General features: G+C 46.0%; 3 protein-coding genes and 1 long non-coding RNA gene across 6 annotated transcripts; 2 read left to right on the top strand and 2 right to left on the bottom strand.

Moving 5' to 3' along the window:
* Nucleotides 1-24,053: 24,053 nt before the first annotated feature.
* LOC115078139 (SLAM family member 5-like) lies at nt 24,054-33,177 on the bottom strand. The gene is made up of 3 exons (XM_029580821.1): nt 32,895-33,177; nt 28,224-28,556; nt 24,054-24,589 (listed from the first exon to the last, which is right to left on the bottom strand). The coding sequence occupies exons 1-3, from the start codon at nt 32,938-32,940 to the stop codon at nt 24,291-24,293; spliced, it is 678 nt and encodes a 225-aa protein (XP_029436681.1). The 5' UTR covers nt 32,941-33,177; the 3' UTR covers nt 24,054-24,290.
* Nucleotides 33,178-56,857: 23,680 nt separating this feature from the next.
* SLAMF1 (signaling lymphocytic activation molecule family member 1) lies at nt 56,858-90,057 on the bottom strand. Of its 2 annotated transcripts, none has more exons than XM_029580589.1 (7): nt 89,802-90,057; nt 75,493-75,837; nt 73,045-73,320; nt 64,322-64,435; nt 63,085-63,138; nt 60,219-60,286; nt 56,858-58,046 (listed from the first exon to the last, which is right to left on the bottom strand). In XM_029580589.1, the coding sequence occupies exons 1-7, from the start codon at nt 89,848-89,850 to the stop codon at nt 57,867-57,869; spliced, it is 1,086 nt and encodes a 361-aa protein (XP_029436449.1). In that variant the 5' UTR covers nt 89,851-90,057; the 3' UTR covers nt 56,858-57,866. The 2 variants fall into 2 exon arrangements, with proteins under 2 accessions (XP_029436449.1, XP_029436450.1); XM_029580590.1 differs by having other exon boundaries at nt 60,219-60,283.
* A 12,697-nt stretch (nt 90,058-102,754) lies between these two features.
* Nucleotides 102,755-116,769, top strand: LOC115078022 (SLAM family member 5-like). 2 transcript variants are annotated; one of them, XM_029580592.1, is made up of 4 exons: nt 102,755-102,860; nt 113,199-113,528; nt 114,279-114,326; nt 115,445-115,532. In XM_029580592.1, exons 2-4 carry the CDS (start codon nt 113,231-113,233, stop codon nt 115,522-115,524), a joined length of 426 nt encoding a protein of 141 aa, XP_029436452.1. In that variant the 5' UTR covers nt 102,755-102,860; nt 113,199-113,230; the 3' UTR covers nt 115,525-115,532. The 2 variants fall into 2 exon arrangements, with proteins under 2 accessions (XP_029436452.1, XP_029436451.1); XM_029580591.1 differs by lacking the exon at nt 102,755-102,860 and adding an exon at nt 102,905-102,992 and having other exon boundaries at nt 115,445-116,769.
* Nucleotides 116,770-124,918: 8,149 nt separating this feature from the next.
* On the top strand, nt 124,919-132,814 carry LOC115078023. The gene is made up of 3 exons (XR_003853022.1): nt 124,919-125,372; nt 127,870-128,151; nt 129,771-132,814. It is a non-coding gene; the product is annotated as an uncharacterized LOC115078023 (long non-coding RNA).
* Nucleotides 132,815-143,617: the final 10,803 nt, after the last annotated feature.

The following is a 143,617-nucleotide window of genomic DNA, read 5'->3' as shown; positions in this document are numbered from 1 at the left end:
TTCCACCTTCGATGCCAGTTCCATCACCGGTGTCGATTCCATTGCCATCACAGTCCATCGCCGACTCCGACTCCATCACCGATGCAGACACCTTCACTGGCACCAATGCCGGATATGCCGTTCTTGGCGCCAATAATGGAAAAATTGGATACTCTCATCGGGGCTATTCCGGTGAAACTACTCGATGCCATGGCCTATAGGAGAAGAAATAACGAAAGATCTACCGATGCCTGAGCCTATACCAGGTCCATCGGGAATCTCTCATCCAAAACCAACTTTCTCTCCATTATTTCCATCGAAACCACTGGTAAAACCCTAGATGCCCTCGATGCATCCTTCCATCCTCCATCGACTCCTCCATGTCCACCTTCCTCGGACACTTGGGTTGATCCAGATACTGATTCTTCATTGGAGGATGTCCTATCAGATCCTTCTCCTCCAAAGGGAAGAAGGAAGTCCCCTCTAGAGGACCTCTCTTTTTCTACTTTCATTAAGGAGATGGCTGACACTATCCCTTTCCAGCTAGTATCGGAAGAAGATACTAGACAGAAAACACTGGAGGTATTGCAATTCGTGGATCCACCTAAAGAAGTCCTGACAATACCAGTACATGAAGTGCTTGTGGAATTACAGCACAGGTTATGGGAACACCCTTGTACCATACCACCTGTGAATAAATGAACTGATGCCACCTATTTGGTACAGCACATTCCTGGCTTTCAGAAGCCCCAACTACCCCACCAATCGGTAGTAGTAGAGTCTGCTCAAAAGAAATCCTAAGAGGATTAAACCACATTCCTCAAATCCTCCTAGAAAGGAACACAGATTTTTGGATACCATTGGCAGAAAGATGTTCCAAGGCTCAATGCTAGTTTCCAGAATTGCGTCCTACTAACTTTATATATGCAGTACCAGTGTAATCTGTGGAAACAACTCCAAGAGTTATCTGAATTTCTTCCCCAACAGTTCCAGGATTCTTTCAACATTATTATTTATAAAGGCCTGGAAGCTGAAGTTAGAGCAGCATACGACAGCTTTGAAACTTCATCCAGGATGGCTGCTACAGACATTAGTGCTCGCAGATGGGCCTGGCTGAAAGCCTCAGACCTAAGATCAGAAATACAAGAAAAGCTTGCTGATCTTCCTTGTACAGGAGATAATCTCTTTGGAGACAAGGTACGTGAGGCAGTCTCACAATTGAAGGAGCACTCGGAAACTTTACATCAGCTTTCCTCTGTTCCACCAGAATCCCAGCCGTCTGCACATAGATCTCCCAGGAAGGATTCAAAAGACCATATTATAGACCACGGAGATACTATCCTCCAGCAACCCATGGTAGGTCATCAAGGCCAACGCAAAGAGCACAAGCCTGACAACCAAGAGCACCTAGAGCTCAGCCTCCACCGCAAACAGGCCCGGCTTCGGGATTTTGAAAGCTCACCAGAGAACAGAAGCCTGTCTGCCAATCCGACCCCAAATTTACCTGTAGGTGGTCGATCACTTTCTTCCATCAAAATTGGTCGCACATCACTACTGACCAATGGGTACTTTCAATCATATCTCAAGGTTACCATCTGGACTTTCTAACTGTGCCAAATGATACTCCACCCACCTCGTCTTGGACAGTGAAGAATCACTCCACACTTTTACAAAAAGAATTATCCACCCTTCTGAGAGCCACAGCCGTGGAACCAGTTCCCCGACCTCAGCAGGGCAGAGGATTCTACTCCTGATATTTCCTCATTCCAAAGAAAACAGGAGGCCTATGTCCCATATTAGACCTCTGGAAACTCAACAAATACCTACGAAAGGAAAAATTCAGAATGGTATCATTGGGCACCATGCTACCTCTACTTAAAAAAGGAGATTGGCTCTGTTCTCTGGATCTTCAAGATGCTTGCGCTCATATACCAATATTCCCTCCTCATCGCAAGTATCTGCGATTCCTAGTAGGACGTCAGCATTTTCAGTACTGGGTTCTGCCATTCAGACTTGCCTCAGCACCTCGAGTGTTCACAAAGTGCTTGTCGGTGGCAGTGGCCCAGTTGCACAAGAAAAGTGTACATGTTTTTCCCTACCTGGACGACTGGCTCATCAGAAGCCAGACAAGGCAAGGAGCTCTCAACTTTCTCAAGCTCATAATAAATCTACTCCATTCATTGGGATTTCTAATCAACTACCAGAAATTCCATTTCATACCATCTCGCCTGTTGCAATTCATCGGAGCAGAATTAAACACCATAAAGTCAAAAGCTTTCCTTCCAAAAGACCGTGCACAGACACTCTCCTCATTAGCAGACTCTCTATGCACATGGTCTCATGCAACAGCCCATCAATGCCTCACTCTTCTGGGTCACATGGCCTCCACAGTTCATGTCACTCCTATGGCCAGATTAGCCATGAGGGTCACTCAATGGACCCTGAGAGTGCACTGGATACAAGCCATTCAACCACTGTCCTCTCCAATTCAAATAACTCAACAATTACGTTCCTCGCTCCTCTGGTGGACGAACATAGACAACTTGCTCACAGGCCTACCTTTCCAACAACCAATTCTGCAAGTAACTTTAACTACATATGCATCCATCTTAGGGTGGGGAGCACACATAGGACATCTTCAAACTCAAGGTACTTGGACGAAACTCGAAGCAACATGTCAAATCAATTTCCTAGAGCTTCGAGCTATACATTATGCACTACATGCATTCAAGGACTGCCTTTCCCACAAGACTGTCCTGATACAGACAGACAACACAGTAGCCATGTGGTACCTGAACAAACAGGGAGGTACGGGCTCGTATCTCTTTTGTCAAGAAGCAGCACAAATTTGGGACTGGGCCCTAACACACTCAATGTTTCTCCGGGCCACTTATCTGGCAGGCATTCACAACGTAGTGGTGGACCGCCTCAGTCGTCAGTTTCAACCTCACGAGTGGTCCCTGGATCCCTTCGTAGCGACCAGGATATTTCAATGTTGGGGTCAACCAACAGGGGACCTCTTTGCATCAGAACTGAATCACAGAGTGGATAATTTTTGCTCCCTGCACAAGCAGAGAAACCAGTTAGCCAAGGATGCCTTTGCTCGCCACTGGAATTCAGGCCTTCTATACGCGAATCCCCCGATACTGCTAATAACCAAGACTCTAGTGAAGCTCCAACAGGACAAAGGGTCCATGATACTCATAGCCCTGTATTGGTGTCGACGAGTATGGTTTCCCATACTCCATCTCTCCATCAGGGAACCAATTCGCCTGGGCACAGCACCCACTCTCATAACTCAGGATCAGGGCAGGTTGCGCCATCCTAACCTTCAATCCCTATCCCTCACAGCATGGATGTTGAAAGCTTGATCCTGCAATCATTTAATCTTTCAATTAATGTCTCTCAAGTGCTTGTAGCTTCACGCAAACCTTTCACACGAAAAAAACTATTGTTCTAAGTGGAAAAGATTTACCATGTGGTGTACACTGGAAGGTATTGACATTTTCTCTAGCCCCACATAGTCTTTATTAGACTATCTGTGGCACCTCTCAGACTCTGGTCTCCAGACCTCGTCAGTAAGGGTACACTTAAGTGCTATCTCAGCTTACCTCAATACTATAGGGGATGCACTGATATCAATGCAACCCCTTGTTAGTAGGTTTATGAGAGATTTAATTCACCTTAAACCCCAAAACCGACCACCAGTCACAGAATGGGACCTTAATGTAGTGCTAACAAGACTCATGCGTTTTCCCTTTGAACCCATGGATTCCTGCAATTTTACATTTCTTAAATGGAAGACTCTCTTTTAATAGCCATTACATCTGCTAGAAGGGTTAGTGAGTTGCAAGCACTTGTCACATACCCACCCTATACAAAATTCCTACATGATCGAGTGGTTCTCCGTACACATCCAGAATTCCTTCCCAAGATAGTTACGGAATTCCACGTGAATCAATCCATAGTCCTGCCAACATTCTTCCCAAGACCTCACTCTCACCAAGGTGAAAGAGCTTTATACACTTTGGACTGTAAACGTGCGCTTGCATACTACCTAGATTGCACTTCAGTCCATAGGAAGTCCACCCAACTCTTTTTTTTTTTTTTGTTTCTTTTGATCCAAATAAACCAGGTAAAGCAGTGGGGAAAACAAACTCTCTCCAACTGGTTGGCAGGTTGTATAGAGTTCTGCTATGTAAAAACCAGGCCTTCCTCTCCAAAGGCGCGTAAAAGCGCATTCAGTAAGAGCAATGTCAACCTATCGTTCAGTGCCAATAGCTGACACATGTAAAGCTGCAACATGGCATTCTCTTCACACCTTTGCAGCTCATTACTGCCTGGACAAGGAAGGAAGACAAGATTCAGCCTACGGACAATCTGTCTTAAAGAACTTGTTTCCAGTATAATCCCAACTCCTTCCACATCCAACCTGCTATACTTTCTGGCTGCATCATTTTCCCCAACAGTATACCAGTTGTTGTGCCTGTCGCACTAGTTGTACACTGAGGATGACTCAGCCTGTAGCTTGCTAATCACCCACATGTGAGGACTACCATCCTGCTTGTGCTAGGATAAAGCAAAACTGCTTACCTTGTAATAGGAGTTATCCCAGGACAGCAGGATGTAGTCCTCACGAAACCCACCCGCCACCCCGCGGAGTTGGGTTCCATACGTTTTATTTTTGCTAACGCTTATTGCTACACACTCGAGACTGAAGGGAGACCCCTGTGGTTCGAGGGATCGTGGCATGCTGGGCATGCTCAGTGTGCCGGTCAAAAGTTTTTAGAAAATTTGACAGACGTCAGTGACGTCACCCATATATGAGGACTACATCCTGCTGTCCTGGGATAACACCTGTTACAAGGTAAGCAATTTTGCTTTCTGCTGCCTGGAGGGAAGAGGCAATGTACAGGAACCAGGGAGCTGTTTCCTGCTGCCAGAGACTCGCCAGCCTAGGGGCACGAGCCCAGTGTGCCTCTGCCTAGCCACGGTCACGGGCAGCGTTTTCTTTGTATTTCCCTCAAAGACCCCCACTGTTTATGCAAGCTCCCAGAGTTTGTGGATGAAACCTGTAGTGTTCCCAGCTTCTGATACTCGGTGCTCCCCTGCCTCCGGGACTCTCCTGGCATGTGATGCATCACTGGTGTAGGACATTGTGAGTCATTGGGAAATGTTTACAAGGAACAATTTGTTTACTGTGTCTGAGCATTGGTGCCTATTTTAAGCGCTGTGCGTGGTGGTGGGGGAAGGTGCTCTTGGAGAAGAGACGACTGAGGGGGGATATGATAGAGGTGTTTAAAATCATGAGAGGTCTAGAACGGGTAAATGTGAATCTGTTATTTACTCTTTCGGATAATAGAAAGACTAGGGGGCACTCCATGAAGTTAGCATGGGGCACATTTAAAACTAATCGGAGAAAGTTCTATGTTAAAAAGCAGAAAAATAGTTCCACGTGGTGTTGAGCTTCACCCCAATTCAATGCTTAATTTGACCTGGGGTTCCTAGACCACCTAACAGGGGAGTGAGGAGAGGTTAGGGACCTGTGATTTATTTTTTTTTTAACCCCCAACAGGAAGGCTCCCACAGTGTCTTGCTGGGAGATTGTTCTGTCTCCCCCCGCCTCCATACGTGGGATACAAGGGGGGAGGGATAGTCGGGGAAGTCTATTCATAATCCTAAACCAGGGATCCCACGGTCAGCTGGGATTTCAAGCGAATACGCGTGAGAGAAATGTGTGTGTGCCGGGCTTCATTGTGGCTATCCTGAAAACCCAACCGACTTTGGGAAGCGCTGCCCTGGTGTTCCTCACTTCTAGCCAGGGCCCCGGTGCAAGAGTATTTGGCGTCCTATACCGAATCTCCATGGGATGTAGATTTATCTTGTGGAGATCATGAAAACCCGACTGGCTGTGGGGTCCCCCAGGACAGGTTTGGGAAGCCCTGGGTCATACGTCCCCTCCCCCCCCAGCTTATCTATCCGTGGGAGCTGCAGCACTGCGCTCCCTTCTTTGGCAGTATTGGCTTTCCCCCTCTGGGCCTCGTGCTGGTGGGATTTTGCCACCCCCAAAACTTTGGTGCTCTAGGCCACTGCCTAATTTTCCTAAAGGAAGCACCAGCCCAGGTTCCAGGTCAGGAGGAATGGACTGTGCCAGTCCTAGTCGTGATATCACTGCTCTCTCCCCATTGCCTCCTGGGATTTGTAGTTCCAGAGGTCTGAGAAGAGTTGCATATGGCACTGGTTCAGCATGTCAGGGCGATAGGGTATTAGCTTGGCTCTATCTCCTGCCTAAATATTTTGCGTTACAAGCTCTGCTCGTCCAAGCTCTCCTCACTACTTGCTGGGACTCGTACTTCTGGATTCCTTAAGGGCTGCACAGCCCTTTTTATGCAGGGAGAGTAAATGAGGATGAGCACAGCCTGATGACCAGGTGACCCTGGGAAACGTGGGTGGAGAAGAAGAGGTTACCTTCCTCTCCGCTCATCCCTGTTGGTTCTGCAGAGCTTCTGTGACACCAGAGAACATCCCAAGTACTCTGCCAATATTAGAAAAAGTTCTCTTCTGTACAATTGCTGTCCCAAATCTTTATTTTCTTCTGTTTCTAGGTATGGGACGCTGGGAAGAAAATTTCCAAAAGCTCTGTCAAAACTTAAGTGTGTAAAACCAGGAGATCTCGGACAGGCGCTCGTTGATGTTTTGCCCCCAAGGGGTGCAGACAGGTGCTTGCTGACCCCACCTCCCGGGGACAAAGGGACAGTCACCTACTGTCATACGTCCACCCCTCTACCCCCTCCCCCTCCCATTGTGGTCACTCACCGACCTTCCCATGCAGGGCTGGTACAAGGGTGCTAGGAGCCACGGGCAAACGTTTGACATTGCACGTCCCTTCCCCCAAAATTGTGGTGATGCCTCCCAGAGCAATCCTATAGTGATGTCATGTGAAAATTAGCGTCCCCCCCTTAAAAGCAGCTGGAAGTACACGCAGTTCAAAGGGAACGCATGCTCTTACTTCCCTTCAAGAATTGGTGAAAAGTCAACGGGTAAAAACCCTCACAATATCCTCAATGCAGTTACATTGTCTGAGAAATCATGTCATAGTGTCTGAATGTGTCATCTGATTTTTGGGGGTAGACTGGGGAGGGGGGGGGGGGAAAGATTTCAAGCAATCTATACAACTTATATAAAATTTATTTTAAAAAATTCTATACAGCGTTGGCTGAATGTAATCCCTCACGGGGCTGCACCAGGCTGTTTCCCCTTATTACTCACCATCCAAAATAATTTCAGATTCTTGTCACCTCAGTAACACACACTCCCTCCATTAGAAGGCGCATCGTAAATGACGGCAGCTGAAGACCCACAGGGCCCATCCCCCTCTGCCCAGCAAATTGCGTGGGTAGTAACTGCCGCTCCGTGCAGGCTGCCCCATTTAGAAATGTTTACGTCTAACGTTAGTCCAAGGTTACCCCTTTCTCTTCATTTCCATATTTTAGCCGTTAGGGATCCTCTGCGTTTACCCCATGTCCTCTTTAAATTCCAGGACCATTACCTTTCTTGTCTTCACCACCTCTGCCAGGAGGGTCATGCCATGCATCCATTCCTGTGCCTACCCCCTCGGAGTTTCAAATGATGACCCTCTAGCTTTATAGCTTCCTTTCCATCCGGAAAAGGTTTGATTCCTGTGCATCAGTACCTGTCAGGTATTTGAATGTCTGTATCATATCCCCCCCCCTATTTCTCCTCTCCTCCAGGGTATACCTATGGTATTTAGATCCTGTAGTCTTCTTTCATAAGTCTTTCGGTGCAAACGTCACACCATTTTGTTTGCCTTTCTTTGGACCGGCTCCATCCTGTCTCTGTCCTTTGTTCAGTTCCAGAGCTTGTCTCTGAAACTGTACTCCAGGTGAGTCTCGCCGAAGCCCAGCCTGAGGGCATTATTAGTGCTTCCTTTTTCCCTGCCGGTTATGCCTCTCTCGGCAGCCCAGCATCCCTCTGGCCTTGGCCATTGCCTTGTCACATTGCTTTGCTACCTTCAGATTCTCTGTACACATCAGTATCTCACCTACCATCGTGTACACACTTCCTTTGGATTAGTGTACTCCCAATGCATGACTCTGTCCTTATTTGGCACTGAATTCCAGCTGCCACTCCTCGAGCTTCCTTAGATCACGTCTCATTCTTTCTGCTCCTAGATGTGTGTCCATGCTATTGCAGATCTTGGTATCATCCTCCGCAAAAAGATTGACTCTTACCTTTTTATCTCTCTCGCTCATAAAGATGTTGAACAGAGCAGGTCCCAGAACAGACTCTTGAGGCACTCCACTTATCACTTATTCTATGAAGAGAGAATTTATTTATTTATTTAAGTTTTTTATATACCGAAATTCTTGTAAGGGGTTACAAATCAGTTTGGTTTACAATGAACAGAAACAGTGCTTAGGTAAATGAAAGCAATTACATGGAACATTAACAGAGCTTCAAATTACAGAGAACTAATGATTCCAAAAATAAAATATATTATTAACCAATAAAACAAGCAGATAACATTTGTACATATTTGTTCTATTTACCTTTTACATGCTATTGTCTGTCTGTCTGTCTCAGCCAATTTGTAATCCATGCCACCAAGTCCATGCAAAAAAAATCACTCAGAACCTAAGTGGCAAACCTGCCCTCCCAAAACAGCACTAACTCCCAGAACTCAAATGGCAACAGGGCCTACCTATGAAAAGGTAGCAAAGCAAATATGATAGTAGGCCCTAGAAAAGCATTACTGCTCTTCCCACCAGGAAAAAGGAGTGGCCTAGTGCTTAGAGCAGTAGGAGAACCAGGGAAACTAAGATTTATATTCAGGGGATACTCTCTGGGGTTTAGGGGAAGGGGGTGGGGTTTCTGTTAAACCAAGTCTGATATTCAACAATGTGTGTTTCGATTATTTATTATACATGTTTGACAGCATTCAATAAATCTTAAATTGGAAAAAAAAAAAAAAGGGAAAGCAGTGAGAGCGCCATTCTCGCACGGTAATTAGTGAACGGCTCAGATTTTCAGCTTCAGATAAGCAGGAATGATCTTCAGAAGCTCCTTTCCCACCCCTGGTACCTGTTACTGGGGGGTGGGGGGCGGGGGGCAATTGCTCGACAGCAAAAGTACCTACTCGTAGCCAAAAGCTAAAAAAAATCAAATCGAATCCTACAACGGACTGAAATTAAGCAGCCTTCATTATAAGAAGGCATGAACCCTGAGATTGTCCTGAGTCTTCGCGGCAGGTAAGGTTCATAACCGGCCCTTGCATCTCGCTAAAACACTACAGCAGCTCCCAAGCTGCAGAGCTTCGCGGTTGCCCACAAGGAGTGTAGGCAGGGATGGGGAGGCGCTCCTGGCTCGCCGGTGCTTCTAGCCTCTGCAGTCTAGTTTGGGATGGCTGCTGCCATTTCTCTGTGAGTCACTCTGAGTTGTCATGCATTCCTTCCACCCCCACTTATAAATGGTGACGAGATATTGTGGCAACAGGGGGGTGAGCTCGCGCCTTCCGCTTGCAGGCTAATTCTCCCCATAGTTCTCTCTGGCACTACCACAGGCCCGCTGGGCTTGGCTTTTCTCAGAGGACTAACGGGGAGACTAGAGGGGTGGCTAACTCAACCCCAGGACAAGTGAACAGGCTGAAACAGTCCTGGCTTTTATCCCTTTGAGTACACTATAGGGTAAACGCCAGTGACCCTAAGCAAGGATGTACATAGACACAGAATGGGAGAAAAGCGTTAGTAAATCAGACACAAAGTTTGTACCTGAGGCAGTGGAGGGTGACGTGACTGGCTAAGGTCACAAGGAGCAACAGTGAGATTTGAACCCTGGCTTCACAGCCCGCTACTCTGACAATTAGGCCAGAATTATTCAAAGATCTACCCATCCAGAAAGTGCCAAACTGCAAGTTAGTCCTATTGTTTACAACTAGAAACTTACTTGACAAAATAAAAGTGAGAGAAATTCAAACAATCATTCAACAGGTAATTTTTTATTTATTTATTTTTAAATACTCTTGCATGAGCCCTGCACGGGTGGAAGTGTCCCACCAGGGGTGGCTCTATAATGAGGCAGGATGAGGTGGCCGGTTCAGGTGGAAAGCGTTTGAGGGGGCAAAATTGCCCCCTGAAACCTTCCCCCCACAGCTGCCTCACCCTTCAGTCAGGCAAACTCTGGTGGCAGGAAAGCCTGCAGTGCTGGGGGCATGGAGGAGCGACAGGCTGGCGGGGTTTCCACTTCCTGCCAGCAAAAGGATGAGCCAGCGGCCACACTGGAGTCGCTGTGGTGCCGCCAGTGTTTCCCCCACAGCTGGCAGCAGAAAAGGCCTTGCTGTGCGGCTAGAGAAAAAGTCCAAAATGTGTGTGTGAAAGAGACTTGCCCTTTGAGAGTGAGTGCCTATATTTGGGAGAGACTTTGTGTGTATGAGAGGGGTGTGTATGCATATGAGAGAGTGTATGTGTGTGTGTGTGTATGAGGGGGAGAGTGGATGTCTTTTTATGAGCAGATGTTTGTATGAGAGGGAGGGCAGGAGTATGAGAAGGTGGTGGGGTGTGTGTGTGTATGAGAGGGTATGTGGGGGTGAGTGTGTATCTGTATGAGAGGATTTTTGTGTGTGTGTGTGTCTGAGGGAGAGTGCCTGCGCACATGTGTGAGAGAGGTTAAAGTTTGTGCGTCATCCTCAGGAGGGCTGGAAATCTAAAGTTTGTACAGTGTAGAGTGATTGTGTGTTCAGTCTCATATCAGATATTGCGTGTTAGGGCTTCTGTTTCTCTCTTTATTTTTTTCTGTACTATGAACTCCTAACTCAAATCCTAAAAAAGAAAAACCTGAAACAGACAACTTTTGTACTTAATTATAATTTATTTTATTTCCTTCCTATATCTCATATGCTCCATAGAGTTCATACTACCAAATCCAGCAGACGCATAACACCACAAGTTCCCAGGTATGGAGAGTGGGAAACTGTTTTTGTTTTTTTTTTTATATCCTTGTTAGTTTTAATTATTGGATGCGATGTACCTGCTCTTTTGAAATATTTGATGTTTGGTAATATTTTAAACATTTTTATATATGTTTTTAGTTGGCTGTTCTATTTATCAGTGGATTTTACATTCTTTTTATTGGTATGTTTAACGTTTTATATTTCTTGATTGTGTTTGCATTGCTTAGAGTTTGGCTTCTTGTGATTTCCAGTTCAGTTTTTGTCTGCACCTTTCTATTATAGAAGGGTGGGAGGTAGGCAATAGGGAATGGAGGAGTCCTATTTCTAGACCCCAGGGTTGCTGCTCCATTAAACATTTCTCCGGCGTTCCCTAGTGCGGATGCCGAAAACTGACAACAAAAAAAATAACCGGCCCAAAAACGGAATGCTTAGAGCAGTGAGCTGCAAACAAGGGAAGCCACGGTTCAAATCCTGCTGCCACTCCTTGTGACCTTGGGCAAGTCACTTCACCCTCCATTGCCTCCCCCTGCCCTGGCCCTCGGTAATGTCACCCGCACCTGGCCATGGGGGGTGGGGAAGGGCGCCATTTCATCTTTCATTTCGGGCAGCAGATTGCCTTGAGCTGCTCCTGCGTCTCGCATCCAAGACAGTGATGAGTCCTTTGTGGGTTTTTTTTGTTTTTAACTTGCAACACCCCAAAGATCCTTTGGTGGGCTATGGCTTTAGAAGACGAAGCGGCAGTAACATTTAGTTAAAAGTTGATTCAGATACGTTGGCAGCATGCTTGGCATTTTGAGAGGAAGCATCACTGACCCGCGTGGCTTGGATTCTGGACCCAGCGGAGCAAAGCGCTTCTTTCCACACAGAGCGAGCAAAGTTTCTCGAGCAGGCCCTCGAAGTTACTTCCTTGGCGCTAGAGGCGTCTCGATGATGGATCCATGTCATGACTGGCTGATGCCCCCTGTAAAGAGCCATCGTCTACAGAGGTGAAGGGGGAAACCGATGTCTACAAGGGAAATTTTTTTTTTTTTTTAATTTTCCTCCAGTTTTCCCACGACGAGACTTAGAAAACCAAAGCACAAACAGAATTTCTTGGCAGTGAAGGTTATGGTAGTTGCGTCCTCGGTTGGGTAGCAGCACGGTAACCCCCCCCCCCCCCTTCTGCTTGTTGCACAGATTCTCCGCTCCGAAGCCAACAAGGAATCGTCCTCTGCCCATGGCTCAGATCCCAGCTAAGAGGCCCATAATGCAATTTTCTGTTGCTGTCCAGCCTGTGGCAGTCACATGACTTTATCGTACGTCGTGGGTGCAGGGGAGTTTGGGAACTTTACTGTGTCGTAAACGCTTTTAGCCGCTTCTACGTTTTGCTGCTGCAAGGAGGGGAAAGAGAAGCACACTTTTAATCTTTTGGATTCTCCTTCTATTTTGTTCGCAGAGGTCGTTGAAAGCTGGCCTGGTTGCTGGAGGGAGACTCCAGGCCGGTCCCAGGACTTTCCTGACAACCTCTTCTGCTGTATCCTGGATCCTTATTGGATCTCAAGCAGAGGAAACAGCAGCACAAGAGATCCCATGATGCAGTGGGATTAAAGGTTAACAGCCTAGGCCTGGCCTCAAAGTCTTCCCCCAGAACCTTGCTCACTCGGCAGCGATGAGTGGGATTTGAGTTTCTTTTGGTTTAGAAGATTCGTAGTAAGCTTTACAATAGAAAGTGGGAGCCCTTTATCACAGGGGAAGCAGTGCCTCCAGGGACAGTCCAGCCCCCTCTGATAGATTTGCTTAAACCCCGTTCTCTCGTGCCTATTCATTGTGGATATCTTAAAAACCCAGATGTGTTTATGGCTCTTAAGGACCGGCGTTGAGCACTCCTGCTGTAGAACATTATTTACTATTACAACCCACTGGGAATCCAAAGCATTTACTAAACCCCCGTTTTTGAAATGGCAGTCGCCCCCTCTCTGCGGCTGTGCAGTCTTACAACAGTGCCCCCAGAAAGCAGGATCGAACACTGGTCCTGCATCATGACAGCTTTCTAGTCATGGGAAGGAGGTGAGACCTGGTCCCTGGAGGCTGGAACTCAGCAGCAGAAGTGGAACTGGAACTCTAACAGTGTGACCCTGAGGGAACCCCTTTATCTCCCTCATGTCTCAGTCTAATCCCCGGCGTATGTGACCTTGGGCAAGTCACCTTATCTCCCCCTCTCTGTATACTTTATATAACAGCAGGCAGATGGCATTCATCCCCCCCCCCCCAAAAAAAAGCCAAAGGAGAGCTAGGAGAGGGGGGATAGGATGGACCTTCAATGGAGTTCCCAAAATAAGAGCTCAAGCCATGAGACTCCAAGGAGACAGGCTTGGGAGTAACACATGGCAATATTTCTGTATAAAAGGCTGGAGCGTGTCTGGATGGGCCTTCCAGGGGGAGAGAAAACAACCAGTCCCGCAATTCAAAGAAGCCTGGGATCAACACCGATGATCCTGTCTGCGCTGCCTAGGTTGCCTCAAGGTGCAACACCATTGCCCACAGTTGACCTCCAGCCTTTCCTTGGGTTTTTTTTTTTCTGCTTTAAATGGCCCTGCCCTAGCTCAAGACTGGGAAGGAGGAGGTGGAGGTGGTGGTGGCAGCAGAAGCAGCTTCGGAGGTGAGTCGTCAGCCAGTGATTCAGAGAACAGATCATGATGAAGATCAGCCCAAACACATGCATGCAAAAGTATCAGGGTAGAAGGATTTCTCATGCCTTGGTGAAATTCACAGTGGAATAAATGGTCTTTCCATTCACGTTTTCGGAGGAGTGATCTTCCATAAGCTCCGTGTTCTCCTCTCTCGGCGTTGGCCCCTACAACAGAAACACAGCCCTGATTAAAGGAACGGGCAGAGATTCATTGGCAGAAGAGCAGGTGCATGAGGGAGACTGGTCAATAGGTGCACTGGGCACCTTGCGAGGAGATGCCAAGAGTTCCTGGAAGCGCACATCTGGCCAGTCCCGGGTTTTGAATGCACATCCCCAATGCAGTGGGGTGAGTTTCTGCCCTTCCAGCTGAAACCAATCCACTCCAGCAAACAGAAAGCAGCAGGAGTCGGAGAGTGTGAAAAACCCAGGACTGCTGTAAGGTCTCCCTCCAGGAACCGGGGCACCTGATGGCCTGAGCCGCACTTACCTCTGGGTAGCACAAGGTCTGGCCCGTTATACGGTTTGGGATTACTCGTTGCTAGGGGTTGTGCGAGATGCTTCCTATTGCATCGTATTATAGGCACTGCCAGGGTCTCTGAGGAACACACGTGTGTCCATCCTGGTTTTTCAGTGCTCGTGGCTGTGTATTCTGGGAGTTTTCCCAATATAAGTACGTAACTTTTAGGGGGGGGGAAACCCCCAGGACTTATTCACGGTTTCCTTATGAGATGGAATCAGCTGCTCCCCAGGGGATGTCGCACCACTGCCGCCCTTCAAGGGATGCCGACAGTGCTAGGTTTTGGGGGTTACCACACGATGCAACTTTAACCCCAATCACTGACCTAATGGGCATTCTCCGACTTTCCTGAAGAAAAAGAGAGCGGTTTGCAGGCCTGGAGGAGCCCTCGTGAAGCAGTCGTTCTGTGAGAGCTGGCAAAAAAAAAAAGCCTCCCCCAGGGCACAGAAGGACTTTCATACGCAGTAAGAGACCTCATGCTCCGCGCTTTTTAACACATCGTGAGTCGTAAGGCGCGCAGCGGAGCCTGGAAAAGGGTGAATGGGCACAGATTCAGTTTTGCTGCCCCCCCCCCCCCCCCCCCCCCCGTTTTAGAAGCTAATGAAGGGAGGACGTTGTAAATGTCCTACTGATGGGAGAATGCTTGATTATTGTAATGCGCTTTACGTGGGTCTTCCAGATTCAGCTATTCAACCTCTTCGGCTAATTCAAAGTTCGGCTGCACGTGTATGATCCGGCTTTCCCTTAAAAAAACAAAACAAAACCCATATCCCCTGTACTGTTTTCGTTCCGCCTAGCTCCCCGTTACATTTAGAATCCAATCTAAAACCCTGTCCATCATCCATTCACTCGTCCACAAGCCCACATCAGCTTGGTTCTGTTCCACCTTATGAACATACAAACCTACAAGACACTTAAGATCTTGAAACAAAAATCTATTAGATGTCCCTTTGGGTCCGCCTTGCACGATTAGACATTACTAGGAAAAGAGTGTTTTCAGTTGCAGGCCCATTAATTTGGAATCCCTTACCAAATACTTGTTCCTCAAATCACAAATACAAAGGAATTAAAAAAAAAATCATCTCTCTCTCTCAACAGGCTTTCAACGTTCCCCCCTCAGAACACACTTAACTTTTTTTCTCCTTTTTCTACTCTTGCTTAGATTTTATGGTCTTCTGTTTTGTCCCTGATTTTACTCTGACTTTGGTGCTGATTTTATCGTTTATTTTAGTTTTTACGCTTTTAATTTTTATTTGTAAAATTCTACTTATGTACTTGTATGTGAACAGTTTTGACCAAATTGTATTGAAAAGGCGGTGTACAAACAATTTAAAATGTAATAAATCAGTGCTCCTCCGAGTCGAGCTCTACGTTGACCGCCGTCTCGCTACTGCTGCTGGGCCGTTTTCACGGTAACACCTGTGACTTTTTCTCTCTCTGTCTCTCTGCCAGACTTACCTCTGCTTTTGTAACCTGGGCGTAGACGGTTTGCGTCGCTGTAGAAAAAAAAAACAAAAGCAGGAACGAAGCGTTAGCCGGACTCGACAAGGAGGGTCGCCGGGGTGGCTCCGTGTCAGGTTGGGCCAGGCCCCATTGCAGCTGTGGCCGAGGAACTACAAATCCCAGGGATGCAACAGGGCAAAAACCCAGGGCCCCCACCCGTCAGATTACACCTGTATGGCATCTTGCAATGGGGATGTGTTAAGTGGCCCTCATCGGGCTTGAGTATTGCCCGTCGTCCTAAGTTAGCTGGACCTTGGCTCGCATGGGAAACATGCACGTGGTATGGGCCAGCGCCCCAGGGTGGCGGAAAGATTTCTGCTGATCCCGCTGGCGCTCTCACCTCATGCGCAGCTTTCAATGGAAATTTTTACAAGGCGGGCAGGGGGGAACATAGTGCAGATTCGGCTTGCGGGATGTCTGTCTGTTTTTAAAAGGGAGGCAGGGGCTCGTCACTGGGTAAACCAGGATCCAGGCTGTGAGTATTGGGGGGGACAGTGTAGCTGCACCTCATCCTGTACGCACAGCCCACAGCTGCCTCTTGTAGAGTGGGCGCTGCAGAGACCGCTATCATTCACACCCACGCCTGCTCGCCCAAGGATGCCTCCGCTATAGAGGCAGCTGGAGTTGAACAGGAAACAGGTTTCCACCACTGCCCTCTCGGCCTTGCAAGGCTGACTGATAACTTCAGTGTTTAAGCCGAGCGGAACTTGGAGGGGGAGGGGGGATACCCAGCTCTCAGGCAAGGAACTTGGGTTTCTTTCTTTTTTTGGAACCAGCGGTTACCCTGAACTGTTCAAACATCCTTCCAGGTCTTCCTAGTCACTGCTTGACCAGGACTTTACCTGTAACGAGAGAGCCCAGCAGTCGAAGGTAGTAGGGGCTGTAGGGCATCTTTGAGAGGAACATAGACCAAGCTGTCACAGACCACCACCTCCTCCCCATCCCCACCACCACTTGGGGCCCCATTCACTGCTGCTGTCCCCCAGCTGTGGCCCTGCTGGCGACCCACCTATCTCCGGCCTGTTCTGGAGGCCCGGTCCATGCCCTGTGCTCAGTCTTCCTAACGTTTGCTGCCCTGGGGCGGGGCAGGGCTGGATTTCGGCACAGGGCAGCAGAGGCAGGTGCGCCGGACACCAAAGGTGCTCAGAAAATCTGATTCCCCCTGCTGCTCTCTGATTTCCAGGCGAGAGGAGGAGGAGGAGGGAAGCCCCTTACCCCCAGACCTCTGCATATGGATGCCGTCATCTTAAATCCAGCTCTGCCCCGGGGTGGGGAGATAATCCCTTGTGTTTATTGTTTTAAGAGCTTCTTGGTTCAGTTGACTCTATAAAACCTAGGAAGGGCATTTTATTGGCACTCATTCATGTCCTCACTCCCAACTCCAACCACCTACGTCCTCTACAAAACTCCTTCCAAACCCTCAAAGGAGGAGGGGCAGGAAGGGACCTTTTATACATGTCACATTATCGCGGTATTTGGTTACAATTTTTTTCCGCTGACAGCGAAAAGTTACTGCCCGGGCGAGGTTACCTGGGCAGTAACTTCACAATGTACCTTTCCGTGCAAGACCACAGCTAAAAAAAAAAAAAAAAAGAGAGAGGCTTACCTAATGCCACTTTCAGTTTTTTCCTCTTATTGGTGGTACATGCGTACAGTACAACAGTGAGGACTACGAGGAGAACAAAAACGCTCAGAACCACGGCAATAACTGGCATCTTACTGTAATCCGGTGGTCCAGGGGGCGTTTCTGAAATGAGATGTTAGAAATCAATAGCATGAGAACCGTGACAACAAATTGCAGGACATGTGTGACTGAAAAAAATAAATACGCTCGTGCTAAAAGGAGACAAATAATCTTTTTCAAGCTCTCTTTTAAAGATAAACAAGTGATTGCATGTTCAGCTGCACGCAGCACCGCATAATCCGTGTTTGCGGGTAACCTCATTATGTGAACAACTCGCTCAGGCAAAGCACCTCACATTGCAATTAAAAGGTCTCTAAACAGTTTTGTTTTTTTGCCTGCCGTCCTTGTGGTATCTGAATTACCGACTGGCTCTGATTTTATTCCCGGGACAGGTTTGTCCAGTTTTGGTTTTACCCCCGTTGCGTGCATCGAAATGTAGATCCTCCTTTGATAGGTGAATCAGGAACTGCAGCTCCATGCATGCAATGGGCTGAAAGCAGGCCTGGATCAGTCTCTGCAGTGACCTGGTGCCCCTGTCAGTCTTGCTGGAGTCTGTACCAATGTCTTTGAAGACGTAAGATAGCTCGGTACTTTAATCATTTTGGGACAATTCATCTGTCCCTGATTTATTTAAACAGGGATCAATGTAATTGTCCAAAGGGTTAAGTGATGTAGAGTTTTGCTTCCCCCCCCCCCCCCCCGTAACCAAGTCCACAAACATGGTGGATAGTCAATTTTCAGAGCAGGAAAGAGCAGATACACTTTAGCTTTTTATAATCCTCTCTGTGAAACTGCCCCTGCAGTTCCCTCAGTATCCCATTGTTTTGAGTAGGCACTGTCACCTGACCCGGGTCAATCCAGTCCTGGTTTTATCCCTATTATATCTATGGCAGGGGTGGCCAACTCCAGTCCTTAAGAGCCAAAACACAGCCTGGTTTTCAGGATATCCACGATGACTATGAATGAGAGATTTTATCCTGCACTGTTTTCATTGTATATAAATCTACCTCTTGCATATTCATTGTGGATATCCTGAAAACCAGGTTCCCTGTATGTACCAGGGAACCTGGTACATACAGGGAACTGCTGGGTTGTGTCTCCCTTCCAGCAGGTGGAGTCAGAGAAAAAAGTTCAAGGCACCCTATGATTACCTGGTGTGCTACCTGCAATCCTCCAGTATTTCTCTAACTCCAGCAGGTGAAGGAAGACATACCCTGCGGTCCTGATCCTCTCTGCACTGAGTGCCTTTATCTTTATTTCAGTTAAGGGATTCTTTAGTCCCTGATGATCATTGACTAGATCAACTGTGAGTAAAAAAAAAAAAAACTTGAAATATTTCTAGCCCCAGTGTCAGTGAGCCTTGTTACCCAGAGGACTCTCATACTCTGTTAATTCCCGGGTAGGGGGGGGTTTTACCGGTGGGCCGGTCCCTCCTCCCTTTTTCATGCCAGAGAAGATTAATTCCTCTGAAGGGAGCGTTTCATACAATATAATTCCAGGGAGGCTCATTCCCCTGAAGCAGTGGCTCCAGTTTTTTCTTTGATTTAAAAAAAAACAAAAAAACACCCCAAAAAACAGATTTGTCGATATATAAGGCCAGTTGAGCAATTTACAGACTCAGGGGATATTTTTTTGAGTTTTTTCAAACTTGTCAGTCTGCGCTCTTTCTTTTTCTGACATGCCTCGGGGCTCCCAGTGTTCAGCGTGTGGAGAGCCGGCAGCGCGGCTCTCCAGGGACAGTCTCTGCTTTCGGTGCCTTCCCGGGGGCGAGGGGCCTTCTGAGCTGTCTGTTCCAGGCAGAAAACAGGCTCTGCCGCGAACGCGCAGCAAAGACAGACCATGCAGCTCCCCTTCATTGGCCGGCTCCGTCCGCGCTCAGCGTGGGAACGGTGGCCATTTTGGATTTGGCCGGCTCGGATCATGCACGGCCTCTGGGGGTAGGGGATCCTCTCCTGTCGCTTTCCCCCTCCTAATTTGAGCCCCGAACGTGCGATTTTTACTGAATCAGAAGCCCTGCCTATGGCCTTACCCTCCGGAGGGGGGGCCTTAAAGCGCCAGCATCCTTTTTCAGCACAATTTATTTTATTGCTGCATCAAGCATATTTACAAGCAGAGGCAGATACCGAAGGTCCCTGGCCACCCCCAGCTAGGGTACCCAGGCCCACGGAAGGGTCTGCGCCCTGCTTAGCACTGGTCCCGGTCCCCCCACCAGTGACGGTGCTAGATCCTACCCTCCAGGACCCTCCCTCTGGGGACACGGGGAACGGGACGACCGATATGGTAGAGGAGGCGGCTCTAGTTGAGGGGGATGACCCTCAAGTACTCCGTTTATTTTGGAAGGAAGAACTGGACCCCCTCATACCATACGTTCTAGAGGAGCTCGATATACCAGCGCCACAGCCAGTGGCGGGATCCTTCTCTGGGGGATCCGGTTCTGGCAGGAATTAAGGCTCCGCCTAAGGCCTTTCCATTCCATCCGAAGCTTCGACAACTGCTTACGCGGGAATGGGATGTGCCAGAGGTCAGCCTGAGGGTTAGTAGAGCCATGGAAAAGTTTTATCCACTCCCACAGGATTCCTTGGAGATGTTAAAGGTCCCTCAGGTGGACGCTGCCTTCTCTGCGATAGCTAAGCACACCACCATTCTGGTGACGGGGGGGGGGGCACTGCTCTGAAAGATCTCCAGGCTAGGAAGCTCAAGGTCCTTCTCAAAATGGATTTTTGAGGTATCGGCCCTAGGGGTTAGGGCGGCAGTGTGTAGCAGCCTCATGCAGAGGGCTACCCTTCGGTGGGTTCAGCAGTTGCTCACCTTGCAGGATCTTCCCTCAGCGGAGTTGGAACAGCCGAACAGGTTAGAATCCACGGTGGCCTATACGGCTGATGCCTTATATGATCTGCGTACCTCATCTCGCTCTATGGCCTCCGCAGTTTCGGCTAGAAGGCTTCTTTGGCTCCGTCACTGGGCGGCTGACGCCACCTCCAAGTCTAGGCTGGGCTCCTTCCCTTTTAAAGGTACTTTATTATTCGGGGAGGAGTTGGAACATCTCAAAGACTTGGGGGACAATAAGGTGTACAAACTCCCGGAGGACAAGCCTCGTTTATCCTGCGCTTTTGGATCATTTAGGGGACGATTTCGAGGTCAATGACATTTCAAGTTGGGTAGATCCCCGTCTTTTGCTCCACGACAACAGCCTTCTCGGTCCCAGACTTGGGCCCATTCCTTTCGTGGTAGACTGCCTCCCCGTGCTGGAAACTCCCAAGCCTTCACCTCCTCCAAGGCTACTCAATGAAGGTGCGCCAGCCCATTCCTCGGTGCCAGCGATTGGAGGACGTCTCTCTCTGTTTCACGAGGAGTGGGTCAAAATCACCTCGGATCAGCGGGTGCTAAACATTTGTAGAGCGCAGTTATGCTTTGCTCATCCGTTACAAGACCTATTCTTGATGTCACCCTGCGGGTCCCCCCTAAAGCAGCAGTTAGTACTCCAGACTTTGACTCGTTTGAAGGATCTGGGGGCGATTGTTCCGGTTCCGAAGGCCGAGTATCGGACAGGTCGATGCTCCATATACTTCGTGGTACCCAAGAAGGGAGGGGTCCTTCCGTCCAATACTAGACTTAAAGACTGTCAATAAGGCGCTTCGGGTCCCTCGGTTTCGGATGGAGACACTGAGGTCTGTCATTGCAGCAGTCCACAAAGGCGAATTTTTGGCTTCTTTGGACCTGACCGAAGCTTATCTGCACATCCTGATCCAGGTGAGCCACCAGAGATACCTCCGGTTCATGGTTCTGGGTGAACATTACCAGTTTCGGGCACTCCCATTTGGTCTGGCAACCGCTCCGCAAGTGTTCACCAAGATAATGGTGGTAGGAGCTACAGCCCTCAGAAAAGACGGGATTCTGGTTCATCCCTATCTGGATGATTGGCTCATCCGGGCAAAGTCAGCAACTCTCTGCAAGCTTGCGGTCCAAGCAGTGTTACATCGTCTTCAGGCCCTCAGTTGGGTCGTCAACTTCGACAAGAGTCATCTGACACCATCCCAAGACTTGCAGTTTCTGGGAGCACGCCTCAACACGGCTGTGGGCAAAGTTTTTCTACCATGCGACAGGATGTTCAAGCTGATGGCTCAGGAGTGCAGCCTTATGGATATTCCATTGCCCACGGTTTGGGACTATTTACAAGTTCTTGGTTCTATGGCGTCTACGATTGAGGTGGTCCCCTGGGCTTTTGCGCATCTGCGACCCTTACAGAGAGTGTTGCTTTCCCGTTGAGACCCCAAGTTCGAGGAGTTCCATCTGCCTCTGCCCCTCATGGAGCCTGCCCATTCCAGTCTCCACTGGTGGTTAGTTCCAGATCACTTGCAGAAGGGAATGGATCTCGAAAATGCGAGTTGGATAATTGTGACGACGGCTGCCAGTCTTTCCGGCTGGGGAACGGTCTGCCAGTCGCAATCTGCTCAGGAGACCAGAGCGGTGTGGCTAACGTTACGCAAGTTTCTTCCGCTGATTCACCATCAGTCGGTGAGAGTTCTCTACGACAACGCAATAATGGTAGCATACATCAACAGGCAAGGCGGAATGAAGAGTCGTCAGGTCGCCACAGAGGCAGACAAGTTAATGGTCTGGGCAGAACGTCATCTGTATCGTTTAGTGGCATCTCACATAGTCGGAGTGGACAACGTTCAAACTGATTTCCTCAGTCGCCAACAGCTCGACCCCGGAGAGTGAGAGCTGTCCGGGGAGGTGATGACACTTCTCACTCATTGGTGGGGGACCCCCCGACTAGATCTAATGGCCACCTGCATGAATGCAAAGGCGGTTCGTTTTTTCAGCCGAAGGAGGGAGCACGGAGCAGAAGGCGTAGATGCCCTGGTCCTTCCATGGCCCCAAGATCGTGCTTCTGTATGTTTTTCCTCCGTGGCCATTAGTGGGAAAAGTATTGTGACGTATAGAGTCCCACATGGGTCCGGTGATTCTCGTGGCTCCGGAGTGGCCACCAAGGCCATGGTTTGTGGACCTCATCAACCTAGCGGTTGACGGCCCTTTATGTCTCTGTCATCTTCACAACCTGCTTTGGCAGGGTCCAGTATTTTTCAATCAGGCGGCTCACTTTTGTCTAGCGGCTTGGCTTATGAGAGGCGACAACTGGGAAAGAAGGGTTACCCGGAGGCGGTTATTACCACTCTGCTCAGCTCGAGGAAAATCTCTACTTCCCTTACTTATGCTTGTGTATGGAAAGTCTTTGACACTTGGTGTGCTGGCTTGGACATGCCTCCGCGCCGGGCTACGGTGGCTAACATTTTGGCTTTTTTGCAGGAGGGGTTAAAGAAGGGGCTCGCTTGCAGCTCGCTTCGAGTTCAGGTGGCAGCTCTAGGCTGTTTGTGTGGTCCAGTAGATGGTTCGTTTCTTGCAACACATCCAGACGTGGCTCGTTTTCTGAAGGGGGCCAAACATTTGAATCCACCACGTCTGGCTCTCTGCCCGTCATGGAGTTTGAATTTGGTTCTTCGTGGCCTCTGTGATCCTCCTTTTGAACCCCTTAAGCGAGCCACCTTGAAGGATTTGACTCTCAAAATGTTTTTTCTTGTGGCCATCTGCTCTGCTAGGTGTATATCTGAACTTCAGGCCTTGTCCTGCCGTGAACCATTCCTGCGCATATCGGATTCGGGAATTTTGCTGCGCACGGTTCCCTCATTTTTACCAAAGGTGGTTTCAGCATTTCATGTCAATCAGTCGATAGAGCTCCTGGCATTTCCAGATTTGGATCGGTCTTCTCCTCAGGCTAGAGACTTATGGAGACTTGATGTGCGCTGCGTACTCTTACAATACCTAGAGGTGACTAATGCCTTTCGTCTCTCAGACCATCTTTTTGTCTTATGGTCCTAAGAAGGGATGTCAGGCTTCCAAGACTACTATTTAACTATGGCTGGAGGAAGCCATCGCTTCGACAAACATTTGTCGTGGCAAGAGAAAACATTCTGTTGCAGGCATGAGCACAAGCCAGTTCCTGATAGTCTAAAGGCTCATTCACTTCACTCCCAGGCGGCTTCATGGGCTGAAAGCCAATGTGTTTCGCCACAAGAGATTTGTAGGGAGCGACTTGGAAGTCTTTGCACACTTTTGCTAAGCATTATCGGTTGGATGTTAGGGCTACGGGCGTGGACTCCTTTGGCAGCAGTGTGCTGCGGGCGGGACTCTCCCGATCCCACCCCATTTAGAGCAGCTCAGGTACATCCCAGCAGTCTGGACTGATCCTGGTACGTACAGGGAAAGGAAAATTGATTCTTACCTGCTAATTTTCGTTCTGTGGTATCAAGGATCAGTCGAGATGCCTGCCCAGATGTTTTTGTCCGGAGAGTCCGTTTACTGATTGTTTTCTGGTATTTCTTTCTTTGCAAAGGTTGGGAAACTCTGAAGAATATCTATTTTTTTCTCTCAAAGTTCTTTTTTCCTGTATATAATTTTTGGTTCTTGATCTAGTCATTGATTCTCTTACTTTCTTGATTTCTGCTTTGACATTTAATATACTGGAGGATTGCAGGTGGCACACCGGGTGCCTTGAACTTTTTTCTCTGACTCCACCTGCTGGAAGGGAGACACAACCCAGCAATCTGGACTGATCCTTGGTACTACAGGAATGAAAATTAACAGGTAAGAACCAATTTTCCTTTGTGTTTTGGCTCTTAAGGACTGGAGTTGACCACCCCTGCCATAGATATAATAGGGATAAAACCAGGACTGGATTGGTCCATCAGGGTTGGTCCAGGTCAGGTGGTAACTCAATGTATCCTTGTTTTATGTTCAAGTCGAGGATGGTATAGCCAGATTAGATTATAGATGATTTTATAGCTATGTTAGAGCCACTGCTGACGTTAGTGACAGTTCATGAGCTGGGGGGGATTCAGGACATGAGCAATGTAGAATATTGAATCTGAAAAATTATTTAACCAAAAATCAATGTATAATTATGGGGAGGTTCTCAGATGCCTTGCCAACTAATTTTACCTTTCCCACAGGATTCCCACGGCATGACTGTTGTAGAAGTCGCGCTGGCACGATTGCGGGCTGTGCAGGTGTATGTGAGACTGCTCTCGTTGAGTGTCAGGGAGAGGTTAAGCACCGATCCCACCGTCTCCTCTTCACTGACTTCTCCTGTCCAGGTGTAGTTTGTGCCTTCTGATCTGTTCTCCACCGTACAAATCAACATGACATTGCAGGTTTTGCTCCCAGCAATGTGTGCCCCTCTGATGACTTTAATATCTGGCTTTGGTAACCGTTCTGTGCAGGTAAAAAGAAAAAAAAGCCGGAGATACAACTGTGAAATAAACCTCCCCCTTCCCTCTCCCCACAGATAGAAAGCAAGCCCTGGGGAGGTCTACTGAACCAACAACTCTAGTGCCCAGGGGTGTGCAGAAAGCAAAACCGCAAAACATTTTGGTAATAGGGGAATTTCTATCAAAGTCTATCTAAAATCACTATTTTTACAACACTTTGTAGAGGGTTGCTTAAAAAAAAGAAAGGGGGGAGGGGGATTGCAAATGTAAAAAGAGCAATTTTTTTTTTTGTAATTTTGTTTTGCCTTTTGCATCAAAAAATGTTCCCATTAAACTTTATGGTAATTCTTGCACTTAGTATATATATATATATTTTTATTTATTTTTTTTTTTTGAAAAAGTGAAAAACAATTAGCTGTTTTTGGGGCAAACTTTTAATTCAAAAATTGTAAGTTCTTCTCTGCTAGAAGCCAATGAAGAAGGGTGATGTTGCGGGTTTAGTGCTAGTTAGGAAGATTACCAGCACTCGGCAGGGAAGGAGTGACCCAGGTGGTTGGGAAAGCTCATGCACATCATTACCTTGGAATAATTCTTCTGTCAGCAGGCAGATGTGGCCCTGCCTCTGAAGGTCAGAAGCCATCTTGAAGCTCCATCCATGGAGGGGGGCGAGCTCTCTAGAGCAGGGGTTCTGAAACCCAGTCCTTGGGACACACCCAACCTGCTAGGTTTTCAGGGGGAGTGCATTGAATATATATGAGAGAGATTTTCCTCCATTGTATGCAAATCTCTCTCATGCATATTCATTGTGAACATCCTGAAAACCTGACTGGCTGGGTGTGCCCTGAGAACTGGATTGGTAACCTCTGCTGTAGAGTCTGAGCCCAGTTGTGCACAGGAGGGGGGGAGGGGGTGCTTTTCCTGCGAATGTCACTTTCAGGTGTGTGACATACTGAAGCCTGCACAAGCTGAGACTCATCTCGCTGCCATGGCCCAGATGGAAACCACTTGTAGTTTGCCCAACTCTGGTTCAATATAGGCTATTTAAGCAAATCATGACCACCAAATTAACTCAAATAAAAGTGCAAATTGTGACAAAAATAAGTTGGAAAACACCTTCAGGCTGATGCAGTATTGTGCCGAGACTAGCACAGGTTAACAAGCACTTGGACGAGCGCCCATAACCCTCGATGCAATAAAGGGATCACTGCTTCCAACCTCACGCATAGCTAATAGTGATCATCGTGTGTAAATTACATGTAGATGAGGCTATTAGCCATTACCCCGTGATGCAAAAAATCCCCATGCGAACGAGGTGCACTTTTTTACCCATTAAATTTTATGCTTGCGCGGAGCAGGCGTAAAGTCTTTCCGCGCATCAAGGGCTCAACTTAAAAATAAACTGCTTTTCTGTCGTTCCTCCTACTTAGTGTCGGCGCAATACTAAGTAGGAAAGACCACAGAAAGCAGCATCAGGCAAAAACAAAAGACTTGACGTAAAAAAAAAAAATTTCAGGGCCCACAATTTACATGCTCGGGGCCATGTATATTGTGCCAGTAAACTAGCTGCTGTGGGATAAAACAGATGCTCATAAAGTGAGTATCTGTCTTGGTAACATGCACGCAGCTGTTGCAGTCTGGGAAGCTGCAGTCCAGGTGTGAACCCTTGAGCCGACCTACCCTGAAGGCAGACTAGGTCGGGAGGCGGAGCCACAGGCAAAAGGTCTTCACCCGGGAACCAGGAACCCCCCAGGAGGAACCCGTAGGGTCCTAGAGCCTTGGGACTTAGGAGCACAGTACAGTCTCTATAGAATGAAGGCCTGGGCAATGAGTAAATCACAGAGTCCAGTAAACAGGGAGCTGGAAGGCCCGGCGAGAGCGGGGCAGTCAGATAGAGTCCCTGGCTTGCTGAATAGAAGCAGTCTGTGAGCAGGCCCGGGGTCTGTAGTATGCCGTGGAGCGGAGCAGATAGATAACAGGAACAGAGTCTGTAGTGTATTGTGGACTGTGACCAGCAGAAGGCAGAACTGGAGTCTGTAGCGTGCAATAGAGCTGGAACGGGTGGAGAGTAGGGACAGAGACGAACCCAAGTCAGGCTGGCAGCTGGTAGAAGCAGTCCCGAGAACAGGCAAAGGTCGGAGGCTGGCGGCAAGCAGGAGCGAAGTCGGGAACAAGCTGAGGTCAATGGCAGGCGGCAGGCAGAAGCGGAGTCAGGAACAAGCGGAGGTCAATGGCAGGCAGAAGCGGAGTCAGGAACAAGCGGAGGTCAACGGCTGGCGGCAGGCAGAAGCGGAGTCAGGAACGAGCTGAGGTCAACCGGAATGCAGGACAGCAGAAGCGCAACTAAGAACTACTAACAGTAGCGACCCTCGTTGCAAGGCAATGAGAAGGCAGGCGAACGCCGGTTAAATCAGGCTTGGGGCGTGGCGTAGTTAGCCCAGGCAGGGCCAGACTTCCGGCGGCCGTGCGTCCATAATGCGCGTCCTTGCGCGCGCGTGGCAGCAGCGAGATGATCTGGCAATGGCGGACGCCCTGGAGGCCTAGCGGAGCCGTGGGAGCGGAGGTGAGCGGAGCGGAGGTGAGCACCAAGCACAGCGGATAGAGGGGAAGCGGTGGAGACCGCAACAGCAGGGCACATAATATTAATTTGTTCCTTGCTTCACTTCCTGCTGATTGGTCCTTTCACTGACACTTGTCAATGAGAAGGACCAATCAGGAACAGCCCTGCTGGGGGTGGGGAGGGAGCTCTGGCCAGGCTGTTGTGGGCGCACGGCCAAATCTCCTGGGCACCTGATGTAGAGCACTAGGGATGCACAAATTACCCATTGCGCGTCCCTTTTAGCGCGGCAGCTCATTTGCCGATTGCATCGAGCGCCCAAGAGAGTTGTATGTGCATGCATTGAAAAAAATGTGTGTCCACTTTGGTCGCAAGCTTTTTTTATGCCCATGATATTGCATCGGCCTGCTTGGCTTTAACAATGCCAGCTTGCTCAAGGCCACATGGCAATGGGTCTCTCAATCATCAGGCTAAAAAAACCTCCTCCCTCAAGCATTTATTTGTGCAACACTCCAGTACTTTCTGAAATGTTTAGTTATTAGTCTGGTAAAATGAGCTTGTGTGTTTAAAATAAATAACAAACTTATCTGAAAATTCCACCTTCCTTCATATAAGAACAGTATTTACCATAAGGCTGCTCCGGGGCTCTTGTAATCTTACAAAACAATTTTCAGCTGGAGATGAACCCAATTTATGGAGTTAGTTGGTTGGGGTTCTCTCTTCACCTGCCTTTGGGGATTTGTCCAATAGTGGTTCTCTCAGCCTAACAAGTAGGGTTTCCCAAATCCTGGGGACCCCACAGCCAGTCGGGGTTTCAGGATAGCCACAATGATTATGCATGAGATACATTTGCATATTATGGACTCAACATGTGCAAATTCATCTCAAGCATTTTGATTGTGGATATCCTGAAAACCCGACTGGCTGTAGGGGCCCCAGGATTTGGGAAGCCCTGCTGTAGAGATTTCCAGTTTTTCTCCAACACCCCACTACGAAAAGTCAGTACCAAGTGTTTGTTTTACTTATAGTGGTAAAATGGAGATAACATTTAGGAATATAAGCTGAAAATGAACACAAAACTTACTGAATACTTCAAGTTTATATTCCCGTTTGATGGGGGCTGAAGGTGGATCAGTAATTATTTGAGCTGTGTAGGATCCGCCGTCTTCCTTCCTCAGGTTCAGGATTTGTAAGGACAAGCTCCCAGCAGGGACCTTGAGTCGATTCATAAAACCAGAAGCAATCTCCTTGTCTATCTGCCCAAGCTTTGTGCGAGCTATAACCGCATCACTTTCAGAGCTCCAGTTGATTTCATCAACCTTCAGTTCACTTGGAATCTCCAGAGGTAACGTGGCCGACTCTCCCAGAATCCCGAGCACGACCTGCGTGGTGTCTATTCCAGGGGCCCATCCTGAACCTGAGAAGCACAGAATCAGGACCGTGAGACCTCACCTGGACAGAGGACCAGAACCATCAGTCCTGGAGTAGCTTGGGCTTATTCAACAGTCATGTATTCAGCATGGGGGGGGGGGGGCGCCGCTAACACCTGGGTTCCAGCTGTGTCAGTGGTCTGAACCAGTTACCGAGAGCAATCTGTCCACAGAGGAGCCTGGTGAGCTTTGCACAGTAAAAAGGATCCATGACACCACCTATTCAACCACCAACTATTGGAATCCTAACTCCAGACATGTGTAACACCCCTGATGATCCAGTTATGTATCTGTATCACTCCATTGGCTCAAGGTGGGTAGGCTGTTTGATCCTGCGTCCATACCTAGACTAGAAGATGTCAGGAAAAATCACCAGTATTATGCCCTGGAAAAGATTCCCTGATGCAGGAACAGGACCGATGCAAGGGTATTAGGCGCCTGAGCTGAAACTTACAGCCTGCTTACCCCCTGGTCACACCCTTCCCCCACACAGTTATAAATTATGCATTTATAATAGATTTTATATGAAGAAGGTTTAAAGTACTGTCTTCTGAGGTAAAAAGATCACTTGCAATATGTATATTATATTTACATGCAGTGCTGTAAAACCCTGCAAAAAAGTAAAAAAGATCCTTGGAATTGGTATTAGGTCTATTGGGTATGGACTTGGCCCTCAAAGCCACGAAGCAATTGAATTACAATTTCAGAATTGTAAATCTCCCATACCAGCACTGCAATAACTGCCAGCACTCAAATCCTATCACCCCCTACTTATGAAAAGGCAATTAATACACCAGGCCCTAAAATACCAATACACTTACTGTTAGGAAAAGAAGAAAAAGTCAAGCTGCTATAGATACCTACACACTAACAACACATCAGCTCAGTCAGATATGGCAAATACAAACAGACCCTTGATAAATGCAGAATAAAGTGACCATACAGTAGTAATACAAAACATGCAACAAAAACTGAACTGTAAACCACCACAAGCCAGACTTACAGGCCGATACAGTAAGGAGCGGTAGGAAGAGCTGCGTTAGTGCCGGACGCACCCGCGGTTGCCGCACGCACAGTCCAGCTCACCTACCGCTCGATACTGTATGTAAATAGCTTGCAAATGCAAGCTGCGTCCGTGAAGCGTTAGGCCCGCGCAACCCATTTTACTGTATAGAGCGCTATACAGTATCCTGGGTACGCGGGCCTAACGCTTCACGGACACGCTGGTATCTGTCATTTCAAATGACAGGTACCAGGAAGTGGACGGTTCACCTACACTCGGGATTGCCAGTCCTCTCTCCCCTCCTCCCAAAGCAAGGCGCGTAAAGCAGCCTTGCTTTGGGAGGAGGGGAGAGAGGACTGGCAGTGTAAAGCAACGAAGCGACTTGCTCTTCTTGCAGCCCCCCTCCGGAGACGGACATCGGTGGAGACAGACATCGGCGACGAGGGACCGCAGCTCCCCTGCCTCCAGCGAAGATGGATGCCTGCACAGGTGAAAGTGGCCCCTGTGCGTGCAATTGGGCCGCTCAAGACGTGACGTCACATGCCGTGACGCCAAACGTCGTGACGTCACGCCTTGAGCGGCCCAATTCCACGTACAGGGGCCGCTTTCGCCCGTGCAGGCATCCATCTTCGCCTCCGGGAGGCAGGGGAGCCGCGGTCCCTCGTCGCCGGTCTGTCTCCACCGATGTCCGTCTCCGGAGGGGGGCTGCAAGAAGAGCAAGTTGCTTCGTTGCTTTACACTGCCAGTCCCCTCTCTCCTCCCTCCCGGAGCAAGGCTGCTTTACGCGCCTTGCTTCGGGAGGAGGGGAGAGAGGACTGGCAATCCTGAGCGTAGGAGAACCATCCACTTCGTTGCTACTTTTTTTTTCGCTTTTTCGCTTTTTTTTTTCCACTTTCGTTGCTTCGGAAGGAGGGGAGAGAACTGGGGATGCCCCGGAGACCGGCACCCATGGACGCGGCCAGGGCAGGTGAGCGGGGGCTGGGGGAAGTTTGCCGCCTACCCTTACCCCTGCCTCTAACGCAGGGGTAAGGGTAGGCGGTAAGTTAGCAGGTTAAACGCGTGGCAAAACAGCAGGTTAAAAAAGCGATAGTCGGGGCGCGCGTTACTGTATGGGAGGGAATAGCTAATTCGATCGTTTACATCTCATATACATGCCGCAGGCGGAAGGGGTTACCCGGTGATTTAAAGAGGCGGTAAGAATGGGTTAAAGGGGATAGTGTATCGCGGGTTGGTCTTTTATTGTATTCTAACCATAGTGAAGGTTTTACTGATACTACAGTATATAAAAAACTAATAAACTAGAAACTGGTGATTTTTCCGTGGTACTCTTGATCAGGCCTGATGGCGCCCTGGTTGGGAAACGCTGATCAGAATGTGAAATGACTGTTCCCCTTAAATCTGCTGATCCTGACTCAAGCTGAGAGGGAAGTGGAGTCATGCCTTTAGGGCAGTATGCTTTGCATTTTCCGGAAATGAAACTCTGAATCTGCAATTATTTTCTATTTTGGATGCCCCTTGGAGTCTGAGCTAAAGAGAGATCTCACCAGTGGAAAAAAGACATTTAAAAAAAAATATTAAAAGAAAAAACGTTTGAAATGCTAAGTGCAGCTTTTGCAGATCAGTTCTAGTGTTGGTTCATCAGCTGATAACAGAACCTACATGGGAGGGAGTGATAACAGACCTGGAACTTACCAACGGGGACCTTATTTCTGATATAGCAGTGGATGATCATCTGGGATTCAGAGATCACTGCATGGCTCAGTGTTAGAGCACAGCTAGTGCTGGTTCATTCAAAGGACTTTGGGGCAGATCTTCAAACCTGCGCGGTTTTCAAACCCTGCCACCAGCTATGGGCATGGGTGGGTGAAATAAAATACAAACCCAGGGAACAGGTGTCCCACCTTCTTCAGGCAGGGGTCGGAGAGGCTGTCTGGCCCGTGAAAGATAAAAGGAGAGCGTAGCGTTGGTTAGGAAAGGGGAGAAGCAGGTGGAAGCTGTTTTACATTTTTCTACTGTACAGAAAAAGAGCAAGGCAGGAAAGAGCGCCACGAAAGACGAGAGCAAACCCATTTACGGAGGAAGACGTGCATAGGGCTTTTAGAGCCCACTGCCACTAGAGAAGGGCACGGGGCTATACCGAGGTCCTGAGGTAACAAGATGTGAGTAAAACTTGGGAACAAGAAGGAGGCAGGCAACTGCAGACCACTTGGTCTGACATCAGTAGTGGGGAAAACTATGAAGTTCTGCTACAGAAACGGAGATTTCAGTACATGAAAGGCACAGGGAGCGTAATATTCAGAGGGACTTAAGTGGTTATGGCCCTTTGGGAGATCATGGGACTGTTTGCTTTGAAAAAACACTCTGCAGATCCTGTGTGTACAACATTGACGTGACTGCTGTCCAAACAGTTTGACAAACAAACACCCTGTACCGTGTATCCAAAACTGATTTTGCATTTTCTTAATTCAACAAAATGTTTCCCAGCAGCGATAGCGCACTGTAATTTTTGTAGGATATAACGTAGGTATCTCAGCCTTAATCGATCTAAAAAAAAACAAACCAACTCATCTTTTAAGGAGAGGAGCTTCTTAAACCTGATGTGCCTTGTCATAGAGAGGAAAATATATTTATCACATTTATTGTATGCCTATGACCTTCCAAAAAAATAAAAGGAAAAAGCAATCTTCCAAGAGAAGATGAAATGAGAAGTACCGGTAGTCACAAAACCCAGCAAACTGTGCCAGCACTTATCACAAGAAACGGCAGTTACCAACATGAGCGAGACATTCAACATCACTTCATGCACCTGACGAGAAGTGGACGCTGTCCTCAAAAGCTCATGCTTCAATAAATGGGCTAGGCTAGAAGATGCCACCCGGCTCCTGCCATTAGACAACGTGCAGAAAAAGTAAAGAGAAATACTACATCTTGTCTTTAAAGAATAACCTTCGCAGACAAGCGAGATGAGTGGGACAAGATGGAAACGTAGCTTCAATAATTTGCAAGAATGTAACATGATAAAACGCGTTAAAAACTTAAGAGGGACACTGGTTTCCTCGCCCATTGCTTCCTGCGGCTGTAAGTTCTGCCGTCTGCTCCTTTTGCATTCCTTACACTGTACCAGCCTTGCAGTCCGACCTGTAATTCCCTGGTATATTTGGGCAGTAATATCCACAGCTCATTCTGCATTGAACGGATGAACAGAGCAGAGCTCCCAAGAGTTTAGCACGCTTTTATTGTTTGCCCAATAGAAAAAAAACAGTTGCCACCAGCAGCATGTCCATTAAACTTCATGTCGACAAAGCAAAAAGGAACAACTCACCAAATAATACAAGCAGGCAGACACATCTCAGACTTTCTTCTAGCATTTTGTTTGCTGGCGGACTCGGAAACTTCTTCAGTTCTGTAAAATGCAGATACAGACCACTTCCTTTTTACTACCATCGGAGGCGTAGTCGGAACTGCAGGTCTTTGAATATTTATCCCCATGTAGTCTTTCCATTAAGTCCTGAAAAGTAGCTGGGGGCACCAAAATGGTTCAAAGGGAAGAGCCACGCATTGAAATAATCCTGCTGAGGTGCTGAAACCTCTTCTCAATTTGCAGCTCTTTGAAATTGGTAGAGGATCCTGAAGACAGATGCTGGAATAGGTATAATTGAGGAGACTGGCTCCCGTCTGCTATGTGAGAGGCCAAGACTCTGATGCAGTTAGGAGGATGTGAGAGAGAAGCCAAGGTCCTGGTTAGAAAAAGGGGTCATGGGAACCTTAGTATAAGCTCAGAAGGAAGTTTGAATCAGGAAAACGGGTGATCAAGGAAAATATGTTTAACCTTCCAGTCCCAGTACAAAAGAAAGCAGCTTAAGAAACTATAGTGGCGATAGATGCACACGTTCCCCATGTTTAAAAGGGGTAAATTAATTGCAGATGGGGGCCAAGCTGGGCCAGAAGTTAGGTCTGAGAGTATAAGGAGCGGGACGGTAAACAGAGAGCACCGCACTTGCAAAAGATAAGAGGTAGACAGGCCAGAGTTTGGAAATGACGAGGAGGTCCATTGAACTAGGTAGTTGCTTACAAATCCAGTTCAGAAAGGATATTAAATGGTTCAAAACAAACCTTAAAAGGAGAACCAAGATCTAGAGCAGCAATTCTCAACCAGTGTGTCATGACACATCAGTGTGTCGCCAAGCACCAGCAGGTGTGTCGCAGCTCCCAGTGTCCCACTGCCCCACTTGTGCTTCCCTTCTCCCCAGAGGCGGACTGGCCGATGCAGTTGGTAGGGGATTGCTGCCGGCGATGGCTGAAGGGCAGCGAGACCCTGTGCATCACCACTGGAAGCCAGGCTGATGGCGGCTGAAGAGCAGAGGCCAGGCTTATTGGGCCAAGCAATGAGAAGAGGCTCCATGTGAGCTTGTGTGTGTGTGTGTGTGAGAGAGTAGCAGAATGGGAGCAAGAGCATTGGTGTGTGATTGAGAGCTTGTATGTAAGTGAGAGAGCATGTGTGATTGAGAGAGAGACTGGTCAGAGGTGAAGTGTTTCTGTGAGAGAGACACAGACAGGTCAGGGAGGTGACTGATACGTGTATGTGTGTGAGAGAGAGACTGGTATGTGTGTGTGTGAGAGAGAGAGACTGGTACTTGTGAGTGAGAGAGAGACTGGTCAGGGAGGTGACTGGTATGTGTGTGTGTGAGTGAGAGAGAGAGAGACTGGTCAGGGAGGTGACAAAATTACTTCCTTACCTGCTAATTTTCGTTCCTGTAGTACCAAGGATCAGTCCAGATGGTGGGTTATGTCCCCCATCCAGCAGATGGAGTCAGACAAAGCTTCAGAGAGTGCTGACATATCAACCAGTGCACCCTCCCTAGATCCTCAGTATAGAGAATATCAAAGCCAGAATAACAAACTAGAACGGATTGGATCAAGTGTATCTGAAAGTAGATCAAATGATACTAACAATTGAAACTTGCAAAGAGAACTGTCGAACAGCCTCAAGGAACGGAGGCAAAAGACCAACAGAAACCCAAAAATAGCAATGTAATGGCAGATCGAGCAGGCAAACCCCATATCCCAGCAGTAACCGGGAGGGCATCTGGACTGATCCTTGGTACTACAGGAACGAAAATTAGCAGGTAAGGAAGTAATTTTCTTTTCCCTGTACGTACCAGGATCAGTCCAGACGGTGGGATGTACCAAAGCTTCCCTAAATCGGGTGGGCCCCTGAAAGCCCTACTCGAATGACCTGGTTGCCAAAGAGTAGACCAGTGAGCCTGACTTCAGTGTCGGGAAAAATAGTGGAAACTATTCTCAAGCTCAAAATCACAGAGCATATAGAAAGACGCTTTAATGGAACACAGTCAACATCGATTTACCCAAGGGAAGTCTTGCCTAACAAATCTGCTTCATTTTTTTGAAGGGGTTAATAAACATGTGGATAAAGGTGAACCGGTAGATGTGGTGTATTTAGATTTTCAGAAGGTGTTTGACAAAGTTCCTCATGAGAGGCTTCTAGGAAAAGTAAAAAGTCATGGGATAGGAGGCGACGTCCTTTCGTGGATTACAAACTGGTTAAAAGACAGGAAACAGAGAGTAGGATTAAATGGACAGTGTTCTCAGTGGAAAAGGGTAAACAGTGGAGTGCCTCAGGGATCTGTACTGGGACCGGTGCTTTTCAATATATTTATGAATGATCTGGAAAGGAATAAGACGAGTGAGGTTATCAGATTTGTGGATGATACAAAATTATTCAGAGTAGTTAAATCACATGCGGATTGTGATAAATTGCAGGAGGACCTTGCGAGACTGGAAGATTGGGCAAATGGCAGATGAAATTTAATGTGGACAAGTGCAAGGTGTTGCACATAGAGAAAAATAAACTTTGCTGTAGTTATACGATGTTAGGTTCTATATTAGGAGCTACCACCCAGGAAAGAGATCTAGGCATCATAGTGGATGATACTTTGAAATAGTCGGCTCAGTGTGCTGCAGCAGTCAAAAAAGCAAACAGAATGTTAAGAATTATTAGGAAGGGAATGGTGAATAAAACGGAAAATGTCATAATGCCTCTGTATCGCTCCATGGTGAGACCGCACCTTGAATACTATGTACAATTCTGGTCGCAGCATCTCAAAAAAGATATAGTTGTGATGGAGAAGGTACAGAGAAGGGCAACCATGATAAAGAGGATGGAACAGCTCCCCTATGAGGAAAGGCTGAAGAGATTAGGGCTGTTCAGCTTGGAGAAGACGAAGCTGAGGGGGATATGATAGAGGTGTTTAAGATCATGAGAGGTCTTGAACAAGTAGATGTGAATTGGTTATTTACACTTTCGGATAATAGAAGGACTATGGGGCATACCATGAAGTTAGCAAGTAGCACATTTAAGACTAATCTGAGAAAATTCTTTCACTCAATGCACAATTAAGCTCTGGAATTTGTTGCCAGAGGATGTGGTTAGTGCAGTTAGTGTAGATGGGTTCAAAAAAGGTTTGGATAAGTTCTTGGAGGAGAAGTCCATTAATGGCTATTAATCAAGTTTACTTAGGGAATAGCCACTGCTATTAATTGCATCAGTGGCATGGGATCTTCTTGGTGTTTGGGTACTTGCCAGGTTCTTGTGGCCTGGTTTGGCCTCTGTTGGAAACAGGATGCTGGGCTTGATGGACCCTTGGTCTGATCCAGCATGGCAATTTTTTATGTTCTTATTTTTCGAATGTTAAATAATACTCCAGTTTCATTTCTAGATTGTAGTTGAAAGTTTTTGCTGTGAATTTAAGAAGAATTCAAATCCTTTCTGAATCATGAAAGAACGTGTACATACGGTCTCATATACAACCAGCACTGCTACCCCAAAAACGGGGGTGTTTTTTTTTGGCAAGGTCCCAGGGGACCAGGCTTGGAAATCCCGTGACTGATTTCAGAAGGGCGTCAGAGCCTGTGGATAATGCAGTTTTAAGTGAAGGGGGGGGGGAGCCCATTCTGTTTGGGAATTAGTGCTGGGAGGCAAAACTTGGGAATAATTGGAGCCGGGAGAGAAAACTCCTGATTTTGAAAGAAATTGGAATGAATCACCCGGAGGCAGAGGTGGGAGAAGAGGGATCCCGCCAAGCTAAAAGCTGACAAGTCAAAGGGAAGATAGAAAAAAATACAAATCCTAGGGTATGGGAAAATCCTTGAGCTAAGGAGAAGCTGCGTCCAACCAGAAACGGGGAGGGCTGTCTGAGCCATGAGCGGAGGATGGACGACTTCTCACTCTTTTGGCTGAGGATGGAGGACTCCGTGCAGGATAGAAGGGATACACATCCTGTCACCTTGGGGATGTGATGAAGTAACACTCACAATCAGAGGAAGAGGATTAATCCTTCCGCTAAAATAAATAAACAAACCTCGAGAAGCTGCACACAAAACGAGCGGAATAGCATGCACGCAACCGTTGCGTCTCTGAGGATCCTCCCAGAAATATTTACCCATCAGGATCCAACTGGAACCCTTACCCTATCCTGAAAGTTTGATGCCAAGTGGTAAAAAAAAAAAAAAAGATATCGGCGGGGAGGAAACAATGCACCGACCTGGTGATCCAATAAGCCCCCTCAAGCTCGTATCACCCTTATTCACTCAGGTGCCCCAAGGGGCCAAAATGTGCATTACTTAACTTAGGCCCCACAGAAAATAACAGGGGGGCCTTGCCCTGTGGTAAATAACGCACGTCCTGGCACGGCAGGCGTACTTTTGTATAGAGGGGTGCATCGGTGTGATGCACAATCAATGCAGGAGACTCCGATGTCGCCTGCCTGAGAATCCTGAACGTATATTAGTCAGGAAAATGGTGTCACTCACACCAAATCTAGCTGCCTTGCGATCTACCCCATATCTGTGTGTTGTACCTGCTTTCTTACTCGCTCGGTGATCTTAAACTTAACTTGCTCCGCCTTGCCCCTGCTGTTAGGGAAAGGTGGAATATCAGATGAGAAAGGAAAAGAGGAAATAGCACCCGGGGGGGGGGGGGGGGGGGGGGGGGGAATGTATTGTATTTCTGAACTTGATATCTGTCCGAATAATCCTCAGGGTTTGGGGGTTTCAGGGGACTTTTAGCTGGTTGTGGGCTGCACAGAGTTGCTTTTCTTTCATGGAGGGAGAGACCTCAAAGGCTTCAGAAAATAGAAAAACTGAGTATGAAAAGCTCCTTTTAAATGCACAGTTTGGGGACTGCATCGGTCCTGAGGAAAACTGGATCCTTGGTGGCCTTTGTGGGCTTTTATTGGACCGGTTTAAGAATTAGCCAGACATGACCCTGGCCGTGCCGTCATGATATGAGGCCTAACCTCCGAGAATATTTCCTCGTGGCAGGGGATTGTCAGGTGGGCGCGTGGAACCTCCCAGGAGAGGTTGATGGAGGCTAAAACAGAGAGAGAATTCATGAAAGCCTGGGACAGGCACGGAGGTGGAGAGGAAGTGCGGGGGAAGCCAGCGAGCCACTGGGCTCTATGGCACCGCGCCAGGAAGTAAATTAAGCCAGGGACTGGATGGGTCCTTACGGTTTCTATCCGTCTTCTGATTCTGTTTTTCTCCGTCTGTGCCTGCCAAGCCTCCTGCAGTGGTATCTCATCTCCCGCACAGCAGAGGGGGAAACTCCTGCCCAACTAGGACTCAAACGGCAGCTAGAAAGGGGGGAGAATAGCGGGAGCCTGTCCTGCAGCAGCCATGATCTCAACTGCAGGAAGTGAGGGCTGGAGTGTGCTCGCGGTGCCGCAGGACAGGCTCCCATCATTCGCTGCTGCAGCAGAGGGGCAGCTCATGCTGGCGAAGAATGGGGCAAGTGGCGGGGAGGGGTGCACGAGTGAGAGATGGGTGCCAGATGGTGGGGAAGGAGGAGAGGCTCAGGAAATGGGGGTAGGAAATGGGGGTAGGAGCTAAGAGGTAGGAGGCAGATGCTGGGGAAGGAGGTGACAGGGACACATACTAGGGAAATAGGGGGAAGAGAGGAAATGAAGGCTTGGTGGAGGAAAGGGATGAGATGGGGAGGCAGGGGAAGATGCACAGGAAGAGGTGTGGGGGTTGGTGGGGAAGAGAGGGAGAGAAATGGAGGGCTGGTGGTGGGATGGGACAGAAGTAGCAGCAGTAACTGTTTCTAATCCTGCAGTAGCTCGTGGAGGGACACAGACCTCGAAGAAATACATCTGCCGCAGCCTTTTAAACCAGTAAAGACACACAAAGAAGTCAATATTCATGCACTGGCTGGATTGCAAAGTTAGCCGGATCCATTTATCTGGCTGACTTTGCAGGGATATCCGGCGGTATAGCCGCACTATTGAATGCAGGCAGCTATCTTAAAGATAGCTGGATAAGTTTATCCGGCTCAGAGTAGGACAGCTCTACGGCACAACCAGAGAGTTAGCAGGATGACTTATCAGGCTAGCCTAACTCCTCCCAGAAACGCCTCCAGAACACCCCAAGGTTATATGGATACATTTCAGCTGGGTTAGTCGGCATTCAGCCGGATAAATTACAGGAGGGGAGCGACTGTTGAGCAAATGGAGCCAGGGGGAGAGGGCGTGCAGGTGGGAGGTAGGTAGGGGGGAGACTGCAGGTAAGAACGAGGACAACAGGATGACCGCAAGAAGGAGGAAAACCAAAGACGCAGATATTCAGGGTGGAGAAAGGCAGGGCCCATATTCTGGGGAGGAATGAGGGCTTTTTTTTTTGTATCCCTCATACTTGTTTTATGCACAGAAAGCGAAGGCATTGGCCATGCCTTTTGAGTTTTTTCTTAAGCATTGCCCTCACCCCCTCCCCGTTATCTGGGCCGTGCACACATCCTGCCGGTGCTGGTCTGTCAGCAGCGATAGGAAAACAACTCCACGCCCGTCCGCCAGTCATTCAGCTGGTGCGGTGCCAGCATCCCAGGGCTGCTGCTGCTTACGGGTGCACCCCACTGTCCTCCGTGCACTTCAATATCATCGTCGTCGTCGTTAAAATACCCAAAACACTCACTCATTATGGCGGTATTCAAATCCTGTCACTTCTTTGAGACTCAGACTGGGAGGTGTGCATCAAGACACCTTAAGCATTTTATCCCCTCTAAATCTCATACGGGCCGATACAAGTACAGTGCGCTCCGACAGAGCGCACTGTTAACCCGCTATTGGACGCGCGTTTTCGACGCGCTAGCATTACCCCTTATTCAGTAAGGGGCTGAAAACGCGCGTCCACCCCCCCGAACCTAATAGCGCCTGCAACATGCAAATGCATGTTGATGGCCCTATTAGGTATTCCCGCGCAATTCACAAAGCAAAATGTGCAGCCAAGCCACACATTTTACTTTCAGAAATTAGTGCCTACCCAACGGTAGGCGTTAATTTCTCCGGACACCGGGAAAGTGCACAAAAAAGCAGTAAAAACTGCTTTTCTGTGCACCCTCCGACTTAATATCATGACGATATTAAGTCGGAGGTCCCGAAAGGTAAACAAAGGTAAAATAAATAAATAAATACATAAATAAATAAATAAATAACATTTTGAAGCTGGCCCGTGGCTGTTGGGTCGAAAACTGGACGCTCAATTTTGCCGGCATCTGGTTTCCGAGCCGTGGCTGTCAGCGGGCTCGAGAACCGACGCCGGCAAAATTGAGTGTCGGCTGTCAAACCCACTGACAGCTGCCGCTCCGGTCCAAAAGGAGGCGCTAGGGACGCGCTAGTGTCCCTAGCACCTCCTTTTGCCTGTTTCTACCGCCGGGCCTCATTTAAATAGAGAATCACGTGCACAGGAGAGTGGCCGGTGCGCGTCTCCTGCGGACTTTACTGTATCGACCCGATGGTCTGTCCTTATCGTTGATTAATAAGCACCCTGCCTCCCCCTCCTCCCAAGCTACACCTCTCATCCCACCCACCTCAGCAGCTGCCACTAGGGTGCAGGAGCGGACAGTCTGCTTTCCTTTTGGGGATGGGGGAGTAGGAGTCGGGTGGGGTGGGGAGGGATTACAAGGTAGTTCCTTTTCAAGACCTTCGTTTGGGGGGGGGGGATTTTGCCCTGAGTGAGTCCCGCACCCTTCCTTGGACTGTGCGGCCCTCCAAGGCCCCCCGGGGACAGGAGTTGCCTGCTCTCGGGCCAAGGCTGCTCCAGCATCTCTTAGGCTGGCCAGCAGGTGTCACTGTAAAGGCATCCCTAGAGCCCTCCAACTGGCCTGGGGAGTCAGGGACCCAAACGTGGGACTCCCAACATGGCCGCACATAGCATGCCTCTATGCCACTGAGACAGCCATCGGTAGCAGGGCAGGCAGTGGTGTCTGCGTGTTTCCCACTTCCTGCAGCGAAGAGAGTGACATGATGACATCACAAGATGAATGCTCCCAAGGAAAGCTATTAAGGTGCACAGCCTATCCAGGGGGCATAGTTTCACCCATCTGTGCCATGAACGACCTCTAGAGATGAAAGGTAAGAACTACAGCTAAGAAAATAGAGAGCAGCTTAGGGTGACCAACAGCCCGGTTTTGCAGCCTGCTGTACAGTGTCCACGGCTGTAGCTCTCCATTCCAAGGTAAAGTTGCCTCGCTGCCACCCTGCCTGCCTCTCTTCCTCCCAGCACAGTCCCTCGGCTGTCTCAGAACTTCCATCCTGTCCCCCCATGGTTGGCACAGGCCTGCTATAGCTTTGCTGCTGCCTCCCTCCCTGTACAGGTAAAAAACGCACATGCAATACCTCTGTCCTACATCTAAACTATACAAACACTACAGAGGAACTCGGCAATATATACTGCCCAAATTTTTTATTATTATTTGTTATCTACAAATACATTTAACGTGCATATTACACATAACCAGCTATGCGGGATAGTACTCACCCTAATATTAAAACATCATCATACATACATTACCCTCCATACATCCATACTATCCATCCACACCACTCAAATCATATCATACACCTCATACCACCTAAAAACCATATGCACTTATATAATTAATACTCCTTCATATAACTTTGCACATTCCAAAAATTTCATATCTAATACATATACATCGTATTCATGCGGTACATGTCAGATCATGATATGTAAAACCTGGCACGGAATAATATACACACTGTATAGATATATTACATATAATGTTTTTCAATAAATACAAGCTAAAGCTTGTAATATATCTATACAGTGTGTATATTGTTCCGTGCCAGCTTGTAATCAAGTCCAGTATCATAGGGGAATCCAGGTCCACAATCCCAAGAAACATCAAACAAAAAAAAAAAAAGGAAAAATTAAAGTCAGCACCTCTAAAGGATGTTTAAAAAAAAAAAAAATAGAGAGCGCTAATACGTAGCCATCTTGGGAGGCATAATATATAAGGAAATTTATACTACACTATCCTGAGAAATTGCAATTTTATCGCTGAGGAATTGTGTTAACTGTGAAGGAGAAAAAAATATATATGAAACACCCCTATATTTAATGTAACACTTACAGGGGAATTTCACTAGGAAGAAGGGCCCCTATTTGCAGGACCTCTGGTCTCAGCAGCCAAAATTGCTCTCTCTTCTTTTGTGTCTGTTTAGACACATCAGGAAATACTCTAACCTGGAGCTGCAAGAAGGTCTTTAATCTACGCCTAAAGAAAAGCTTTCAATATCCAGTCTCTATCGGGTTCCAAGATAAAAGCTACAATGGGAATTGCTCGAGCAGAATCTGAAGTCTCTAAAAACTCAATAATATTCATAAGTGGCGTAGCCGATTCCTCAGGGCGTTCTAATGGAGCTTCATTTGCTGTCCCGGGTTGACTTCCTTCTTTCCATTTCTTAAGGTGGGGGCAGATAGACTGCTTGCTCAGAAACTTTAAGGACCTCCATTAGATATCTTGGGTGATATATAAGGCATCTTGGGAATATTCACTAAATGGAGATTTCTACTCCGAACAGTGTTCTCCAAGTTCTCAGTTTTATGTAGTAAGAATGAATTGTCCTTTATGAAAGATTCCTGTAGAAATTTAATAGAAATCAGACTAGTTTTAAACTCATTGATCTGCTGAGATGTAACTTTGGTAGAATTTTCCACCATTTGCAGACGGATATCGTTCTCATTAGATCTTTGAGCCAAAAGATTTAGCTGGTTAGTTAGAGAGTTTCCAAAGTCCCTCAGTTGCTTCCCAGATAGAGTCCAAGGTTATCTGTTTGGGTCTTGCCAGGAGAAATCGCGGATGTGTAGCCAGAGGGGTAGAAAAGCCCCTACCATTCATCAGCAGTTGCTCTCCCGTGGCTGCGGTACCGGCAGACTCGCTGAGCAAAGGCACCTAGGCATCTACACTTCCTCCTCCCGGAGGGGAGCTCCCTGCCTGGATCTACGACTGCCTGCATCATCAGCAGGCGACGGAGCCAGACTCTCTTCCGGGTTCCTGAGTTGCAGCAGGGTTCGCTGGAGCTGCTCTCCACAGCGGGGTGGGGGGACGACAAAGATATAACCGAGTCCAAGGGGGGGAAACTTGTACCTCTTCCACAGTTTCCACCCGCAGCGACTCCACTCCCACGAACGGCATGGTCATCCATCGGACCGGTCATAGACAACGCAGAAGTGACCCCAGGGTAGGTCCTCTCCTTAGCATGTCTTTTCCGGACGGAATGGGGCATTTTTGCCGGAAAATTTTGAAGAAAACCAAAAGGAAACTACCACAGCGTTCAAGCTGATGGTGCTGACGCCATCTTGGATCCTCCCCATCACCTCCATTTATAACAGTTTGTACAGCAGGAGAAACACATGTGTGAGAGGGAGTATGTGGCAGTGATAGCATGTGTGTGAGAGAACTTATGATAGAGCAAGTGTGTGTGTCAGTGTATCCATCGAAAGAGAGGGAGTGTGTGTATGAGAGAATAAACGTGTGTGTATATGAGAGAGAATAAAGTTTGTGCACCTCCCTCCATTCCACAATAATCCATGACAATCTCAGAGTGACTGAAAATCAAATGTTCCCAGCTATAGAGAGTTGGAGGATTTAAAATCCTTAATTATTGGGTGGTGTTTAATTAGTTTGCTGTTTTTAAATATTTTATTGGTGGTTGGGAAATTTTATAAAAAGTTTTTAAGTTTAAATGAGCTTTTAAATATTGGAGGCTCTGTTCATCAGATGTTTTGAATTATTTACGCTATTTATTAATATGGTTTTACTATTACAATTGGTGTTTTATATTTCTTGATTTATTAGTTATTTTATGAGAAATTGTGATGTTTCTGTTTTTCCATTATTGCACTGCATGTAGAGTTGCGTTTCCAGTTCAGTTCTTGTCATATGTTTTTACTTACAGTATAAAGAGACCATAGTATATTTGGCAAGTGTCTGACTCTGCATGTGTGACGGAGGTGAGGTAGCTAACATGCTAGCATATGTAGCTTCTGTGTAGGAATCTATTGCAGCTTGGTTTGTTCTTCCATAATAGGAAGTATATTGGTGCTTTAGGGTCTGGTGAAATATTTTCAGAGTTGCCTTTTCATGAGATTCATTGTTACTGTTTGAGTGTTGGCAGTTCATCCTGTTTTTGTCTGGGAAGTTTACCATATTGTAATAGTAATTCAATTTATTCATGGCTTTCTGAGGGCCAAGCCCACAAATGATGCACGTTACAATAGGCCCGATACCCTGAGTTCCAAGCTGTGCGATCTGACATGTATGCAAATTTATGCAAATGAGGGGGAACACATACACCTCCTTGTGATTCCTCTTCCCCTCCCCCTCCCCCAGAGTCCTCGTGTCCAGTCATGGTCTGTGGAAAAGTTGGCAACCCTAAGTTTCACCAGTGTAGCAGATATAAAATAAAAAGAAACATTAGAGTTAGAAATAGAGGAGGATCCAAGATGGCGCTGCCATGAGAGGAGTGGCGGAAGGAGCTCCCGATTCATAGTTTTGCAAAAGTTTTCTCCTCGTTTAGTGGAGCATTGCTGTTAACGATGCTTCACACGAAACGCAAAGGCAGAGTCAGAGAGGATGCCTCGACCCCCCCCCCCCCCCCCACGCTTATTCAAACCACGATAGCTGGTTTCTATCCGCAAGCAGAGTCCCTGACCCCGGAGAGTCCCGCGAGAGCGATAGGTGAGGAGCAAGCACCAACGCTCATGGGAGAAGTCTCTCTCAGTCCCGGGGCCCCAACTTATCCCCCTTACCACCGCGCACCGCAGGAATCACTGACCCAGGTCGACCCCAGTGACGGATGCCGTTGTTAGAGGTGAGCCCGATCAAGGAGGGAGCAGTGGGAGAAGCTGCAGTGCCAGGAATAACTCGAGGACCGATGGTTTCCTCGCCGCAGATGGAAGGTGTATTCGAGGAAAGTCGAATCTGCATCGGTGAAGAAATGGCCGCTGCAGAGAGGAAGTCTGCACAACACCGGAGAACTCAGGACTTACAAGGGATAACGTAACTTTACTACCTCATTCAGTGCTTGAGAAACCAAAAATTGCTACAATGGATGTATTGTGGCAAGCAATTGCATCATTGCAAGACAATGTAGTAAATCTAACTACATCTATAAGAGAATTACAAACGGTGTTCTTCAACGTAAATCCTGTTTTAACCCAACATACTGAGACCTTGGAGAAATTCGATATAGAAATAAACCAAATTAAAAAGGTACAACTTTCAGTTATACAAGGAGAAACTCTTCTAAGTAAGAAAGTTGAAAATCTGGAAAATTCATTTAGGTATACCAACCTTAGAATTATTAACTTTCCTAAATGTAGGTTAGTTTCTCCAAAAGAGCAATTGAAGAATCACCTTCAGGATGTGTTACAAATGACTACTGAAGCTTTACCATCAATAATATCTGCTTATTTTTTATCCTGAAAAAACGAAGGAGAAACAGAAAATCAGCCTGTGGAAGGAGAGTCACTAAATGTTAACTGATTTATTTGAGACTTCCTATAGTTCCCAGGTTGAAAGAAGAGGTACTCTCTTGGTTAAATGTAAACTATCTTCGGATAGAGATAATGTGTTAAAATTGTATTTGCGTAATAGAACCTCTCTCTACCTGGGTCAAAAATTATGGATCTATCCCGACGTCTCCAAGGAAACCCAGATATGACGAAAACAATTTTTGACTTTGGCAAATCAAGCAAGAACGTTTGGGATACAAATAGTGGTTATGTTTCCCTGTAAGTATATAATGCATGTAGATGGTATAAGATATCTTTATTTGGACCCAGAGCAATTGGAAAAATTTTTAGAAGCCCGACGTAACCAAGGAATTGTGGAAGGAACATCCACTTCCGAATAGATAAATAATAACTCTGCTACCGCTCATTGTATTTGGTAAAAACTTTGGGTAGAAAATAATTGCTCTAGTTTTATTTTGGATCTTCCCCTGCAATTGTTTTGTAATCGGGAATACTGGATAATATTATGAATGGAAAGAGATTGGATTTAGTTATATATTTCATGTTGTCTCTTTCAAGGTACTAATTATGTGAAACTTTTAAATAATTTTGTATATCCTGTTTTTCTTTTCAATCATTTATACTGGATGAATTTACTAATGGAAAATGCAAAAAGAAAAAATTAAAGAAAAAAGAAAAAACATTACTTCTGTTGAGTGATTCTGCTGGAATTTAGTTTTCATTTGGGGAAGATTCCTTTAAGTGCTGTACAAAATTAACTTTCAATTTTGCCTGTTCTGGAAGGGTTGCCAGACTGTTCCACAGGGGGACTGGCAGGCCAGCTGGGCAAATGCAACTGCTTCCTGATGGATAAACAAAGTCCCCGCCTCTGCTGATAGTTTTGTCTCATGGTGGAGAATTGCGCAATTAGAAAAGTACAGTGTAGTTTTGGGTAATTTTTTTGATAGCTCATTCTGAGTTATGAGTATTTATATGGGGAAAGCCCCCCACCTCAGTCCTTCCCTCCACTCGTCACGTTCCCTATCTTTGCTGCCCAGCTCAGAGAGTTCAGCCATATTTGCTCTATCTTTTGATCACGTGAAGAGTCATGTAATCTCTCTGTTTTCCCTAAATATTAAAAAAAAAAAAAATTCCCTGGAAATAAAATTTTCCTCCATCCTGTTTTCTCCGATTGCATTGTTGTCTGATCCTCTGGATGTGGAATGATTCGAGGAGAATTTTTTTTTATTTTAAACAATTTATAATTTAATTTTATTGCAATAAAGAAACATAAATATTTTTTACAAATACAAAATTTTCACGCGAAAAAATAAGATACACCCCACAAATATAGACATACAAGGTCTCTCCTTTTATGAAGATCTATGTCCAGAATGTAAATTTGGGAGTTATTCCTCATATAAAATTCTACAGTTTGGATTAGAGATTTGACTGTCCTTTTCAGAACCTATTAAGGAGTTGGATTGGAACTTTGTCCTCCCCTGGAAGAAGGGTTCTTGAGAAAATGTAGTGATCAACATAGTACTGTTTAGATTTTATTCTTTGTATGGATGTAGATGTGTGATTGGTTACATGTGATATGTAGGGCATTTTTTATTTATGTTCTATCTTGTATGTCTGTATTTGTGTGGTATATGTCTTATTTTTTCACTATGAAAATATTGTATTTTTAAAAAATATTTGTTTCTTGATAATACAAAATTAAATGTCATTTTTAAAAATTGTTTAAAATACATATATTTTTATTAGATTGTGTTTAAAATTGATTATATACTTACCCTGTTACATTAATAAGATATTCTTGTAGGGGAGTATTGCATTTTTAGCCAATTATATTTTCTTTCTGAATATCTCGAGGAGCTCATGATGGAGCAGAACACTTGACTTGAGGAGCTCATGATGGAGCAGAACACTTGGCTGCATGTCTGTGGCTTCGGGAGCAAGAACTAAAATGCAAGGTGGATCCCCTTCAACTCTAGTGCAACTCTGGGTTCCCACTTTGAATGGCTTTCGGTGCCGTTTCATTTACAATTTGAATTCCTTGCCCTAGTTTTCAGATCGGTGTCTAATTTGGGCCCATTTCTATCTGAAAGTGAGCCTGAGCCTTCATAAGCTCTCAATGTGTCTGAGATCTTCTCAGGAGATCCTGGTGCTGCCGCTGTCACCTAAGGAGGCCAGAGGTGGCAGTCCTAGTCGAACATTCACTCTTGCTGGTGCTAGATTTTGGACTGCCCTCCCAAACGAATGGAGGGCACTGAAGAAATTGTTGCAGTTCAGAAAAATAGTAAATTGCACTTTATTTCAAACCGCTTTTAGTTAATTGTGGGCCCGGTGATCCAGTTATTGGGTCAGTTGATTCTGCAGCTCTTTTATGTAGTAAGGTTGTGTATTGTTTCTTTTTTTGCTAGATGTTGGAAGGGTAGACAGTGTGATGTACTGTATGTTGTCTATTGTTTTTATATTGGGTATTTTGTATTCTGTACTGTGGTATTTTAGTGCCATGTGTTGCACCAGTTTTAGTGTGGGTTCAGTTCATGACAGCAACCAGCAATATTTTGGTGCTCTGTTTGTTATGTGAAGTTGATCAGGGCAAGACTGTTATTGGTGGATTTCTTGATGTATCATCGGTCTTTGATATTATTTCTCATGTTATTTCTCATGGAGGGGACAGTATACAAATGGTTTGAATCTTATCTTCATAAAAGAAAACAAGTCATAATTGACGAGTCTCCCTCTCATTGGTTTAATATTACTCCTGGGGTTCCGCAGGGGTTGGTGTTGTCTGCAGCATTATTTAATGTGTATATGCGTTCGCTATGTACTATATTAGATGAACATTCAATTATGTTTAGAATGTATGCAGATGACATACAATTATATGATGTAAACCGATATGATGTACCCAGTAATATCGGTATAAAAAAAGCCTTTAAATAAAATAAAATTAATATTTTCCTGATGTTACCTCGTTGCAAGCAACTTTAAGTTTGATTGCTGAAGCTTTTGATATACGATTGGATGTCTGAAAATCATCTTAGATTAAATGTTCATAAAACTGAAATTCTTTGTTTTTCAAGAGACCTGAGTAATCTGCAAAAATATGTTAATTTTCTTGTTATTTTGGGAATGGAAATAAGCTTTAAATCTGTAGTTTGGAATCTGGGTTTCTTATGATTCTCTAACATTTCGCCCACATATTCTTCATGTCTCTCTACAAATTGCGTCTTCTCCGACATCTGTGATATGTCCTGGAAAAAGATGATTTTTGGACAATTGTACAATCCTTTGTGCTTACAGTGGCCGATTGTAATTCTTTATTTGCTGGTCTTCCTGTTTCTACCGTTTGAACTCAGCAGCCTGTCTAATACTCAGGGAGCCATAGATAGGACCATGTGGCCCCACTGTTAATTGAGCTCTATTGGCTACCGGTCAGTAAATGTGTAGAATTCAAAATCTTGATGCTTGTTTTTAAAGCTCTAAAGGGTCAGAGCCCGCCCTATTTGGCATTGCCGCTCAATAGAAACCCACCTACCAGGAATTTACAGTCCCAAGGCACATTGTTGTTTTTGAAAAAATCTCCGATTAGACAGGCAAGCAAAACAGCAACTTATAAATGAGCTTTTTTTTGCTATTTGCCCATCATTGTGGAATGCTTTACCGGAAAGTTTTAACATTGATGATATTTTGCAATTTCACAAGCAGTTGAAGGCATTTTTATTCTGCAAGTAACGACCATGATTTGGTGTTATTTCTGGTTTTATTAGTTTTCTGGCTTGTTTAGACTATTTCTGTTTATTATTCTCAACAAGTTTTTATGCATTTTATTTGTCGTAATTGGTTTAGCAAGGGAATCCATTGAAGGCGGAATGGAAATTGTGGTTTTAAATAAATAAATGATGTTCTTCCACTTCCACCCACAGTGCCCGCTCCCACACAGCTCTCTCGCCGCCTCCTCTGTTCTCATGCACCTGATCCTGGTCGTCTCACGTCTGTGGCAAAACTGGGGGAGAAAAAAGGGGGCCAGACAGCCCAGGCTTGCAGGGTTGATTTCTGCATGATGGGGAGGGGAAACGGCCTTCACCCCCTCCTCATTCATGCCCTTTTCCACCACTGCCCCACCCCCCCCAAGCAGTTACCCTCTCATCTCCAACATTCAACTTTTATCATCCAACTTTTATCACTCCCCCTGTTTATTGTAAACCGGCATGATGTGATACTCTCACGAATGCCGGGATAAGAAAAAACTAAAATAAATAAATAAATAAAATAAACATTCATCCCTTCTCACACTCTCCAAGCATTTATCTGTCTTCACCTCCCTGCACGGTCCTCCCCTATTGCACCTCTCACCCTAGACATTCAAACCCTCCTCACCTTAACCCCCCCCCCCCTCTTCCAGCCTTTATCTCCTCTCCTTCCCCATCAATCTCTCATAGGAGTCACTCCCTGGACTGCTGTTCCTCCCTTCTTCCAGCAGCTGAGTCTCAGGAGCACAGAGAGAGCTGGGGGCCTGCAGCAGTGTCTACTCCAGTACCCATTCCCCCCCCCCCCCTATGTGCTGTCTGCTGCTGCAGGGACAGGAGGACAGAGAAGCTGTAGCAGAGAGTATAGTGGCTTTCGTCATCTCTGTGTCTGCTCCAGCCCCTTCCCCTTCTCCCATGTTACCTGTTGCTGCAGGAGGGGAGGGGCTGGAACAGAAAGTTAAGTGGCTTCTCTCTGCTGCCAGAGATTCAGGGCTTAAAGTGCCCCTGGCTAGTGACTAGTGGTTAGAAATAACAGATCTGCCGGCAGACCAAACAAAAAACAAGAGACAGAGGGGAAGAGAAAAAAAAAGCCCAAACAATTGTTGAACAGAATCTTAGTCTTTACTTGCAGTGGTTCGCAGCGGTTCAGAATAAAAGATGAAGAGAATAAAATGAACATTCAGTGAAAGAGCTCTGTATTGACTGGGTCTCTGTGACTGCATGAGGACATCGCTGCTGTAGTGATAAAGGACCTGGTGCCTCTCACTCCTGCGGATGTTTAAACACACAACCACCACCACCACCTGTCCAAAGTGGAGATTTTACATGAAAAAACCCCAAAAAGATGAGCCAAGGGGTCCATGCATGAGTGCATGCGCTAGCAGAACTGAAACCAGGAGGTGCTCGATTTAAAAAAAAAATAAATTAAAAATTAACATTTGTTCCTCTTAAACCTTCCCCAAAAAAGCCCACACTAACTGAAAGTGAGCCATCAGAAAAGTTTTGCGTTAACTGTTCAGGGCATCAGCTCATACTGATGACTGGGGAATCTCTTCTCTTCCCCCACACACTCATCTGTTCTGGTTCTGTTGTTTTATTATCGTCATTTTGATATTGCTGCGTCCAAAAAATTCACTTCATCAAATTATAGACATCAAAAACACATTTGAAATATATATGACCATCATGTAAGGATGTGAGTATTCTTGTTCACATCCACATTTTGAGTGGAAAGCAGGGGCAGGGATGGAGGAAGATATCCATTCAGTACTCATGGCAAACTGACTGTAAATAGATATTTCTAAATCTGCTATAAACATCTGCAACCCTTCTACCTAAAAAAAAAAAAAAGAAACTGCAAGTCCTTGGGAGGAGGTGTGGCCTAATGGTTAGTGCAATAGGCTGGACACCAGGGTTCAAATCCCACTTCTCCCACCAACACGCCTAGTGACTTGGGCAAGTCACTTTACCACTTGTTGCCTCAGGTCTCTGCTCAGATTGTAAGCTCTTTTAGGTAAGGACTTAGACCTGAATACTTGTCATCATTGTTCAGCACTGCATGTGTCTGATACAATAACAGTAATTCTTATTTTTGGAGTGCTAACATCAAATATCTGTGTGGACTGCCATTTGTGAGCCAAAGATAAAGAGAAACAAGCATTCCCCCTCCTGCCAGGGACAAATCGAAATCTTTACAATCTACGGAAAGAGCCCTTTCTGCCCGTGAATGTGGCAAATACAAAAAGCACCAGCTCCCAAGCTGAGAATGCAGCCTTCGCTCCAGGTCTGAATTATGTAACCAGGAAATTTAATAAAGGTTGTCTGAGGTGAGAAGCCAGGAGAAACCCAGCCTGAGCTTCCCATTCCCTTGTCACCATGCAGTAAAAAAAAAAAAGAAAAAATGTACCTAGTAAATTAAAAGGACATGGTTTACTAGCAAAGTAAAGCAAAGCCCATGTGATCTACACGGAAAATTCAGTGAGCACTAAATTAAGTGTTTCGCTGTGACACCTTATCATAAGCAGGGGAAGTGGTTACAAAAAAGCGCAAAATAAAAAACCCAGATGCTTTTCTTGTAAGAAATTTGCCTTGACATACATTTGTGGCACGGTAGTTCATCAGTATATCTGCAGCTTACAGAAAATTGGATGCACACTCTTACTGAAATGATGCAGGAGCGGGGTTCCCAAACCCAGCTCCAGGGACCCCTGCTGCTGGTTCACACCGACTGCGCCTGAGATTCGTCTGCATGCACCATTTCCACAATTTGTACATAAAAGCATAGGATGTGGCAGGCTGGATCAGAGCAAACATCCACCGAGCCCGGCATGCTCAAGAGCGGGTCCAGCTCTTGTTGGTCACTCCCAGAGATGAGTGCTGGCTGTCCCCAAGTCCACCTGATTATGGACTTTTCCCACCAAGAATTGGTCCAAACCTCTTTTAAACCCCGCTAAGCAACCCCCGCTCCAGCAACAAGTTTAATACTTTCCTGGATCTGTTTTAAATCTGCTGCCTCCTCATTTTCATTGCTATTTGAAAGGGTAAACAGCCATTCCCATTCATAGTGTTATAATCCTCTATCATATCCCCTCTCAGGCACCTCTTCTCCAGGCTGGAAATCCCTAACCTGTTTAGCCTTTCTTCATAGGGAAGCTGTTCCGCTCCCTTTATCATTTTTGTTAACCTTCTCTGCACCTTAAAGGGAATGGTGAATAAAACGGAAAGTGTCATAATGCCTCTGTATCACTCCATGGTGAGACCGCACCTTGAATACTGTGTACAATTCTGGTCGCCGCATCTCAAAAAAGATATAATTGCAATGGAGAAGGTACAGAGAAGGGCAACCAAAATGATAAAGGGGATGGAACAGCTTCCCTATGAGGAAAGGCTGAAGAGATTAGGACTTTTCAGCTTGGAGAAGTGACGGCTGAGGGGGGATATGATAGAGGTGTTTAAAATCATGAGAGGTCTAGAACGGGTAGATGTGAATCGGTTATTTACACTTTCGGATAGTAGAAAGACTAGGGGGCACTCCATGAAGTTAGCATGGGGCACATTTAAAACTAATCGGAGAAAGTTCTTTTTCACTCAACGCACAAATAAACTCTGGAATTTGTTGCCAGAGGATGTGGTTAGTGCAGTTAGTATAGCTGTGTTTAAAAAAGGATTGAATAAGTTCTTGTAGGAGACGTCCATTACCTGCTATTAATCAAGCTGAATTAGAAAATAGCCACTGCTATTACTAGTAACAGTAGCATGGAATAGACTTGGTTTTTGGGTACTTGCCAGGTTCTTATGGCCTGGATTGGCCACTGTTGGAAACAGGATGCTGGGCTTGATGGACCCTTGGACTGACCCAGTATGGCATGTTCTTATGTTCTTACTAAATCCATTTTGGCTCTTCTCTATTAAGCAATGTCTATCCATATGCTCAGTAATTCTGTTCTGAAGAGTAGCTTCTTTTATTTTGCCTGGCATTGACATCAAGCTCACTGAATCTATAGCTTCCAGAATAACCCCTGGAGACCTTTTTAAAAATTGGCATTATATTGGCCACCCTCCAGTCTTCAGGCACAGTGGCTGATTTTAACGATTAGGTGCAGATTACTAGGAACAGGTCTGTAATTTCATTGACTTCTTTTAGAACCCTGATGTGAATACCATCTAGTCCTGGTGATCTGCTAATCTATAGTGTGTCAAGTTTCTCTATTACATCTTCCAGTTTCGCAGTTATTTGCTTTAATTCCTCTGAATCATCACTTTCAAATATCTCCCCAACATCAATAAAGACTGAAGCAAAGAATTCATTTAAGGGCAGATTTTAAATGCCTGGCGTGCATAATTTCCTGCCTTTACGCGCGTGGTTGGGCCTTATGCGTTCCGGGAGAATCTTCCAAGAGGCCTGGCACTTGAACCGCTACATGCTCAAGTGCCAGGCCTCTTGGAAGGGGTGGGAAGGAGGGCGTGTTTTGGGTGGGGGAGGGGCAGGGCAGGCCGGGACAGTGCCATTGTTCGCTGTCCCAGAGCCTCGCTGCCTGCCAAACAGGTAAAAAAAAAATAAAAATCTAAATTTAGGGGTTGGGGAGGAGAAGGGAAGGTAGGGTAGGGTAGGGGGGTAGGGACGTTCCCTCCCAGTCTGTTCCTTAATTGGAGCAGAATGGGAGGGAATTTGGGGAAAGCAGCGATGTGTCACCACGCGAAAGTAGCTAAAATCTACCCCCTTGTGCGCGGCCAGATGATTACCCTTTAGTTTGTCTGCTATGGCCCTGAGTCCACCTTTAACCCCTTGGTCATGTAGTAGAACCAACAATCTCGCTCATAGGCTTCTTCCTTTAGATGTACTTGAAAAAATGGTGTTTATTTAGGTGTTTTATATACAGTCGTTCCAAATTAGATCACAGCTGTTTCCATATTCATGGTTAGGTTGAAAGGGGGTAGATTCAGGAGTAATCTTAGGCAGTATTTCTTTATAGAGAGGATGGTGGATGTAAGGAATAGCCTCTCTGTGGAAGTGGTGGAGAGAAAAACAGTATGTGAATTCAAGAAAGCAGGGGATGAATATGGGGGATCTCTAGTGAATTGAAGAGTACTGTAATGCTCAATTGGACAGATAGGAAGACTGGATGGGCCATGCCCTCTTTCTGCTGTCACGTTTCTGTGATTCTAAATGCTTCACTTAGCGACGGACTCACGATGTGGGACTGGCCCGGGACCCGTCACGTGGTCTGCCGAGCGTGGCTCTGTCACAGCCGCGCACGGCAGACCACGGTGACTGGAGCGATCGGCCCACCGGAGAATGCCCGATCCCCCGATAGGCCAATCCGCCCCTGGCTTCACTCCTCAAACTCTCTGTAGGTGAAAGACACCTTCCAACAAGAATGGAAACTGCTTTCCTAATACCATCTGGAACAAAAATAGTCTCTTATTTATTTAGATATTTTATATACCAACATTCCATGTACAGATCACAATGGTTTACAAAAGTAACAATCATAGCTATAAATTCACACACAATGACAGGTTACAGAAGTAGTATTCATCACAGCCATTAACATCTCTGAAAAGAAATGTTCCAATATATATTTGACGAAAGATCTGGGACATAGGTAAGGCATACAGACGACAAAATAAAATATTTCACATTTTAATTGGTACGTTATATTGATTCTTGCATTCTCTCTCTCGTTAAGTTTCTTCCTCGTGCTTCAATTAGTATCTCTTGGGATTTGAACCGGGTCCTCTCTATGCTCATGAAGGCTCCTTTCGAGCTGCCCCACTTGCAGTACCTTACTTGGAAAGTCCTGGTACCTATCACCTCGATTCATCAAGTACGTGAACTTCAAGCCCCAGTACACAAGGTGGTGCTCAGAACACACCCCAAATTCCTCCTAAAAGTGGTCTCAGCTTTTCCCATCAACCAAGCTATTTCCCTACCTATCTTTTTCCCCAAAAACACATAAGAGAAGCATTGCTGCACCCTCTGGACTGCAAAAGATGTCTAGCTTATCCCAAACAAAAGACTCAACCTCCCCGCCGCTCCTCACAGCTATTCGTTTCCTTTAATCCGAATTCACTGGATGTAGCAGTCTCCAAGAGGACAATCTCCAATTGGATTACAAACCGCATTCGCTTCTGCTACGAGTCTGCCCGCGCTACGCTACAGGGTCCTGTCAAAGCGCACCAAATGCGTGCTCCGGCATCCTCCACTGCTCATCTCTGAGATGTACCGACAGAGGACATTTGCAAGTCGGCTACCTGGTCATCTATCCATACCTTTACCTCTCACTAATGCCTAGATCAACTGGCAGCATCTGACAGACTAGGACATGCAGTGTTGTGGCACGGCGTGGGGAATACAGACATGTCCATTGAGAAATCAGGGTAAAGAAAAAAAGTGCGATGCTCCGCATTGCACCACAGGGATGGTGTATGAACTGGAGAACTCATCCCTGTCCATCAGTTCCCCTTTTTTGCTTTTTCCGGAGCATGGGGACTCCCATACAGCATGGCTAATTCAGCCTGCTTATCGACGAAAAAAGCAAGTTTGCTTACCGTAAATGGTGTTTTCCATAGATAGCAGAATGAATTAGCCATGCCTACCCTCCCTCTTCCCTGGACAGGTCTTGTCTAACCATCCTAGTAACGTCACGGCCGTTTTTTTCAGCTTAACAATACCTCTGAGGAGACTGATTACACGCTACGTGCGGGCAGAGCCCTGCAGACGCCACAGCGTTCGAAGCTTTGCTTCCTGTATCAACGTCTGTGAGAGCGCCGTCAATGACGTCACCGGACCAACATGGCTAATTCATCCTGCTATCTACGGAAAACACCATTTATGATAACTAAACGTGCTTTGCATTGCACACACGAGCTTTTCCGTGCGCACAGCCTACAAAGGAAGTTGGGTTTTTTTTTTTAATTATGTCCATGCCATTCCTGTAAGGAAAAGGGGGCAAAAGAGTAGCAAGTGCCACCCCTCCCAAAATGGTTTCCCCCAACCCCCCTCTTTACTACCCCAGTTATGGAGCATAACCGTTAATGCTGGCGCAGATCCAACTCCCTTGCCTCCCCCCCTCCACGGTCTGGCAGGAGAACATCACCTGCAGCTCGACTGGAAAATAGATGGGGATGGTGTGGAAGAACAGGGATTTAGAGATTGACGGGGACTGGGTGAGAGACTGGTGACTCGGGGACAGGAGGAGTGCAGGGATTGAGAGATTGAGCAGGGACCTGGCAGCTGGATGCGGGAGTGTTAGATGAGCAAGAAGTTGAGGTGGGGAGAGGATGAGAGATGATGTGATGAATCTGGAGGGGTGGAGAGGCAGTGGAAGGGGAGAGAGAGCTGTGCAGTGGGTGGGACAGGTCTGTGACGGGGTGATAGATGGTAGAAATGGGGAGGAGATTAGAGGGAGAATGGAAGGGCTAGATAAGGGGATAGGAGCGAAGGGATGGAGGCAGGGGAGGGGATTAGTAGCAGGGAATGAACTGACGCCGGTGAGGGAATGAGAGGCAGAGGAAAGCAGATGAGGATGGTGAGGAGGAACAGGGGAGCTGGAGATTGGTGAGACGGAGCTGGAAAGCTGGCAGGTAGGCGAGACGTGAAAAGGAGGAGACCTAGGACTGACTTCTTGGAATTTCCTATTCAGTTTTTGTCTGCATGTTTCTATTTAAAGTTTTTTGCCGTTCATTCTGTAGTTAGTGAGGATTGATTTGTGTTCTCTGTGCGTGACTGAGGTGAAGGATTCTGTTAGCGTGTAGTTTCTCTCTAGGGATCTGCAGCCGTCCAGCTTGTTCAGTTTTTTCTAGTTGGAGATGTAATGGTACTCTAGGGCCCGGTGTAATATTTTCTGCGCTGCCTTTTTGCAGGTCTGGTTGTTGCTGTTTGAGTCTGGGCAGTTAGTGCTGTTATGGTACAGAAGGTTTGTTTCACAGTTTCTATGAAAGGGAAGTAAGAAAGTCGTCTCAGTGGCCACTGGCAAAGAATGTGGCCACGACCCACTCCTTTTTTCCTTTAGAAAATCGGCACTGCATGTGGTGGCAAGTTTCCAGAGCCTGCAACAAGTCCGTATCACCATTTTGCTGTTTGATCTGTTGAAAGACAGAGAGCTTCATCTCCTGCTTGGTCATTGGCGCTGTCATTGTGTCACCCATTAGGTCAGCAGGGACAGCCTGGCACCAGAATCAGACTCCATGGCTCATCTTCTTTCCAGCTATTTAAGCTTCCAAGTTCTTTACTCCTTGTTGAATGTAACTTTGCCTTATTCATCTCTATTGTTTAATTACTTTAGTTGGTGCTTCAGTTATGCTCTTGTTAAATGTAAACCGATCCGATATGGTTATTACTATGAAGGTCGGTATAAAAAAGTGTTAAATAAATAAAAATAAATCTGTGGGGAGGGGGAAGTAAGAATCCAGAGTCTGCATGATAGCCCCTAAAGCAGTGGTCCCCAGTCCGCTCCCTGGAAGAGTCTGGTTTTCAGGACCTCCACCATGCAGGAGATGCATTTGCATACAGTGGAGGCAGCTCACGCCAATTGTCTCGGGCATGTTCGGGGTGGAGACCTTGACAACCAGATTTGCTGTGAGGATCCCTCAAGGAGTGGCGTAAGGGACCATTGGACTAAAGTGAGGAGGGGAGGATCCTTCCACTGGGCAGAGGGGGACAGAACGTGTCTCGCGTGGCAGCCGGCTGCGTGCGCTTACGTGGCTGGCCCACCCGATGGGCTTTCCTTTGGGCCGGTGCCGCCCGGTCTGCCGTTGCCATGAGGAGGCTGGTGTGCTCTAGAAACAGCAGTGGACGATGCCTGATGAGACCATGCCTGTTCGTACACCGTCAGGGACTCGGGGTTCTCGGCGGCCTGGGGAATCTTATTTGCTTGCTATAAATGGGAAAAGAAAAAACATTCCATAGGTTCAAAATGTTACGGGCCCCTGAGATAAGTCGGGCAATTGATAAAGCAACAAGACATTTGTGTCAAAATTATTAGCTAAGAGTCCTCAAACTATCTCCCAGCTTGGATCCTGGAGCTACCTCCAGATAAAAACAGTAAGAGTTGTAACACTCAGATCTCTAGGGGAAACCCTTACTCCTTTTTTCTTGAGGGGATACTGAAGTCCAGTGGCCAAAAGAATTGTATTGTCATGAGATTTAGGGTTATGATGTTATCTATCCAGTGCAACCTCCTGAGGTCTCTGGCTGCCTAAATGAGCTAAAGAGGCAAACCAACCACGGTACCAGAGGGGGAAAAAGAGCAAACAACAAATAGGAAAATAGTAACTGGATAAAAAATACTTAAACTGGGATAAACACCCAGACGACAGAGGTCTAACTGTACAATGCTTGTCTAAAATGTTGTATCCCCGCCTTGGGTGAAATTCTCATTCAAAAAGGCTGGTAATTAATCTGACTAATTGATTAATTAAATATCTGCACCCAATTTAATAAAAAATGTTATATAAATTAAAAAAAACAACCCAAATAACATGCACACAAACACTATGCAGATAAGAAAAATCTGCAATCTCAAAAACCACCTGCCCAGCCTGGCTGCCTGCTTCAGGGAAGGTCACTTCCCATTAATCAAGTGCGTTTCCTCTGCGGAAAAAGCACCCGCCCGGCCAGGCCACGTTTCAGCCTCGCTGCCTGCTTCAGGAGTCTCACTTCCATTAATCAAGTGTGTTTCCTGCGACAGCCTCCCTTTCAGCATCAAGCACAGACAGTGCAATCCTGCTGTTGTACCTGTGCATTGCTGTTAATTAGTTAATTCTATGTGATTTGGTTTTGTTTTCCTTTTTGATGTATGGACACAGATTCGTTTCCTTTTCTCCTTGGGTTAGGCTCCTTGGGTTCCAGGCTGTCTATGAGCTTGCATTCTGCTTATTTAAAATTGGTTTTCTGCACTGCTGGAGGCTGCGTTTGGTTTGGTCTATATAATTGTACACCAGTAGATGGGAGTTGACACCCCTGAAGCAGGCAGTTGTGCTGAAACATGGCCATGTCAGGTGGATTTTTAAGGTATTTGTTGTTTTTATGTATTTATATAACATTTATTTTAAATTGATATTGGCTATTTTATTTAAATTGCCTTTGCTATCTGTATTATCTATCCAATTATAAGTAATTTTAAACCATGTTATTATTTTTCTATTTGTTTTTACAGCACAACTTTTTTTTTCTTTGAATTTGTTCTTTGGCTACAAGATATCTTAATATGCCACTTTGTGTTTTGATGCCTTGTTCCTCCCCCTTGCCCTCATGGGCAGACAGTCACTACTTAATGGCATCCCTATAAGTCTCTGTTACTGATGTTCTTGCGCTGTCCCTTTAAAGTCTGGAAGCACGTGAGGCGTGGTGCCGGCTGCCATTTTAAAACTGGATCCCCCCAAAATTAAGCCCCACACACCAAGAGAGAGAAGGGGGTGGAGAGAGGGCATAAGATTAACTGAACGTTTGGGAAAACAAGGCCAAGGGGGGGACCCAGACAATTTCAGAAACGTAATCACTTTCCCCTAGACGTCTAGGGTCAACTTTTTGAACTAGGCAATGAAAAGGGCTGTCCTGCTTTGCACAAATTTGAAATAGTGCATCCTATACCCAAGCATTTTATTTTCTGAAACAGAGAGGAAAAGATTCCACCCAAAAATTGTGAAAGCAAGATCCTCTGCAAAATTTGGTGGTCCCCATCTCCCTTCCTGGAGTAGGCAAGACTCAGGCACCACCAGGCCGGGGTGATGCCAGCAGGCCCTGCCACCGCCGTAGCGGCAGAAGGCAAGCAGTGAGCTCCCGCGCACGCAGAAGCGTCGTCGGTGGGATGGGAGTGGGGGGGGGGGGAGGGTCGCTTCCCAGGCCGGCTGCATCGTCCGAGGAAGACCTCTCTCCCAGGGACACAGTTTAACCCGGCGCCCCCCCCCCCCCCCCTTCCCACATACCGCCCTCAGCCTGGTCTCGGGCCTCCCAGCCGGGTTCTGCCTGTAACCCTGGGCCAAGCCCATACCCCTTTGTCAGACCTTAGGAAATCAAGGATGAGAAAGGAAGAATAATTCTAGCTTACCACTGGCTTTTGAACTGTAGAATAAATTGTGTGGATCATGGGTTCGTTGACAACCTCAGCTCTACCTGCTTAAAAAAAAACAAAACGCATTTTGTCATCATTTATATGAAAAGATTAAATAATGTTGTTTCTGCCATACATTGACTCTGTCCGACCCTTGGGCAAGTCATTTTACCTCCCTGATCCTCTGATCTAATCCCCGGCTCTGCCCCAGACCCTCTGACCTCAATCATTTTATCTCGCTGCACCTTAGTTTACCTAAATGCAGCTCGATAATAAAAAAAAGAGAAAAAAAAAAACCCCTTCGTCCCTTTGAACGTTTTCATGAAGTCCAGTCCCCAGAAACGTGCTGGTTGGCCACCCACTCCAGGGGTGGCTGCATGCATATTTCTGAGCTTGTGAGATTGCAAAATCCACTGGGAACCAGACAGGTGGAAAGAAGGCAAAACGATTACCGGCATGGTTAAAAGGGGAGGTGAAAGAGGCTATTTTAGCCAAAAGATCTGCATTCAAAAATTGGAAGAAGGATCCAACAGAAGAAAACAGGATAATGCATAAGCGTTGGCAAGTTAAATGTAAGACATTGATAAGACAGGCGAAGAAAGAATTTGAAATTAAGTTGGCCGCAGAGGCAAAAACTCACAATAAAAACTTTTTAAAATCTATCCAAAGCAGAAAGCCTGTGAGGGAGTCAGTTGACCCATTAGATAATCAAGGTGTTAAATGGGCACTTAGAGAAGATAAGGCCATAGCCAAAAGATTAAACATTTTCTTTGCTTCGGTGTTTACGGAAGAGGATGTTGGAGAGATACCCATTCCGGAAAAGGTTTTCATGGGCGATGATTCAGATGAACTGAATCAAATCACGGTGAACCTGGAAGATGTGGTAGGCCCGATTGACACCTGGACCAGATGGTATGCACCTGGGGGTTCTGAAAGAACTAAAAAAAAATAATAGTAATAATTTCAGACCTATTTCAATTAAAATCATTATCATTAAAATCATCCATTGTACCTGAAGACTGGAAAATTGCCAATGTAACCCCAATATTTAAAAAGGGATCCAGGGGTGTTCCGGGAAACTATAGACCAGTGAGCCTGACTTCAGTGCTGAAAAAATCGTGGAAACTGTTATAAAGAATAAAATCACAAAACATTTAGATAGACATGGTTTGATGGGACACAGTCAACATGGATTTACTCAAGGGAAGTCCTGCCTCTCAATCTCCTACATTATTTTGAAGGAGTGAATAAACATGTGGACAAAGCTGAACTGGTAAATGTGGTGTATATGGATTTTCAAAAAGCATGTGACAAAGTCCCACATGAGAGGCTTCTTCGAAAACTAAAAAATTGTGGAATAGGAGGCGATGTCCTTTTGTAGATTGTTAGCTGCTTAAAAGACAGGAAACAGAGAGTAGGATTAAATGGTCAGTTTTCACAGTGGAAAATAATAAACAGTGGAGTGCCTCAGGGATCTGTACTTGGACTGGTGCTTTTTAATATATATATATAAATGATCTGGAAAGGAATATGACGAGTGAGGTTATCAAATTTGTGAATGACACAAAATTATGCAGAGTAGTTAAATCACAAGTGGATTGTGATAAAATTGCAGGAGGACCTTGCAAGATTGGAAGATTGGGCTTCCAAATGGCAGATGAAATTTAATGTGGACAAATGCAAAATTATGCATTTAGGGAAAAATAACCCTTGCTGTAGTTACACAGTGTTAGGTTCTATCTTAGGAGTTACCACCCAGGAAAGAGATCTAGGCATCATAGTGGATAATACATTGCTAAAGCACACTGAGCCGATGATTTCAATCAAAAAAGCAAACAGGAATTATTAGGAAGGGAATGGCAAATAAAATGATGAATGTCATAATGCCTCTGTATTGCTTCATTGTGAGACCGCATCTCGAGTACTGTGTGCAATTCTGGTCGCTGCAACTCAAAAAAGATATGGTTGCACTAGAGACAGTGCAGAGAAGGGCGACCAGAATGATAAGGGGCATGGAACGGCTGCCCTATGAAGAAAGGCTAGGGAAGTTATGGCTGTTCAGTTTAAAGAAGAGATGTCGGAGGGGAGGGGGGGATATGACAGAAGTCTACAAAATCATGAAAGGATTTGGACAAGTTAATGTAAATCGATTATTTACTCTCTTAGATAATAGGACCATGGGGGTACTCCATGAAGTTAGCAAGTAGCTCATTTAAAACAAATCAAAGAAAATTCTTTTTTGCTTAGCGCATAGTTAAGCTCTGGAATTCATTGCCAGAGGATGTGGTTATAGCAGGTAGTGTAACTGGGATTAAAAAAGGTTTGGATAAGTTCCTAGAGGAAAAATCCGTAAACTGCTATTAATAAGCAATGTTTGGGTCCTTGCCAGATACTTGTGACTTGGATTGGCCACTGTTGGAAACAGGATGCTGGGCTTGATGGACCCTTGGTCTGACCCAGTATGGTATATCTTAAATTCTTATGGGAAATGCCTCTTATACTTTCAGATTCTGAGTCTGTATGTACAGAGAAGGTATTTAAGTGGAGGCTCACCACCTAAGCGCTCATTAACATGGTAACCCTGTCAGTTTATTTGTTATTTAGAACACAGATCCAGTAGCCATATTGGTCCTGGAGGAAACCAGAAGCTCTGCAGGCCAAGATACCATTTATGGGACCAACTGATGGAGTCTAATGCCATGTTGCATATATATATATTTTTTATTTAGAGGTTAATCACCTTATAGCCAATGTTAAAAGAGCTACAAGGTCCTGTCACTTTAATCATTTCCTCCCTAGGTACCTAGGAGTGACCATAAATTACAATTGATCACTACTTGGGATGTGAATTTGCATGGCTTACCTCGATATGTGCTTTCTGGACATGGGTCCTTGTTTAAACAGAAGCCAGTCTTCGCTTTGGGAAAAAAAACAAACAACAATAAACTTTTTAAACCCAAGAAGCAATGCAAAAAAACCCAAAGAAATGACAAGGGAGGATGGTTGTTTAGGACTGCAACATAGTGAACATTTTTTGAAAAAATGTATTAGTTGCAGAAAAATCAGACTGAGAAGAGCTGGTTCAGAGCACGTTTTGGTAGCAAACTCGAGTAGGTGTGGTCAACTTTTACAAAATCCCTTGTCCACTAACACTAAAAAGGCCGGTTGGGAGAATTGAATGAGGCACACTGCCCTAACGTCTATCTCCGCAAAGAATATACATAAGATAGATTTTCATGCACTAGGTCTCCAGTAGAGTTGCCATTTCACCCAGGTCAATGGAACAGGATGATCCAGCCCTGGTTTGCCCCAGTGCATGCATGGAAATGTAGTTTCTCCTTTTCATAGGAAACTGGAGGGGAGGGGGAAACCAGATCTGGATTAGCCTGTTTGGTTTACCCCATGCTGAGGTGCCTATTCTCCAGTATATGCAAATTTATCTCCTCCATACTCATGCTGGATAGCGTGAAAACCTGACCTGCTAAAGGTGGCTCCAGGACAGGATTGGGATACACTGGATCAGCTGATAGGGCAGCAGTTTCCAAATCTGACCTGATGACCCCACACCCAGTCAAGTTTTCAGGCTATCTACAACAAATATGTGGACTAATTTGTATATACTGGTATACTGGGTCCCCAGTGCATGCAAATGTATCTCCTGCATATTCATTCTGGATCTTCTGAAAGCCTGGCTAGCTGTGGGGGTCAACAGGTCAGGTTTGGGAATCACTGTGAGTCGTTCCAGGTCAGAATGGGGTAAGTTCAGCCAGTCCTGATTTTGCCCTCGATGCAGTAATAGATTTAGAGTTCCCACTTTGCAAACGGAGGGAGGAATGGGCTTTTCCTTAGAAAAGAACATGAATCGAGTTGGTCATGGGCAGTGCTGAACCTGGGGGAATTTTTCCCCTGGGAAATTCATTCTGGGCTTGTGTGTCAGCAGTTTAGCTCACCCCATGTGCATGGCATTGCCTGAAAAACCTGCCCAATCACATGCGCTGGCAGCTATACACCTACTGACCCTATCCAGCAAAGGAAATTCTGACATCCCTCCCCCGTTAAAGGTCTGCATCAGACCCAAAGGCTTTACATTGATAACCTACCATTGTGTCTATGTCTGTATACACAGTATAGAAAACCAGTGATGATGATGAATCCAATGATACTGCTCAGGACAGCAGCAATCAAGACCCTGGATACAGCTGCACTGGACGAAGCTGTTTATATACGAAAAGAAAACGAAAAGAATGATTTAAACGAACAAGACTAAACAGCTTAAATTAATGTAACGATCCAGCACAATTCAGCAACATCTATTCAACAGAACAGAAATCTCCCCAGACCTGTGCTCCAAGATCACCATCTCCAGAGTTAGGGTAACCAGCTGGCTCAGTTTTTATTTGACTAGTAGCCAAACAAGAAGAGGTAACATTATCAAAAATATTAGTTATGTCTTTCATATGGAAAAATTCTTCACTGCACCAATAACCAATTTATCCAGAGTGGTTAAGCTATTGTTACCCATGTTACTGTTACAGATTCACCCTATAACAAAATGTTATTTATTGTTTATTACTAATATTATTATTATTGTTTTTTATTCGTTACTGTTATTCCTTCACGTTACTGGTTGTTCCTGTACCAAACAAAAGGAAATGCTTGGCTTCCTGCACCATTCCTGCACCATTAAGTTATATGTAAACTGATTATTAAAAAAAAACAAATAAATAAAAAAAATGTTTTTTAAATAAAAATGGTTTCTCGGGGAAAAAAAAAGTTTTTCTACTTTTCTTCTATTTTGTACATACATCGCTGCTGAACTATGCTGTATTTGTAATCATTTACCCCTTACAAATTCTAGAAACAAGTCCTTACAATATTTAGTTCAGTAAATTTCAGAATTCCAAAAAAAAAAAAAAGAAAAACCTTATGCTCTCCAGCAATCTCAAGCATGTTTCACATGCAGTTGTTTCCACAGGAAGCCCTCATCGTATTGATACCTTTTCTCACCACGGGGTTTTCAGGAAATTCCTCAGAAAAGCTCAAAGCTTTAGACTCCAGAGAATCTGCTCATGATCGGTTAAAAATGCCATTACCAACGTTGCCACCTAGTGACGGCTGAAGGCAGCACAGGACAAGTTATTTGCTTGCCTTACACTTCTTTTTGTTGAGTGAAGCTTCTGGATTGGCAAGGTGTCCTAGTTACACAGGAACGGCAGTGGAGGTGGGGAGTGAGGTGTCTCCTTGCCCTCCCTTGCAAGGGCTGCACCAGCGGCATTTATCAGAATGACCACAGGGGCAGGCGGGTCCTGGGCTCTCTGCCAGCAGGGTGTAGTCAGGCCTCCAACTCGCAGACTCCGGGACAAACCTGGAGAGGTCCCGGGTACGCTAACAGGGGAGGGGGAATCCAGAGGGAATCCAGAGGGGGAATCCAGAGGAAGACCAAAAAAATATCCCTTCTGTTTGTAGCAGATTCTGCAAAATTTGGCGGGGGGAGGGGGGGCCTTCCTGTTTCTCATCCTCCCAAAATTTGGCTCTGAATCACCGGGTCGGCTCTTTTCCCGTGCGTGTCCTGATATCATCGCACCCACTGCTCTCTTTATCCTCTAGAAACCTGCACAGTTTACATTAGATTCAACTTAGCAAGGCAACGCTGCCTTCATTCACAGCGTTCTGGGGGTTTTCCCCCTATTTCTTAAGCGCTCCCCCACCCCCCTCAGCTCAGCCATTGCAGGGCCAGTCCTCAGCTAGGGGCCGCAATCTGTGCAGGTCCCTGCAGAATCCGTCCACCATGGATTTAAGTCTCAGTTGAGCAATGGGCGAGATTCCTTTTCCTCGCCCCACAGTCCACGACATGGCCGCCCCGAGCCAACCTGGGGGCACAGAATCCTCCGTGTAGAGGGCAAAACCCTGGTCATTGTGCCATTTGGTCGGCCCAGTATCCCCACTGCTTTGAATTGCAGGTACTAACTGCCCCTTTCTGGTCTCTCTTTCTCCCCCACCTCCAATCCCAAATGTGTCCTATTGAGCCCCAGCCAGGATCCATGCAGCAAATATGCATGAGATACATTTGCATATACTATGTCTTCAGTGTATGCAAATTTAACTCATTCATTGCTATTCTGAAAACCTAATTGGCTGTGGGGTCAAGAGAATATATTTGCATACTAATGAGTTTAATTACTGGACAATATTCTAAGTCAGGGGTGGCCAAGTCCTGCCCCTCACGAGTTACAAACAAGTCTGGTTTTCAGGATTCCCACAATGAATATGCATGAGCTAGATCTGCATGCACTGCCTCCATTGCATGCAGATCTAGCTCATGAATAGTCATTGTAGATATCCTAAAAACCTGGCCTGTCTGTGGCTCTTAAGGACCAGAGATGACCACCCTTGCTCTAAATGCAACCTTTACTGTTCTTGGGACCCTGAACACACCAGTCCTTGGCACAGATATGGCCACAGGAGGTTTTTAAGGCGCATTTAGGGCTGGCACCTCACCAAGATCAGTCGAGAGTGAGTGATCCGGTCCTGGATTTGCCAAGAAACTCAAAATAATTATAGACCCTGAAATCAGTCTGAAACAACACATATCACTAAAAGTAAAGGAAGGTTATGCAAAGCTCATGGTACTCAGAAAACTTAAACCACTACTAACACAAAATGACTTCCGAACAATACTACAGGCACTCATTTTCTCCAGCACAGACTACTGCAATGCCCTTATGCTAGGACTACCTAATATGACATTAAGATCACTGCAAATACTTCAGAACACAGCAGCTAGAATACTAACCAGAAAAAGAAGGAGGGACCACATAACTGAAACCCTAGCTGAGTTACATTGGCTACCAATTCAACACAGAATTAAATACAAAACCCTATGTATCATTCACAAACTAATTTTTGATGAGAAATCAGATTGGTTGAACACAGCATTACGGGTACACACTCCACACAGGAACCTCCGATCAGCAAATAAAGCCCTCCTAACCATTCCATCAGTTAAAACAGCAAGACTGACCCAAGTGAGAGAGAGAGCCCTATCACTAGCAGGACCCATAATCTGGAACACAATGCTTCCAGAGATCAGACTGCAAAGTGATCTCAAGACATTTAAGAAAAGCTTTAAAACATGGCTGTTTAAACAAGCATTTTACAATGAGACGAGAGAAAAGACAGAAAGGCACAGACACACAGTACTTAGGACTTTATAGTAGATTAGTCTATGAACTCTACACTAGGGATGTGAATCGTTTTTGAACTATTAAAATTATCGTCAGATAATTTTAAAATCGTTCTAAATCGTAAGTGTGCACGATACAATACAAATGCCCCCAATTTATCGTCAGGGGCATTTGTATTGTATCGTTAAATAGGGCACGGGAATTATTTGGGGGAGGGCGGGAAAACCGGCACACCAAAACAACCCCTAAACCCACCCCGACCCTTTAAAACAAATTCCTTACCCTCCCCCACCCTCCCGAACCCCCCCAAAATGTTAAATTACTGGTGGTCCAGTGGGGGGGGGGGGGGGGGTCCCGGCGCGATCTCCTGCTCTCGGGCCATCGGCGCCATTTTGGCTGCCACTAATTAAAATGGCGCCGATGGCCCGATAAAAAAAAAAAAACCCCACCCTACCCTTTAAATCGACCCTCCCGACCCTTTTGTTTTAGGGAGGCCCACGCCGCTAAAAAAAAAAAAACCCACCCGACCCTTTAAATGCCTGGGAACGGGAAATCTCTCCCCGAGGCCCCCCTGGACCACCAGGTATATTTTAAAAGGTTTTGGGGGGGTCGGGAGGGTGGGGTCGATTTAAAGGGTCAGGTGGATTGTTTTTTTTTTAGCGGTGCAAAAAAAAATTAGCGATGTGAATTGGAATAGGAAATGATTCCAATTCACATATCTTAACGATCAGATTCCCCCCCCCCAGCCGAATCTGATCGTTAAAACGATCTGTCACACGATTCACATCTCTACTCTATACCACAATAAGCATAACTATAATACTATGTGTGATAAAACTACCCGTGTAAGTACCTTGGTACAATTGGTTATGAACTACCTCGCTAAATGACTTATGTCTAATGATATATTGTAACCGAACCTTTAACGGCACCTGTTAGAATGTACTATTGTACACTTTTACCTACATTAAGTATGTGCCTACATGTAAACCGTTGCGATGGTATTTAACTTAGAAATGGTATAGAAAAGTTTTTAAATAAAGTAGTAGATGACAGCAGCGAGAGACCAATGGGCCCATACAGTTTGCCCCAGTATACAATAATGCATTTCTTGGGAAAATTCATTCCAGAGCTCGGTTTAAAGAATTAATTAAGCAGACTCTGAGAAAATACTATGTGAACAGCAGTTGCAGCCAGTCCTAATGCATTCTCTAAGAGAGAAACCAGGACTGCATCAGCATGTGCCTGATGACCTACAACCATCTGATCACCCTAGTGTAGTCCTAAGAAAAAGAGAAACTCCATCTCCATTCATGCAGTGGGGCAAAGCCCAGGGCCGGGGCAACCGAGAGTGCAATCTGTGCATTTGCCTAGGGAGGTGGTTCTGGGAATTCTCTCTCTCACTAATGAGGGATTAACTGGCAGTGCAAATTGCCTGCTTCCTACAACTGATTGATTTCACTCTGCTCATAGATTTCCTTACAATATAGGAGGCAACGTCTGTTCCAAACACGTGCATTGTTTTATCCACAAGCATTTATGCAAAATAAAAACAACAATCGGACTTACAGTTCTGCAGGGTAGAACTAAAGAGGATTAAGTAATCCAAGATCCATTCTGGGTCTCTTAGTCCAGTTACATCTATCTTCTATGTACTTGATACAGTTAGACAAACTTCACAATACACTTCTACTTACAGGAATAGATACATGGTGCTCTCCGTGTCCAACAGCTCAATTTAGCCTCTGACTCTCAAGTTGCCAGAATACTGCAGTGTTCCCACCAATTCCTTTTAAGCCCCCGAGGACCAATACGGATCCTCAGGGGCGGGGCCATGTAACAGGCTAATGCTGTCCTGAGCCTGGCTTTGCTGAAGCCACTCTGAGGCTCCATATACAAGGCACTATTGAATATACTCCCAAAGTTAGCCGGATACGTTTATCCGGCTAACTTTGCTATCCGGACAGTGACTGAACATGGACCTCATACTGACTTGGGGCTTACCTGAGCACTTTTTGCCCTGAGCATAGCAGCCAGGTACTCGGCTTACAGCTGCTGGCATGCAGAAGGGGGGAGGCCAGCGAAAACAAAGAGGAGAAGGGAGAAAGCAGAGAGAAGAGGGGGAGGGAGAGCAGCAAAAAAGGAGGAAAGGGGAAGACTGGAGAGCATAGCAGAGAGGATGAAAAAAGAGGATGAGGAGAGAAGAACTGAGGAAGTGCAGCAGAGAGACGGAATTGAAAGGAGAATGGGGAAGGAGCACAGTAGAGGAGGAAAGGAGGGGAAGGTGCAGCAGAGAGGGGAAGAGAGAATGGAGGTCTCTGCAGTGGTAGAGGAGCTGCCATCGTCTGGCATGGAGCCTGAGTAAATCCCTGCATCAGCGAGTGGAGGATGGGACGAAGGAGGTGGTGGACTGGAAGAGGAGGGAGGCAGAAAGGCAGGGACAGGGGGACAGTGCAGGCTGGATTGAGGAGGTGAGCTGAAGTGAGAGACAGAGAGAGGCGTTTAAACCTGAGGACATTGGACCTGCCCAGGTGCAGGACCATAGAAAGGGGCAGATGAAACAGGCGACTACCAGGCTCTCCAGGCCCGGGGAGTGCCAGTGCACCTTCTGAGGGGGCAGGGCACCAGTGCATCATGGGAGTTGCAGATTTAAGCTGCTGGGTGACCGCAACTTTGTGGCTGTGATAACTGAAGTGGACTATACCCCCTCAGCTGCTCCTGCTGCCAGCCCCTCTCTTCCCTTACTGCCCGAGGAGCCAGTTCATCCAGCGGCCGGGTGTCTCGCTGTTATCGCCACACATTGCCATACGGGGACCCAGGTTCCATTCCCGCCTCCGGTCTCCCGCTCCTCGGATCGGCCAGGGCTGGAGGTGCTACGGGGACAGCGTTCACAGCCCCTGGGGAGAGGAGTGGCAGTCATTGTGCAGTGGCCACACCTGATGGTTGCAGGGCCTGGGCAGCAGCCTTGGTGCGTGGTCCTTGTCCGAGGAGCATCACTGCACTGACTGGATTGGGTGAACTGAGAGGGGGTATTAAATGAGGGGGAGACGGGACCCCTGGGGAGTTGCTAAGAGGGGATGCAGTTTTGCAGCAAAGAGCTGCCTGCAAGGCAGTTTGGAACATCAACAGCTGCCAGGAAACGCACAGGCCACTCTAAAAAAAGCGTGGGTTTTTGTTTTGGGTTTTTTTTCATTCTGGGCCGGGGGTGCGGTGAGGGAGGAGAGGCGGGGCCACAAGGTGCAATGGAGGGAAAGGGAGGCCACATGCACGCGAGCAGCTGCTTCCAGTAACAGAAACCCACCTGTCTCGCCTGCACAAGTGAATGCAAAGTGCAATAAAATAAAAACAACAGGCAGCGTTAAGTTTAAATTTAAAAAAAAATGGTCGTACGCCAGGCATCCCAAGCCGATCAGGTTTTCAGGAGATCCATGGTGCATATGCACAAGATCAGTTTGCATACATTTGGTCTCCAATATATGTAAATCAGTCTCGTGCATAATCGTCGTGGATATGCGAAAAACCCAACTAGCCGTGAGGTCTGCAGGACAGGCATGGGAAGCCCCTGGTCTTACAAATCACCTCCCTGTTTGTACTCGGCCTCTCACAAAAGACGTCTTGTCACCCTCGAGTCTGTGCTCAGCAGTGGGTGCCACCCCCCCTACCCTGGGGCACTTGGGGGAGGAGCGGGGAATTTTAATGATGGCTCTACTGTACCTCCACTATTAAGGTTGCCACCTCACCCAGGTCATCTAGGGTTACTGACTGGCTCCATGTCATGACAAACAGGCTAATCCAGTCCTGGGATTTTACTCCATTGCATGCAGGGACTTGAGTTCAAATCTTTCTCCACTGATTTCCCCTACAAAAATCAGAGCTACAATCTCTGGGGCCGATGCAATACGGTGCGCTGAGCCGAGCGCACTGTTAACCTGCAGTCGGACACGGGTAGAATAGGCGCTAATCAATCCCCTAATGCAATAAGGGGATTAGCGTACAGTGGACCCTTGACTTATGAACTCAATTGGTTCCAGAGGGTTGGTTGTAAATCAAGTTGGTTGTACGTCAAGACTATTTTTTGCATAGGAAATAATGGAAATACCCATAATGCATTCCGAACCTCCCAAAAGCACCCCTTACCTAACCATTTCTATAATAGAAAATGGTTGTATAATGTCTGTAATGATCAGAAACACCAATAATTTCCTAGTGTACTCACCAAAAAGTTATAAAATATGCCTAGTCTACCAGAAACAACAATCTCACCTCCTCCACCAGTTCCTTTATGATATCTGCATATGGACCCTCTACCTGGGTAACCTCAAGCTAGGTTGAGAGAACATTGCACAAATCTCATCTTTGGGTGAGTTTCCTCACTGCGAAGGTCATCAAATCTTCACAAGAGAGGACTGTCCTGTTCGTACGTCTCACTTTGAATGGAAAAGTGGCCCCTAACCCCTACACTAATACCTACACCTCACCTCAAGTAAGTGCCTTTATTGAAGCTTGCCTGACTCTGGCTGTTTCGCTCTTTGTGCCATGAAGTACATACATATATATATATATATATATATATATATATATATATACACCACTGGTATTTGAATTACATCTTTATTAATCAATTCAAATAAATTAGGCATATTTTTTGTTCACAAAAAAAGATTGTTTATTTATTGTTGTGTTTCCTTTAATTTATTTTTCACACGTTTATTTTTGTGCATTTTATTCACATTATTTAAATTCATCTCTGTATGTTGTAAAAATATGTGCACACTATTCAGTTTCACTGTATTTTATGCACGTCACTTACTTTTTTATGTATTCACATACATTCATGTCAATATGTTATATCTGTGTGTGTATCTTGATTTTAATTTTATAATTTTGCCTTTAGTAGCCCCTGAGGCAGCTCTTATGAGAGCGAAACTCGGCCAGAGTCGGGCAAGCTTCAATAAAAGCACCTTTTTACACCGATCTCCTTTATCTATTAACTGTTAATAGCTGTGCGCATCAAATAAAGATGAAAAATAAAAGAAATAAAAGTAAAAAAAAATTTGATAGCTGGACCCATCATGAAAATCAACGCCGAGTTTATCGGCGTCGGTTTACCTTAGCGGTGGAAAGCCAGGAAAACCGACGCCAATATACCTGGCGTTGCTTTTCGTGACTACCGTTCATTGCTAAAAACCAAACCTGTTCAGCGCCCGCTTTCTATGTGACTTTATTGCATCAGCCCCTATGAATGTACTGGGGTAAAGCCAGGACTGGATTACTTGTTCCTTAAGACATGGAGCCAGTTGGCAACCCATAGGGAACTGATCCAGGCCTGGTCTTTACTCCCCCATTTCATGCATGGAGATGTTGTTCCTTTTTATCCTAGGGAAATCAGAACTACATCTCCATGCATGCAATGGAGCAAAAACCAGGATCAGATTAGCGACTTCGAGTTTACCAGGGTGAAGAAATCATCCTGTGCAATGTGTTGCATGAGTGACTGGGCAATAGTCAGACACGGTTGCCTTCAGAGACAAACACTAACACTTGCCCCAGAATCTTGAATGCTTGCCACAGACTATTGAAAAATCTGCAGAAGGGAAGCAGGACCTGCAGCGCTGGTAGCATTCCTCTGGGCCAGTTACCTGAGGGGTAGCACTCCATCCAGGGGCTGTAGGAGCGGGAACTCTGGCTGATGGGGTTCCGTGCATGGCAGGCGTAGGATACAGAGGCGTTTCCGGGCCCCGGGGTGACGATCAGGATGCTGGCGTTGTGAGCCAGCGGCCAGGTGATATTCCCTTGGCTCTCGGTCCATGCGTAGGTCACGCTGTCACCTTTCTCCACTGTGCAGTTCAGCAGCATGGTGCAGGTTGCGTTCTCTAGCATTTTGGTAACAGGGACGGATGAAACAGATATCTCCTCTGGAGAAAAGACACAGACCGGTGTTTGCTGGGTTGGCTGGACAGGAACAGCATAAATTATTCTAGTTTAAGGCTTGGCAAATACTCACCCAGAAACGCCAATGCGAAAAGCAAGAAAAGAGAGATTGAAACCGATATACTGATCACAAGGTGACACCTTTGTTCCACTCTTAATGTTTTTCAGTTAAAGGCTAAACACTGATCAAAATTACTTGATCATAATGTGGGAGTGATTGAGGTGCGCTAAATTCATTCTTTCCTGCAAGCTTCCCACAGCATTTCTGCTGATCACTCGTCTGATGTGCATTTTCCCCAGAGCCAGGCACCATAGAGCTGCATCATGTGGGTCCTATATCCCCTGGGGCAAGTCACTATAATTCTGCATCATGAGAATAATTTCCTTCAGAATCAGTCACTGTAACGAAGCATCATGGGGGGAATCATTTCCCCCAGAGTTAGGCACCATAAACTTATCTTATGGGTGCCATGCCACATTCCTGAAACCGCATCATGGGAGTCATTTTCCCCACAGACAGTATCTTTAAGATTGCATTATAGGGATCATTTTCCTCCCAGAGCCAGTCTCATTAATGATGCATCATGGGGGTCATTTTCCCCACAGACAGTATCTTTAAGATTGCATTATAGGGATCATTTTTTTCCCAGAGCCAGTCTCATTAATGATGCATCATGGGGGTCATTTTCCCCACAGACAGTATCTTTAAGATTGCATTATAGGGATCATTTTCCTCCCAGAGCCAGTCTCATTAATGATGCATCATGGGGGTCATTTTCCCCACAGACAGTATCTTTAAGATTGCATTATAGGGATCATTTTCCTCCCAGAGCCAGTCTCATTAATGATGCATCATGGGGGTCATTTTCTCTAGAGTCGGTAACTGTAACGCCGTGTCATGAGGGTCATTGTTCCCTAGAGTCAGTCACTGTAACTTCGTGTCATGAGGGTCATTGTTCCCTAGAGTCGGTCACTGTAACGCTGCATCATGGGGGGGTCGTTTTGCCTAGAGTCAGTCACCGTGATGCCGTGTCATGAGGATCAGCTTTCCTGAGAGTAAGTCGCCTAATACTGCGTGTGAGGGGTAATTTTACTCAGATTCATGCTATAATTCTGCACCACATGGGTCATTTTACCCCAGGGTCCACTGCCTAATGCTGTATCATGGGGGGGGGGGGGGGGGGTCATTTTTCTGCAGGCTCAATCACTGTAATTTTTCACCACTTATTTATTTTAAAATACTTTTATTCGGCTACCTCCATTAGGTGTCTGGCGCGGATCATAAAGTAAATAAAAACAGACATAGGAAGAGTCAGTGTAATGCTGCTTTCTGTAAAAGCAAGCTCCCTGGCAAAGTTAGTAAGAGCCTTTGGTACTACAAAGATAAAAATCCAGTGAACACTGAATTTTCACATCCTTGGGCAATAAGTCAATCAGCCATTGCCTTCAGAAGCATTCACTAAGGAGTGAATTCTCAAAGGGGTTCCATGCATAAACAGCACGTATGCACCTATGTATATATATGCTATTTTATAAACGTTGAGAGTGTGCACGTATTTTCTGTTTCATGTGTAGTTTTTACTGGGGGCAGTTTACGGGTGTCCCGGGCAGAGTTCAGAAGTACATGCGGTAGTTCCTATTTTGTCAGAGATCTATGTGTGTATATTAAACTTTTTGTATGCTTTTACCCCTGCTAATTGACTGGCGCAAGAGAAATCGGACTGGTCTCTTGTCTGCAGCTTTTGGATGGGTGGTCTGGGTGACCTAGCGGGAACTCAGGGAGAAGTGGTGGAGGCATTGACGAATTGGTGATTTCAAGAACACTCGCAAGCATTTTCAAAATGGCATACATGCCTACTTTATAAAATACCTGCCTCGGCGTTTGATTTTGGGTATTTATTTGCACAGTGTCACAATTATTTTGTGCATAAAATACACACACTTATGTTCAGAAAATAGGTAGAGAGAGTGCGTCTTCTTGCGTCAGACATATTTGCATGTATTTCTGGAGCAGAAATATGCAGTATTTTATAAACTGTGCAGCTCCCGCCACACTGGAAAATACTAGCAAAAAACGGACTCTATGCGCATCTCTCTGCTCATAGTAAAATCAAATCTTTCCTCAGTTTTGTGCTTGAAACTAAATGTGTTCTTACCATACACTTCCAGCTGCAGCTGGATAGTGGTTTCGTCATCATCGAGAGCCTGTATCAACTCATACTGTCCACTGTCCTCTCTCATGGCCTCCCAGATCTCCAGAGAGAAATTTTCTGGATGGAACCTGCTGCGGTTTTGCAGACGGCCTTGATAGTGTGGGCTTTCATTGCTGGACCTGTTGTAAGAAAAGAGTATTTTCTTCTTTGTCTGGTCCAACTGCTTTTTCAGCGTAACCTTGTCATATTTGAATTGCGCGTCTCTTTCGGTTAGTAGAAGCAATTGAAAAGATCTTCCCAGGGTCCCATTTATCCTGATGAGGTCGTGAGGAGAACAAAAGTTGACGCCTACAGGAAAGAGAACATTGAAGAGAGTTGCAATAAAACTTTATTACCGTAACAAAACGCAGCAGTCAGTCATGGATTGCATCAAACGTTCAGGCTGATGCAATACCGTGCGCTGGCCGCAGCGCACAGCTCACCGTGCGATTGGACGCGCATCCCATAACCCCAGAAGCAAAACAGGGGTTAGCGTGTCCAAAACTCGCGTCGCTCTCATCACATGTAAATTCATGTTGATGAAGCTATTAGCTATTACCCACCTACGCAAAAATGACGTATGCCAGACGCACAGGTGTTTACTCTCAAAATTTAACGCCTGCCCCGTAGCAGGCGTTCTCGAGGAGCCGAAAAAAAGTTTACAGAAAAGCAGAACATATTGCTTTTCTGTAGTTCCTCCGACTTAGTATCGTGGCGCTAGCAAGTTGAAGGAAACGAAAAAGGAAAAACCATTTAAGTATTACATCGGGCGTCCCGGAGAGGTGCATCGGCGTTGGGAAAGCAGGCGCTCAATCACGCGTGCCCGTTTTCCGCGCACCGGTGTTGCATCGGGCTGATTGACCTTGTGCCTCTGGGCCTTGGCAAGAGAGGCAGAGGTTACTGTAAGTCCCATCCAAGTACATGTTATGGTGGTGCGTTAAACGGGTGGTGTCACCGCCATGCTAGGTGCACAGCCACTGGGAGAGAAGAGGCATTGAACTGCCAGCCCACATTTAAAACTGGCAGTATAAGAGCCGCTAGGTAGTTGGGCTGCAATGCATTGATCGCGGGTGGAAAGAACCATTTTACACCGCGCTGCAGATCCTCCCTCCCCGGTGGTGACTCAGCGGAGGAGGCCGAGCACGGAGGAGCAGCTTAGTGGTGTGCGCAGCACGCTCAGAAACCGGGCACAAGTCCCGCCGATGCTCCTCGTGACCTTGGGCAAGCCGCTTCGCCCTCCGTTGCCTCGGGTACCAACCGAGGGCCTGATTTGCTAAGCTGCGTTAAGGTTTTTCCACCCAGTAAATGGCTAGTGCAGAGAACGCGTGACACATTGTCGTACTGTGTGTTATCTTCACCCCCACCGTGAAAGCTGGCTCAACACTGCCGTCGAAGGCAAATCAGCTCATTACTAGCAAATTCCATGATTTTAAACACAGCCTGCGTCATAAATTGCAGGTCACTTTATTTTATGGCGTGTTAACTATTTATTTATTTATTTATAAAGTGTTTATATTTTGCATTTTCCAAAAGACTCACGAGGTGCAGCTGGCTTTCCCTGGGAGCACTGGGACTCTAACGCATGTCCCAGGGCCCAAGAAGTGAAAAAAAAGCCCGTAGGGGTCACAAGATAGCCCCCTGTCGTCCCCCCCCATCTCCCTTGAGACAAAGTATTTAAAACAATTCTTAGAAGTGTAGTGTGTCCGGCGTAAGCCTGCCTGTCGCCTCCCCGCCCCCCAACCTTGCCCCTTTTTTGTTAACACAAAAAACCCCAGATCTCTTCTCTCCCCTCCTCCTCCCCCCAGGTCTTACCTGGAGAGCCCTGATGGTCCAGACCGCCCCCCTAAGATTCAGGGCGCAGTGCTGCTTTTTTCAAAATGGTGTCAGCCAACCGCTTCCCATCACCGATAACCCGCAGCTTAGATCCCTTTGATCAGGGGTGGCCAACTCCGGTCCTCAGGAGCCGCAAACGGGCCTGGTTTTCAGGATATCCACACCGAATATGCATGAGACAGATCTGCATACAACGGAGGCAGTGCATGCTGACCTGCTTTTGCCCTATTGCTTGCATGGACTTGTGTTTCTGATATTTTTATTGCAATCAGTGGAGGGACAAACAAGAACTGCAACTCCATCCATACACGCGCATTCATGAAATGTATTCTGATAACGCTGGTAACTTACGCTTTCAATGTTGCTGTCAAAACAAATCTGAAAGCCGCCAAGGCACTAGAGGCTTGGAGGAAGCTGGGTGTGGTATCTGCACCGGAGGCAAATATCTTTTGTGGAAACATGGTGATGGGTGAATTGGGGTGGCTCTCAGGTCAGTAGGCCTGCACCTTTATGACTATGTTTTTGGGGGTCTTGAGGAAAAAAGAAGAGATTGGGCGTGATGCCCGAGATAGCTTTCAAGCATTTGGTGAGGTGGGGGGTGGATGGGAGATCGGGTCTGAAGGCCTGCAAACTTTTTTCTTCAATGTATTATTTTTTTTAACTTAACTGACTATGTCCTTTGAATATAAGAACATAAGAAATTGCCTTGCTGGGTCAGACCAAAGGTCCATCAAGCCCAGCATCCTGTTTCCAACAGAGGCCAAACCAGGCCACAAGAACCTGGCAAGTACCCAAACACTAAGAAGATCCCTTGTTACTGATGCAATTAATAGCAGTGGCTATTCCCTAAGAAAACTTGATTAATAGCCATTAATGGACTTCTCCAAGAACCCATCCAAACTTTCCTTGAACCCAACAGCACGAACTACATCCTCCGGCAACAAATTCCAGAGCTTTATTGTAGGTTGAGTGAAAAAGAATTTTCTCCGCTTAGTCTTAAATGTGCTACTTGCTAACTTCATGGAATGCCCCCTAGTCCTTCTATTATTCGAAAGTGTAAATAACCGATAAGCCAGTTAAGTAAAGTTACCTGGGAATATGTAGACGGATCACTTTAACACTGCTCTGCGATGTGTCCAGGCTTAGCCAAATAACTGATATTCAGAGTTAGCAAAAGATGTTAATTGGTGAAAATCTTCTGAGGGATAGCTGTGTTATTCTGGTGTAGCAAAAATGACAGAAGTGGGTGGCACCTTATAGAAACATAGAAATGACGGCAGAAAAAGACCAATTGGCCCATCCAGTCTGCCCAGCAAGCTCCCACTCTTATTTTCCCATACTTAGCTGTTTCACCGATCACCAAATTCAGGGCCCTTGTTGGTAACTGTTTGATTCAAATTTCCTGCCACCCCCTGCCATTGATGCAGAGAGTAATGTTGGAGTTGCACTAAAGGTGAACATAAGGCTTAATGGTTAAGGGTAGTAACCACCGCATAAAGCAAGTTACTCCAATGCTTGTTTACCTTGACTGCACAGATCAATGCCTTGTTGGATGCTGTCTGAATGTAAATCCTCTTTTCCACATTTCTCCCTGCCGTTGAAGCGAAGTATCAGGCTTAATTGGTTTAGGGTAGTAACTGCTGCAATAAGCAAGCTACCCCCACGCTAATTTATTGAGAGCGTTCTGGGTCTAAGTTAAGTCCACTCCGGGACCCACCTATTTATCCAGATAAATTTTACTTGGTTAATGGCTTAGCCAGTTAAAATTTATCCAATTAAGGGGATCAGATAGTCAAACCTCAGGGTTTAGCCGAATAACTAAAATTTATCCGGACAAACCCCTTTGAATATCAAGCTCAATATCTCTTAACGGGAGAGCCTACCCAAGATACATGGATAGCTGTGGGAAAACAAAAGGCAGGCTTATGTGGACAAAAATGTCTGAATGAGAGATAAAGAGAAAACGAGCCTGAGCAGAATGCAAGATGATGGGGAAGTTCGGTAAGTGAGACAATGGTTTCAGAAGTAGCAAAGATGGAGACTAAAATATTAGAAGACACATTTGATAAAATATATGGCAAAACTGAGGCTGTACACCAAAAGTTGAAAGAGTTCGGGGCAAAAAAAACTTGCTGAGACAAAACGTCTGGGTCTCAGGTCTAGAAGATGGCAAACATGAGGTAAGCAAATTAAGGAAACTGCGAGACACTAAGGTGAAAATCTCAAAGATTTTGAGAAGAGGAACAATTTACAATTTATGGGGCTGCCAGAAGTCTTGAAAGATGCAGAATACTAGGTTCTCCTGAAGTATGGCTAGTTGGAGAATTAGCAGAACAATTCTAAGGCCTCTCTGACTAATAGATGAAGACTATTACAATGGAAATTATGTATCACATACTGCTATCCTAGCCCTCTAGTTAACGTCTTAGATGTTGTGTTGACCTATAATATGGATGTCGCTTTTGTAAACAGTTGTGATCTTTTGGAACGACTGCATATAAAATGCCTAAATAAATAAAGAGAGTACGTCCATTTGGGAACAAAACAGGAAGACATTGCACATCCAAGAGCGGAGGTTACAAAAGTATTAAACTTTGCCCATAGAGCTGTGATATTACAAGCACTGTAGGAAAACCAGGAACTGACTTATGAAGCTCGAAAGGTCCCCTTCTTTCCGGATTATTCTGTTGGGTGACGCCAAACCCCCCCCAAAAAACGAAAAGAATTTTCGACTCAGATTGTTTTCAAAGAAAATCCAGTTCCTGATTCGAATACCCGGCCAAATTAAAGTTCTTCATGAAGATGAAACACATGGTTTTCACTCCGGAGCAACTGCAAAAGAGTTCCCCACTTTTAACATGATAATTGCATATGACGGATGATGGACCCTTGGTCTGACTCAGTATGGCAGTTCTTATTCTATGAAATTGGAAGATGAGTTCTGTTGATTTCCCTTGAACTACGAAGATGAGTTCTGTTGATTTCCCTTGAACTAGGACTGTTTGGTTTGACTCGGCAGGAAGTTAGCGAGGGCAGCTGAAAGTGAAAGCATCAGCCAGCAAGTCACATTGAAACAACAAAGAAGCAACAAGCTATATGCACCAGTTTAATTGACTTACAGCTCGATCCAGTATCGTCCGCTCGAGGATTGCCCGTCTGTAACGTGCTCGTAGCGCACAATTCGGGCGCGCAAGGCAGTTCGGCGATACAGTGTCCAGTTTCACGCGTCCGTATCGCTTCTGAAAACAGACGCATAACCCTTTCCGCACCCGGCATGTAAATGAACGAAAAAGCTGTATAATGAAGGAATTAGCTATTCCCCTGCGATACTGTAACGGGCGCTGATTTTATCTCCTCCGTAACCCGCTGTTCTGCCGCGGCCTTAACCTGCTAGTTTACCGCCTCCCCCTAGTAGGAGTTAGTGTAGTGTAGTGTAGGGTAAAAACATTGCTTACCCGCCCTGGTCCCGTCCGGTCTCCTGCAGCCCCGTCCGGACCGGACGGGGCTGCAGGAGACCGGACGGGACCAGGGCAAAAAAAAACAAACGAAAAAGTAGCAAGGCTCGGGCCTGCTATTAAGTGTAAAAAGTGTAAAAAACAAAAAACCTGTGTGTTATATAAAAAAATAAAACAATTTTAAATACCTGTCGGAGGGCCGTGGGTCCAGGCGGCCGGTGGGCGGCGGGCAGCCATCAGCGGCATCCGGTAGTCCCTTCTCCCTTCCTCCCTCCCTCCCCTGCCTGGATGAGCGCCAAAATCGCACGGGCGGGTCGGCAGCGGGGGGGGGGGGCGGCAGCAGGATCCGGGAGCGGCGGGTAGGCAGCAGCGGGGTCCGGGGGGTCCGGGGCAGCGGCAGCGGGGGGGGGGGGGGCGGCAGCGGGGGGGGCGGCAGCAGGATCTGGGAGCGGCGGGTAGGCAGCAGCGGGGTCCGGGGGTGGCAGCGAGATCCGGGGAGCCAGCAGCGGCAGCATGTTCGATCGCGCAGGCAGGTAGGTGGCAAAGTAAAGATGGCCGCCAGCACGGGAAAATCGTGCAATTGGCCGCTGAAGACGTGACGTCACACCCCGTGACGCCAAACGTCGTGACGTCACGTCTTCAGCGGCCAATTGCACGATTTTCCCGTGCAGGCGGCCATCTTTACTTTGCCACCTACCTGCCTGCGCGATCGAACATGCTGCCGCTGCTGGCTCCCCGGATCTCGCTGCCACCCCCGGACCCCGCTGCTGCCTACCCGCCGCTCCCGGATCCTGCTGCTGCCCCCCTGCTGCTGCCCCCCCCCCCCCCGCTGCCGCTGCCCCTGCCCCCCCGGACCCCGCTGCTGCCTACCCGCCGCTCCCGGATCCTGCTGCCGCCCCCCCCCCCCCCCGCTGCCGACCCGCCCGTGCGATTTTGGCGCTCATCCAGGCAGGGGAGGGAGGGAGGAAGGGAGAAGGGACTACCGGATGCCGCTGATGGCTGCCCGCCGCCCACCGGCCGCCTGGACCCACGGCCCTCCGACAGGTATTTAAAATTGTTTATTTTTTTATATAACACACAGGTTTTTTGTTTTTTACACTTTTTAAACTTTTTTACACTTCCTGGTGCCTGTCATTTCAAATGTCATTTGAAATGACAGGTACCAGCGCACCCAGGTTACTGTATAGGCGCTGTTACAGCGCCTATACAGTAAAATGGGTTGCGCGGGCATAACCCTTCCCTAACGCTTCACAGCCGCGGCATGCATTTGCATGCGATTAGAGGAGAGTATCGGGGAGTTAGTGAAGAGAACTGTGCGTGCGGGGAGGAAGGGTGCGGCCTGGATCGAGCCGTTAATTTCTGATGCATGCCCACCTTTCATGTCTGGCCAGCCACTTCAAAGCAAATTACATTTGGGTAGCATAGGTATTTCCCAGAGGGCTTACAATCTAAAGAGGGGTGATTTACTATACTGTGATATCTTACCATGGGAGGGGTGAAATACTGTGGGGGGGGGGGGTGGAGGGGGAATGGTCCCCACGATATTTCATCCTTCCCCAGGAAAATATTATGTCAGTATCACCACGTTATTTTTTTTTATCTTAGAAAACCTCCGCAATAAAAAAATAACACGGCAGGGCCCAAAAACACTAGTGATGGTGGCCCACTTTTGCTTAGGGCCGCCATCATTTTAAGGGGACACATGGCCCGAAAATCACTCCTTCTGAACCATTCAACTTATAGCAACCACTTTAAGTAGATACGGTATATCTATATCTAACTAACATAGTGTGCAGTTGTCATCTTAATCTACTTGTATGCAAGAAAATAAAAGTTAATAAATTAAAAATATACTGTATATGGAGGTGCTACCTTTTGACTGGACTAACTTAATACATTTCTTGGCTAGCTTCCTCAGCTCCTAACAGAACGAACAAAAGATATTTACTATAAAATACAAATGAATCATAAAATACATTATAGTGGTGGCTTAGAGGGTGGGAGGGAGGGTGATGTGTAAGTGTGATAAGGTGACAGAGAAGCAGTAGAACTATTTCTTGGTAATGAGTTTAAAAAAAACCCCCAGGTTTCCATTTACTGCCTTCATGTCACTGCTGAAGTGTCTGATCCTTTTAACGTTAAATGTCTTACGTTCCTGGATGGCTGTGAATTTCCCTTGTAGTCTCCTGATCATAAGGTTATTGACGCGGTGGTCTGATTCTGAAAAATGTTCCCCAACCCGTCCCAGAGGTGTTGCCTGGCCCTTTTCTGTGATGTATCATTTTCTGTCTGTGTGGGTTTATTCTGGCCTGTCTTGCCAGCGTAGCATCCCTGTTCATATTTTCAGCACTAGAGGAGGGGACTGAGTTAGAATGGCCTTGTGTTGAATGTATTGAGCAGAACTGGCCCCAGAACCAATCCCTGAGGCACTCCACTTATCACTCCTCTCTCCTCATAGAAGGTTCCATATCAAAGGATTGTGGGTTCTGTTCAATATCTTTGTGAGCAACATTGCAGATGGGTTAGAAGGAAAATTTTGTCTTTTTTGCAGGTGACACCAGCATCTGCAACAGAGTGGACATGCCTGCGAAAATAGAGAGAACGAGAGAAGCAATCTAAGAAAGCTCGAGGCGTGGTTGAAGGTCTGGCAGTTGGAATTCAATGCCAGGAAGTGCAGAGTCATGCATTTGGGGTGCAGAAATCCACAGGAGCTGTAGCCGATTGGGGTGGGGGGGAGGGATACTGATGTGCATAGACCGGGAGAGTGACCTTGGGGTGATAGTGTCGGCTGATCTGAAAGTAGTGAAGCAACGTGAAAAGGCAGTGGGTAAGGGGAGAGAGAGGCTGGGCTGCTTCCAAAGAGGCACAACCAGCAGGAAAAAGGAGGTGGTGATGCCCTTATACAGGTCCTTGGTGAGGCCTCACCCGGAGTACTGTGTTCAGTTCTGGAGCCCGCATCTCAAAAAGGATAGAGACAGGATGGAGGTGGTCCAGAAACAGGCGATAAAATAGGTGTGGTATCTGCACTGGAAGTCTTATGAAATGAGACTGAAGGACCTGAATATGTATGTGCTGGAGGAGAGGAGAGACAGGGAAGATAGGACGCACTTTTAAAATACCTGGAAGGTATTGATGAGTCACAAGAATCAAATGTCGTTCAGTTGAAAGGAAGCTGTAGAACTAGGGGTCATGATATGAAACTCCAAAGGGGCAGAATCAGGAACAACAATGAGGCAATCTTTCTTCACGGAAAGGGGGGGTGGATGCCTAGAATAAGCTCCCGGAAGAGGCGGTGAAGACAAAACTGTAACAGAATTCAAAAGGGTGTGGGATGAACAGAGAGGAACACTAGTGGATAAAGTTTGGAAATGAAGAAAAGGGGTAACCTGTACAGAGCGGCAGTTACTACCCTAAAATAAATAAATACATCAATAACAAAATAGCAAATCTGCTGGGCAGACTGGATGGACTAAGTGGGCCTCTCTCATTTACTATGTTACTATATGTGCTGGCAAGCTTGCAGTAGGTTATAGTGCAGGAATCTGAATCACTCTCTTTATTCTTTTCTTTCTGAGTTTCTGTTCTTTTTTTAAATATCATTTTACTTTTACGAAGTGTGCCCCTACAACCAGATATAACGATGACTGCAATGGTGCCTTCCTGGATGGACAAGATGGATACAGGCGTCATCGTCAACCAAACTGATATGCACACTGTTTTTTTCTCGTTTTAACCATAAACACATTTAGCCATCTTTTTTTTTTTTTTTTTTTTTACCAAACACATCTACTGCGTTGAGAGTTAACTTCTAAGACTGATGTCAATTCCATTTCACAGAATAGTTAGTTATCTTTATATGAGGTGGGAAAGCGTGATATTCTGTTGGTAATTTCCTACGTCAAGAAGATATCTAATCTTTCGAGTTGACATTTGTTGAAACCACAAAGAAAGAGCAAGCAGGGGGCCCCTCTTAACCGAATGCAATAAAACACAGTATCTGGCTGACAATAAAAAAGTTTTGCACCAACTTTCTGATCCCCCTGGAGAGAGGAGTTTTGTGGAATGCAACAATTGAGTGTCCCCTAAAATACATGAAAAGCCCATGGGAGAAGAGGGTTCAACAAACTGCATTTTTTTTCTCCCGGAAAGGAAATAATAATAGGGTTCCCTTCTCAATGTAACATCTCGTACATACATTTCATACAAATCCCGTTCCCCATTTTACATGCCTTGACTGAATCTGTACAGCGACGATGACAAACCTTGAACTACAGTTCTTGAGACGTAGATGCAATAGACAGTTTATGAGCAGCAAGGCAAAGGCGACATTCGGTATCTTTCGTGTGCAGATTTTATCCCAAATGGAACCTCCAGTGACTGCTCAAATCCTTTAACAAAAAAAATCAGAGAATGCTTTAAAAGTCTCGTTTTCTGCCATTTAGATAGAGAATCATCCCTTCTCCCACTGTATCTCATGCTAGCCGCTGAAGAGTCTGCCAAAAACTGTGGTGGCCCAAATTGTTGCAGTTTTTCCGCATAACATCTTGGCCGCAGGTACGCACAAAACGTTTACTGGGAAGTGTCTCTCGATCTTTTAAGTTGTTGAAAGGTGAAACTCAAATCCTGTGCTTTACCGTAAAGATCTGCCATAGTTGTCGCTCTCCAGCCCCCCCTTGCATTTTCATATATAAAATGCTCCAGAGCTGGCCCGAAGTGCTCCTTCATTAAAGGCAACGATGATAAGACATTAGATGAAGTACTCCACTGTTGGACACATGGGTTTCCATGCCATAGTCGCTGGCCTAAAGCAGTGGATGAGATCCAACATGACTGGGAACATCTGATCCCTTAAGTGAATCAAAGGTGAGGGCAAATTTGGGACCATATGCTGTTCACTTAAATAGAGGGCACAAAGCCTACAGTCACCAGATATCAATTCCCAGAAAATTCTCAGCTTTATAAAACCCCAAATCAGCCATTTCAAGGCCCCCAAACCCCAGCTAACTCTTGCACCCTTAGATCACCTTATAAACAGTGCCGATCCAAGTAGTGCCGTATCTTTGCTTTTCAGCCAGCAAGGCAGCATCTGCAGTGAATAAAGGAGCTTAGGAAGCCAGACTTATCTTGAACAAAGGACATCCTCCAAACAAAGAAAAAAAAGAGGTAGCTTCTGCCAAACCTTTGGATCTTTTAATCTGAATCAAAACAGCAGAAGTGTTAAATTTATATATATATCAAATACATTTCTACATAGAAGCAGGCCCAAATGTTTTATGTGTGATACCGCCCGTCTGAAAGGGAAAGTTTCAAGCCAATTATCCTTGATCTCCAGAGGCAATTCCTCAGGTCTACTGCAGTTTGCCTTTGACCCTGCAATACTAACAAATTGTGAGAGCAAGTCTGTAACGCGTGTTAGGGATTCCCAAGGATCTCCAACAAATAAAAGATTATCAGCAGCAAACCCTACTGATTTCATATAAACGAGGAACATGACAATAGGTAAAGACCACAAAATGCATCCAATCTGCTCATGTATATCCTTTCCCCCCATATAAATCCCTTAATGGCCAATAATGACCTTAGTTTTACTGCTAATGGTTCTAACGTAAGCTTAAATAACAGAGAAGACAGAGGACAGCCCTGTCTTGTACCACTGTTTAAATGGGGGAGAAACTTCACCATTTACCAAAACGCTCTCTCGAGGGGGATGAGTACAGCAAATGTATCCAATCAAGAAAAGAACCATAAAACCCATTATTGATTTAAAATCCAAGACACTTTATCAAAGGCCTTTTCTGTATCAAGGCTAATTGTTAACCCTTTATTATTATTATTATTTTTGCTTTTCCTAGATCGCGTTATTCGTCTCAAATATTGCTAACGTCATGGCACCCCATCGCAAACGCTGGCTAGTCAGCAGCCGCCAATAGTGTGCCAAGCACTCTGTCGTCTAGACAGAACAGAAGAGACAATTTGAGCTTCTGTTCTAAGCTTGCATCTTACTGCTGCTTTCCCTTCAGATTAGGTAGGTGCCAGCAGGCTAGTACAGGAGGAGCAGGGAATATTTTCTTCAGTGACTCTTCCACGAGTAGTGGCTGGGGCTCTTTTCTGAGTTGTCTCAGTTTTTCCAGGAATGATTCTACTGCCTCTTTTCACTCTTACATTTCAACACCCCCCCCCCCCCCCACCACCACCACTAATTCCCATTCACACTACCATTGTAGTTTAATCTATGCTTCACTTGTGTTTTATGGTAACGTCATCTGCCGCTCATTCTGTTTGGATCTGAAGGAAGGAGTGTGAACTCTTGAGAGCATCACAAGAAATGTGTTAAGTTAGTCCAATACAAAGGTCTCACTTTTTTTTTTTTCCTTCAGGAGAGGAGGCTTTCATAAACTTTATTTCTATATATAGGAGCTGGAACATGAACTGATCTAGGCCAAAACTGAAAGAGATGAAAAAAGTGCTCATAGGAATCCCTGTGCAAGTCTTTTCTTATTGACTTTGGTACTCAAAAGAACATAAATTGCCATGCTGGGTCAGACCAAGGGTCCATCAAGCCCAGCATCCTGTTTCCAACAGAGGCCAAACCAGACCATAAGAACCTGGCAAGTACCCAAACACTAAGAAGATCCCATGCTACTGATGTAATTAATAGCAGTGGCTATTCCCTAAGTAAACTTGATTAATAGCAGTTAATGGACTTCTCCTCCAAGAACTTATCCAAATCTTTTTAAAACCCAGCTGCACTAACCCTAGTCTTCCTATTATCCGAAAGGGGTGTAAATAACCAATTCACATCTACTCATTCAAGACCTCTCATGCTCTTATAGACCTCTATCATATCCCCCCTCAGCCGTCTCTTCTCCAAGCTGAACAGCCCTAACTTCTTTAGTCTTTCCTCATAGGGGAGCTGTTCCATCCCCTTTATCATTTTGGTTGCCCTTCTCTGTACCTTCTCCATCGCAACTATATCTTTTTTGAGATGCAGCAACCGGAATTGTACACAGTATTCAAGGTGCGGTCTTCACCATGGAGCGATATAGAGGCATTATGACATTTTCCGTTTTATTCACCATTCCCTTCCTAATAATTCCTAACATTCTGTTTGCTTTTTTGACTGCCGCAGCACACTGAACCGACGATTTCAATGTGTTATCTACTATGACACCTAGATCTCTTTCCTGGGCGGTAGCTCCTAATATGGAACCTAACATTGTGTAACTACAGCAAGGGTTATTTTTCCCTATATGCAACACCTTGCACTTGTCCACATTAATTTCATCTGCCATTTGGATGCCCAATCTTCCAGTCTTGCAAGGTCCTCCTGCAATTTATCACAATCTACTTGTGATTTAACTACTCTGAATAATTTTGTGTCATATGCAAATCTGATTAGCTCATTTGTCGTATATATACTGTGACATCAGTTTGCACCGTCTCCATCTTCTGGTAGAGGTGCATAACCCACTGGACTTGAATCCATCCTGTCTACATGCTAGAAAACCCAAATTACAGCTACAAAATGCAAGGTTCCACATTAGGAGTCACCACTCAGGAAAAGGATCCAGGCATCATCCTTGAAAATACGTTGAAATAATATCCAGGGTCTTTTCTCTCATTTGCCCCAGCCCCCTCTCCCACTGGCTCTGGATCACTCGCTCTCCTCTGCCCTCTCTCCCTCACTCTCTGGCCTTTCTTTTTGCACTCCCCCCTCCCCCCCCCCCCCCCCCCCCCCCCAATTCTGGGTCTGTTCTCTTGCTTTGCCCAAGTTTGGATTTCCCTCCTATTGACCCCAGAAAACTCATCCCATATCTCGTCCCCTCAGCTTCTAGAAAACTCTCACTGCACTCCCTTCCCATTCTCCGTGATCCATTCTCTTCCCTGCTTCATCCCCCGGTACAGTCTGGCTTACTCACCGGATCATCCTCTCCTGGAAGGAGAAGTGGCGTTTAATATAATATTGGCTTCCTGTGCCAAGCGGAGCAAGTCTCATGGTATGAGACAGGTGGACCTTCATAGATTTTGCAGCTCATACTCTGAAACTGGAAGCTGATCTGTATTAAGCACCAATCCTACTGACAATGACGAGGATAAACTGGTCTACCCTGCTGCTACTGTTGCTCCAGCTCAGCTGTATGACACCACCTCCATCCCATCCCCTCCTGGAATTATCACCCCGTGCAAATGCATGATTTGCACATTGGGTTGCCCCATCCCTACCTTTGCTGTTTCTACATACACCCATAATACACTTACCCCCAAGTCAGCTCTCCACATATACCACCCTCCACCCACCCACTCTACAACCACACACAAAGACAACCCTCAGTCACATATACACACACATCCCCCTCACCCTCACCCAGCCACCTTGCCAATTCACATACACCCCACCCTCTCTAACCCTTGCTTTCCTTCATCCCACTCAATCACACCCACTCCTACCCCAGTATCACCATACCAACACTCATCCCCATGCACCACAACCTCCCCTACATACACCATCCCCATACACCTTACCCTCCTCCCCTGGAGCAACTGCAAGACATATATGCATGCATACATACATACCTGGAGCTCCTGTTACATACACATACACTACGCAGCCTTGCAGTCATAAAACAGGCTTTTTTAAATTGCTGTGAAGTTGGACCTTTATTTCTTAGATTTGCAAAATCTATTCAAAAGCATTTTTGCTATGAGAGCCCAGTTCTAGTCCCCCGTCTACTGCTCATTTTGGCCTCTCTGCCCTCCACACTAAGATTTCTAACCCCATGTGAGCTCTTCTGTGCAGCACTCTGTACACTCATGGCACGATAGCATTTGCAGTTATTATTGAGGAGGGTTTCTGCTCCCATCAGTGCTGTATAATCTGACATAAGACAGGCAGTGACAGAGTGATACCTCAGAATAAGGGAGCATAGTTAAGCGGCTTAAATACAGGAGGGCAGAAAGAAAGAGATTTAATAAAAATAAACTCACCTGCGGAGAACAGAGCGGCTGTCAGTAAGAACCACAGAGTGCAACCCATGGCTCAGGAAACATTAAAAGCTTTTTATTGTGCAGTCTGCATTGAGTTAAGATTTGGTGTAAATAACAGATCTTTCTGTTCATGCAAAATATTTCCGTTTTAGCGAAGGACAAATATAACCCGTCAGAGCTTGCTTCTAAACTGATTTTCAGCAAGGAGCTGATGGGTGTTTGGGTCTTTCTAGCCCTGTTTCTTCCTTCCTCAGCGTGGCCAGGTGCATCTGGATGGGACGTCAAGAGCCCTTTAAGTCTGGAGAGGAGTTTACGGAGCAACTCTGCCCCCTGGGGATGCCTCTCTCTCACCTCCTCCCACCAGTCTTTGGCTGTCAAATATAAGGCCCAGCCAATAGGCAGGGAAGGGATTAGCAGTGAGGGAAGGATGGGGGGCGCTGGGTTCCTAGGTCCCATCCTGTCACGCCACCAACATAGATGCAGCTGTGGCCCTGGCCCACAGAGCAGCGCCGGGAGGCCCAACATCTGGATCCTGGTGGAATGCTGCCCAGTGGTAGGGGTGGCATGGAGGGGTGAGGAGAGGATAAGTGCAAGGTGATGCATATAGGGAAAAATAACCCGTGCTATAATTACACAATGTTGGGTTCCATATTAGGTGCTACAACCCAAGAAAGAGATCTAGGTGTCATAGTGGATAACACATTGAAATCGTCGGTTCAGTGTGCTGCGGCAGTCAAAAAAGCAAACAAAATGTTGGGAATTATTAGGAAGGGAATGGGGAATAAAACAGAGAATGTCTTAATGCCTCTGTATCACTCCATGGTGAAACCGCACCTTGAATACTGTGTACAATTCTGGTCGCCGCATCTCAAAAAAGATATAATTGCGATGGAGAAGGTACAGAGAAGGGCTACCAAAATGATAAGGGGAATGGAACAACTCCCCTATGAGGAAAGACTAAAGAGGTTAGGACTTTTCAGCTTGGAGAAGAGATGGCTGAGGGGGGATATGATAGAGGTGTTTAAAATCATGAGAGGTCTAGGACGGGTAGATGTGAACCGGTTATTTACTCTTTCGGATAGTAGAAAGACTAGGGGGCACTCCATGAAGTTAGCATGTGGCACATTTAAAACTAATCTGAGAAAGTTCTTTTTTACTCAACGCACAATTAAACTCTGGAATTTGTTGCCAGAGAATGTGGTTAGTGCAGTTAGTGTAGCTGGGTTTAAAAAAGGTTTGGATAAGTTCTTGGAGGAGAAGTCCATTACCTGCTATTAAGTTCACTTAGAGAATAGCCACTGCCATTAGCAATGGTAACATGGAATAGACTTAGTTTTTGGGTACTTGCCAGGTTCTTATGGCCTGGATTGGTCACTGAGGGAAACAGGATGCTGGGCTTGATGGACCCTTGGTCTGACCCAGTATGGCATTTTCTTTTGTTCTTATGAGAAAGACAAAATTAGTTGTGAGGAGGGAGAGGAAATGGATAAACAGCATGGGGTGAGAGCTGAGGGAGGAGGAAGGAGCTGACATGGGATGAGGAGAAGGAGAAGGACAGAAGAGTCATGGAGGAGAAAAATGGGCCGGAAGTGGCATGAAGGGAAGACGGGAAAATAACAGGTTGGGGCAATGGGAAGAAAGATAGAGAGAGAGAGAAGACACACACATGGAGAAGAGAGGATAGAAAGAATAAACCAAATGAAAAAAAAATTTAAATGTAACTAGCTTGTTAAGCTATTTCTTTTGAGATATGTTTTTCTTCAATGACTCCCAAGGTTTCTGTTTTTTCTCCCCCCCTTATATTCCTGAAATAAGATTGTGGTCTAAATAATGGATGATACATGATGTTAATGTATATGTTGTGAGAAAATATGTTACAGAATTTCTGAGCAAAGTTTTTTCATTGTAAATTGTATAAAAAGCAATAAAGAATAAATACAAAAAATAAAAAGGGATCAAGGGGTGATCCAGGAAATTACTTCCAGTGAGTCTGACATCTGTGCCAGGCAAAATGGTAGAAACTATCATAAAGAACAAAATTGCTGAACATATAGACAAGCATAGTTTAATGGAACAAAGCCAACATAGATTTAGCCAGGGGAAGTCTTGCCTCACAAATGTTGCTATTTTTTTTTTTGAGGGCATAAATATGGGTAAAGGTGAGCCAGTTGGTAAAGTGTATCTGGATTTCTAGAAAGGATTTGACAAAGTCCCTCATCAGAGACTTCTTGGGAAATTAAAAATTCATGGGATAGGGGGCTGTGTCCTATTGTGGATTGCCAATTGGTTAAAAGATGGAAAACAGAGAATAGGGCTAAAAGGTGAATAGTGGAGTGCCCCAGGGATCTGTTCTGGGACCACTGCTTTTTAATCTATACTAATAAACGAAGCTTGACCGACGTGCCGCAAATGCGCAGTAGAGAGCAGCTCTACTGCGCATGCGCGCACATCGGCCAGAGCGCAGCGTGTCAGGAAAAAAAATGGCGCCTGCTCCTTAGGAGCAGGACCGGCGGCGGTGGCGGCGACGATGAGCAGTAGCCGCGGCGACGATGAGCAGTAGCTGCGGCGGCGACGCGCGCGCGAGAGGCAGGGAGGAGCAATAGTGGCGGCGATGCGCGCGCGTACGAGAGAGAGAGGCAGGGAGGAGCAGTAGCGGCGGCAGCGTGCGAGAGGCAGGGAGGAGCAGTAACGGCGGCGGCGCGCGCGCGGGAGGTACACCCCCTGTCTGCCGGTTGTGGATGAGCTGGGAGGAGAGTGAGCTGAGGGGAGGTGGGAGAGAGCGAGGTGGGAGGGGAGGGGAGGGAAGGGGGAGAGAGTGGGAGGGGAGGGGAGGGAGAGAGTGGGAGGGAAGGAGGGGGAGAGAGTGAGGTGGGAGGGGAGGGAGGGTGTGAGGTGGGGAGAGAGGGAGGAGGGAGGGAGGAGAGAGAGAGGGAGGTGGGGGGAGGGAAGAGAGAGAGGGAGGTGGGGGGAGGTGAGAGGGAGGGAGGGAGGAGAGAGAGAGGGAGGTGTGGGGGGAGGTGAGAGAGAGAGAGAGGTGGGGGGAGGGAGTGGAAAGGAAATGGACCAAAAAAAAAATTTTAATGTAGCCCGTTGTTACGGGCTTAACGGCTTGTGTATTCATAAATGACCTGGAAGTAGGAACAAGTGAGGTGATCAGATCTGCTGATGACACAAAATTATTCAAAGATGTTAAACTGCAAGAGGGTTATGAGAAATTGCAAGAGGACACTGCAAAACTGGGAGACTGGGCATGCAAATGGCAAATACAATTTAACGTGGACAAGTGCAAAGTGATGCACTTAGGGAAGAGAAACCAAAATGCAAGGTTCCATATTAGGAGTCTCCATTCAGGAAAAGGATGTAGGCATGGTCGTTGATAATAACATTGAAATCTTTTGCTCAGTGTGCAGCAGTAGCCAAGAAAGCAAATAGAATTCCTAGGGATTATTAGGACAGGAATGGAGAATAAAACAGAGAATATCATAACGCCTCTGAATCGCCCCACAGTTCGACCTCATCTTGAGTCTTGTGTGCAGTTCTGGTCACCGCATCTCAAGAAAGATCTAGCAGAATTAGAAAAGGCACAGAGAAGGGCAACCAAAATGAGTCACAAAATAATTCAGATTTTAAAAAATGGGAAGGCGGCCCCATCCCGTGTCTGTCTGTGTGTTCCCTTAAAACAACTTTTGTGTGTAAAGTCACATCCTTGTTTGGTTGTTGTTTCATCCTCTCTCCTCCTTGATTCTTAGAGGTCATCTTTCCCTTCTTCCCTCCTGGACCATGGTGGTCCTCTCTCTCTCTACCTCTATCCAACATGATTTCTTGGACGGCCTCTCTTTCTCTCCCTCGACAGGATGCCATCCACTCTTAACCGGGTCAGTCAGGGATTCCTGTCTCCCTCTTTATCCTCCATTCCTGTCCGATTCCTTCTTCCCTCCTACTGCCAACCCTGGTCCCATTTTCTCCTTTGAGCCATTCTCCTCGCTCTTCTGGTGCAGCTCTCCTCTCTCTCCGTCAGGCCAGTGGCAGAGCACGTGGCACGTGGAAACGTTTCATACCAGTGGGATAACCCAGCTTCCCTCTGCTTTCCTCCGTGTGTCTTCGGACAGCTGAAATCTGCCCCTCTCTTCCCCACGGCCTCATGAAGTGCAGCAGTAGAGTTTACAGTCTGTCCCTCCTTTTCCAACCTCTGCTAAACGTTCAGCAGTGCAGTTTGACGCTTCTAATGGCTGCTAATGGCCTCCTCCTGGTCTGCAGCAGTGTGGACTGAGGTTTTGGAGGCCATAATAAGTCCCACTCTCACTCTCCTGGCCTGTGGCAGAAGCTCTGCTAATAACAGGTAGCAGCGGCTCACTTATTTTCTCCCTAATTAAACCTTCTTGCGCCCCTTCTGGAGGTCCCCTAGACCTCTGAGAGTCCACGGACCCCAGGTTGGGAACCACCGGTGTAAAATGTTCGGCCCTCTGAAACTCTTCAAGAACCTGGAGATCATCAAAGTGCATAAAATATATCTTATGCAATGTAAAATTAAACTTGAATATTTATTTATAGAATATAAATATTTAAAAAACACAAATCAGCTTGATTTTGAAAGTTACACAATAACAGCAAAAGTAATTAAACCATATGACCACTAGAGGTCACAGTATTAAAATAAATCAAGTGTTCTTCACCTGTTGGCCGCTAAAGATGCTTACTTTTCTCAGGCCGAAGGAGAATATAGGAAACCGGTCCAAGTGGTGAAGATTTTGGGGGTCCCTTCCAATACAGAGATTCCAACTCATAGGCTGCAAATCCAAGTGGCTCAGTCACTGGCTGGTCCTGAGATGGTTGGCCTGTATGCAGTTTGCACACCTCTCACTCACAGAGAGAGGGTCGCCAATACCTCCAGCATAGGATGTACACATGCAAAGCAATAATTTAACTATAGGTGGCAAAATAACCACATGGAACTTATGGAAACGTACAGACTTTGCTCTTTCAGACAGAAGGCTAGGAATTGGTTCCTGTTATGGTGTGCTGCCGGGGTTATGACCCCTGAAAGGAACAGGGCCAGACCCAGTCCAGACAGGCTTGAACAAGTCTGGAATAGGATATCTTCTGCCTGTATCGGCTAGCTTCCCCGCGGGTTGAGCCCTCAGCTGCTGCTGGCCAGCAGGACTTGGACGGCAGGAGCACACAGAGACAAGGATGAACGCACACCTGGGAACTTGAAGGGCTGAACCGCTGCAGGAACCAAAGAACAGAAAGGTGCCCGCTGAAGCAGAGCAGGACCCCCTGCAGAAACAATACACAGTCTGAGACCAGCCAAGAACACAGGAACAAACTAAGACAAAACAGGAGGACAAGAAAAAACCAGGACAACCAGGAACGCAGGATACACAGGCCTGCGAGTGGGACCAATGTCAGAGAGCACAATAAAACGAAACAAAACATGAGACCAAGGCTAGGACCATGACAACGACCAGGCACTGGCAAGGTACAAGTTGTGAAGCCAGAATATATCCAAGTCCAAGCAGGAACAGCATGGCTGCCAACAGGATGTACAGACCACAGAGCTGGGAGGACCTGTCTACCAGAGCATCCAAGCAGCAGGCCATAGTGTAGTGAGGGCTAGGCAGACAGTCCTCAAAGCCCACTGAGGACCCCTGCTGGTGGGAGGCAAGAAATGCCCAACAGAGTCTCTCAATCTTTAATCTTATACTAAAACCACTGAGTCAGAGACAAAATCCAGTGTTATGGTTTTGAGGTGTTTGAGTGGATTCTTGGGTACTGAGGAGATGACCACACCCACGGGGAGGAGCCCTGTGAGGAACCACAGTACTAGGCTAGACTCGAGACACGCAAACACAGAGATTTGTCTTATTACACAGCTGAATGATACCACCAGAGGTGGCAGTAGTGAGGTGATCCAGAGGTAGCTACAGGGACCCTCGGCAGAGGGGACCCGTCTCACCAGGATGGTATAGGGAGATTTGGATGCAGGTTCCCAGTGCAGCAGAGCTGTAGATAAGACAGACTGAGAAATGTTAGATTACTCACCAAGTTGGTAGCTGTATAGGTGGTGATCCCAGCAGGCAGAAGTAGTTGAACACAGGCACCGAGCCACGGAGAGCAGGCCCTCGAGGAGCGAGTACCTGGTATCCCAGATAGGCACCTGAAAGAAAGCAAAGGGCCCCCCCCCCCCCGAGGAGCGGGAACCCAGGTTAGAGAAATACCCCGAAGGGCAGAGAGAGCTTCCAGCAGCAGCAAGGAAGCGGCAGAGTAGCTCAGACCGGAGGCTTTCCATCCATTTACGATCCTTGCTAACTCAATGAGCTAGCAAACAAGAGCAGACTAAATACCCGGATGGCGTGATGTCACTCGAGGGGGACGCCCTCGAGGTTCCCGCCATGACGTGGATAAAGACGTGGGTGGCGTGCGCGCGCCCTAGGAGGCCCTCAGGAGAAACATGGCGTGAGGCTTTGCCATTGCCGTTCCGGGGACGCCGGAGAGAGCGGCATGCAGACGCGGCGGTCGCCATCTTCCCGGGGGAGAGCAGAGAGAAGAGATCGAAGCCGTCTGAGACCAATGGACGCAACAACCAGGAGCTCTTCTCTGCATTTGTTTACTTCATTGTCCCAAGATAAAGAGCGGAAAAGACTCTGTTCCTCTCTCTACCACCCTTGTCACTTGGTCTACCAGGGAGAGCAGCTTTACCACTGGCTGGACTGTCTCTGTCGGTCAGAGGTTGCATCAATCAGGACATTTCTCTGTCAGTCACAGATGATTCTAGATAACTCTTTGAGATTAATACTTAAAGTATTTGGGTAGTTTCCCGAGTTACTTGGACAAAACCCAAGATTTGAATTTCATGCCCTACTGAGTGGTTAAGTTTAAACCGGATAAGGCATTACCCAGTTAAAATGGAGACGGCATGGCTTACTAGCCTAGACGAGAGTCTAATCAGAAAAATGGCTCTTAAAGTTTAACCGGGTATATTTAGTGGAACTTACTGGGTAAGCGTTCCACTAACAGATGTATTATAATTGCTCCACAGTAAGTTCATCTCTCAGCTAGATGCTAGTATTGCTCCAGGCCGTGCTTGCCCCATCAGAGCTTCTGGGCTTCTCTTAATATGTGTGCAGGCACCTCCTTGCCTGTCCCCTAAGCAAAGGAAGGACAGGTGTAACCGCAAAGATCTCCTAATCTAAGCGGTCCTTGTTCCCAGCCCCTGCCAGAGCCAAAAAGCAGGGGGGCCCAGATCTGGGAATCGAATCCTGCACCTTGTGTACGACAGTCCTGTCACCAAGGGGCTGGCCCATGTGACTTTTTACAATTAGTTTTACTGGTGAGAAAAAGAAGACATAAAAAAAGAAGAATTAGATATGCATAGTGGTTACAGATTAAACGCCAGTCATAGAGAGCATTCAGCATTACTGCTTACAGGCCAAAGGCACAAACCCGTCTCTTCCCAAACTATCAATATTTTGATATGAAACCCTGAAAAGAAACCTAAGCTATGGTGGTTGATTTTCCTATCGCGTTTGCTGAAGTCCGAACTGATCCTAGCGTCTGTAGGTTAATGACACCTTTTACAGGCCCCATGAAACAGAGCGCTGGGGACCATGCAGTGCCTTCTTTCGGGGTGACTGCCAGGCTGAAGCAAGACAGCATCGATAGCTGGAGAATCTTGCAGGGGAGGATGGGGAATTTCCACCGTAGATGTCTGAAGGCGACAGGAAATGGAAACTGGATTAGCAGGGGTGAGACCTTCCTTCCTTCAGCTCTGGCAGTCACCTTTGAAAGAAGAGCCCTGTGTGGTCTGTAGACCTCATGCACGACTACAACATCCTTTTGTCTGCATGTATTTCTTGGTGCAACACGAGGAATGGCGGCCTCCGAAGATTTCAGGGGGAACTGGCTCATTTAGTCCTGCTTTCATCTTTGTGGTAGGATGGGGGTGTTGGGTGTCTATAAATGCAGTGCATATGGCAGGTTTCTCAGTTTTTCCACCTGTTTGAATGGAATCAATTCACAGAATCAAGAAGCATCTCCACAAAAAACTTTTTCGACAAAGGTAGATGAGTAATTGCTGTCTTCACTGTGTAATGCACCATGGAACCCACATCTCCCTGGGCTAATACTTGGATCCCTTCACAGAGGTTTACCGGACACCCCCCATCCGCAAAACCAGCCCACCTCGCTGACCTAAGAGACTGCGCGTTCGCTGCCGCAAGTCCCACGTGACAGAGCTCGCTTCCAGAAGCTTTGCGCCATTTACGCCATCTGAACACAATCAAATTGATGCTTAAAAATGTTCTTTTCAGGCAGGCCTATAGATGAAGACTTGTGAACAGTCAGTTCTCATTACGTTAAATAATGCTGGCATGGGTTTTATTTTAGGAGATACATCTATGCATCAGTTGTCTTACGTCCGCTAAAATGGCTTTTCGGTGTGTATGTTCATTTGTGTATAGCTTATTGGTACGGTGTAAGAAAATCCTTATCTTCCTTTATTATATCTGTCTATATATTTGCTTGCCATGTACTTGGTTTCAGATGCCCACCCAGCCTTTATCAGGTCAGCATTCTGCTTTGAAAGTTTCAAACACCAAAATTATTTAAGCCTGGTAGTACCGGGAGGTGCTCAGAATGCAGCCAATGTCCAATGATTTTGGCTTTCAGTCACAGCGCTGCATCTCCGGGGAAGGAATTTTCCTATCTAGTTCCAGTCCTGTGGAGATTACTTCTCCAGACGAAGGCTCCCATGGGGAAAATTCTTCAAGTTTAATATAACCTTGCTGCCTCACCGGAGCTCCGAAAGTCACACAACGGATCAGGGGCCAGGTTTGGGAATCAGGAGCCGGGTGGCTAGAGCCAACAAGTTGAACATTTAACCCCGTAAAATGGCTAGATATGGCAACCTATTTGCACTAGGCAGCTATGTTTTAGCCACTTTTGAGGCAGGCGGAGAAGACACGTAGCCGGCTACAGTGAATTTTCAAAGCTAGCTGGCTAAGTGTAGGGGACAATGGAGCTCTACTGAGCCTCAGTAAAATCCACCCAGTATCGGGACAATTTTAACCCGGCTTCAATTTAATCTCAGTGGGGCCTGTTTACTAGTGTGTGTTGATAAGCATTAATGCATGTTACCGTTACCATCCTTTACTATTTACTAACAGTGTGTGTTAATAAGCATTAATGCACGTTACCATCCTTTAGTAAATAGGCCCCTATCTTTTTCCTCCGAATTAGCAAGCGCAACTATAGCCGGCTGACTTTGAGGCAAATTTTCAACCACAAACTAGCCAGCTCATCAGCTATTTTGCATTTGAAAATTGTCTTTAAGTTGGCCAGTTATAAAACAGACGGCTATTTGATCAGCTTACTGAAAATCTACTCCCTTCCCTGTTGTGTAGCCCCTGGGGTGGGATGGAAAGGCTGAGGAGCGGGTGAAGGCGGCTGCGGACTCCGAGCGCTTGCTGTATAGCAGATGCTCAGAATGTATTCTAACTTTATTTCTAAGGATGTATCACCCTCTAGTGCCCTTGGCGAGATCAGCCATCATCTTGTACCGAGGAAAGCCTTCTCTCTAAGGGACCAGTGCCTCCTTGTAAGCGCCACGCGCTCTGTTCCTGAACTTCTATTGCTCTTCCTAGCTTTGCCCATCCTTGGTTTTCTTTCAGATAGTTTTGATATTGTTGTTGAAATCAGAGGTAGGGTTGATAATTCCTTCTGCCTCTTCTTCTCTTTGCTTGCTTTGTAAAGATGAGTTGTTTTTTTTGGTTTTTTTTTTAATTAATTCCAAGACTCAAGAAAATGAAATCCACATCTACATTAGGTAGCCTGAAGATCAGCAAGTGCCTCTCAAGTGAGGGGACGCGGAACAACTGGTTTAAATAAAGCCAGAGTTGACTAAAATAAAAATGGCCACCAACCCGCTGCATCCTCTTCCTCTTGACCTGGGCTCCCACCAGCTTCTGGAGAAGCGTCACTGGACTGGTCGCTGCTTCTTGCAGCAGGTAAAACGTGAAAATGTCAAAACTAACAGTCTTGCCCGGTATGTTACATGACCTCTCTTGATTCTACAGTACCAGGTCATATCCTGATATATGGTTCCACATGAATTCTTGATTGCATGAGGGTCACAGTATTATTGAGTCAATGACATGGTGTGTATTCAATATTTACTATACTAATTTATTATACTGATCAGGTATTTGTGTGTTTAGGCGCTATATATAAATATATAGATAGAAAGATGGATATATATATATACATACACACACATACACAAATTTATAGGAGGTTCATATTCAAAAGCCATTTAGACGGATAATGTAATAGTTACCCATCTAAATGGCATACCCGGATATACTCAGCCTTTATCCAGCTAAATTCTTGCCAGCTAATAAGATAGGAGGCTAGAATGGCACACTGCAGCACTTCGTTTTTATACTCCACAGAGAACTACAAGATCTGCAAGTAATGGGACTCTACCTATACCTTCCCCTAAATCAGCAAACCTAAACGCTGTAAGACAAAGAGCCATATCAATCGCAGGTCCACAGTTATGGAATTCACTTCCGCAAGAGCTAAGAATGGAGCCAAATATCAGAACATTCAGGAAGGGCATTAAAACCTGGCTCTTTCAACAAGCTTTCACTTAACTTCTGGCGATACACTTAATTCCTCAATTGTCATGCCCATAACTTACTTAACCATTTTACAGGACCAATAAGAATTTTAGATAGTTTTTAATTGTATTTTATGATACTGAATTGTATTTTATATGTTGAATTTTTTTTTATTGTATTTAATGTTCATTGTGATTAGTTTTACTGAATTGTATATCTTATTTATTGTAAACCGGTGTGATGTATCCTATGAACGTTGGTATATAAAAACAAACAAATAAATAATTATAATTTAGCCAGATAAGTTAGAAGCAGTCCAGGGGCGTAACTGGGAGGAGTTGAGTTAACCGGCTACTTTAACCATCTAACTCCGATATTCAGAGTCAGCCAGATGATTTAGTCGGCTAAAGGGCTCATTCACTAAGCATTTTTCCCAAAGACACAAAATGGGAGAAAAGTCTTAATGAATCTGGCCCTAAGTCTGGTCAAATCAAAGTGCTGTCCTAAAGTTGGCCGGCTAACTAATTAAGATAGCCAGCTGTATTCAGTAGTGTGGCTGCACTGTTGAATTTACCTCCAAAGTTAGCCAGATAAGTGTATCTGGCTAACTTTGCTATCCGGACTGTGTCTGAATATAGACCGTATAGATCTTTATTAGTTAAAATATTTGTAGACCACCTGCCTGATTGAACGTGATCGCCCTGAGCAGCGTACAATAAAACCCCAACTTGGCAATAACAAATAAACAACACAAACAACTGCAAAATAAGTAATAAATGTAAAACAAGAAAGCCCCCAACAAGCTCCTCGAACCCCAATCATTCACTAAGAGATGAAAATGAGCAGAAGAGAATTGCATGGCCTTTCGGAAAAAGGCGAAGGCATTTTATTTCCCGCCGGCGTTTTGTGCAGTCTGAACTGGAGGGGTGGTTGGCAGCAGTTTAGCTTGGGATACTGGCGTATTGGTCTGGTTCTATTCGTATTGAGCCGAGCTATTGCTTTATATTTTTGTAATGTGTATGTTGTTTTTTTTGTTTGCTTTTCACTGTAATTCGCCAAGGGCACGCTTTTTAGGAGCAGAGGAAAATAAATGTTTTAAGGAAATAACGCTATTATCCTTGTCCTGGAGGTCAGATTATTGAATTCGGATTTAAATACAAAAGGGGCGATTTGTTTCCAAGACGAGGAGCAAAACTAGTCTCGCTTTCCAATTAATTTTACATGTCGGAATTTGCAGCAACTCAGCCTGAGAAGAATTCAGCTCCCTGCTGGGAGCACACCAGTGCAATTTCTCTTATAGGCAGGGGGGACCCACTACTTTTCAAACCCTTAGAAGCCAAGGCTAAAATCTTGAATCGCACATGGCTTGTTATTGGCAGCAGCCGTTGCCACACAGGCTGTGCTGGCACCCTCTGGGGGGCAGCCTTCCATCATTTGAGCTGCCCACGTCTTGCACCACCTGTAAATCGGCACATTAGCTGCAAAGGAATCCAATGGGAAGGCCGTTGCCATTGTCCAGATGGACACACACACAGAGGTCTGTAGTCAGCACCATTTGTCCCGCTTAGTCCAGGCTTTATCGGGACAAATGGCACCGTTTCACCATCCAGGTGCACTCACGCCCAGCTAAAACGTTAGCCGGATTAAGTCAGGGGCGGGGCAGGTGCATTCCTGGGCGGAGCCAGCTTCTGGCTCAATAAGCCACATCAATGCCAATGGCAGTCCTAAAGTTAGCCAGATTTACTTATCCGGCTAACCTAGAAATAGCTGTGGATGTTCAGCGGCACAGGCTACGACTATCCATGCCTATGTCCCGATACCCGCCCTACAAGTGACTGAACCTATATCAAACTAAATCCATTCACAGCAATGCCTAGCTCCATCTGGCTATTTAAAACTCCGCCTCTGCATCCAATACATGTTCTAGAATCCCCTCTCCCAGCATACCATGTACTGCGGCCACAGCTGGTGCAACACATGTTCTAGAATCCCCTCTCCCAGCATACCATGTACTGCGGCCACAGCTGGTGCAATTCTGCTACTCATATACCTGTTGCACCAGTCTCCTGAAATGTTATTCATATACCACCTTGGATAAAAGTTTATGTGCTGGACCAGTCTACTGCAGTGTTGCTACTTCTCTACCTTCTGTACAACCACCTGGGGTGAACGTTTACTTTCAAAAAGGCGGATAATACACAATAATAATCAAGCCACAGTAATATAAATAGCCAGGACGAGATATCCCCCAGCTCTCAGGCCAGAGTCCCAGGGGTCCCTGATTAATGCACGCGATCGCAGCCCGGGCTGAAGGCTGGTTTCCTTTCCACGGTCAGGCAGACACGCCAGCTTCCAGCGTTTCCTCTCTGAGCTGCGAGTTTAATTTTAAGGCGCAGAAGTCCCGTGCTTTGCCGTTCAGTCCGATGTCACGGAGAGCCCGGTGAGGAGGGGGGGGGGGGGGGGGCTCCGCTGCGGTGGGAGGCAGAAAAAGAGAGAGGACGTTAAAAAAAAAAAAAAAAAGTCAAACGGAATAAAATGCTTTGGGTTTCTTTTCTCCTGGTCCACATGGGAGGTAAGCATCTCTTATTCTAAAATATTTTCACGGTTCGATTCCCCGCAGGCTGCGGCCTCTTCGGTTGCGCCGTGGTAAGAATTTGCCGGACGAGGTCGGGCAGGAGCATCGGAGACCAGACAGGTCCCTGGCTGATTCTTACATCAGTCCAAGAAAAGTTATCAGAAGCTGCAAAGAATCCAGAATCCGGGTCCGATGCGGCTACAGGAACACATGGGACCGGCGTTGCATGCTTATCAAGAAATCTCTGAGCACCCGGCTGAAGGCATCAGCTTCGGCCAAGCACAGCCTGAGCTTCTGCTCCATTTGCTCTGGGCAGTAATTAAGTGCATAAAGAATAATTCTGCCTGCTGAATAATGAATGTTGAATAAATCCCTGGAGGCCTGAATGCAGAATAAGAGAGCAGTAACTTTAATTGTGGCCACACCACTAATTTTTACAAATCTTTTTTTCCTGGGTCCCTTCTTCAGCTGTCCATGCTGTATTCATGCTTTACGTATATCAGTGTGACACCTGCACGGGGCTCTGATGACGATCTGATCTTCAGCTGTCTGTGCTGTATTCATGCTTTATGTATATCAGTGTGACGCCTGCACGGGGCTCTGATGACGATCTGATCGTCAGCTGTCTGTGCTGTATTCATGCTTTATGTATATCAGTGTGACGCCTGCACGGGGCTCTGATGACGATCTGATCTTCAGCTGTCTGTGCTGTATTCATGCTTTATGTATATCAGTGTGACACCTGCACGGGGCTCTGATGACGATCTGATCGTCAGCTGTCTGTGCTGTATTCATGCTTTATGTATATCAGTGTGACGCCTGCACGGGGCTCTGATGACGATCTGATCGTCAGCTGTCTGTGCTGTATTCATGCTTTATGTATATCAGTGTGACACCTGCACGGGGCTCTGATGACGATCTGATCTTCAGCTGTCCATGCTGTATTCGTGCTTTATGTATATCAGTGTGACGCCTGCACGGGGCTCTGATGACGATCTGATCATCAGCTGTCTGTGCTGTATTCGTGCTTTATGTATATCAGCGTGACGCCTGCACGGGGCTCTGATGACGATCTGATCTTCAGCTGTCTGTGCTGTATTCGTGCTTTATGTATATCAGCGTAACACCTGCATGGAGCTCTGATGACGATCTGATCTTCAGCTGTCTGTGCTGTATTCATGCTTTATGTATATCAGTGTGACGCCTGCACGGGGCTCTGATGACGATCTGATCGTCAGCTGTCTGTGCTGTATTCGTGCTTTATGTATATCAGTGTGACACCTGCACGGGGCTCTGATGACGATCTGCTCTTCAGCTGTCTGTGTTGTATTCATGCTTTATGTATATCAGCGTGACACCTGCATGGAGCTCTGATGACGATCTGATCTTCAGCTGTCTGTGCTGTATTCGTGCTTTATGTATATCAGTGTGACACCTGCACGGGGCTCTGATGACGATCTGATCTTCAGCTGTCTGTGCTGTATTCGTGCTTTATGTATATCAGCGTAACACCTGCATGGAGCTCTGATGACGATCTGATCTTCAGCTGTCTGTGCTGTATTCGTGCTTTACGTATATCAGTGACACGCCTGCACGGGGTTCTGATGAAAATCTGCTCTTCAGCTGTCTGTGCTGTATTCATGCTTTATGTATATCAGTGTGACGCCTGCACGGGACTCTGATGAAAATCTGCTCTTCAGCTGTCTGTGCTGTATTCATGCTTTATGTATATCAGCGTGACACCTGCATGGAGCTCTGATGACGATCTGATCTTCAGCTGTCTGTGCTGTATTCGTGCTTTATGTATATCAGTGTGACACCTGCACGGGGCTCTGATGACGATCTGATCTTCAGCTGTCTGTGCTGTATTCATGCTTTATGTATATCAGCGTAACACCTGCATGGAGCTCTGATGACGATCTGATCTTCAGCTGTCTGTGCTGTATTCGTGCTTTACGTATATCAGTGACACGCCTGCACGGGGTTCTGATGAAAATCTGCTCTTCAGCTGTCTGTGCTGTATTCGTGCTTTACGTATATCAGTGTGATGCCTGCATGGGGCTCTGATGAAAATCCATTTTTAGCTGTCCATGCTGTATTCATGCTTTATGTATATCAGTGTGACGCCTGCACGGGGCTCTGATGAAAATCTGCTCTTCAGCTGTCTGTGCTGTATTCATGCTTTATGTATATCAGTGTGACGCCTGCACGGGGCTCTGATGACGATCTGATCTTCAGCTGTCTGTGCTGTATTCATGCTTTATGTATATCAGTGTACACCTGCATGGAGCTCTGATGACGATCTGATCTTCAGCTGTCTGTGCTGTATTCGTGCTTTACGTATATCAGTGACACGCCTGCACGGGGTTCTGATGAAAATCTGCTCTTCAGCTGTCTGTGCTGTATTCGTGCTTTACGTATATCAGTGTGATGCCTGCATGGGGCTCTGATGAAAATCCATTTTTAGCTGTCCATGCTGTATTCATGCTTTACGTATATCAGTGATATGCCTGCACGGGGCTCTGATGAAGATCTGCTCTTCAGCTGTCAGTGCTGTATTCGTGCTTTACGTATAATCAGTGTGACACCTGCATGGGGCTCTGAAGATTTGCTTTTTAGCTGTCAGTGCTGTGTTCATGATTTATCTGTCTCAGTTTGACGCCTGCATGGAGCTCTGATGAGGAGCAGAACAGCAGTGCCCTCCCTCCTCTACCTTACCTATGCCACCCAATTTTACTTAACACATTATGTTTGAATGGAGATTGGCTCACTTGAAAAATACATCCAAAGCCAAGAAAACCAATGCTGACCCCCCCCAAAAAATTGTGAATTCTGACCCAGAAAACCAAGTCTAAAATCCTCAAACTTGGGCAGCCTTCCAGAAGCAACCTGTGGGATGGGCCAGTCTATCCTTAATCAAATCCTCCCGTGACGTCACGGCATCGGTTCCGGCTGACCTGTGACAAGAGCACAGACAAGTCTCAAGTGAACATAAAGTTCATTACAGGGGTAAAAAAAAAAAAAAAAAGTGAAGACTTCCCCTGTTCAAAACAGCTTGAGGAAACCATTCAGCTGCTGCCAAACCTTTGATCCTCAGGTCTGGTCATTCTGACCCTTTGTGGTCGTTTTCCTGGAGCGAGCATTACCAGAATCAATTAAACCTGTGTTTGTATTGCATGAATACATGGAAACGGTCCCCTGCTGATGGAGGGGATAGGAAAAGCGGACTCCTGACATAAATCATAGCGTGATGGTTAGTGCTGTACTGAACGTCTTGGGTTGGCTGTTTTGTTGCAGTGTTTCCTCCAGCAAGAATCTCCCTCCCAATGGAAACTTCGGTTTCTGGAGAATCCAAGGGCCTGCGCGCCGTAGCAGTAGAGGGAGTGCTGAGAATTGACAGATTTATGGGGATCCTACCAGCCTCGCGCCTTCTCTGGAACTGATGGATTGGGGGTGAAGGGAGCGCCCAAGGAAGCCTCCATGAAAGTGAATGGTCAGGAAAGGGCAGCACATTTCTGGCCCTCGGGCTGGAGGGAATCTTCTAAAGGGGTGAATGAAGGAGGAGGCGGCCAACATGCCATCTTGGTTTTGACTTCATCATGGTGCGGTCATCTTGCCACTCATCCTAACCCCTGGACTTGCAGTCCAATGCTCTGACGCGGGCCAGACCAGGCCTCTCAATTCACAGAAGCCACCGAGCAGACCTGTACGTAGTTGTGTTCGCTAGTCCTAACCTTACACATGCTTGTATCTAATAATAAACACTCGCCCTGTGCACAAGGATAGAGCACACAGAGCAGTGGTCAGAGGCAAGGGATAGTTAAAAAAAAACCCAAAAAAACCAACATTGAGAAGTGGGTGTGAAGTAAACGAGGAAGCTTATCCCACTGACTTTTCAGCTGTCCCTCAGAACAAATCTGTTAAATGGATTATAGATCTATTTTAATTCTATCTCACTCCATATTCTGCCCAAATGTTATATTTTGTTACCTCCCATTATTGTACATATTGTATATACTTGCAAATCTTGCTTATAATAATTTAACGCTATACTCCCCTTTATATCTCCCCCCCCCTCAATTACTTTCTTGTTAACATATTATTTTTGTTCTATGTTATATTTGTTCGATGTAAAGCGCCACCCCAGGCGCCTGTTTTGCGTTACACTGTGAACCGATGTGATATCATTGATGAATGTCGGTATATAAAAAACTTTAATAAATAAATAAATAAAATAGTGATGGACCTCTAATATCAATGCTAGTATATACTAGATTCAGAGGGGTGGATTTTGAAAGGGTGAACCTCTCTAACTTCAGGACATAGGCAGCTAGATTGGCCTCTTTGAAAATCTATCGCTGCTCCAAATTCTGGCCAGTCCCAAGGGTCCCAGGGGAGAGATTAAGTGGTTAGCTGTAAATTTTAAAGCTAGCTGGCTAAATCAGCCAGCTGCTCCTGGGCGTAGGGATAAACTGGCATAAATCTTAGCAGATAAAACATCTTTGGCTATCTTGGCCACTCAGTTGCGGGGTGAATACCCACCCCCCAGGGTCTTGCAGCCCTCATCTCCAACCCAAAGAGCTGCAAACAAATTTCATATCTTCTTAAAGTCGTATTTATTCAAATGGCTGTTGACCCTCACGACTAGATTGCTTGCAGTGCTTTGTGCAACAGGCCTGGCCCTCCACAAGCCACAGATAATGCATCACTCCACCACTCAATAAATATAAGGATGCAAAGCATATATGATCATGTCACACCATAGACAAACTACTCTGGTTACCAGGCCCCTACTCAGCCAATTTCAAAACCTTGGGCGCTGTCCTTCAAGACTCGAAGCGCAGCTGGACCTCTCTATGTGACCAAAAGGCTCTCCTACTACTTTCCCTCAGGACCACTAAGATCATCACTGGGTACCCGCAGGACAACTCCGTCAACAAAAGGAGATCAAAAGCACGGACACCCGCGGAGGATCCTTCTCGGGAGCGGCACCCACCCTACAGAACTCCCTCCCAGAGGGGCTCCGGACAAACGCACGGGCCATTCCCGTTTCAGGAAACTCGTGAACGCCTGGCCCTTCAGCGCCGAACCGTAATCGCCTCCACCCTCAAAAGCAGAAAAGCAGGGGGGAGCTTAGCCTTACACATACACCGCTTTAAACTGAGTGCAATAAACTGACAAATAACATTTCTGAGCAGCAGAACACGCCGCTCCTACCTTCCTGCCTCTGAGAAGATGCACACATATATATGTATTTTAGACCTAGGCGTTACTGTTGATTGCAAACCCAGAAGTATATTTAAGGGTAGGCATTTTTATTATTTTCAGATTTGTATAAGTGAATTAGTTAATGATGATTTGCCTCTAGTTGTGTCCTTACCATGCCAGTTCAGACTGTCCTGTGCATCTTAGAGTGGTAGCGGTTACAATACGATGATTGCATGCTAACATCTTGATATGTTTGTCCCTCACCTTGGATGAATTTCTTATTCAAAAAGACAGGTAATAAATCCATGGAAGGCATTAAAAACTAATCAGAGGGGTCATTAAATGGGGGCTGCACTTATTCATCCCATATCTCTGCGCTCGCTTTCAGGGCCGTTCAGTAACATCTTCATGGCCTGGGATTCCCAGGCTTACACTCTGATGGATTTTAACACAGTAACATAGTAGACGGTGGCAGATAAGGACCGCCTGGGTCCATCCCATTCTGCCTGGCTGCTTACACTTATGCTGCTCAAGCAAAGGATATTTCCAGGCTTGACCACCTGCAGGAGATTGTTCCTGCCATTTTCTTGCTATGCTCTTCCGCCAGTCCGGGTAGAACGAGATAAGCGTCCAAGTTCCCCCACTCAGCCTCGCTTAAGCATGTCCTTCTACCCATCCTCTTAGCCTTACCCCTGCCCTCTGTAATTTCTCTCGTTCCATGCGTGAAGTTCTTCCAGCAGAAGAGCACAAACGTTATGATATATTCACTCTTTGATATCGCTCTGCTGACACTGCCTCTAAGGTTTGCCATTGGTGTTGGTGAAATTTTGATGGAGAGAGTGGAGGGGGAAGAGGGAACTTTTCACCTTCGTGGAGCTTGTCTAGGAACATTCCCCTTCTGCCTGGCCTTGGGGGGGATTTGCAGTGTGGGATGAATGAGAAGGGTGCTGGGACAACCAATTACTGAGCTGGACTAGATTCTAACTGTATCCTTATGCCAACTCCAGATGTCTGACTGTCCTGGGACAGGAGTTGTTCATTATGGAATGGGTCTCCTCAAGGTCCTCACGTGTTCCTTCTTGTGGAAGTAATTTCTGTAACAAGAACATCTGTCTTCATTTTTACAAGATGTTCCTTTATGACGATCCCCTGAGGTGGTATTTCAGGATGAACAGCAGGAATGTTACGTGGCAAAACAGAGGCCCAAAATAAAATAAAATTAAAAAACAATTAAAGCATGCACTGTAAAAGGAAAGTAATTACAAACATACAATGAAATGTTGGAGAGGTGGGTATCTCAGTTTTAGTTACCGAAATAGGTCAGGAAATGCACCCTCGCTACAAACAGACATTGCTGTGGCAACATTCTATTCTTGTGCCATGCCAAAGTGTGAGAAACTGCCTATCCCTTCCAGGATAGAGCTGCCAACTCAGCCCAGGTTTACTAAACAGGCTGATCAAATCTTGGCTTTCCTCCATTACCTGTCTGGACTTGCAGTTCTGATTATTTAAGAGGAATCAATGGGATAATCAGAATTATAAATCCATACAAGCAATGTGGCAAACCCAGGACTATATCAGTCTGTTTGGCTGATCTGGAGTGAGTTATAAGAATATGCATTAGTTTAAAAAGAATAGGTAATCTTATCCGAAATGGTTCATTTTCATTTCAATTTGTTTTACCCAAAACGAATGCATGATTTCAATGAAAACCCACCAAATTTTTAGGTGTTGTCTCTTAGTGTGTGCATTTAGCAAACAGCACACACTATTGGCTGAGAAATATTTTTGTAAGTGCAGCCCTGCCACCAAGCTTGGACCAGGACCTATTTGACTAGGCTGAGCCAAGCTCAGCCAGGGCCTCCCTAGAACCCACTGACCACCCTCCCATTCCCCACCAAAATGTTAGGGCCTGGACCTACCTGGCTGGGCTGAGCCAAACCCAGCCAGGGCCTCCCTGGATCCCTCTGATTCCCTCCCATCCCCTAGAGGTCAGCTGGGTCTGGATATATTTGTACAGCCATACAAAATAATGCACTAGCCAGCCATGGGACTCACACCATTTTAGAAGTATCTATTAGCCTATTCTTGCATTTGGTCCTTCCCTTGACTCCCTAGACTTTTCCCCAAGCAGACGCCCTCCAGAAGCCTTTTCTATCCTCACCTCCTGTGAACTGTCATCTAGTCCGTTTTGAACCTTAATCTTTCTTCCTCTTTCTATTTCCTCCAAGGTTTTCTCCTTTCTTCAGTCTACTCCTGCATACAGATTTCTCTGCTTGCCTCCTGGGGTCCTCTTCTTGTACCCCTTCCAGAGTATCCTGTGACTGGATTTTTAGTGTAGGGATGCCCTTGGCTACTTTCGCTACCCCACTCCCCTATGAAATTTAAACTGCTTGATGTGGCTCTTCCATTAACCTGAGTGTCCTCTGTAGTCTCCCCACAAATGCCTTCATTCTCACTGTCTCCTGGAGTCTTTGCATCTTTTTCTCTAACCTCTTCTGCCAGTCACATTTTTATCCCTTACTTCCTCCAAATGCCGAGCTCCATATCTATTTCCAGGTGGGACTTCACTCTTGACCAGCCTTGTATAATCTGTATCTGGGCCTTCAGACCAGTTTCCTCATTTTCTTCTTGATACAGGTCAGTATGTCGAGGGTCATGACCGGTCCTTTCGCTAGCTTTTCGGACCCTTCTCCAAGTTCCCTTTCAGCTTGCTTGCTTGCTTTCAGATTCCTGCAGCCTGTTCTCCAACTGGTGCATCCAGCGGCCCATGTTTAATTTCTGATGGGTCTCCTCCTGCCACTGAGTCTCTAATATCCTGACTTCCTGCCCCTGCTTAATTATCTCCCACTGGGCCTCAGCCGAATCCATCGTGGGCACTTGCAGCTCCCTTGCTAGCTTACTGGCTCATCATTCAGGTTCTGATCACATTTATTTGCTTTCTTGAAACTTGTTTTGGCATTCCTGCAGCTCACCTTACAACTTCCTTCCCTGCACTTGGGCCTTCTCGCCTTCCAATTGCTGGATCCCGAGCCCATCTTTGCCCTCTGATGGCTTTCTTCTTGCAGTTGGGCCTCCAACATCCGTATCTCCTGAATCTGTTCCGTTGTCTCCCTCTGTGTTTGGGGCAGTATAGAAATGAGCCCAAGTACCTTCTCTACTCACTGGCCGGACTTCTTATCAAGATCCACCCAAGCCTGCTCACACACCCTTGCAGACTTGCTTCTGCCTTCCCCTGCTGCATGCCCAAGATCTCTTTAGCCTGCTATAATGTTTACGGCTTCCCAGCCAGCTCTCTGTTCATACTTTCGATCCCCTCTGGATGCACCAGTTGGAGAACAGGCTGCAGGAATCTGAGAGAGCAAGCAAGCAAGCTGAAAGGGAACTTGGAGAAGGGTCTGAAAATTGTTCAGAGTAGTTAAATCACAAGCAGATTGTGATAAATTGCAGGAAGACCTTGTGAGGCTGGAAAATTGGGCATCTAAATGGCAGATGAAATTTAATGTGGACAAGTGCAAGGTGATGCATATAGGGAAAAATAACCCATGCTATAGTTGCACAATGTTAGGTTCCATATTAGGTGCTACTACCCAAGAAAGAGATCTAGGCGTCATAGTGGATAAAACATTGAAATTGTCGGTTCAGTGTGCTGCAGCAGTCAAAAAAGCAAACAGAATGTTGGGAATTATTAGAAAGGGAATGGTGAATAAAACGGAAAATGTCATAATGCCTCTGTATCGCTCCATGGTGAGACTGCACCTTGAATACTGTGTACAATTCTGGTCGCCGCATCTCAAAAAAGATATAGTTGCGATGGAGAAGGTACAGAGAAGGGCTACCAAAATGATAAAGAAAATGGAAGAGCTCCCCTATGAGGAAAGACTAAAGAGGTTAGGACTTTTCAGCTTGGAGAAGAGACGGCTGAGTGGGGATATGATAGAGGTGTTTAAAATCATGAGAGGTCTAGAACAGGTAGATGTGAATCGGTTATTTACTCTTCGGATAATAGAAAGACTAGAGGGCACTCCATGAAGTTAGCAAGTAGCACATTTAAAACTAATCGGAGAAAGTTCTTTTTCACTCAACGCACAATTAAACTCTGGAATTTATTGCCAGAGGATGTGGTTAGTGCAGTTAGTGTAGCTGTGTTTAAAAAAGGATTGGATAAGTTCTTGGACGAGAAGTCCATTACCTGCTATTAATTAAGTTGACATATAATAACCACCGCTATTATTAGCAACGGTAACATGGAATAAACTTAGTTTTTGGGTACTTGCCAGGTTCTTATGGCCTGGATTGGCCACTGTTGGAAACTGGATGGACCCTTGGTCTGACACAGTATGGCATGTTCTTATGTTCTTACTAGGGGGGGTGCATTTGTTTTCACCTCAGCTGAGGTTAGGACTGGGTCCAGGGAGGTGGGTGGGGAGGTTGCTGTTAAGGTTGCAGGTAGGTGGCACAGTGCTTGTGGTTTCAATATCGTTGGGGTAGGGGGTCATCCTCGGGGCACAAGAACCCCTTCTTTGTTGTAAATTTTGGAGGTTTTGGGGGGAGGGGAGTTTGGGAAGGATAGGGTGCTGGCCTGCAGCTAATTTAAAATAATGTGGGGGATCACTTCTCGGCCTTTTGGCTAAGATCAAGTGTAAAATAATGTGGGGATGAGGTGTTGAGGGATTGGGCCTGAAGACCCGCAAGGTATGTTTCTTAAATTGTGCTTAATTAGCTATATTCTGAAAACAGTTATGTATCAAGTTATTCAGGTATTCTTAGCCAAATAACTTTAGAACTTCCCTAGGACTGAGGCAATCCTAGAGTTATCCAGTTAATTTAGCCAGATAATGCTGAATATTGCTAAGTTATCGCCGCCCTGGAGCACTCCTGGCCCGCCCTTGAGTTATCCAACTTACTGTATGTCCAGCTAAATCCTGAACTTAGCCAGACCAATGCTTTCAATATAGACCCATCCCAATGTCTTGCTTTGTTCTGTCTTTCTAGCTGTGCGTCCCGCAGAGGATCTGCAAGCCCCCATGCAACTGAAGGGGATTTTGGGAGGATCGGTAGTTTTCCAGCCTGAGATACCAGAGGACTCTCAGGTGATAACAGTCACCTGGACCCACATGGCAACAAGTAAGATCATAGCAGTGATCAGATCAAATGAGGATATCACTGTAAGGGATGACCGCTACCAAGGAAGGGTGGAAACTGCAGGCCAGAGCTACGCCTTACGGATGAATGGATTGAAAATGGACGACAGCGGTTTTTACAGAGCCACAATATATTCAAACCTGGCAACGATGCAGAGGAATTACAAACTTCAAGTGCTCCGTAAGTTATAAATTACAGTTGGGACTTATGGACTGCACCAGCAGAGATAAAGCAGGGGGTGGAGGGTGCAGATAATTAGATAGGATAAAAGTATTGGGCTTGTATTATGTCAGCTAAGACATTAGATTGAACTTTCCGCATGAGAGGGTGGTTGAGCACTGGAACAAGTTGCCAAGGGATGGGTTAGGCGCAGTGGATCATGCTCTGGGGGGGCCTAGCATGGACTAGATCAGTGGTTCTTAGTCCAGTCTTTGGGGCACACCCAGCCAGTCGGGTGTCCACAGTGAGTTTTGTATGACATATGTTGGCATGCAATGGAGGCAGAGCATGCAAATCTCTCATGCATATTCATTGTGGAGATCCTGAAAACTCGACTGGCTGGGTGTGGCCTGAGGACTGGGTTGAAGACCTCTTGAGGCATCTTCCACCTCTGTCTTTCTACAATTCTACCTACAGATCAGTTTTGCTGGTCAGCTTAATATTCCCAAGGAGGCAACCTCTGAGTTGTTAGCAGATTCTAACAGCCGTACTGGCAAGGGCATCGCCTTTACATTATAAGAGACAGTAAGAATTCTCATCTTCCCACTGGGCTGCAGAAGGGTCTGCCAGTTACTGATATCCCCCAGCAGAGCTTTGATCCAAACAAAAGAACAAAAAAAAAATCATATTATAATATGGTAAGACAACCTAGCTGGTGAACTAAGAGACATGTTCTTTGAGTCTTACTTTTGCTATTTCTCTTTTATTCAGAGAGAGTACCAGATCCAGACCCGAAGGTCACCCAAGTGGGAGGTTCGGGTAAGAACTGCAGAGTGATGCTGAACTATGCTGTGAAAGAGGCAGGAGAAGGGGGTTGTCTATGTCCGGAGCGCGGAACGCTTTAATCAGTAAAGCCCGTGCAGAGCCCAAACTCCAGCTTGGCTTTAGTGCCAATTCCAGGTTCACTTACATCTGCAAGGCGAAGAACCCTGTCAGCGAGGGGGGAGCTAAGAATCTCAGACCTTTAAACTACTGTAAAATGGATTCAACATAGTTGGTACTACAAACATAGAAATATGATGGCAGAAAAAGACCAGATGGCCCACCTAGTCTGCCCATCCTCACCAACTGCTCTACGATCCCCACCACTCCCTCAGAGATCCCTTGCATTTATCCCAGGTGTTCTTGAATTCCCACAATGTGAAATCCTGTTACTATTACAGCCCCTCAGTAACCTCTCCTTGAGATGGGCATCCTCCAAGGTCGCACTCATAGAAATCTCATAAACTTCTCCTTCACATACACTGAATTCAGCTGCACTGCTATGAATTTCTTTGACCCTACTAGAGACCCTTCCTTGGTTACCAACAAGACTTGCACAGGGCTGAACTTTCTTCCCTATGTGAGCAAAATTTTCCCACTGCCCAAAATAGTAGAGTGTGAGTGTGTGTGTGTGAGAGAGTGTGTGTGTGTGTGTGTGTAAAACCTGATGGCCTTTCCACTACAAAAAAGTGAGAACTGCTCCAGCCGGCAGACTTGCTGCCTCGCAAAAAAAAACCTCCTGCAATCTTCCAGAACAAATGCTTCCAAGAAAGCTGCTCCAAAGAAATTCCCCAGGCTCCCCGCTAGAAATCACAAAGTCACGAAAACTCATCCACACTACACGTTGTACATACAGCGGCACCTTAGTGGGGACTTGGAGTCCCCTACACATAGCTGGGTCTTCCGGATGCAGACAGTAAGAGGGGATACCTTCTTATCCTCTTCCTCTCCAAGATGGCTGCCATAGCTGTTCCCTCATTGACAGTGCAGTTCTCTGGTATCCGATAAATTCATCAAGCTCAGGTGGCCCCAAAGTACCCACTATGCTCCGGTTGTGATCTGCATCGTTTCTGCATTTTTGTATTAAATTTAAACTTTTTTTTTTTTGGTGACAGGAAGAGGAAACATCCAGGGAGGAATTCTAACTCACATCGTGGTGGGGCTTCTGTTCTCCTGGCTGACATTGCCAAAATAAGAGGAGGGATGAATGGAAGGAGCAACTGTTTTATTCCCAAAGGCCGTGCGCTTCCGATCCGGGATGATGTCCTCAGCACGCCCATGGAATCAAATCCGGGAAAGCGCCATAAATATTTTCTTCTACTGCTGTTTTGTGTTCTATACTTTGGTTATTTGTCGGGTCCTGAGTGCACGATTTATTTTATTTAAATTCTTTTTAATATACCGATGCTGAAGACCAGGTCTTATCGTACCGGTTTACAATAAACTAGGGGGTAAACCAGTTAACAATGAAAGCAAAAAAGTTACATTATAACAGGGAATGTGGAACTAGGCTGTTGGAAAAAAGGAAAGGTTAAACAATTTCTAACTGGAGAGCAAAGCATATAAGCATAGAGTAAGTGCTTACAAGGTAAGAGTTATATACAATTTACACTATGTATACGATTAGGAAAGTTATATGAAAGTGCAGTTAGCCGAAAAACAGTTCCTTCGAGTTGCGGGAGGGGTACACAGCTGTGGGGTATGTGACTGTGTGGGTGACCCTGAAGCTTCTTCAAGGGTATGCTTGGGCGAACAGCCAAGTTTTTAATTTTTTTCTGAAAGTGATACCCCAAAGTGATAAGTCTACCCCAAAGAGTTTACAATTTAGGGGGCCAATGCAATAAGATGCGCGTTAAAACGGGCAATCATATTGAGCACCCATTTTCCTAACACGCGCACAGCCACCTCTCCTGGGCGCCTGATGCATTATTAAAACGAGCTGCTGCATTAAAAAAATTGCATGGCCCTAGAGCTCAAATGCAGGAGACGTGGCAGCCCCCAAGATTTTATGGGTGCAGTGCTATTCAGCCCTCTGTAGTTCTGGGGTCAGCAGGAGACTGGTTTTATTTTAGTCTGTGTTTTATTATGAATGTTGTGATATAACCCGGTCTGAATGTTTTATGGGATGGGTAAATTATCAAATTAAGCAAAAACATAAATAAATTGGTACATCATTCAGCTCAGCTATACCCACAACCTTCGCCCTGCTGCAGGCTTCATACCAAAATCAGAGCGAAGGTGCAATGGACCGAATTGTTTCAGATCCCACAAGAAAAGTTTCCATCAGCCTCTGCTGTTCCTGGTGTGGAACCCATTATTTGATTAGATATCATCTTGTAAATCAGCTGTTGCCATGAGCCCTTGACCCACGGAATTACTTAACGCCAACCCTGGAGCTGACCTTAAGTTTGCTGCATTAGGACGTATGCGTTGAGCACGGGGGGGGGGGGGGGGGGGGGGGAGAGGGATTTTCTGCATCGGGGGTAATAGCTAATATAGCCTCAGCTACATGGAATTTACATGTGATGAGCGCCATCAGCTAAGCAGTTGTTTGGGCGTGCGTTTTGGACACGCTAATCCCCTTACTGCATCAGGTGATACTTCCAACCGCAGGTAGACCTGTGTAGTAGGCTGGACACACTTTATTGCATCGGCCTGTAAGTGGGCATCAGGAGCAACAGGTGATAAAGTGACTTGCCCAAAGTCACTAGGAATGTCAGTGAATCGTCAGTGAAACGATGTCATTTGACTTGTAAGGGACCTCCAAAGGGCGTCTCCAGGCAGGATCCACGTTACCGTTACCATCCGATCAGATGTTTGTCTAACCTGGCAATTCCCAGCCCAGTCCTGGAGGCCTTTTACCAGCCTGGTTTTCCTGCACGGCCACAACGAATACGCACGAGGTAGTTTTGCACACACCGGGTCTCCAGTGCCTGCGAACCTGTCTTATGTATATTCATGCAGAAAATGGCGGCTGGAAGAAAGGGAAAAGCTGAATAAAACTCTCTCTAACCCCTGAAGCAGGTGCGTTGTGCCGAAATGCTGTCAGTGTCAAGCATAGGCTATGACAGGACGACTCAGAGAGTGGGGATATCTATGAAAAGATATTTCTCTCATGCAAAAGATAAGTAACACATTTCGTTACCCCTTGTGAAATAAAAGCGTCATCGCCGAGAGAGTATAGTTTGGCTTTTTAAAAAAACGGATTGAAACTTAAGAGCAAATTTTTAAATGCATACAGAAAAAAAAATAATATATATATATATATATATATATATATATAAAAAGAAAGAATCAATACGAAAACAAATTTTTAAAACGGTACTCTGGTTACCACCGGAAAATTGGTTGATCTCAGATAACTAATATAGCACACACCGAATTGGTTTTTGTGTTACAGTGATAGGGGGTTTATAGAAGAGGCTCTTTGGATATTATTATGTATATTCATGTCAGGTATCCTGAAAACCAGCCCAGTTAAGGGTGCCTCCAGGACAGAGCTGTGGACCAGTGGTCTAACATGCTCTTAAGAGCCTCTACTGATGGGAGATTGCACCCACCCTCACAGAAAGCTCCTCCAAGTCTAACCTGAACCTCCCATGCTTGAATTTAAGCACACTACTACTTCTTGAGTGGTGACGGATACCAATCGATCACAATCCTCTCTATAAACCTACCCTTATGGATTTGAAAACCGCCGTCAAGAATTTGATTTCTAACCCCACCAACCTAATAATTTGCTGGCATAGATGCTCATTTCTGTGATTCCGGAATCTAGGCAATAGCCAATAAGGGGGTCATTTTCAAAGGAGTTACGCATGTAAATGTGACATACTATCGTAGCAATTTTCAAAAGCTATTTACTCGAGTAAAGTGCACTTACTTGAGTAAATCCTATGGACAATTCAATGGCATATATTGTAGCAATTTTGAAAAGCCCACTTACTTGAGTAAAGTGTATTTACTCGAGCAAAAACCAGTTTTGCTCGAGTAAATGCTTTTTAAAATCTACCCCTAAGCAGGGACACTGGCAGTATCTCTGTTGGAAACTGAACAGCAGGCACATCTGTGGAGCGACTGTCAATGCTCACTTCTAAGAACTGACTTTGGGGAGCTTTCATCTTTGTAGTAAATTTAGAAATTTTGCACAAAATAAAAAAAAAATCCAAAAAGTCATCTCTGTTACAGATCCTACATGCAAGAACTTTTACTGGGCCAAACATAGAACCTGACGGCAGATAAAGACCATACGGCCCAACCAGTCTGCCCATCCACAGCTCCTGCTCAGCTTTATATTACCTTTGTCTCCCTCAGAAATCCCCTGTGCTTGTCCCAAGCTTTCTTGAATTACAATCCTGTCCTCTACCGCCAATTCCCAACTCCGTGCTTTCCACTTGGCTGCACCGGATGCTTGGAATAGACTTCCTGAGTCTTGTTTTATTTAAATCCCATCTAAAGAGCCACCTTTTTTAGGCTCCTTTTAAATCTTTAACCCCTGATTATCCTCCTCACATCCTTACTGATTTTAACCATTTTCTTAATAAATTAAATTCCCAAAGTCTCTTTTGCTCTGTATGTTTGTCCTGATTAGACCATAAGCTCTACTGAGAAGGGACTGTCTCTCATATGTTTTTGTATAGTGCTACATACGTCGAGTAGCACTATAGAAGTCTTAAGAAGCAGTAACAGTTTTTGTCTCCACCACCTCCACTGGGAGGCTGTTCAATGTGTCCACCACCCTTTCTGTGCAGAAATATTTCCTTAGATTACTCCCGACTCTACCCCCTTTCACCCTCTTTCTGTGGAAAGAGGCTCACCTCCAGTGCATGAAAACATTTAAGATATCTGAATGTCTCTATCATATCTCCTCTCTTTCTCCTTTACTCTAGGGTATCCATGTTTAGATCTTTAAGTCTATCCCCATATGCTCTAGGACAGAGAGCACTACCATTTTAGTAGCCGCCCTCTGGCCCAACTCCATCCTGTTTATATCCCTTTGAAGGTACGATCTCCAGAATTGTACACAGTATTCCCAGTGAGGTCTGACCAGGGATCTATGCAGGGGCAGTATCACCTCCCGTTTCCTACTGCTTATTCCTCTCCCTATGCACTCAAGTAATGCTCCTGGCTTTTGCTGTCACCTTATCCACCTGTTTGGCCACTTTAAGATCACCAGATATGATCACCCCCAGATCTCGCCCCCTGTTTTGTACAAAGAAAAACTGCATCTAAACTGTAATGCTCCCCTTGGGTTCATGCAACCCAAATGCATGACCAAGCATTTCTTAGCGTTAGATTTTAGGTGCCAGGATTTAGACCATTTCTCAAGCTTCACTCGATCCCTCTTCATGTTTTTCACTCCTTCCTGGCTGTCCACCTTGCTGCAGATTTTGGGATCAACTGCACAAAGGCAAACCTTTCCTGATAGCTCTTCTGAAATAGCGCTTTTGAAGATGTTGAAGAGAAGCAGACTGAGGCACCCCTGCTGCTTACCGCCTCCTTTCCTCGGAGTGAACTCCGTTCACCACTGCCCTTCCTTGCCTTCCACTGGAACAGTTTCTAATCCAGTCGGTCGGTTTAGGGCCCATGGCTAAGGCACTCACTTTGTTTGCAAGTTGCTTATGCAGAGCCATGTCCAAGGCCTTGCTGAAATCCAAAACATACTATGTCAGGTGCTCTCCCGTATTCAGACTCTCTGGTTACTCAGTCAAAGAAATTGATCAGATTCATCTGCCTGGACCTACCTCTGGTAAATCCACGCTGCCTCGCGTCTTGCAATTCATTGGATTCCAGAAACTGCACTGTCCTCTATTTTAGCAGCAATTCTATTAATTTACTCACCACCTCCTCCTTTCTTCCATTTTTGTGAAGAGGAACCATAATCCACCTGTTTCCAGTCCTCCGGAACTACTTTCATCTCTAAAGAAGGTCATTCAGCGGAGCTGCCAGGACTTAGAGAAGTGCCCTTAGTACCCACGGATATACCCCATCCAGCAGTATCACTTTATCTACTTTTTGCTAGCTCCTTGTGAACACACTCGCTTGAAAATTATTTGAGGTGTAACTCACTTCCCTTCCTCTTTGTGGTAGTTCTCGGTGGTCCTACTCCAAGACCATCCTCAGTGAACAGAAATAATTAAGCAATTCCATTTGTCAGCCTCTCCTTATTCCCTCTGCTTCACTTTTGGGTTTTACAAGCCCAATTTTGGTTATGGAAGGATGGTGTAAGTGGAAACTAATGGAGGCAGATTCTGATTCCCATAATCATTAAAAAGTCAGCCTTTTAGAAACATAAAAGCGTAGCAACAGACAAAGACCACAGGGCCCAGCCATGCTACCTATTTTCTCTACTTGTTGCAGTACTGCAGATCGTCTTCTCCCCTGGCTTTCCCCACCACTGATGCAATTTTAGCTTTTGAGAGTAGAGAAGTACCTTCTTCAGTCCTTGAAAGCTCATGTACACCTTTGGTTAATCCTTACATTGGTCCAATAAAATGTATCACAGATTGCTAAGGACTTGCTGTCCTCGTCCCAGGCTTTTTTTTTTTCTTTTTTTTTTAAGTGCAATACTGTGTTTTCTTCTCCTACCACTGCCGTGGAAAGCCAGCAGACTAGCTATGACCCATCCTTCTTCGACAATGGATAACACCACCAAAGGTTATGCCAGGTGGATATATAGACCGTGATGGTCAAGTATCTACTCCGTTTTCCTTCAAGATTTTTTTTTTGCAAATAATTTTCTTTGAACAAGATATTGTTGTGGCTTGTTAAGATTCTCCATTCTCTTGTAATGATTGTTCCATATCACGTTGAGATGTTGTCATTGTTTGAAACGATAATAAAAACTAAAAATATTAATAATAAAGAAACATTTTAAAAAATGGGTGTGGAGTCCAGGTGACCAATTTCAGACTTTCTTGCTGGGAGGGAGGGGAAGTATTTCCCTATTATGGACAATTCACTTGACCCCCTCTACTGGCTGACAACACTACAATGCATGGGCTGACACACGGCTCAGCCTGTAGGGTTGTGCGCGGCATTAGTGTGGTGTGGGGGGGGGGGGGGGGGGGGTTTGTCCCTTGGAGACTGGTTGGGCCTCCACCTGTCTGCATTGTCCTTCCTGGAGACCGTTCAGCGTACTAATCCTCCACTATCCCCCAGGAGGTAATATCGGATCAAATATCTGTGCACACAGCCCTCCTAGATGGAGTCACCTCAGGGCGCCGGTCATCGTAATCAGCCCCTCTCGTCTCATCCACCTGAGAGGAGAAGCCAGGAAAAGAAGGAGAATTAGAAAAAGAAATTGCTGGAAGCATGGAGGGAAATTCTTTCTGCTTGGGAAGTAACATAGAAAGCTTCGCCCTTTTTTTTATTGCCACTTAAGGGTGATCCTAAGTTTGAGCTGAAGAACATCAAGCATGCCTCAGAAGACAGGAAGAGCTGTGTGCTAGGGAAGAAGGTGATCTCGGAGACAGCTCAGAGAGAACAATACATCTTATCCTTTGAACAATTAAAAGCTAACTATAATATCTCTAACAGACTCAGTTTCCTCCTTCCAGTCTAATCGTTTTGGGAGGGTAGGATCTTGAATCAAATTTTCAATTACAAACAAAAAGTACAAAATTTAGACAACTTCATTAACATAAAAGATACAATTAGGTATTCTCTCTCATGCATATGCAAATTTATTTTAAAAAGATGAACCTACAGAAAAGAAACCTCTTGCACATAATTGAAGAAATACAATATAGCAAGATATTCAGACATCTATAATTGGATTTATCCAACTGCTGACTTGAAGGATTTAAGAAGGGTTTTACTGAAACAAGCTTGTGTCCAAAGGGTAAACTGCAGGCAGGTGCACCGATAACATTGGGCGAGTTTGTGTATGAACGTATTAAGAGGTTTTGCAGGAAGTTGTCAATTTCTGCGCAGTAAAAAAAATAATATGATATCATTTGAAGGAAAAAAAAGAAAGCAATGGCTTTGGGCATTGTTCCAAAGGAAGCAGATATTAATACAATCCAAACTGGTTTGTTTCTGGTGGCTTCGTTAGTAGCTAAAAAAGTGTGTTTTATTTAAGTGGTTGGAGGCCGAGCCCTCCGCCCTCGAGGCTTGGTTTGGCATAATAGTGGGGGGGCTGAAGTCCATGGACGGAAGCAGAACCGCTTTGGGTGAAAGAAGGGCAAAATCGTACGGGGCGCGTGCCTGCAAATGCACAGAAATTAATTTATAAAACCTAAGGACTGATGCATTTTTTTTTTTGTTCTGTTCTTGGATTATGCCCGAGATATATTTGCACATGACGGCGGCAGTGCATGCAAACGTACTTCATGCATATTTACTGGGGAGATCCTGAAAACCAGACCTGTTTTTGTAGCACTTCAGGACCGGCGTTGCCTACCTCTGTTTTAAGCGTAACCTCGGGGGCATCAGCCGAAGAAATCCCATTCGGTAATCACACAATGTTCTTTTTACGTACGTCCTGACGTCAGTTGTAATTTGCCTACGTCTTGGACTGTGAATAAGAAAAGCGAGAACGGTGTGCACGATCTTTCGAGACCAGACGGGTAGGTGACTTTTTTGAAGACGTGTGCCCGCTCAAGACGGCTTCTCCTCTCAGGTCTCCCGCCGAACCAGCTCTCTCCACTTTAACCCACTCAAAATTCATCTTCGGCCATTGAACCCCCCCCCTCTTCCCGAGTCACTGCATCGGCTCCCTGCCTGTCCCCGCGTACATTTCAAGCATCTTTCACTCTGCAGCTCACTACCTCTCCTCGCTTCTCTCCCCCTGCACCCCGTCCCCGTGACTTCCATTCGTGGGGGTAGGATTTGTATTTATTTAAAAGTCTTATATACCGCCACCTACAAATGGATGTGTAAACGTAGGATGCTTTTTTTACTTGGGCTCTTCTCGACGCTGTGCTTTCCACCTCGCTGCTCCATATGCCTGGCGGGGCCTTCCCTGGGCTGGTGCATCACAGCCCCTCTCTGACCGTATCCAAATCCCGCCTAAAAATTCCTCCCTTTTTTGTGGCTTGCCTTGCTGGTTTTATGTTTAAATATAAACGTATTGAAATTGCAGTGAAACAAGCACACGAGCCCGACATGGAAGGGTGAGACTCTGAACACCTCGAGCCAAAGGAACAGCAGAGAGTTACATGAACAGAATCTATCAAACATATTCCTAGCTTCCCTCCCTATCATCTGCTTCCAACCACTCTCATCAGCATTGGAGTACAAGTACAGGCAGCCTTGTGAAATAAACAAGAAACTGCTGATCTGTCTTGTTCGTGAATCTTGACTCCACTGTAAGCTCCACAAAACGTCTCAGTGCTGCTTAGGGCTACGAGTGCTATAGAAGTCTGTAGTATTTAGAAGTTTCTTCTCTTAAAACTATTGAAGCCTATTGCATGTAGCAGAGGGGGCTGGGGATCCAGGGGGTTTCTGGGATCGAGGTTTAAGGTACAGCACTTTTTTTTTTTTTTTTTTAAGAGAAGAAAGCAACTGAAAAATAAAATATATATTTAAAAATGTGGTGAAGGGCCTGTGGGCCAGAGTGCACGAGCCTCTGAGGCTAGAAACCTGTCATTATAATTTTACCCAAGGACAGTAACAAACTGACCGCTTACAGCCCAGGCACCGTGTGGCTCGCCACGTCAGCTTCCTCCCCCCCCAGGAGCCGAGAGGCATTTCAGCGACGAGCCCTCGCACCAGAGTTCAGTCCTCTGGGTTTCTGGAACCGCCGGGCGTCCCTGCAGGGTCAACGAGGGCAGAACAAGCCAAAGCATGATTTGCCTTTTCCTTCTTTTGATGGGTGTTTGGGGTAAGAATCTTTTGACTGATTCTAGAACTTCGTCCGTGCTCTCGCCTCGCATCCAGGCGATCGTTTCTCCTCGGCGGCTCGGGGTAGTATTAGGCACCCCACTTTTGTGATCCTGATGCATCGCCAAACTCCTGGGGCCTTCATCCCTGTGCAGTGCCTTGAAGAGGGAGGGAGCTTACATTACCCGCTTCAGGAAAAAAACATCTACTGAGGGGGGGGGGGGGGGGGGGCTATCTGGTTTGGATTTCAAAGATTAAATACAATTTGATGAGGCATTAATTACACCATTCTTTTCCCAACCACTGTGCCATGGCACCTGGTGTGCCTTGAGACCTGGTCAGCTGTGCCAGGGAAAAGTGACCCCTGCCCCACGCTCAGCTCCAGAACAGCACTCGGGCTCTGCCCTACGCACATTGCATCAACAAGAGAGACCAGCAGTATCTCTTGAACATTTAAGAAATCCTCTCTGAGAACATTTTATTTATTTATTTAGAGCTTTTTTTATACCGGCATTCATGATACAATCACATCATGCTGGTTTACAGGTAACCGGGGGTGAGATAACTTTGAACAATTAACAAGTGGTGAGAAGCAAAAGAGAAAAAAAAAGTTACAATAAAACAGGGGAGGCTAGAACTGGGGAAAGAAGAAGAGAAGCAGGAATAATTTAACAATAACAATGAGGCATAATTGTTTACATAATGCTGACAGGTATCTTAAAGGTAGTTGCATCGCACACGCCTCTCCTTTCTATCAACGGGCAGCATGCACGGCATGGACGGCCGGACTCCGCTTGCGGTGCAGCCCACGCATTGCACACGGCACCTCCTCATCTTCCCCGTTTTTGAGTCCTTCCAGCCTCTCTCCTATCCCCAGGGGCTCAGTAAGATGGGAAGAGCCTGCGCTGGGGCACGGATGTGACTCGGCTCCGCGTGTCGGGGAGCAGCAGCCGTGCAGGAGCTCTGGCGGACACGTTGCAGCGGCCAAGATAACTAACCAAGCCGGCTGCCCGCCTCGCACCGACTTCTGCACTTACACAATAGAGGGAGCTGATCGGTTGTGATGGGTTCAGGAGCTTCTCGCCCTCCTCGCTCTCCCTTTATTTTATAATTTGGAAGAGAGGGCGGGGCTTTCCGTGCTTGGCTTGGCTCTTCTTTTGAACACGAGGCCTCTGCGCCTGCGCCGCAGAGGTTGGTGCGCCACACATTTTCGCTAAGGTACGTACGTGCCCCTTGGGCTTGAAAAGCTTGGGATGTAAACAAGAATCTAAACCACCAATACGTCTCAGCCAACTGACTGCGAAACAGATCCATCCAATTTACAAAACTAAAAAACACAAAAGGGAACGCCAAGTCAGCAAAACATTATCATAATAATTAAAGAAATGCCCCACAGGCCAAGCTTTTGAGAACCATGTAATATGTAATCCAACATTTAAAAACACTGAAGCAATCTAAAACTCATACTGCCAAAACAGCAAAAGCCAGTATCTGGACTGGATTATGTTAAAACAAAACTTGCTTAAAAATCCAGGTTTCAGTTAGTTCCTTAAAAGTCCAATAATTATTTTCTAAGCAGATTTCAAGGGAGGGTGAATTCTATCACGTGGGGGTTGCTGCACAGGCCAAAGCTTTCTTTCCAGTCTTGGCTAAGAGAGAGAGAGAGCACGCAGAACCGATCTGCTCAGGGAGGCCTCGAGGCCCGCGCGGCTGCAAAGCGCGCGCGAGACTTGCGCTGCCCTGGGGCTCCGAGGGAAACCGCTGCCCCGAGGACCTAAGCCAGTCACCCCCCATTTTGGGGGTCAGAAAGGAATTCCCCCCACCCCCACGGACGCAGGATTGGGGGGGGGGGGGCTTTCACCATCAGTCAAACGGGAAGAAGATTGGGCCACGTGAGCCAACGGTCTTTCTTCAACCAACTGTGGAACACAAAACACATTTACTTGCATTCATATCTGAAAAAAAAACCTTTCATTTTTATTTTAAATCTAATTAAAAAGAATATCCCAAGTCTGTAAGAAGTCAGGACAGTTTCTGGGAGGCATGGAATTCTCCCCGTGTATTTGTGAAGGTTTATATATGGATTTTTTTTTTTTTAACGTAAGCCACTCTGAAACTTAGTTTAGCTGAAGCCCCGTGAGCTTCAAAGCTAATTATAGGAATGGATAAAGCTGCAGGCTCTTACCAGAAGTTCAGCTAAATTTGCTGCAGCAGAAGGACCACAGCCTGCGAGTCGCCCCCCGGTGGCCTTAAATAAAGTCTTTAACGCACGGTGTCCGGCCTTGCACCGCGGGATCCGCCGACTGTAGCAGCGCGCCCTGACCGCCTGCGCGCCAGCTGAAAAGGGGGGGCCTCGGATCGGGCCCAAGCAGAGAGGCGCTGGCATGAACAGATATATATCTGGAGAGAGCCATCCCAAAAAAAACCCCCAAATTTCTGTTATAAGCAGTATATAAAATCTTTACTTATTAATAATAATAACAATCCCTGCCAATTGGCTAATATGAAATTGCAGACTTGCTACTGATAATCTGTAATCTAGCATTAAAATCTGTCCCTGCGCCTGAGCACAGGAGGGAGGACAGCGTAATTAATGCCAGGGGTTTGTTTTTTTTTAAAGGCTCCAGAGGTGATCCAGGAAACTATAAGACCAGGGAGTCTGACGTCAGTGACAGCTACAGCGGTGGAGCAATTGTTAAGAATAGAACGACTGATCCTGGGTGTCAATTTGGGGTGTCAGATTATTGCGTTTTATTCATTCATGCTTATTAAACACCTACCCCGAAAGCCCAAGGCGAGATGCTGACAAAATTTAAAGACACCGGTCAACCCTAGTGGGAAGGACGCAGCAATTAAATAAGCTGCTTCCATTTGCTCTGGGCAACACCTCTCCCCCCCCAGTTTAAACGTCCTGTTAAATGAGGCTCGTTACACAGCCTTCCATGCGTTGACGAGCTTTCTGCTGATTTCTCTGTAAATGATACCTGTGCAGAGTGCTATGAAAGCCTAGAAATGTAACTCCTGGTCAGAGGCGGAGTAAAGTTTCAGGGGCTGAATCCCGAGTTTGCTGTGCAGGGGTCCTGTACTCGGTATTTATACACAAAAGATAAAACATGATCTGTGCGTAGAATTTTCTGATCTCCACGTTTTTATGCACCTAGTAATTTATGTCTTATTTTTCCTCTCTTCTTATTATTCTTCCTTTTATATATTTCTTCTCCCTCTATTTTAACGAATGTCAGTCTATAAAAACTTTAAATAAACAACATGATCTGTGCATGTAGACGCTGAGCTCCTAAAACGTTGTGCGCTCAAAACACGAAGAGCAGAAAATGTTCATGAACTCGTGCATGCAAAATACGAATTAGAAGAACAGAGGCTGACTTGCAAAGAGTTTAGGCTCCTAACTGTAGTGGATCGACAGTTTTGGATCTTGCCAGGTACCTGTGACCTGGACTGGCCACTGTCGGAGAACAGGATGCTGGGCCCGATGGACCCTCGGTCTGACCCAGCTTGGCACTTCTTACGTTCTGATGTTAAATTGGCCCTGGTGTACCCTTGCTGTCAATAGCAAGGGTCACCTTTTTGTGGGGTTACACACACCAGGGAGTTTTTCGTTATTTGTCCTTGATTACCTGCAAATCCAAACAAGATCGACGCGGCTTTCAAGAGATAAAGACAGTTTCCTTTTCTTATCTCCTTGGTGTTTCCACAGGGCGACTGGTGACCCCAGATATGGAGGCCAATTGGACTGAGAGCATGAACGGAGGATACAATGCAACATTGTACTGCAGCGTGAAGAGCAGAGGAGACGCCGTGTTTTACAGCTGTAGCAATGGGGAGCACAGTAATTCCATGCAGGGGCTCCCTCTCCAGTTCTCCCTAGCATCGGGGGACAGCAGTTTCTCCTTCACATGCACAGCAAGGAACCCCATCGGTAACAACTCTGCAGCCGTCTTTTCTTGGAGACTCTGCAAGGAGTTGACACCTGCCTCAGGTGAGTCTGGGCTCTTGCAGGAGAATGGCGTTTCCCGTCGGCTGAGAGCCACCGAGGACGGAAAACGAAAACACAAAACTCCACAGAGGCTGCCAGTAAAGCAGGGAGAATACGTACCCGGCTGGCTGCTGCTGCGCAATCATTCAAGGCACATTGGGGCCGATGCAAACAATCGGCGCAGAAAACGGGCGCTCAGCGTTGAGTGTCCACTCTCCTAACGCGCCCCCAGCACCTCTCCAGGGCCTGAGACTGAATAAATGAGGGGTCGCGCTTTTCTGTACATTTTTTTGGACTGCTCAGAAATTAACGCCTGCTGTGGGCACCCAAACCATTCACTCAGATAGGCTTCCTCTCTTACACACACTTAGGTTCCTTGTCTCATTCACACTCTTACCCTTAAACAGGCTCCTTCCCTCTCTCTCAGGGATCTGTACTTGGACCAGAGCTTTTTAATATATTTATTAATGATCTGGAAAGGGGTAGGGTGAGTGAGGTGCTTAAATTTATGGATGACACAAAATTATGCAGAGTAATTAAATCTCAAGTGTATTGTGATACATTACAGGAGGACCTTGCAAGACTGGAAGATTGGGCTTCCAAATGGCAGATGAAATTTAACATGGACAAGTGCAAAGTGATGCATTTAGGGAAAATAACCCTTGCTGTAGTTACACGATGTTAGGTTCCATATTAGGAGCTGCCACCCAGGAAAGAGATCTGGGCATCATAGTGGATAATACTTTAAAATCATCGGCTCAGTGTGCTGCAGCAGTCAAAAAAGCAAACAATATTAGGAATTATTAGGAAGGGAATGGAAAATAAAACAGGATGTCATAATGCTTCTGTATTGCTCCATGGTGAGACTGTACCTTGAATACTGTGTCCAGTTCTGGTTACTGCATCTCAAAAAGGATGAAGCTGCACTGGAGAAAGTGCAGAGAAGGGCAACCAAAATAAGGGGCATGGAACGGCTGCCCTATGAGGAAAGGCTAAAGAAGTTAGGGCTGTTCAGTTTGGAGAAGAGACGATTGAGGCGGGGGGGGGGGATGACAGAGATCTACAAATCATTAAAGGACTTGAACAGGTTAACGTAAATTGGTTATTTACTCTCTCAGATAATAGAAGGACCAGGGGGCACTCCATGAAGTTAACAAGTAGCTCATTTAAAACAAGTCGAAGAAAATTCTTTTTCACTCATCGCACAGTTAAGCTCTGGAATTCATTGCCAGAGGGTGTGGTTATGGCAGTTAGTGTAACTGGGTTTAAAAAAGGTTTGGATAAGTTCCTAGAGGATAAATCCATAAACTGCTATGAGAGTAATTAATAAACAACAGTAGCTTGTGATCTATCTAATGTTTGGGATCCTGCCAGGTACTTGTGACTTGGATCGGCCATTGTTGGAAACAGGATACTGGGCTTGATGGACCCTTGGCTTGTCCCAGTATGGCATTTCTTATGTTCACCTCGGAGGTGGCACGGGTTTCCTGGGTCAACAAGCCATGCCATCTAGGAAGGGCGCAGCAGTAGAGATTGCAGGGCGAGAAAACTGAGGGTAAAAGGCACAATCAAATATCTCTGGAATAAAAATGGGTTCTTTGTTTTTAACTTTTGTTTTTCAGGTGAAGGGTTCCTATGCATCTCTTACTGCATCATGAAAGCCTTCCTTACTGCCATCCTTCTAGTGATTCAGTCGGCAGGCATCATCTTTGCTCATATCGGAACCAGAGGGTGAATTATGGAAATACTTCCCAGCCAGCCCGCGCAGAACGCTTATTAATGGACTTTTATATTTGCAGAAACATGGATTATGAGACCGCAGAGACCGTGGCCCGTTTCCCCTTCCGAGCACACTGCCGCCAAGCCTACCTGAACTCTGGCTTTAACCCTCGCTTCCCCACTGCCAAGGAGCCTCTGTACCTGTCCCAGGCTTTCCTGAATTCTTAGACCATGTTCTCCATCAATAACCTCCCATGGGAGGCTCTTTCAAGCATCCTCCACCTATTCAGATTTTGGGCATGCTTGGGTCGGATATGGAAGGCAGCAGTGGGCAAATAGTTGAGAGGCCCAGTAAAAGACAAGATGGGGTTGATGTTGGGTTGCAGGTGGGAATTTAATGGCACATCTACCCGATGTGCCATTAAATTCCCAATCTTCTACTATGCAGGTGAATGTGGCCTGCCAGACAGACCTGGCTAGAGTGGAAATACTGGAGCTCACCCCAGCCAGGTCTGTCTGGCAGGCTAAGTAGGGGACCTGGGAGACTCATAACGAATGGTAGCTCGTTAGATAACGACATGATGATAGCATCAACCTAGCAGCTGGGTTTGTCTAGCAGGCTGCAAGTATAGAAATAACTAGAAGGCCTAGAGGAAACGTAAGCACTCACGTATTCTGGTCTGCCTGGCAGGCCACACGGGGGAACCTGGGGTCCAGGTGATCACCACATTAGTACGGTTGGACTGTTTTGATTATTACAGAGATTTGTGATTAGACTGGGAAAGATGGTTGCTGGAGGATGCTCTTCTACTCCAGAGAGTGAAATAGCAAGAAGGAAGGCAAAGACTGCCCTAGAAAAAGGAGTAGAAATCTTGCAGGTGGATCCCACTCTTTCAGGCCAATGCAATAAAGTGCGCTCGGCCTAGCGCACAGGTTAACCCGCAGTTGGGCGCGCGTTTTGGATGCGCTAGGCTAACAGCCGATGCAATAAGGGGGATTAGCGCGTCCGGAACATGCGCCCAAATAAACGCGGAGCTAATAGCGTTCATCACATGCAAATGCCATATAGATGAGGCTATTAGCTATTATCCCTGTTGCAAAAAATTGCCGTGCACTCGATGCGCACCCTTTAACGCAGCAGATTTAACTCCAACCCGGAACTGGCGTTAAGTCAATCCGCGAGTGAAGGGTTTAGGAGGAATTTTAAAAAGTGTCCTGTGGGGTTCCTACTGCTTGCGGTGTTTAAGAGTAAAGATATAATGTAACGGCTTGATGGAAAAAAAAGAATTCTGGACACATAATACACGCGCACAATAGATGCGCTCCAGGCCGATTTCGCCCCTTGCTATTGTGCGTGCGTATTGGGCGTCCAGAAATCGACCTGATGCAGGGATAAAAGGGACGCTGGCATCGAGCGCCTGTAGTAATATGCAAGCGCGCAGCCGCGTCTCCCGAGCGCCCGAAGCATCGGAGCACTAGGGACGCACGATTCCTCCCGAGCCACTCAGGAGTGGTGGCTGAGCGCGCGCGATATATAAAAAAAAAAAACCCAAGAGCCTCTGACGTGCGCTTTTGCTTATCATCGCATCGGCCAGCGTGACTGGCAGCTTGGATGTATCCTTAGCCAGTTTATCTTGTTACTCCTGAATCTACCCCCATCTGATCCCACACCTTCTCCAGCCCTTCTTTCCTCTGAAAAATACTCATCTTTTTTGCATTATTTATAGTTGAAGTATCTGAATATCTTTATCGTATCCTCAGGGCGACTTTTACTGATGTGCAAAAGGGGCAGCTGCCTCCGGGGCCTGCATAGCATGGCATCAGTTGCATGAACACACAGGGCTCTGTCTGGAAGACTCTGTTGGCCTGTGCCCTGAACCTCAGGCAGCTAAGAACAGCCCCTCTGCTTCCTGCGCCAACCCCCAGCCCTCCCAGGCAGCATGCAGGGAACAGAAGGGGAGGGGGGTGAGCCTGAAGCAGATAGAGCACAGCAAAGAAGAGCTACTCCGCTCCCTCATATCACCCTTCCCTCCTTTTGTTCCCCTCTCCCTTCCAAGGTGAGGCATTTTGCTGGCTTAAGTTTCTGTATAGGAATCTGTAGCTGTTTGGCTTGTTTTCGTTCCCCAGCAAGAAGTATATTGGTGTTCTAGGGCCAGGTGGAATATTTATAGTTTTGCCTTTTCATGTAGGGTTGTAGTTGTTTGAGTTCTGGGAGTTAGTGCTGCTTTGGTTAGACTGGTTTTCTATATAGGTTCTCAGTGACTTTTATTGCAGAGTTTTGTATTACTTCACAACGTATCTGGTAATGGAGGCAGTCTATGCCTCTGTTGCTGAGGTGACAACAAGTTAGAAGAAGGACAATGCATGGGCTTGCTTGGGTTGGAAGAAGGTAGAGGTATGCTTGCCATTGTTCCCGCACAGACGAGGAAAACGGCCAATGGAAGGGTATCCGATGCTGTAGGCGAACCTTCAACCTTGGCGTATGCACACCGCTCCCCTCCGCCCCCCCCAACACCTTCACTGATTTACCTACCAGCTGAGACAAGAGGAAAGGGCAGAGGAATCAGCTAGTGAGGAGGACTGCAGCGAGAGACCGAGCTGGCGGTGGATGGGAGCACGTCCGTGGCAGCTCCGACAGGAGAGAGACAGTGGGAGTGTGTAATAGCTGCCACCGATGGTGAGGAGTGAGGCAGACACTGAAGTACCTGGGCCTTCCTTTAAAGTGGGGTAGGCCTCTTTTTAAAAGGGGGTGGGTGGGGAGGGTAAGAAAATTTAGAAGAGACAGGGAAATTGGTTCATTAAAATCTATTGACTCTTGTGGTCCTTGCATTGCTTAAGGACTGTATTTGATGTTACAATCCAAGATTTATTTACATACGTTATTGCAGTCTGGGATTGTTGGGTTTTTTTATGTCTATTGTGTCATATTGTTATAGCAATAAAGATATTTAAATAGAAAGCGGGTAGGCCTCAGCCAGAAGATTCTGGGAATTTGCGCCCCCCCCCCCCCCCCCCCAAGTTTGGACGCTCTATGCAACTGCCCGGTTTGCCTAATGAAAGAGTCGGCCCTGGGAGGAAAGTGGGCTGGCAGCATCAGATTAACGGTGGGGAGGTACTGGGGGTCAGCATGGAGAGAAGAGGGTGGCAGTCAATAAGGAAAAAAATAAAAGGGATCCCATCCATAAAGGTTCGTCTTCAAGTGTTAAAGTGGCCTTATGTATCCTGCCCTCACCTCACTCTCCTCCAGGGGTTACATCATTTTGCCCTGAAGTTTCTCCTCACAAGGTCTGTGGTAGGAATACTGCCTGCCGGACTGTCAGTTCTCTGTCTGTGCCCTCCTGCCACTTATTTCTATAGCACTGGTCATGCACAGCAGCAGTGTTGAAACACTGTAGTAAAGTATATCTGCCATATAGCTTGTTTTCAACAGCAGTGGATATTTTTGGCGTGAGGTGCAATGATTAGAAAAGACGAGTTTCTCCCTTTTTTGACTTTGCTGTTCACCCAGCTGTGCTGATATTCCGATGGGAACTCTGTAGGAGAAATTCGAGATTTGTGGGCGGTCATATAGGTTAACCTCAGGGTTGCCAAACAGTGCAACAAGGCCGGTGGGGGATGCACAGGGAGAGGAACCTAGGGAGCAGAATAAAAAGAGGCGATAATTGCGAACAGCAAAGCCGGAAAAGGAAGAAACTTTTATTTTTATTAAATCACTGCACCTCACTCCAAAAAAAATACCCATTGCTATTGAAAACAAAAAGGGGGGGGGGGGGGAGAGAGGAAATTGATTCAGATGACAACCATCACGTTCACAGTCTGGGGTACTGATACGCAGACATAAGAGAAAAAGCACAGGACGGCTTCTATGGCCAAGTCCATGAGCAAAGCACATCAAGCAGCGCTGTCTGAATTTTCAAGAAGGCTCCTCATCCAGTAAAAATGTTGCCAGCAGTAATTTTTTATGGGTTATCATAAGGCTTGGAGATAACTGCACGGAGCGACAGTTGGTACCCTTAAGAGAAACATCGGGGGAACCTGCACAGTGTGGCAGATACCACCATAAGAAGCTTGCTGGGCAGACTGGATGGAGCATTTGGTCCTTTTCTGCTGCCACTGCTACCTTGCTACGTATATGGCAGCAAAGATTTTAGTAAAATGGAGAGATATTTTATAACAATGTTTAACTAGTTTGTATCATCTTCATGTTAGTCCCGTAAAAAGTATCAGAGTTTCTAAGGAATTGTGTGTTCTCCAGGATCCTTTGTACCCCAGGGTGAAAGTAAGCCCCTACCAGCTAGTTAAATGGCAGCAGTTTCTCTGCTTCATTATTAAAATCATTAAACGGAGGTGAGACCGACAAAAGGCGAGGGAGTAGACGTTTTGACAGATAGAAAGTGTTGCAGTTGTAGCAGAGCTTACTAGTCTGGCAGTGGATTATCCGTGTAAATGAGTATTCCAGTCTATGCGGCAATGATCTTGCCAACTGGTATTGTGGAGTCTCAGTTTTGTAGCTCCCACCTGGAAAAGCTCAATGACAATTTTAATTAAAAAAAAAACCAAAAACGCAGTGTTAAAGAATCCGCGAAGCTGATGGAGGAACCGTCTTCTCTGACACCTGACAGGAATCTTCCCAGGATGAGTCTCTACAGCCGAAGCTCCTCCACACTTAATTACAAAAATGTTTTCACTCATATTCCAGGAAAAGATAAAACTATTTGATTTTAAAAAAAAAAAGTACTTGGCGTCACTTTCAGTGCCCCTCCTCCCGTTCTTACTAAGGGGGGGGGAGGTCATACTCAGTCCTCAAGCTAAGTCCCTGCTGTGATTTCTCCGATGGAGAGGATTCGGGGACAAAAAAAAATTCTTCAATGGGTGCGCTCACCCTCGCTTTGAGATTTCTCTGTACCAGTTCCAGATAACCAAGCGGGACGCTCGGGTAAGGGTATTGTTTGTGAACCTTTCCTCCAGGAACTTGCCCAAACCTCTTCTGAAACCCCACTAAGATATGTCAAGTGACCCAGATCATGAAGGGAGGCCATTCCTGGCATTGTGGTAACTGTAGTGGTAACTGTAGTGCTGGTGGAGGTGCATATCACCAGCCCTATAGATGACTAACCCCTGATCTTCTGTGTTGTTTGTACATTTTGCACTAAGTTTATTTGCTCCGTACTCAGAGATCCTACATAGGTCACATGTGTTGTCTTATTTCTAGGATTGTCCTTCACATTCATAGTTAAAAGTTCATGATTCCGTTGGGAGGGGATACATCTTCTTATCTTTTGGTTTGGGGTGTGAGGTGTCTGTGAACAGTCCCAGCCTCATCCCTTCACAGAGACTGGAGATACCCAAATCCCTTCCCCCTCTGCCTGGACTCTCTCCTCCCCAAACTTCAGTCTTTTGCTGGCTAAATACAGGATTGGATTATTCCAATCGCACCCCTTGGAGAATGGACAGCTGTGGTCCATTTCAGGCTGCGGTTGGCCAGCCTGCAGGTTTCTTCCAGAGGATTCTGGAGGGAGGGTGATTTACCAGAGGAAAGCCAGAGAGGCAGGATGTAAGTATCATCTGCTCCACCTGGAAGAACATTTAAATAGATATTCTAAAAGTAAGGTCCCAGGAGAAGGAAGCAAGATGGCGGCAGTCAACAATCAGGCATCCTGAACAGAAAAGATGATTTATTTCCCCTCAGCAAATGAAGGAAGTGGATAAAGCTGATGTTGTTCAGGCCAGGAACACTGTTGTGCAAACAAATTACCTAAATGTTATTTTAATGGTACTGCTTGTTGTAAAACAGAAATACATTGTGTAAGCTTGAAGAACAGGGAAGCTAGACAGTCAGTAATGATCTGGGATGTTTTGAGGGTGTTTGACTGTAGATGAAGTAGGACAGGGGGCTGAAAGCTCTTCATTTGGAAATATTTGTACTGATCCGAAAACTCGGCCTCAACTGGAACATATTGTAACATTCAGTGTATTGTAGTGCTCTTAACCAAGAGGGTTTGAAGCTACCATCCCATCCCCGATAACTCTGGTATCAAATGAACTGTAGAATAAAGAGGAGATTCCTCTTGAAAAAAAAAAAAGACTCAAAAAATGTTGCAAGGCTAAGATATATAATCCTCTCTTTCATGGGGTGCATCAAGTAAGGGTAGGGGGAGATACATAGGTCCCAGGGCAGTTCCTCAACATCTCGGACCTCTGCTCTTCTCAAAGATGATTCACACCGGCCTCTGGGAATGTCGGGGTTCATCCGGCGGGGCAGGCGGGGGTAACACAGTCTTGTTCATGGATTCACACCCCCAGCTCGCTCTCGCAATAGAAGAGTCTTCTTGGGAGGAGAAGGCGCTCTCGAATAAAGCACCAAAGTCGAAATGTGATGTTCAGGTGAAAAGATTAAGTTAAAAAAAAACAAACCCAAGATGCACACCAAGATCACTGAACTCATAAACAGCAGAGCAAATGTCATGATTACAAAAGCAGTGGTTTCTTTATCCATGGTGCAAGCTCTGATCACGCTTCTTCCTTTAACCGAACCAGTGTTGCACATCCAAAATCCCAATTCTCCTCCACAACCTGCATAAAAGAAGCACAGAACTGAAAAATCTCCTTTGCTTCGGAAAGATGACTCCAACAAGCTTCTTCATAAAACTCCACCCCCCACCCCCAAATTCTCATCCTTTGCTGTTAATTGGGTGCAAAGGTGAAAAGTCAGGAACCCGGTGCTCCATGAACAGGGTTTGGCCCTTCTATCAGGAACGGGTCACAAAGATCCCAATAGCAAAGCTCCTTACTCCTCAAACTCTCCAAAACTCCTCCAAAAGACCTTTTTGGAATCCTTCCTTGGCAGACCTGGAGGCTCACCAGCTCCTCGGTCGGTGAGCCTCCCTCTCCCTCTGCGAGAGAAGGCAGGGGGAGGACCCTCCCTCTGAGAGAGAAGGCAGACGCTTTGCACCTGCTCAGGTGTGGGGGGGGGGGGAATTTATACTCCTGACCCATCCTGTAAAGGGGAAGCAGGGGGAGGACCCCCAACCCTCATTAGCTGGAAGGGATAAACCAGAGCCTGGCTACAGGTATGGGAAGGCCTTCCCAGAATTCATAATCATTGGGTCCTGGATGAGAGCAAAATGCATTTCTTCTCTTCTCGGAAAGCCATTTCTTGAGAGCTGCCATCTGACGCAGACCTTTGGGACGCAGACGGGATGCTGCCTCTCTTCCCGACGCAGAGACTTCTTCTCAAAACACAGTTCCTGTTCTCCAAGGATGGGGGAACTCAGCTTTTGAACATTTATATTTTTATTTGCAAACGAAAAGAGAAAAGGAAAGATAAGAAGTGCAGTTTGTTTTGGTTGGGACTTGGTGATTAAATATTCCCAGGAAGGTCTTCACAAGCTTTAGCCCCTATGACATCTATGACAAAAAAAACCCCTGTTTGTTTTTTTTTTGTTTTTTTTTAAGGAGTCTGTTTTCTAAACTAGAATTTATTTGGTACCAGAGATATCGGGGGTGGCTTTGCGGTGGTACCTTCGGTCCTCCTGTTTTTGCATTACCACTGCACCATCTGCCAGACCAACTTAAAAGTGAATCAGCCAGCAGACTCCTAGAAGCTTCCATGGCCCAGGCTGCACTTAGGGCATGGGAACAGAGAAGATGGCAGCAGATAAAGACCAACTAACCCATCCGGTCTGCTATGTATAACTGAAATTTCCCTAAATGTAACCAATCAAAACAAATTAACAAAGGTCAGTCTGTGTTGAGACATATAAACCATGAACGTGAAAATACAGTTTTCCAATACATCCACTAGGGGGCAACATAGCACATGCAAACATAAGATCTGGATATAGGGGACAGAAATCCTCAGACATGCTGACACAGGGCTGAACTGCTCTCATCATCTCTGTTCTCTGCTCCTAGTAGGAAAAAGGACCAGAATTAAGATCCAGACCCAGATTCAGTTTCTGACAACTACCCAATTCTCAACTTACCAACTGACTACTTTTTCCTGTGGAGGGTCTCTGAATACCTTCTCCTGGGAGAAACCACTTCCTACACACCCAGAGGTGCAGTGCAGGGATGCATCAGTCTTTCTGTTAAAGAATGTGTTTACCCTGCAAAGAGCTCTTACACATGCAGTTATTAAAAACTCTCCCTTACAGGGCCGGCCATGCACTTCGATTCTTTGGTCAGCTCTTCCGTTCCTAGGGTGGCCAGGGTTGGGGATGCTGCAGAGGCAGCCTTCACTGCCCCTGGAATGAAGGAGCCTCAGTCATCGTGCAATGGCGACACCTAGTGGCTGGATTCAGGTCCCATGATTGCATGGCCCCTGGCTGAGGACTGCCGCTACAATGACCGGGTTACGTGAGTTGGGAAGGAGAAATGAAATAGCGGGGGTAGAAGTCCAGGAAGTTGTGAATGAAGGCTCAGGGTACCAGATCCCAATCGAGCCACGTTTAGGCTCAGACTGAAATCTGCACGTTCTCCTCTCTTATCTCCTGGATCACAAGACGGTGCCATCATCGTTCCTGGACAGCTGGTCCCTCTTACCTGAGCCTCCCCGTGTACAGGACTCAGGGAAATCATTCCAGGCCACAGTAATACCTCGGCTTTGCCAAACCTGCTCACCTCCATTAGTTACTGCACGAGGCAAAAGCACACCTAGACATATTTCCACAACATACTCTAAAATCTCTGGAATAAAGAGAGTTATTCTGGTTTTATTTTCCTTTATCAGGGGAAATCACCTCGGAGATGCCTTACTGCATGGGGAAAGCGATCCTTACCACTGTCATCTTATTGATTCTGTTAACGGTGATCACCACTGTTCATTTCAGAACCAGAGGGGGAAATACAGAATGGCATTTTTTTTTTTTGTTACTTGTATTTTTAATATGTCATTTCAGCAAAGGATGTCATTACTTTTTCTAAATAACCTTTGTAAGATGCGATCATTATGAAATTGAGATGAGCGAATTCTGATGGAAACAACCAGAGAGAGAAGGTTTTTTTTGCCCCGGGTGAATCATGCAATGTCTATTAGCAAATATTTATAGGTGAAGTTAAAGACCTAATGTTAGCCGAGCCCCCTTTCGAAGCAAGTACAAAATGCACACCAGCCCTGTTTGTTATTGGGTATTAGATTTACATCTTTCTCCTATGCCAATTATTGCAGATTGCCTGCAGTGAATCTTGGTCTTTTAATTCTCTGTTGGGTTGTCTCGTCTCTGTAGCTATTCCTCATAACTTTGGGGCTAGGCCAATGTTTCCTAACCAGTGTACCATGAAAATATTAGCACTGACTGATGCTCAGACACAGGCCATCACCTGGGCTCTGTTCTCTGCAGCTCACAGCAACAAGAAACACCAGCAGTAGCTTTTTAACTTGTAGGAGCTCTATTCTGAGAATATATTTATTTATTTATTTATTTATTTAGAACATTTTATATACCGGCATTCGTTGTGGACATCATGCCGGTTTACAATCAACAAGTTAAGTTTGGAAAATTACATTTTAACAGGGAAGTTCAAACTGGGAGGGGGGTAACGATAGGCAGCTAAGAAAAGACAGGGTAAACAAAACAAGGATCCTCGCGGTGAGGAGATGGAATATAACAAAAACATAGTTCCTCAATATGAGGAAAAGGGAGTAGACGAATTGTGGTCTACATTGGCACGGGTTGATGACTTTTTTATTCTGGGTAAACTTGGTTGAACAACCATGTTTTCAATTTCTTTTTGAAGTTGTTCATGCAGGGTTCAAGGCGTATGTCAGGTGGTAGTGTGTTCCAGTGGGTGGGACCTGCAATCGAGAGAGCACGGTCGCGTGTGGAGGAGAGATGGGCTGATTTCAAGGAGGGCACAAGTAGGGTGCCAGCTTTTGCCGTTCTGGTGGGTCGACTGGAGTTAGGAGTTGTAAAAGGGAGGTCTAACCAGTTGGAATTGTGCGTGTGGATTGCTTTGTGGATTATGGTGAGTGTTTTGTAGATAATGCGTGATGTAATGGGGAGCCAGTGTAAGTCTCTGAGGATGGGTGTGATGTGATCATATTTGCGGGAGTTTGCGATGAGTCTTGCTGCAGCATGTTGTAGTATTTGTAGGGGTTTAATGGTAGAGTAGGGGAGTCCAATGAGTAAGGCATTGCGGTAGTCCAATTTGGTAGTAATGGTGGCTTGGATGACTGTATGGAAATCGTGGGTGTGTAGAAGAGGTCTCAGTTTTTTGAGCACATTAAGTTTGAAAAAGCAGGCTTTGAGTATAGAATTTACGTAGTTCTTCATGCTTAATTGATGGTCAAGGATGACTCCAAGGTCTCTAACAAAGGGTTGTGTAGAGGGGAGGTTGGGTTTAGTGGTATAAGGCAGAGGAGAGGAGGCGGATGAATGGGGGGAGATGAGTAGCAGCTCCGTTTTGTTCGTATTAATGGCAAGATGGAGATTAATGAGGAGGGAGTTAATGGCTGTGAGGCATTTCTCCCAGTGTTCAAGGGCGTCATCAAGAGAGTTCTGTATAGGGATGATGATCTGAACGTCATCAGCATACAGGTAGAACTTGAGTTTAAGGTTAGAGAGGAGGTGGCATAGAGGAGTGATATAAATGTTGAAGAGGGTGGGAGAAAGTGAGGAGCCTTGGGGGACTCCCTGCTGGAGGGGTTGTGGTGTGGATGTGGCGTTCCCGATTTTAACGGAGAACTTTCTGTTAGAGAGGAAGGATTTAAACCAGGCAAGAGCAAGACCTGAGATGCCGATGTTTTCCAGACGGGCTAGAAGATGATGATGGCTAATGGTGTCGAAGGCTGAAGAGATGTCGAGGAGGGCAAGGAGGTAGCTGTGGCCTTGACCCATGCCTCGGAGGAGATGGTCAGAAAGGGAGAGAAGTAAGGATTCTGTGTTAAAGTGTTTCTGGAATCCAAATTGTGAAGGGTGGAGGATCAGATGGTTTTCCAGATAAGCCATGAGTTGTGAGTTGACAACTCTTTCCAATAGTTTGGCAATGAAGGGGAGGTTGGAGATTGGGCGGAAGTTGGAGGGATCTTTGGGGTCCAGTGAGGGTTTCTTAAATCATGCATGCTTCCTCTTATCTACAGCATTGGCCCTGGACTATGGTAGTTAAAGGACAGCATGCTTGACATAGAGAGCTGGGAACCACTTTGTGTGGCACACACTGTGTACCCAACACCTCTTCATCGTCTTCATTTTTGAGTCCTTCCAGCCTGTCTTATCCCTAGGCTGGGTGAGATAAGGAGAGCATTCACTGAGCACTGGATGTAACTCTTTTTGAGTGCTGGGAGCAGCAGCAGATAAACCTCTCACCTAATGGCTGCATCCCTCTTTTTCTCCCTCTGTCTCTTTTAACAAAACCATAATTACTTTTTATACTCAATTAAAAAAGATCATTAGTATTCAATCCCCTTTCTCTCATTGGCTCTAGGCAGGTATTGGCCACCCAAGCTACTCCCCTCACAAAGCGAGGAGTAGCTGGCTTGTTACGGCGGTTACTACCCCAAACCAAATGTGCCTGATACTTCACTTTCGATGCATATCCAGCATAGCTCCCTGCTTCAACGGCAGGGGAGAAGAAAAACAACCAATAAGGGCTGTATAACATAGTCTGGGTAAAACAAATAAGCATGGGTATAGCTTGCTTATTGCGGCGGTTACTACCCCTACTACCCCTAACTAATCAAGCTTGATATTTCACTTGGATGCAGCTCCATCACTGCTCTCTACATTAATGGTGGGGGTGGAAGGGAAATAGAACCAAGAGCTAAGAGAAACAGATAAGTATGAGAGAAAGTGTGTGAAGCTTGCTGGGCAGACTGGATGGGCCGTTTGGTCTTCTTCTGCCATCATTTCTATGTTTCTATGTTTCTATGAGTTCAAATATAAATTTGTGCTTCATAGGCTGAAAATAAAAGTTAATTATAATTAATTCTAATATCTCTCTTTTCCAGTAAAGTTCATTTGGTGTCAGTGTAGTCTAGAAAATAATACAGCACTGGCTTCCAGCAAAAGGCACCACCCTTGCTGTGACAGGTACATCAAACCATTTAACAGTTTTCTATAAATGCAGTTAATTACCCTTCCCATTTTCTTTCAAAGAACATTTGGCATTTGCATTCCTCTGTCAAGAGAATTCAAGAAACAGCTTTAAGTTACTATTGGGCATTCCATGAGTTTAAAAGAAAGTGGCCGGGGCTATCTTATTTTTAAAAAAAATTAATAAACCGCTATCCTACATATTTTTATAGCGTAATATAAAAGCTGAAAATGTTTGTCATTGTGCTTTCTGATTTTCTAATTCCTGCTGTAGGAAACTGTGGGTCTGTGCCTTAGATCTTCTGCTCACTGTGGTCTGACCTGTTGAAAAAAGGAGGGGATGACAGCATCAACAGTGCTGGGCATATAGAGGGAACTGGCCCAGTGTGTCAGATTCATGTATAGTCTGCCATCTCCGTCTTTGTTTTAAAAATTGGAAAAGACTGGTGAAGCTTTCAGTGCTTCCCTAGCTCTTCTTTTAGTTATATGAGTGCTCTGCATATCCACACTAATTGCTTTGCAGAAGCTGATCTAGACTGAAAGACATCTCTGCTATTGAGTAATCGATGAAATTTTTTTTTGAATGACCATCATGATTTTAGCACAGGTACCAGCACATGGAAAACTGCTTTATATACCCTTATGGAGACTGGGGGACTATTGAATGACCACCCCATGTGCTAATGCTTATAATCATCAGTCATTCTTAGTGTGTATTCACTTTTATATATGACCAATAAATATAAATTTCACAACATAGTGTGCACTTATCTGTTTGTAATTTCCATATGTGTTGAAGGTTTGTTGATTTTTGCATCATTAAAACCTTTCAGGTAACTGAAGGTCTGTATCCTATCTCCCCTGCACCTCCTCTCCTCCAGGGTGTACATATTTAGGTCCTTCAGCCTCTCCTCGTAAGTTATTTGATGGAGACCCCCGCCCCCCCCCCCCACCACCACCACCATTTTTTTTGCCCTTCTCTGGACTGCCTCCATCCTGTCTCTCTCCCGCTTGAGATACGGTCTCCAGAACTGAACGCAGTACTCCAGGTGAGGCCTCACCAAGGCCCTGTACAAGGGGATTATCACCTCCTTTTTCTTGCTGGGTATTCCTCTCTCTATGCAGCCCAGCATTCTTCTGGCTTTAGCTATCATCTTGTCACATTGCTTCGCCATCTTCAGATCGCTAGACACTATCACCCCAAGGTCCCTCTCTTGCTCCGTGCACATCAGTCTTTCACCCCCATCACATACAGCTCTTTTGGATTACCACACCGCAGATGCATGGCTCTGCACTTCTTGGCATTGAATCCCAGCTGCCATATCTTCGACCATCGTTCAAGCTTCCTTAAATCACGTCTCATTCTCTCTACTCCTTCTAGTGTGTCCACTCTGTTGCAGATCTTAGTATCATCTGCAAATAGACAAACTTTACCTTCTATCCCTTCTGCAATGTCGCTCACAAAGATATTGAAAAGAACCGGTCCCAACACTGATCCTTGTGACACTCTGCTTAACACCGTTCTTTCTTCAGAGTAGGTTCCATTTACCATCACACTCTGTCTTCTATCCGTCAACCAGTTTGTAATTCACTCCAACACCTTGGCGCACACTCCCAAGCTTCTCATTTTATTCATAAGTCTCCTATGCAGAACCATATCAGAAGCTTTGCTGAAATCCAAGTAGATCACATCGAGCGCTCTTTCTCGATCCAATTCT

Source organism: Rhinatrema bivittatum, chromosome 16 (assembly GCF_901001135.1).
Source record: "Rhinatrema bivittatum chromosome 16, aRhiBiv1.1, whole genome shotgun sequence".
In the NCBI taxonomy this organism is placed as follows: Eukaryota; Metazoa; Chordata; class Amphibia; order Gymnophiona; family Rhinatrematidae; genus Rhinatrema; species Rhinatrema bivittatum.
This window is presented reverse-complemented; position numbering and strand designations above follow the sequence as displayed.

What these genes read in the sequence shown, in the direction of transcription:
- LOC115078022 (XM_029580591.1), top strand. Translation starts at nt 102,956, where the DNA reads ATGCTTTGGGTTTCTTTTCTCCTGGTCCACATGGGAG. An exon ending in TTACAAACTTCAAGTGCTCC is followed by an intron (nt 113,529 to 114,278) that starts GTAAGTTATAAA and finishes TCTTTTATTCAG; the next exon opens with AGAGAGTACCAGATCCAGAC. An exon ending in CACCCAAGTGGGAGGTTCGG is followed by an intron (nt 114,327 to 115,444) that starts GTAAGAACTGCA and finishes TTTTGGTGACAG; the next exon opens with GAAGAGGAAACATCCAGGGA.
- LOC115078139 (XM_029580821.1), bottom strand. Translation starts at nt 32,940, where the DNA reads ATGCTAGAAGAAAGTCTGAGATGTGTCTGCCTGCTTGTATTATTTG. An exon ending in CTGCCTGCTTGTATTATTTG is followed by an intron (nt 28,557 to 32,894) that starts GTGAGTTGTTCC and finishes TGTGCTTCTCAG; the next exon opens with GTTCAGGATGGGCCCCTGGA. An exon ending in ATATAAACTTGAAGTATTCA is followed by an intron (nt 24,590 to 28,223) that starts GTAAGTTTTGTG and finishes TTACCTGCACAG; the next exon opens with AACGGTTACCAAAGCCAGAT.
- SLAMF1 (XM_029580589.1), bottom strand. Translation starts at nt 89,850, where the DNA reads ATGGGTTGCACTCTGTGGTTCTTACTGACAGCCGCTCTGTTCTCCGCA. An exon ending in GCTGCAGCTGGAAGTGTATG is followed by an intron (nt 73,321 to 75,492) that starts GTAAGAACACAT and finishes TCTTTTCTCCAG; the next exon opens with AGGAGATATCTGTTTCATCC. An exon ending in CTACAGTTCAAAAGCCAGTG is followed by an intron (nt 58,047 to 60,218) that starts GTAAGCTAGAAT and finishes TCCCATTTATAG; the next exon opens with CAAGCAAATAAGATTCCCCA.